At 39.1% G+C, this 144179-nt stretch overlaps 5 protein-coding genes across 10 annotated transcripts in view; 3 read left to right on the top strand and 2 right to left on the bottom strand.

Annotated features, from left to right (window-relative positions):
* The window catches only part of ttf2 (transcription termination factor 2), an 18158-nt gene extending 4318 nt beyond the window's left edge, over positions 1-13840 (top strand). Inside the window, exons 9-23 of the mRNA XM_004081620.4 lie at positions 502-583; positions 1014-1145; positions 2485-2635; positions 3640-3745; positions 4406-4590; positions 5132-5285; positions 5409-5500; positions 6725-6801; positions 7080-7222; positions 7301-7480; positions 7603-7661; positions 11699-11852; positions 11960-12042; positions 12208-12282; positions 13250-13840. Of these exons, the coding sequence (XP_004081668.1) occupies positions 502-583; positions 1014-1145; positions 2485-2635; positions 3640-3745; positions 4406-4590; positions 5132-5285; positions 5409-5500; positions 6725-6801; positions 7080-7222; positions 7301-7480; positions 7603-7661; positions 11699-11852; positions 11960-12042; positions 12208-12282; positions 13250-13394 (1818 nt within the window). The 3' untranslated portion in view covers positions 13395-13840. The remainder of the gene's footprint in view (positions 1-501; positions 584-1013; positions 1146-2484; positions 2636-3639; positions 3746-4405; positions 4591-5131; positions 5286-5408; positions 5501-6724; positions 6802-7079; positions 7223-7300; positions 7481-7602; positions 7662-11698; positions 11853-11959; positions 12043-12207; positions 12283-13249) is intronic.
* A 220-nt stretch (positions 13841-14060) lies between these two features.
* mphosph8 (M-phase phosphoprotein 8) lies at positions 14061-38715 on the top strand. 4 transcript variants are annotated; one of them, XM_011489438.3, is made up of 14 exons: positions 14126-14369; positions 16516-16677; positions 17383-18387; positions 18473-18569; positions 20929-21177; positions 21329-21451; positions 23178-23266; positions 34923-35063; positions 35216-35302; positions 35485-35639; positions 35718-35869; positions 36415-36539; positions 36710-36793; positions 37883-38715. In XM_011489438.3, exons 1-14 carry the CDS (start codon positions 14268-14270, stop codon positions 37922-37924), a joined length of 2613 nt encoding a protein of 870 aa, XP_011487740.1. In that variant the 5' UTR covers positions 14126-14267; the 3' UTR covers positions 37925-38715. The 4 variants fall into 4 exon arrangements, with proteins under 4 accessions (XP_011487739.1, XP_011487740.1, XP_023806626.1 ...); XM_011489437.3 differs by lacking the exons at positions 34923-35063; positions 35216-35302; positions 35485-35639; ... (2 more) ...; positions 36710-36793; positions 37883-38715 and adding exons at positions 25785-28110; positions 28372-30260 and having other exon boundaries at positions 14061-14369; XM_023950858.1 differs by lacking the exons at positions 14126-14369; positions 16516-16677; positions 17383-18387; ... (9 more) ...; positions 36710-36793; positions 37883-38715 and adding exons at positions 23288-23925; positions 25066-25129; positions 25785-28110; positions 28372-30265.
* Positions 38716-45170: 6455 nt separating this feature from the next.
* Positions 45171-85526, top strand: zmym2 (zinc finger MYM-type containing 2). Its single transcript, XM_023950573.1, has 25 exons — positions 45171-45346; positions 54460-55161; positions 55341-55509; positions 56565-56716; positions 59175-59323; positions 59485-59647; positions 64264-64476; positions 64659-64809; positions 66286-66401; positions 67298-67423; positions 67741-67891; positions 68049-68221; positions 68299-68464; positions 70339-70367; positions 72064-72205; positions 73336-73457; positions 73575-73725; positions 74255-74410; positions 77706-77830; positions 77909-78095; positions 78193-78335; positions 79971-80085; positions 81479-81721; positions 82169-82304; positions 83387-85526. Exons 2-25 carry the CDS (start codon positions 54475-54477, stop codon positions 83610-83612), a joined length of 4191 nt encoding a protein of 1396 aa, XP_023806341.1. The 5' UTR covers positions 45171-45346; positions 54460-54474; the 3' UTR covers positions 83613-85526.
* A 14145-nt stretch (positions 85527-99671) lies between these two features.
* On the bottom strand, positions 99672-105537 carry LOC101157015 (gap junction alpha-3 protein). Of its 3 annotated transcripts, XM_011489442.3 has the most exons (4): positions 105215-105537; positions 104671-104732; positions 102910-103407; positions 99672-102582 (listed from the first exon to the last, which is right to left on the bottom strand). In XM_011489442.3, the coding sequence occupies exons 3-4, from the start codon at positions 103370-103372 to the stop codon at positions 101981-101983; spliced, it is 1065 nt and encodes a 354-aa protein (XP_011487744.1). In that variant the 5' UTR covers positions 103373-103407; positions 104671-104732; positions 105215-105537; the 3' UTR covers positions 99672-101980. The 3 variants fall into 3 exon arrangements, with proteins under 3 accessions (XP_011487744.1, XP_011487742.1, XP_011487743.1); XM_011489440.3 differs by having other exon boundaries at positions 99672-103407; XM_011489441.3 differs by lacking the exons at positions 104671-104732; positions 105215-105537 and adding an exon at positions 103510-104060 and having other exon boundaries at positions 99672-103407.
* Positions 105538-105885: 348 nt separating this feature from the next.
* Positions 105886-109769, bottom strand: LOC101164194 (gap junction beta-2 protein). The gene is made up of 2 exons (XM_004081622.4): positions 109594-109769; positions 105886-109041 (listed from the first exon to the last, which is right to left on the bottom strand). Exon 2 carries the CDS (start codon positions 109007-109009, stop codon positions 108197-108199), a length of 813 nt encoding a protein of 270 aa, XP_004081670.1. The 5' UTR covers positions 109010-109041; positions 109594-109769; the 3' UTR covers positions 105886-108196.
* Between the last annotated feature and the right edge of the window lie 34410 nt (positions 109770-144179).

Here is a 144179-nt window from a genome sequence, read left to right on the forward strand (position 1 = left end):
ATAATCGTTTACTTTTTTGTACAAAAAAAATGTTTCATTTAAAAATAGGAGTTACAACATGCGGTGATAAAAAAAAAAGTTTCCTCGTCCTAACTGTTTTCAAAAAACTAAGAGCCGTTGGGAAGGAGTCGGGAAACAAGTCTAAATCTAGAATCATCACTAAAAATATGAAAAGACGAAAGATCCATTTCATGATATAATATGGTTTTAATTTTGTGAATTTGACATAATTACAAACTATTAATTAGACTGGATCTGGATCAAACAATGTTGTGTATTCAAGATTGAACATCATTATAAAAAAACGGGTAAAACTGCAAAAAAGACAAGAAACAGTGAAACAAACAGCATAGCCCAATGATGAGTCTAAAATATAATAAAGTAAGTCAATTTAGTTTGTCGAAAACAGACATAATCTTTGAGTTATACATGGTTGTATGCAGTTTGAATACAGTTGTGAGGTCATCCCTCGGTAACGGCGTCTCTGTGATCTTCCCCCAGGTGCCTCTGATGCCCCATCAGAGGAGAGCTTTGGCCTGGCTGCTCTGGAGAGAAACGCAGAAGCCGTGTGGAGGGATTTTGGGTACGCTGAGACGTTTAACTCTGCTTTAGAAAGTGAATCATCACAAAGTGCAAGAAAACAATATTTTCCACAGCTTACTGACCTTCACTTTGTTCACTAAAGGACCAGGAAAACAGAACAAGGGAGTCATTTTTTCCACTTTACTTCAAAATTTGTTTTATGTCAATCACCACTAAAATGTCCTTCCTGGATATGATCCAACTGCTCAGTCAGTGCACAGTGCAATTTTTATGTCTCTCAATGATTTTTTAATGTAAAGCTGTAGTGTATCTTTTCCTTTTTTTTGTAACTACGGTACATCCTTGAATGTTGTGTGTTATCTCTGAAGAACTAATATTGACCTTTTACTAAGCCTGGTGAAGAGAAGGAGACAAAGCTCTTCAGACACCACCTTATGTTTTTACTCTCCTTGTCCTCTTCTTTGGCTCAGCGGATGACATGGGTCTGGGTAAAACTCTGACCATGATTTCACTCATACTGGCTAAGAAGATGAAAGCTAAAGAGGAGGCCAAGGAGAAGGACCAGACCAAGACCAAGCTGGATAGCTGGGTGTCTAAAAGTGGTAACATAAACCTTTTTCTTACAAAGTTGGGTCTATGTAATAATCCGTTTTGTTGTTATTTTTGTTTACATATATTTTAAACTGGGGGGGTATTCCATAAAGCAGGTTATGCTAGCTCCCACGGTAAGTTTGAGGATAAGGAAGCGGATAACCTCAGCCTTCAGTTCCAAAAATGGAGGCATGTTTCAGGGTATGTCAAGTTGCCATAGTAACTCATGCTCGAACATAACCTGATCTGGAGCAGGTTTAGTTGAAGGTTAGTTGGTTTCAGAGAGGTGAAAGAGCATGGCGTGTCCATTTGAAGATGATTTAGTGGACGAAGAAGCTCATATAATACTTTTTCCACTATGAGAGGATGATAAGACCACATATGGATGTTTAAAGATAAACAGTTTTACATTAATCTAACTTAATTATTTGTTTTAGTTAAGATTAATAATTTTTGGGGGTTTAGTCAACCTAAAAATAACACAGACATTTATCAGACATTTATTTTACTTTCATTCAAACAAATTCATTTACCGGTAAGTAGATGTAACTTTGGTGCTGCTGTTAGATCGGAACCGCAAGGAATTGTGGGATACCACTCCCTTTGCCTGTCTGGACTGTTTGGGTTTAAGTGTGGATTTTTGACCAAATGTGTTTAGTTGTTTAGCTGTTTTACTGTGTTTTGCTGAGTTATTTTGTGCTGTTATATTTAATTATTTCTGCACTATGAGTGAGAGGGAGGAAAAGGATGATGAGATTATTTATCACTCCTCCTGCTACATAATGTTGTAAATTAATATGGAAAAACATTTAATTCAATTGGAGTAATATGACATTTAGTTAGATAAATATGTAAATTTGAGTTGTATAAACAATTATTGAGTTTTATGGACGAAATAAATTTAACTCAACTACTTGTTACCAGTTGAAGTAATTTGTTTAAGTTGGATAAGTTTTATATATATGCGTCACAAAGAAAATGGAAATAAGATTAGAAACTCATGCATTTACTCTGTCCGTTCTTTTTCTGAAAGCAGAAACTCTTGGGATTTGAGCAGAAACTTCTTTTTTTGTAACGCTCTGTTTTTCTCCACGCGTTTCCATGGTGACTCGGGAAATCGGCTATCAATTCCGAATGCCTTTATGTACTTGCCGTGCACGCGCATTAACCCAGGGTTACCAAGTAGAGCGTAATTACGCTAACTCTTATCCGGTCTTTTGGAACCAACATACCCAGAGTAAGCAAGTTCAGACGGATTTCAGCCAGAGTTCAGGGTTAAAGTCAGGTTAGTTTAAACGTGCCTTCTGGAATACCCCCCTGTTCTTATGTTTGTTTTTCTCCGTTTGTTAGATCCTACCATTGTTGCTTCTGAAGGCACTCTGATCATCTGTCCTGCTTCACTGATTCACCACTGGAAGAAAGAGATCGACAAACGTGTGAAGAGCTGCAGGCTAACCGTCTACCTGTACCATGGCACCAATCGACAGAAAAGTGCCAAAGTGTGAGAATCAAACACTTTAAAAAACAAGTTGTTGTGTTTTTTACCATTTTAAACAACAGGAGAACCTGTTAGAATAAAACATCAGAAAAGGGTCATTAGCTCAGTTTGTTCCTTTAAATAAGTGTTCTAGAAAAACAAAAAGCATCATGTCAACTTTGTGAGTCAGTCTTTCACCAATCGAAAAGATATAAATCCAGCTTTTCTTTAATGGAGGGGTTTTCAGCTTTAAAGAAAAATGCTTTTGCATTGAAAAAAGCTTGTAGTTGTCACATAGAAGCTACAATTGGCAGGACACAAGCTCCCTGCTCCACTCCATTCTGATGGATCCATTTACAGACAAATAGATCCATGGACGTCTTTGTTTTCCTCGTCTGAGCTGGAATCTGGATCTAAACTGTACGGCTGGATAGCTCCAATAATGAAATAATGATCACCATTTTTGTTGCATCTGTTATGTTAAGTTGGAGGTTTGAAGGGCTGTAAGATAGTGGGTGAGCGTGTTAAGAGATGGGTGATGGGAAGTGGGGGTGGGCTATCTCCACACCGACAGTCATGCCCACAACCCAGAGGTGAATTTCTGATGACCTGCCGCTCTGCAGAAACTATGTCTTAGAAAACGACAGTTTTTTTGATAATTAAATAATTATTTAAAAGATGATCGGAGTGGGACTTTTTACATATATAGAATATGACTTCATACTCTGTGCATTTTAGTGCTTACTAAGTAAAGAAAAACATTTTTATTTAATTTTTATTTTGCTTTTATTGACAAACAAACTGACTTCAAAATGTAGTATTAGAGCTTGTGCTAGATAGCTTTATTTAACAAGAGCTTAAAAGTAGATTTGATGATGAAGGAGCAGAAAGCACTGTTTCTTACCTTAAGTAGATATGATTTCACACGTTGGAGTAAAGTTCTTGTAGCAGTAATTGGAAAAAGCCCAGATTTTCATGAGTTGTTTGGCTCCTAACAAGCTGAAAATAATCCTAACTGTGCACTTCAGGCTGGCAGATCATGACGTGGTGGTGACCACATATAGTCTGGTATCCAAGGAGATCGAAGTCCAGAAGGAAGACGCCAACAACCCCAGCAAAGACCCTGATCCTGAGGTATTATTAGAATGTAGTATCCATTAGGAAGTAGGGTTTAAAATAACAATCATCTGAGCTCATAAGTTAGATGAAAATATAAATCTCAGCCTCGATAAAACCGTTGAAATTTTAATTTGTGAGGATAGGTCTTTGGTTGGACAGCAGCTGGCCCCTGTGGAGAACGTAGCACAGCAGAAGACTGTTTAAGTTCAGGGCCATTGTGACCAATTCCTCAAACCCCCTGCACAGTGCCTTCACCAGGAGGAGGAGCAAGTCTACTGTAGACTAATGTCCCAACGCTGCTCCACAGACAGACTGAGGAAGACTTTTGTCCATTGTGCTATAAGATCCCATGACAGAGCATAAAAAGAAAGCCTCGTTGAATTTTAATATTTAAATGTGTTTATGGTTTTATTGTATTGTACTTTATAATTGAATATTTAATGGATTTATTATATTCATAATTAATATTTAAATAATTTTAATGAATAGACTTTAATCTTTGGTGTTTTTATGGTGTTATTCTTTTTTTTTGTCTGATGTGCTTGTGTGGTTGTGAATGCAAGCAGCTGATCGCTTTTCTCTGGGATTAATAAAGCTTCTATTCTTCTTCTAACTTCGTCATAACGGTGAACACGCTTGGCTGTGCACCTCCTTACACGTGTCCTTCTTCTCCAGGCATCACGCTCTTCTCCTTTTCTGCGAGTGAGATGGACGCGAGTGATTCTCGATGAAGCCCACAACATCAAAAATCCCAAAGTCCAGACCTCAATGGCAGTCTGCCAGCTGAGGGCCCAGGCCCGCTGGGCCATTACCGGCACACCCATCCAGAACAACCTGCTGGACATGTACTCTCTGCTAAAGTAAGTCAAAGTACTAAATGTTCTGCTTACATTTATATTACAGCAAAAATTTAAAAAAATCTGATCCTGTGGACTTGGGGGGCCAGGCCCCCATTCTTAGGGCTGCAGTCGTTGAGGTGATTAAAAAAAACTCATAGGGAAGACAAAATCTGTCTCGAGTTTCTTAAGACTCTGAATTTGTCTCCAAAGTCAGGGGGCAGTATCTCTTGGTTGGGGTTTCCTTCTGTGGAGCAGAAGGTTCATTTCCAGCTACAGTGGAATCACTTAGAAATTCTCTGTGAAGCAGAGGCACCCAAAAGGAACTTGGTGTACAGCACCACCTAATAACCTGCTTATTGCAGCTTGAAAGGCATCTTCAACCAGTACAAGGCTTTTAAGCAAGCCCAGGACACACAGGGGATGAAATATCTCATCTGACTGCAGGGGAGAGGAAGGTGTGAGCTTCTACACTCAGGCTGTTGCCCCTGCAACCAGAAGCCAAAGATATTTTGGAATAACATCCATAAAGTGCATAAAACTCTTCCCATATCTTCCCTTTCAGGTTTCTGCGCTGTTCTCCATTCGATGAGTACAAACTGTGGAAAGCACAGGTGGACAACGGCTCCAACAGAGGCAGAGAGCGGCTCAACATCCTGATGAAAGCTCTGCTGCTGCGACGAACCAAAGACCAGCTGGACTCCACTGGAAAACCACTGGTAGGGGCACTCCCACTCAGTCAGACACATGTCTACCAGTCCACTGCTTCGAGTTTTATCTGTAAAAGTGTCACGACAGGCCTATGGTGCATCCCAGCTGACCAGAAGTGTGAAATGTTTCAGGTGTCTCTTCCTAATCGGACCTGCAAGGTGCATCAACTTCATCTCTCTGAGGAGGAGCAGACTGTGTACGATGTGGTGTTTGCTCAGTCCAGGTAAAATTGGAACAGTTCTCCACATTTCTTTATATTCCTTTTGCATTTACATATTAGTATACGAGCTGGATCGTATTTATTCAGGTGTTTAAAGTGACCAGAAATAGAAAAAATACCTTTTCTTAAACAAAACTGTGAGCTTTTAAAAATGTACTCAACCTTTTGACATTTGGCTGCTTTTGCTTTAACTTAAACTGCACTAAGTCCATGCAGAGGACTGGTTAAAGTGGAGGGACGTTCTAAACCTTGCTGCTGGAAACAGAGAAATCCTTGAAACCAAAGAGTTTTCTTTCAACCAAAAGTTGCTTAGGATATTTTATAAAGGGCATCTTTGGAAAGGCTCTGAACACAGCCCAAAATGTTGAAATCCCTCAAGGAAATGAAAGCACAGCATCTCTGTGCTCCTAGTTTACAACCAGGGAATTTTAGTTAGAATAGAGTGTGAATCCTGCAGTTATGAGCTTCTCCTGTTTTTTTTATTTTTCACAAATTTTATGGTAATTTCTTAACCTAAATGAATTTTCAACCTTCAATTGCCAGAACCCGCTGAATCCCTTTCAGGGTCACTGGGCTGCTTAAGGTCCAGCTACTGTTGGGTGAGGGTGGGGTACATCCTGAAAGGGTCACCAGTCTGTTGCAGGGCTACACACTCACATGCACACCTAGGGGCAATTCAGATGTATCAATTGACATATGAAGAAAGTTCTTGAACTGTGGGAGGAAGCCAGAATGTTTTGAGACAGGACCTTCTCCCTATGAGGCGAGAGTGCTAACCGCTGCACCATTGTGCAGTCCAATTTTTAAGGCAATCTGAGTAATTTTTAAATGTAAAAAAGTAAATAAAAATTTTTGTCTTCAAAATCTTTTTCTATAGTTAGTGCAATTTTTTCTTTACAAGGTTAAAAAATGAATTTGTTATCCAAACAAAATTTTTGAGTTTTTCCTGACAGATGCGTTATTAAAGGATTCGTGAGTTTTCCATTTAAACTTGAATGAGGAACTAACAACTAAAGTTTAATATTTTAATATACAGTGATGAAGAAATGATTCCATAATGGACTTACTTATCAGGACAAGAACCCAAAACCTGTTCACCTTTAAAACTGTAAAGATGGAAGACATTCTATAAGAAATGCCATTTAAGAAACTCTCTGGTCTGTATCGACAATAAACAAAACAAAGATATTTAAAACAGTCGTCTCACTCTGGATGTTTTTCCCTCAGATCTACTCTGCAGAATTATCTGAAGAGACATGAAGGAAAGGACGTGGGAAACTCCTCCTCCAATCCATTTGACAAAGGTGAGATAAGGTTTAGACAAATAAATGTGTTCCTGTGTCTTAGTGTAGGTAGCCTTACAATAAAGAAATGTGATTTTTTTTAAATTTTTTTTATTTCCTAGTAATTGCATTTTTAAAGTTGAAAACTTTTCAACTTTAAAAACCAAGTCCAGATGACAATTATTATACCTACTACTGCGATGAAAACAACCTGGATGAATGAGAGTCTTCACAGACATAATTCCTTGTAATTGTATTTCTTGTTGCATTTTTCTAACACCGTTTGTGCCGTCTTCCAGTGGCACAAGAGTTCGGCCTGTCTCAGTCTGATTCTGCCGCATCAAGCTCTCAGCAGCATCAACAGTCCTCCAGCAGCATCCACATCCTGTCCTTGCTGCTGCGCCTTCGTCAGTGCTGCTGTCACCTCTCTCTTCTGAAGAAGGTCGGCACTCTTTTTTTGCATCCTCTCACAGGAGATTACAGCCCTGGAGGACAAACCAGTTTCCTTTTCTCTGTTCAGACGCTGGACTCCTCTGAGCTGCAGGGGGACGGCATCGTTTTGTCCCTGGAGGAGCAGCTTAATGCTCTGTCGCTGTCCTCCAGCCCCTCACCATCAGATGCTGACCCCAAAGACACAGTGCTGCTCAATGGCAGTCGCTTCCCCTCACGGCTGTTTGAGGACACCAACAAAAGCACCAAGGTGCCAACCAACTAGAAATAGAAGGGTTCTGCTCATGATTCTGATAGCGAGAGCTTTTCCTAAACTAACTGCATTTTGTTTAACAAAGTGTCTTTTGCTTTGCTTTTTCCCAAATGTTATAGATTTCAGCTATCACCTCTGAGCTCATGGCAATCAAAGAGAAGAGTGACGACCAAAAAAGGTGAAGCTACTAATGCATCTTTTACTTATCTCTTCAAATAATCTTATTTCTTCAGTCTGTCATATTTTTACCTGTTACCTTTACCTGTCTTCTGTCAAACAGAAGAGGCACACAAAACCTTCTCTCTGAGTTTGCTTCTTGCTAAAGCCTTAAGGCCCGTACACACCGGGACGAATATTCGCCAGGCGTTTTTCGCCAGCGTTTTTCGCCACGTTTTTTGTGTTCACACCCAGGCGATTTTCGCTGACGATGAGCCGAGCGAACATGCAATTTCATTCCCTGACATTAGATGGCGCTTAATGTAAACAGAAATACTCCTGTACACAAGGTGGCGCTGCGCAACTTTAGGCTTCTTAAAGTCGCTTTTCACTCAGAAGAAGAGAGCAAGTATTTACGCGCTTGTCAGAATCATACAAAGAAAACATGAATATTTCAAGCACCAGTAGCTCCAACTGGTGCTTGGTTCGGGGATATTTTAGAATGTCCGTCATTATTTCTTCGCGGCAGTGTAGACGCTACTCGGCGTCTATCTTCTTCGCTGGTATGTGTGCTCAGCAAGGCAGTTTGTGTTTGAGCGCCCCCAAGTGGTGTTTTACTGTAACTTCAGAAGCTCCAGACACGTGTGCAAAAGCGCCATTCTCATTGGTCGAATAGATTTCGACGCGACGCGTCGAAAAAAAAAAACGAACCCGAGGCGTTTTTTTTTTTTTGACGGTTTGGCGCTTGGCGTTTTTTCGCCTCGGTGTGCACACTCACATTGGTGCCCTTTGTTTAGTCACGAGGCGTTAAACGTCGGCGAAAATCGCCGGCGAAATTCGTCCCGGTGTGAACAGGCCTTTAGTCACAAATTCCCTTACGGGTGTATACAGACTTTCTGCAGGTGAAAAGTCTGTACAGGGCCCACAGGTGGTCCGCACGAAATATCAAAGTTTTAGACCACTCTGTGAACCTGTAGAGCAAAAATATGTGTGCAAACTTTTTCTACTGGCATTAGGCCTGCACAATATACCGCAAATTTATCGTTATCGCGACATCAAGCTGTGCAATATGCATACCGCAAAAGACGGCGAAAATCGCAATAAATGGTTACCTTAAATGTGCTAAAACAATCTCATGGCAGCTTGAAATATTGAACAAATGAAATAAATCTCTTTATGCATTTAACCAATCGGAAGGACTCGTTTACGTTGTTGATGTTTGATGTTTGGCTCCTACGTCGACAAGGGTCATTTGGAGTATAATTTTTAAACTGTTGCAGTCAACACGGAAATTATGTTTTTGGTTGTTTTGCTATTTGTTTATATACCGCGAATTATATCGTTATCGCAATATTAATCACCAATATCGCATATCGCGAGTTTTCCTCATATCGTGCAGCCCTAACTGGCATGCTGCGAGCATCGGGTCATAGTGAACATTTAAACAATGTGTAACCCTTGTGCAATCCAAGGCATTTTAACATTGGGAGTGGGGTCATCTGAATGTGATCTTCATTGGTATCAATGCATTACATAAAATCCTATTTCACCTTTATCCACCTTTGTCATGGTAGGGATAACACATCAAGGTCATTTTGACCCCACAAGATAGCACAAGGGGTAAAGGTGAAGTAGATGAGACACATGCACGTTGTACAGATGTTCTTGTTTTCTAACCCTGCGCATGGCGCCTGTTAGTGCTGTTTGCATGATAAGTATGCACTGTTAGAAATGAGGAAGTTAGACAAGGGCTGTGTAGTTTGTGTGGACATCCTACACGCGAGTCACGGCTACTTGTGTCTTACCTTCACACCCTCTGTGTGCAACATTTGCCCACGGTCAATAAGAAGCTAGTACTCCAATTATCTTACCGACGACTGGAGTACTGTGTAACACCATAGAACAGCATCACTCTCACGTCAGACAAGTGTGTAACTCGCATTATCTTTACAAATACTCCATGATACACTTACAACAAGCAGGACTATGGTACGTTCCTGAAGGTAGTTGTACGAGCCTCAGGAGAACTGCAGGACACACCTCTGCTCCCGTTAAGATACTGCCTCTTCTCTCTACCACCCTCAAAAGGCCCGAACAACCCAAAAGGCCTAACTTGTCATACAGGTGTTAACTCTCAGAGACGTATTCTGGTTCAGTTTTAGCTTGGGATCTACCAGACCTCTTCCTGGCAGTTTCTGAGAGGGTTTTGATGATCCCACAACTGACACCCACTGACACGTTGACTTCCTTTGCAATTTCTTAGTGAGAAATGAAAATCTTACATTCTAAAAAAAAAAGTAAATTCTTTTAATGGTTTATAAATGTTTTTATGGTCTTGCTCTTTTTATTTAAATAATATTATGTTAAAGTATGAACCCTCGCGGACCCTGAGGACCTCCGGTGCTGGCCATTTAGTTGTTCCTAAGGTGAGGACCAAAACTTATGGTGAGGCTTCGTTCTGCCATTACAGTCTTCGCCTGTGGAACAGCCTGCTGGAGAACCTCAGGGCCGCAGAGACTGTAGAGGTTTTTAAGAAGAGGCTCAAGACCCACCTTTTAAATTACACTTTTTGTTGATTTTAACTGCTAATCTATTCTATTAGTTTTAGTATAGGCTATTTAATGTACGGTGTTTAATTTCATTTTATGTATCTTATTTTCAATTTTATGTTTTTATATATATCTTATGTTTTTAATTTTAGGCTCTTATCATCATTTTAGCCCCAGTGTTTGTGGGGATCTTTTCCTCCAGGGCTCGCCGGCTTGGTCGGTGGTTGTTGCCGTGGTCGTTGCCCTTGCTGGGGCAGCTGAAGTCTAACTTTGCAGCTTCATGGCTGTGAAGTGGACCCCGTTATTGTCCCAGTCTGGGTGGGGGCTGTGGCAATGCTCCCATGGCCAAGCTGGCTCCTGGTATGAAGAGATTCCTAAATACTGTTTCCTCACAGCAGAGCCAAGCCTTACTTGTTTATTTTTTTGTTTGTTTACAGTTACATAGTCGTTATTCTTTGTTCGTGGGGGCCATGGGTCATATATTTTAACGGAGGGGAGTGGGAAGGGTGGGTTGGATTTTTATTGTAATATTGTGTGTTTTCTGTTTTTAATGTTACAGCGCTTCGAGCTGCGCAAGTGCATGAGAAGCGCTATTTTATAAATAAAGTTTGATTGATAATACCTGAACATTTTGAATTAGGTATATTTGTTAATAAATTAATAGCAATGCCAAAACATTTTATTTGCCTTTGTCACTTTAATATTATGGCAGAAATCACATATTTTTTTTTTGTTTTTAACTTTTTCTTTTTTTAGACCCTTGGCAGTTCACAGGGTGATTTTGTATTATTTAATCCTTTCCATTTTACTTAAAGATCTTGATTTGGATAGAATAAATTTGATAATCGAAATGTTCTTCAACGTATGCCCTGTAATGTATGCCTGTTATTAATTGCACATTTCAAAGGTCATGCAGCTTTTTAAAACAAACCAGAGTTTAAAGGCTAAATTTTTTCATTCATTCATCTTCTACCGTTTTATCCCTTTCGGGGCCACGGGGCTGCCGGAGCCTATCCTGGCCACTTGTTGGCAAAGGCAGGGGACACCCTGGACAGTTCGCCAATCTGTTTTTAATTTTTAATTTTTCTTTGTTTTTTTATTAATTATTTTTATTAGGTTTTTTTTTATTAGTTATTTTTGCATTCGTTTTACTCTAAAATACATGAACGGCTAGGGTCAGGAGCGCACTTATTTTGCATGTAAATACGTGAACGCGTACATTTGTGTGCAACAGCAAATGGCGTTCAGCCATTTAAACAGCCAACCAGTTGAGCTACAGGTGTTGTTGTGTTTCCTAATGTCATTCAAACAGCACATGTAACCATGACAACCGACCCTAACCAATAAATGTAAAAAATATATATATATACAGCTCTGAAAACCTGCAAATAATGGTTGTTATTTTTGCACGTTTGTTTAAAAACTAATAAAAATAGTGATCTCTAACAGACCTTTTTTTCCTGCATATTCAAAATTCACACAACAGTATTTCCTTTCTGGGATCTTGCAGTGTTATTGTGTCACAGTGGACAAGCATGCTCAGCATTGTTGCCGTTCATCTGAGGCGGATAGGCTTGACATTCGGAGTTATCGATGGGTCTGTCAACCCAAAACGCCGCATGGATCTGGTGGAGGAATTCAACACAAATCCTAAAGGGCCTCAGGTATGCCTCTTGTTTCTCAGCAATCACACAAAAAAAGATTGTGAAATTTAAAATGGGGATGAAATAATTCTCTGTATTTATGAAGGTTTTTTTTCTGCCTCTTAAAGGTGATGCTGGTTTCTCTTTGTGCTGGAGGCGTGGGACTTAACCTTGTTGGAGGAAATCACCTCTTTCTCATTGATATGCACTGGTGAGAGTGACACAAGCATGTAGCGGGGGGAAAGAGCAGAGACCTCCTCTAAACCTGGCTGGACATTTTCCAGTTTTATCAACCTAAGTGCATTATAACGCTAAACATGTTAAATTTGTCAAACTGTAATATCAGTCTACATTTATCTTTTGATTATTCCAACAGGAACCCTGCTCTAGAAGACCAGGCTTGTGATCGGATCTATAGAGTTGGACAAAGCAGAGATGTCACCATCCACAAGTAACACACCAGTGGACACTGTTCCATTACCCCGACGACTACAATTTTCTGTTATAATAGGGGCTGGATTAAAAACATCTGATAATATATCTAAATATCAGAGTAGTTCTAACCCTAACCCACTCAGATGATCTTTTGATTTATTATAAAATCGTTCCCAGTGGTGTTTTGACTATGACTATGCTGTTTTTAGCCCAAATTATAAAAAAAACGGTCGATTTCTAGGACATAGTTTCTGCTTCATCAGAAATGTTTGTTCGAAGAGACTGTTGGCGTGGAGTAACCCCGCATGTTTTCCCTTCCTCGTGACAATATCTCACTATAAAGAAAAATTAATTATGATGAATTAGCCTAACATTGTATATAAAACTCCCACTCTGATTAAAATCTGATTTTTTGTGTTTTTAACTTGTGATCTTTTTTTTGATTATATAAGACATATATAAAGAAAATTAGGCTTAAAAATTGCATTTCTTTATTCAAATAGTTGTAAATCAGGGGCAGACGAAAAAATTGCAGTTTGAAAATTGCATTGCATTGATTTCGAAAACACGCTGGGCAGGCCACAAGCTCCCTGCTCCGCTCCATTCTGATACATCCACTTGCAGACAAATGCATCCATGTACGTCTTTGTTTTCCTCATTCGAGCTGGAATCTGGAAAGCTCCAATATCGCTTGTCATTTTTTTTACCAGCAAAATGCAACAGTATACCCGCAACTTGAAACCGGATTTTTAATAAACTCCTGCCGCCCTGCAGAAATTGTCTTAGAAAACAACAAAGGTTTTTTATTCGGGCTAGAAACAGCATAATCATAAATAAAAAAAGACCACCGGAAATGCCTTTTACAATAAAATAGATCAACAAATCATTGGAGTGTGTCTATAACTGGTTTAACTTTGAAAACACTGTCTCTTGATATATTATGGAAAAAAAATTGTTTTTTTTTTTTTTTTGTATGCCATCAGGTTTGTCTGTGAAAGCACAGTGGAGGAGAAGATTTCCATTCTGCAGACAAGAAAGAAGGAGCTTGCCCAGAATGTCCTCTCAGGAACAGGAAATACCTTCTCCAAACTCTCCCTGGCTGATCTCAAAATCATTTTTGGCGTCTGATTGAAAAGATATTATTGGAACCTTCAAGACACACATTTATTTATATTACTTCTCGTGTTTGGAAGTACTATAATAAGTCCTGAAACATTTGCACTAACACCAATTATCAGAAACTTTACTCTAATTTGTTATTTCAAGGCAAAAACCGGTAATTTGCAGACCTTTAGTTTATTGCAGCCATTGTTACTTTGGAAAAGCAGTTAATTTCTGTTGGTGAACATTGCTTCAAAGTATGGAATATTCTATTTTTTTGTGGTTGGAAATGAACATATTTGTCACCCTTTTTTGTTCTAGTAAAATTGCTGCTATTATTTGCCCCATGTATTGTATTTATATATATATTTCATTTCCATTTAAATAAATTCAACTACATGGTGATGTAAGCTGCAATTATTTCAAATGTAAAAATTGTCTTTTTAATAAAACAACTATAGATAGCAAGAGTTTATGGCTTGTGTTGGCTTTTTTTCTATGTTGACTTTAGGAAACCCCATAATTCTGGTTTAATATGAGAAATATTTACAGATTACACCAAATAATGTCAGTTGTACTTTTTTTTTTTCATGCTGTGTTTTCTTAGCTTGTTTGACATCAAAAATTCCTAAACGTAACACAAAACATGTTAGCTAGCATAAAAGTAAGGAGGTAAATTGAAAAGGACAAAGCTGAGTGATCTGAGATTCAGCATTTGAACGCAGCATCAGGAGGATGGGCGGTAGCTCCTTCGCTTGGGTACCGCCCACTGAAGAGCTGCAGAGAGCAGAGCACACAGTGCCGCCAGGTGCGGTGTCTTTTTACCTCTCAACATTGCGGCCCGTTGAGTGTCGACTACGAAAAACCGTTAAAAATTGAAACTTTTAAAGCTCAGCAGCCATGGCGGCTGAAACCAACAAAGTCGAGCCTGCAGACAGCGAACAAGATGAAGAAGAAGATGTATACGAAGTGGAAAGGATCATAGACATGCGAGTGGAAGAGGTAAAGCTAGCGGCTAAATAGCTGTCCAGCTAGCTTAAAGCTAATGGCGGAATTTTTATCCCCCCGTCCTTCTTGCTGCACAAATTCTACTACGACGCTTGCACAGTCGGATGGGTTCTCATAGTTGATCTAACTGAAGTCTTAATTATTTCCCCGCATTTTTAGTGACCGCTTCAAGGCTTCTCCTCCCTTGCTTCTCTGCATAACTTCTTCCATAATGTCCGCTCGATTTCCCCCCTGCTGGGGACAAGGGCGGACTCAGCACTGTATATACCCACGCAGGGATTCATAGTAGTTAGTTAATTTTATTATATAATTAAAGACATTTAAGAATAGTAGTTCCACCGCGCGCGGGACCACTGATGCGGTTAGCAACGTCAATGCTTTGATTCAAAAATAATCTGTTAGCATGTTAGCATCTCGGCTTTGTCATTAACCCACGATACGTTTTTTTTCTAACTTTTTAATATACCAAATCGTTATTCCACATGCATTTTAATGCCTCAGATGGAATGGGATAATTTGTTATTTCACAGTGAACTTTTTATGCGCTCAGTTTAAACGGTTCTTTTGCAGGAGCATCGCCTGATAGTTGAAGCTTGTTTCTCCAAAATCACTGTTATTTCACACTAACGATGTTCAAAGATTGAGCAGTTATACATAATTCTTTAAAGTTTCTTCAGTCTAAACGAAGCACTACTTTTAATGGAGATCTCGCTTTTTCTGAACAGTAGATGACAAAGTCAGACATTAGGCCAGCACATTTGCTTCTTATCACTAAATGTTTGTCAAATATAGTCTTTCATCCTAAACCATCCAATATATTAAATTCTGCTTTCTTTCCACTGTGCTATGACAAAATACACAATAAGCAAACAAACTCAAAAGTAGCTGAAAGTGAATCATTTTTATGGCCATAATATTTGAGAATCTTACGCAATAGTAATAGTTGATTTAGCTAGCTGAACATTGACTTTTGTGTCTGGATAATTCGATCTCAGGGATGTTCTAGAAGAAGTTATATAAATCGGAAGATTCCACTAGAATGAATTAAATATGAAGCAGAAATAGAATATTTTTGCTGTATTCATGTTTCTTAACTGTTCATTGGTTGTTTCCCCTCATCATAACATTCATTCACTCTGCTTGATGAGAGTTTGGTTTATTGGTTTATTTCAAGCAATAAAAACAAAAGATTATGCAGAGATAAATCAATCCTAATTAAGATAGTAACTGTACTTATTGTTTCTTGTACAATTAGATAACATTAGATAACGAGTATTTTCATTAAGTAATTTCTTTAAAAAATGTCTTAATAATGTCTTGATCTATTGTATAGGTGTTCCCAGTGGTCTTTTAATTATAATTGTCTTTTCTTTTAACCTGAGTTGTGTACTAGAACATAGTTTTTGCAGAGCAGGAGTAGTTCATTAGAAATGCTCTCTATGTGCACTCCTGCTTGCTTACAGTCCCTCGCATTCCCAACATAATATTAACGCTGCAACAAAAATGGTGAGCAATATTGGAGCTGTCCAGCCGTACAGTTTAGATCCATATTCCAACTCAGACAAGGAAAACAAAGGCGTACATGGATCTATTTGTCCACAAGTGGATTCATCCAAATGGAGCGGAGCAGGGAGCTGGTGGCGTGCTGATTGTGGTTTCTACGTCACAGCTACAAGCTTTTTCAAAAGCTTTTTTTTTTTCGTCTGTTCCTTATTCACAGCAATTTAAATAAAGAAAATACTCAGAAATAACATTTTAAGTTTGATTTTCCTTATATATGTCCTCCATCAGAAAATGGTACAAGAATATGTTAAAAACGACAAAAGTACTGTTCCCATCAGAGTGGGTCTTAAAGTACTAAGAAAGATTTTTTTTTTTATGCTGCAGTTATTGGGAAAAAAACATATTGAAAGAGTAATGCGCTGCTTATTATATTACAGCAAAAGTCCCCAATACTTAGTTTTTATGAACTTTTACGAAGTTTTCAATTGTCGCAAATAGCAGGTATTAGAATGAAAGCATGATCATTTTAGATATAGCGGTGGTGTTTTTTAGAGGTTCTTTGTGGGCAGAGGGTCACCACTTGCTTTGTTTGTAGGGACGTTCTTGGTAGTCATCTCATGATTTTGTTTGTATCCAGGGCGAAGTGCTTTATAGAGTTCGTTGGAAGAATTACTGCTCTGACGACGACACCTGGGAACCTGAGGCTCACCTGGAAGATTGTCGGGAGGTCCTCCTGACTTTCAAGAAGCATTTAACTGAAGCTAAAGCCAAGAAGGAATCAGAGGCGAAGAAGAGTGTGGTAAGTCAGGCTGACTAATTACTTCGATGGAAACAAATGCAGTTTTAACTAGAAGAGTAAGTTTTTATTACAGACTCAAGTTCCAAATGTCAACGGCATTAAAAATAATAAAAAAAATAAAAATACATACAGAAACTCCAAGTTTGGGGACCTAATTAGAAAATTACAACCTTTATATTTAAACGTTGCATTTTTGTGTTCATTTATTAAACTCTCAGCAAAACCAGACATAAGTGTCTCCTCAAAGAATAAATCGCAAATTCATTAATTCACCATTTGGGCAAGAATAATTCAGCCAAAGAACTTTAATTTATGTTGTTTCTCCTTTTTATTTACGGCTGTTACACACAATTTATGACAAGGAGGCTAACAAAGAGGTTAGTTATCTCAAAGTAGTTAACAAAGTGCATCCAGTTTCTCCTGGGAACAATGCAAAAAGTGTCTCTTTGCAGTTCTTTAACACTGTTGCTAAGCAAACATCCAGTTTGCACAGCCTTTATTGGGTCCTCAAAAACTTTAGTCATACATCCCAATTCAGTACGCAGAGGAATTATCTTCAAGGTTCATACAACAGTAGTGGTATATTTTATGGAGGCAGCTTTAGTACTGAATATAAAGCGGCTGGAACAGCTCTGGACTTTGTGTTGAATTAGAGGAAATGACTAGAGATCGAACTATTTTGACACTGTCCCACTGTCTGAACAGAAACCACTGCCGCCAAAAAGCGACTTGTTTGATGCAGACTCCGAGAGTGAGAGTGACAAAGACCGTCCCACTGAGGCGCCCATCAAGAAGAAGAAGAAAAAGAAGAAGGTTCAAGATGAGGAGGACGAAGAAAACCTGCTAAAGGAGAAAAAGAAGAAGAAAAAAGACAAACGTAGAGAGGAACTTAAACCCCTTCCAGCACCAGACACAGACGATGAAGAGGAGAGCGTGCCGACCCCTTCCTCTTTAACTAAAGAGAAAAAGACTGTTTTAAAGAAGCGTTTTGCAGACTCTGACGATGAGGAGGAGTCTCTTCCCTTAAAAAAGCACAGGAAGGACAAAGAAAGGGGCGAAGGAAAGCAAAAGAAGGAGAAATTAGAGGAAGGCAAGAAAAAGAAGGGAAAGAAGGAAAGAAAAATTGAAACATCTGAAGATGAAATCACTGCTCCATTAGCAGACGATCTTAGTGAAGGTCCTTCAGAATCCCAACTAGAGGACCCAGCGTCAACAAAAGTATTAGAAAAGGCCGCTGCAGAGGAGAAGTCCAAACAAAAGAAGGGTAAGTGGGAAGTTAAGCTACAAGGAATCAAAGACTTTGTTCAAGATAGGAAGACTAAAAAGCCAGATAGCACCCAGAAAGAAGGCAGCCTCCAAAAATTAAAAAATCTCACTACTAAAAACAAAGAGGATAATGCACCACAATCAGACTCCAGCGATGGCCTCACCATTCATAAAAAGTCCAAAAGCAAAGGGAGTGAGAGCTCCTCCGTGCAGCAAAAAGTCCCTTCTTCCTCAACGTCCTCCTCATCGTCGTCGTCCTCGGTCACCGCTGCAGCTACCCCCAAGCCTAAAGAGGAGGAAATGAGCAAAGAGGACATGTTGGGGCAGAAGGATGCCAGTGGCTCAACTAACTTGTTTGAAAAGTTCCTGTTAAACTGTGAGGCAAAGGACCGGGCCCCCCGCAGGCCGCCGCCCACTACAGAGAAGACCAGCAAACCCACAAAGGTACAGCTTTTCTCTATGCCTTTCATTCATTTAAAAACATGCTTATGGTTTCTTCAAACAATGTTTTTGTCTTTTTATATCCTAGTTAATAGGAAGAATTGAGAAGATTCCCAAAGTAGCCAAAGAGCCTTTTTCTCAGAAACCAGACCCTGAGAAGCTGGAAAGGACCAAGCAGTCAGAGGGTATGTCTGAAATACATGCATTCTGAAAACGTCTGCTGTGGCATAAGGCTAAAAACGTGAGGACTTTTTAGTGTCAGATGTAGCTTGGTTTTTTAAAAAGGAGATTACCTTTTTTTAGGGGTGTACTAGGGCTGCAGCTATCGATTCTATTTGTAATCGATTAATCTAGCACTTAATCGATCGATTAATCGAGTAATCGGATAAAACGATTTGTGTGTGTTTTTGAACAACCAAAACAAATCTTGCATAACAAAAATGATGTGGTTGTAAAATGAACAACCATTTGATTTTAAAGATCCGCTCTGATGCAAATGTTACTTTGGTGGTTTTAAGTTGGTCTTGAGAAGTGGCGGAGCTAAAACATTTTGTATGGGGGGGGGGGGGGGGGGGGGGGCAGAAGACTTTGAAAGGGTGGCACAACACCAAAATGGAAGGCCATTAAAACTAAAAGAATCAGAAAAACATACGATCATTATCATTGTTTATGTTTTGTGTAAAAATAACGCTTTTGTTATTTTTGCAATGCTTAAAAAAGCCTCGCAGTCCGCCGAAAGGCGAGCTACCGCCTGTCCCAGCCCCTGCCTCTCGGCGCCCCCTCCGCGGCCCACGCTGGTCGCCGCGGAGGGGGCGCGGAGCAGCTGACGCCGCCCCTCGCTCGCTGCCGGCGGCACGCGCGGGTCCCGCGCCTAAGGCGTCGGGGTCCAGCGGTCGCGCAGATGTCTTCTGTTCAGATGCTGAATCATGGAAGATGTGCTGTTGTCGTATGCCAGCTCTATTTTGCAGTAGAGACACTGCACCTTGTTCTCTTCCTTAAGTGTGTAATGATCCCACACTTAAGACAACTTCTGCCGTTTATTTATAGATCTATTCTCCGCCATCGCGCCAACTAAATTCAAACGGTCCGTGTGACACAATCAAATCCCTGCGCCGTGCGTATAGTGCGCGTCATAGGAATTTAACGAGGCTTCAAGGCAGAGTTTTTGCCTCGAGGAATTTTTGTAATCGAGTAACTCGAGGAATTGTTTCAGCCTTAGGGTGTACCATGACAATACGTCAAATCTTATTTTGAAAATCTGTTGATCCTTCTCACTCTGCCTCAGTTTTTTTTTTTACCCAAGGCTTTAAAAGACATTGCAAGAGTAAAAAAATAAAATACTAAATTTATATAAGTACTCAAACAGGTTTTCGTGCATATTTGTTATGTCGTAATCCTGACACTTATTAAAGGTGACTGAGGTGTAAATAATATGTTCATGTTAAAAGCTATACAGTTAGATTTGCAATATTGTTAGGTTCATTTTTTTTTTCTTTTTCAAATTTCCATCTGGAATACCAATTTTGTTTGGTAATCAAAAAAAATTTATGCAAGATTTAATCAAGCTGTAGTGGTTAGCCATCTAGCCTCAGAGTAAGAAAGTCCTGGTTCATATCTCGATTGGGACCTTTCTGTGTGAAGTTTGCATGTTATTCCTGCATGCATCGTCCAAAAACGCGTTCTGTTAATTAGTTGATGATTCCAAATCGTCCCTCAGGTGTGAATGTGGTTGGTTGTCTTTGTTTGATGGACCAGTAAGGTGTGCAGAGTGAACCCCACCTTCACCCATCAGTAGCTAGGATAGGCTCCAGCAACCCTGTCACCCCCAACGGGTGTATAGTGGATTTAGAGTGTTAAAGATTTGTCCTGGATTGATTCGATTCACGATCCCTCGATTTGATTCGATTTTGAATTTAAACTGTGTACACATTTGTATAAAAATGCAACAGTAATCTATTTCTGTTTTGAAGATATTCATATTAATCTGATGCAATTCACACACTGTAAAACATTTAAAGCAGAAACTCCAACAAAAATGTGCAGATCTTTAGGTTCTGCAAAAAGGCAGCAGCACAAACACTGCTGTGAAGGGAGCAGCACAAAGATTTTAGCTCATTTCACGCTCTGGGAAGCGAACCCAGCCAACTGAGCTATCCAGCCGCCACCTGAACAGAATGTGTTTAGTCGGCTAAATTTACATACATCTTTGATCTCGATCAGCTCTTTGTTTTCAGTCTATAATCCTGGACTTATTTGTCTATAACAGTTTAAACTTGGAGAGTTCAAACAAGAGAGAAAAGTGTGAAAATGTTCATACCTGGCTGAGAAAAGTGGACAAATGGTCTAGTGAGGAGTTTGGCAGCTTTAAAACATCTAGAATCCTTCTCCATGGATTTCATCTATCATGCTTTTTTGTAGAACGTAACCGCTGCGATAAACGAGGGAACTGTAGTTTTTTATGCTTCAATACAACCCAGCAAATGTTAAAAACTAGAAAGACCTTTACTGAGAATTAAGTGCCTCTCTGGTTTGCTCTACCTCTAGTTTCAAGACCTGGGCAAAGTCATGGCTTCAACCTCGACAGCGATGAGCGGGATGAAGAACTTACTGGCAAATCACGGGCTGGGGATGATGCCCGGGAGCGGAAAGATAGGTCAGAGGAACCACAACGTCCAGCCTGGGAGAAGAGAGCCCCATCTGATGACAGAAGAAAGAGGACAGAGGACAGCGAGCCCAGACTCTTTATAGCATGTGATGAAACTCAAGACCCAGCAGAAGGCACAGACAAAACGGGTATTTTAATATCTTACAAATGTCTCTTTGTCGATTCCCATCTAATGCAGCTTTAGCTTTGGAACTTCCTATCTTTGTTTCAGAAACAACAAAGGCTTGTTGTAAGAGAAGCGTCTAATTAATGACTGTTCTACATCTTTTCTTGTTGCAGACAAAAGTCAAGCCACTTTGAGTCTAGGAATGGATCTGAACCTGGACTGGATGACTCTGGATGACTTCCAGAAGCATTTGAATGGAGAAGATGAGATCTTATCAGGTCCACCATTATCACCAAGTGAGTGTTTGCTAGTTCTGCACTAACAATCACAATCATGTGGTACGATCCAGAACATTCTAGAGCAGTGGTCCCCAACCAATGTTCTCACTATCACAGTTGTGGACAGATTTGTGAATGGTGTTTCAGAGAAATGGTTATGTTTTGTCTGTAGAAAATGTTTCAGATCTTCGAGTTCATCCCATTACAAATGGAAACAAAAACCAAAGTGTTGCATTTTTTGGTTTTGTTAACTGTAATAAACATGAATCCACCATTTAAGCACTTTCGTAACATCCTCGTAACATTAGACAGTCAGTTACTGAGTATTATACATTATTCTGTTAAAGGATGAGTCAAATGTGGTGGAAAATCCAGTCGTTTTCGAAAAATAAAACTTCCTTTAGAGTCTGATTAGAAATGAAAGGGGGAAACAATGTAGGTCGTGTTCTTTCTCTGTGACCCGGTACCAAGTGTCCCATTGGCCGGTAGCGGTGTGGAGCCCGGGAGTTGTGGACCACCTCTCTAGAGTATGCACGATCAATGATCATTGTGCCTTAACTCACATCCAACTGTTAGCATAAATACCTACTAGATCAGTGTTTTTCAACCAGTGTGCCGTGGGAGATGGTCAAGTGCGCCGTGGAGAAATTGCCCTCATGAACTGATCTAAAAATATTTTCCATCTCCAGGAAATCAGCTCTTTGTTCATCCAAACAGGCCCTGATAAAACACTGAGGAATTAGGAATATAAAAGATCTTAAAATTACTTTTTCTTTGTGTTTATTTAATTCTATTAAAGACATTTTGATAAGAATCACGGTACCGCGATTTAGCTGCAGCTATAACTGTGTAAGGAAAAGTCCCGCCCCTTTAACTGTCTCCGCCAATCATTCTTGAAGGCTTAATCACATGTCATCAGTCTGACCAATCGGAAGTGGTTAAAGTCTTCACTTCCTTGTTCTTAATTCTGCTGATAAAGTCGCTCAGTTCTAACAAAAAAAACCAGCTGAGCTCGTCTTTAGCTGGTGGTTCATCTCTTAGAAAAAAACAGCCGCAACTTCCTGCTTTTTCTGCTACAATTATCACAAAAATCCACGTGAGATTGCGCGGGGGGGGTGGGGGGCTGTCGATCTATACAGACCATGAATTTCTGCTTTTTTTTTTTTCTTTGGATGCTGGTGTGCCGCAGGATTTTTGTCAGGGTTAAAGTGTGCCGTGGCTCAAAAAAGGTTGAAAAACACTGTACTAGATTACTCATTACTAGTAGATTACTCATAATGATTTTATTAGAATGAAAATGTTTTGCAGGTGGGTGGCCTGGTCTCTTTAGTTTCTTCTTTGAAACGTTAAGTTGGGTGGAGTAAACTACAGTCAATGTAGTGGTCCCACTTCAGGCTTCAGTGTTGCCATGACGACAAATTTGATTGGTCCACATACCTGTGATTTTACCCTAAATGTCAAGATCCTTCACCCGTGTTGTTTTTCAATCAAACTTAGAGGGTTTAAGCCACCCATGTTTTAAAAACTACAGCCTTTATGTAAAATAATAAAAATGAATCTCCCCTTTGTCTTTATTCTGTGTGAGAAACCCAGACACGGCAGTTGAGTGCTCTTCCATATGGAATGTTGTTGCCTTTGTTCTGTGTACATGAACCTCCACTAAAAATAGGAGTCTGAAACTCAGTTTTAAAGTTCTAAAACTTTTAGATTTGAACATAACTCCGCTTTACTTCGCCCTTGTCAGGTGAGTTGCGAGATGCTGTGAAAAGTGGCGACTACATGGCTGTCAAGTTGGCGCTAAATTCCAAAGAAGACTACAATCTTGAGCAAGAGGTACGTGCCCTCTTTTTTTCCCCTGTCAGTTGTTATGGTAACGAACAAATTTCCCATGTGTGGGATCAATAAAGTATTGATTAAAGTACTGATTCTGATTGAAACGTTTGGAAGAAGTTATTGTATTTGTAATTGTGTCTAATATGAACTTTCCCACGTGGCCTATTTAATTTTGTAATTTTATTTCATCAACAACAACTTAAAGCTTTCGGATCTCCCAAGTCTGAGCTCACAAATGCACATTTTTTCAGCTTGCACCTTGGTTGCCCCCTTTGTGTATTTGTCTGAGTGACTTCTGTGTAACATGCAAGAACGTTTATTTATTTATGACCAAGGTGAGTTGGGCTGTTGTAGTCCACATGATGGAAATAAAAATATGAATTTAAAGGCTTGAACATTTCAAAAACAACCATATTAGTTTAAAAAAATGTAAACCTTTTTTTATGGAACATTAGATGTGCGTTAAGCTTTTATTAGATGTAAATTAAAAATAACTGGTGAGACAGAACTCTCTCTGGAAAGCAGATACTGTTTTCAACTGCTTAGAAATCGTCAAGATCCACATCCACAGATTTGTATGTTTATGATCTTCAAACATGATGAGACCTCAAGATGTTTGTCACACCTTCAAAGGACATTTGTCTACCCAACAAACGAAGGTAAGTGTTTTCCTCTGGTTTTATACATTTACTTTTTCATTTGAAAAGAAATGTTTCAACATTTTAGCATATATACTGTAGGCTAAAATATCTCCATCATGTTCTTCTTTAACTAGATGATTTTTTTTTACCTTTAATGAAGGAAATATAATATGTAATAAATATGTAAAAGCAAAAAAAGAATGACCTTTTAGATTCCTTAGCTTAGATTTGCTTTTTATTATATAGTTGGGATTTAATGTTGGGTTAGGGTAGCCATGTTCGGCGTCTTTGTGGAGCTTTCCAATCTAAATAAACCCAAGCCATTCCTAATATCATCCATGTCTACAATAATGTAGCAACAAGGCTGGTAACCCTTTGAAACTTGAGATGTCTCCAGCTCTTTAACCGCTGAGAAAAACGGCTTTTCATATTGGCTTTGCACCGAGTAACATTTTACAAAAGTGTTGGAGAATAACGCAAAGCCACTTTTCTCCGTGTCAGAAAAGCGTGTCAGCGCTGATTTACATTATTTGCTTAAACACTTTACCACTGTAAAGTGTTGCTGTTCCTCACTTCAGTAACCGCTGGAGTTAAGTTAAATGCGGAAACAATTGAAAAGTTGCAGTAATCAAAAAAATGTCACTGGAGATTAAGCTCTGGTGTTAAAGGGTCAAAGCTCAGCTCCTCCCACGCGTGAATTTGCACCTGGAGTACTATGTTTATAAACACACATATTTGGACAAATATGTAGAAGTAATTTTGACACACACAAAAACAGGCGGTGAATGCAAATTTGACACGGGAATCACGTTTGGTGTGAATATATTTGTAAGACAGCAGCTGCAAGTGCCTCAAGTTAATGAAAACTCATTTTGGTTTTAAATACTCAAGGTTTTCATTATTGCACTTTGACTCAGATGATGGCTAAATGTTATTTTCAAATGTTAGCTAGGAAAATTAAAGAGTTTTAAAAATTGAAATTTTTTTGTTTATGCTATCATACTGAAATTTGTTTTTTAATGAGATTTGTCATTGTTTTTTATGTTGCATGTAGGTGCTGCTTCTGATATTTTAACTCTAAAAAAGAATCATGAATGCAAAATGTTATACTTTATACCATCAGATTATGAAATTAATATATTTTATCTTTATTTTCAGTAAATTTGCCAACACAGGAATCCAACAACGGAGGTTTTCAGACAAGATGAGCCCTGTAAAGCAGGTACATGGCGCATACAATTTTAGAATCTGTATCATACGTTATTTCTGCGGGAGGCTTAGGAAGATTCAAATTTAAATATGCAAACATGGAACACTGTTTTAAGTGTTTTACTTTATGCTGGATTTTAAAGTTTTTGTCACATGAAAGACATGTTTATCAATTTATATATACATTTTATTAATATTATGTAAAAACACATATTTGTATATCGAAGCCCATGCGTGTAGGTGGTGCTCATGATGGTTGTTTCATGTATTCTATCTCATCCATCATCCAATGACTATTTGGTCAGAGAATCATATGTTAAAACTCTGCTTGATCCAATAAAGCCATCAATCGCTCTTGAATGGGTCACATGTGGTTTTTGTATGGAGTTTTTGAAGGTGTTCTTTTTTTTTTAAAGCAGACATTGGGTTAAAGGAAGATCTGTAGTCATGACTTTGACCCTTAGATTGAATGAACCTGGGTTGTAGAGGGGCATTGCCAAGGTGCTAAACAGGTTTTAAAACCTAACTAAAAATGTGCAAATACACAAAACAATTAGCTTAAAAGAACCAAAAGTAAAAACATATATAATAGACTATAGATTTTATCCCCCCTGAAGTCCAGGGTTTGGGTTTAGAAATGAGTCTTACATATACTTGTTTTTTTACAGGATTGTGCTATTGGTGGGAGGAAGGCTTTTGAAGGAGAGAGGAGCTCGACTGAAGAGCAAGGCTCAAGTGACATTCTGACGTTTACCTCTAAGCTTCATTGTCCAAGAAAAGAAGATGCCGCTTCAGAAGCTAAAGATAATGTCTCACAAGATATAGATGTCCCACAAAACGATTACAGTATGCCAGGTTGCTCTGAGCAATTAACATTAAAGAGCAATGAAAAACCCCCAACTGGAAGCAATGAAACTCAAGTAAAACACAAAGCAAAGGATTTATCCAGCACACATGAAAGCCAAGGAGAAAACAATCAGAAAGCTGTAGAAGATAAATCTTTGGATGTAACAAAAGGTGTTTTATTAGCCAATAAATGTTTGACCAAAGATGACAAAGAGATTACAAGAAAAGAAGATGATGGACGAGAAGACATGACACACAAAGAAATTTCTCCTGGTGTAAACGGTGAATTAGATGAAGAAACAGAAGATGTAATTAAAGATAAATCATGTGGCACAGACCAGGCATTTTCTCAATCAAGCAAAGAAGGAATTCAAAAACCATCACTTCGTCCAAGAAAAATCTTGCAAAATCAACAGCCAACACGAACAAGTCTAAGGACACGCAAAAAAGTTATTTATACAAAGCCTTGCAAAGCAAAAAAAGAAAAATGCAGATCGTGGAAAAAACATGTTTGCCTGTATTGCAAAATGGCTTTTAAACAACTTGCAAAGCATTTAGAACAGAAACATTCAGAAGAAACAGATGTTTCCAATGCATTACGCTTGCCCAAGGGTTCCAAAGTCAGACAAAAACTGCTTGATCAAATTCGGAATAACGGAAATTTCGAGCATAACCAACTTCTCAAAGACGATAAAGACGAAATTGTGCCCAAGATGCAATCAGAGAAACCTATATCATCAGTGCCTGACTTTCTACCTTGCCAGTTTTGTTTTGCATTTTATCGCAAAACCGATTTATGGCGCCATGAACGGTCTTGTAAGGTTCCAAAAGGAGATCAAAGTCGTTCTGAAAATTCAAAAACAACCAATGGAAAATCATTTGCTGCAGGACTGCTTCCAGTGGCAGAGTTCTTAACTGAAACATGCAGAGAAATTATTAATGTCATGCACCAAGACGAAATCTCAACACATATTAGAACCGATCCTCTTATTTGTAAATATGGCCATGCATTGTCACTAAAATATGCCAATGACAAGTCTCAGTTTTCTTATATTGCACAAAAGATGAGAGAATTAGGTAGGTTTGTGCTTGCTGTAAACGAACTTGATAAGAGAGTCAAGTATTTGCATGAAGTATGTCTACCATCTAAGTTTGAATTGGCTGTTGAAGGGGTCAAAAAGATTGGTGGGTTTGACCCCATTTCCAGTAAGTTCAAAACCATTTCCCTTGTCACGAAGATTGGCTACTCTTTAAAACGAGCTGCAGAAATCGCTTTTGGAGAAAGTCGAATGGCTGAAGACAGCAAAACTGAAAATGAAGTGAAGACATTCATACAGCTTCTTGATACAAAATGGAACGAGTCTTTTTCTCGCAAAGTACTTACACAGTCGATGAAACAAGATGTTAAGAAAGTGGAAATTGATAAATCAACTGTTACAGAAGATTTGGTGAGACTCCACAAATTTATTACTGCAGAACAGGATTCAGCAACCAAGGAGCTGAAAGAAAGTCCCAGCATGTCAACTTGGAAAAAACTCTGTGAAGCCACTTTAGCAGATGTGTGTCTCTTCAACAGAGGAAGGGTTGGAAACATTGGAAGACTCCTCCTTCGGACATATGCTCAGAGAAAGACCAAAGGAACATTTATGCCCTCTGCAGATCAAGTAAGAAAAATCACAGTACTGGAGCAGGCACTTGGTTCCACTTTAACAAGACTTGAACTTGAAGGTCAATATGGAAGGAACATGTTGGTTTTGCTAACGGACAGGATGGCTTCGTCACTTGATTTGCTTGTTGAGAATAGAGATCAAGCGGGTGTGTCAAAAACAAACCCGTACCTGTTTGCTAGGACCGAGGGTCCATCCTTCATTAGAGGATTAGATTGTTTCAGAAGGTCTGCCATGGAGTGTGACGTTAAAAACCCCGAAGCACTACTTTCATCTTCATTAAGAGACCAAGTTGCTACCTGCTGGCAGCTTATGAGCCTGAGGCAGAGCGAATTAGATGACATTTCAAAGATTGTGGGAAGGAGCGGCCAAGAATGCCACATGCTTTCACAAAGTATATCCCAGCTAGAGGAACTGAGTAAGCAACTTCTGAAAATGGATCGAACACGACCATCAAGCCAAGCAAATACTACAAAAGAGGGTAAATACATCTTTGATCATTTGGGTCTTTTTACTTTGGTGTATAATCCTCAATTTGGATATATAACAGTCTCTCCCAGATTAGATGAGACCTGAGAAGACTTTGGAAAAGCCTTAGTTTGTATCTGTTGAATATACTACATCCTGTTTCAAACTTGTTGAAAAATGTATTTATCAATTTGTGGAACGTATTCATTCATAGTTGGCTAACGTTTTTATATCATGTTGGGGCTAACGATTGTTTATATTTTTGTATGTTTAGGCACTGGACGGAAACCTCTAAAAAGAAGACCTTGGAGTGAGAAGGAACAGGCTGCTGTAAAACATTACTTGAGTGAATTTATCTCAAGTATGAAAGTTCCAGGCAAAAAAGAATGCAATGCTTGCATAGCTGCTGAACCAGATCTTGAAGAAAGGTCTTGGACTGATGTCAAAAACTACATACACAACACTCTACAAACGCTACGAAGGAGGAATAACCAACGAAAGCCTGACAAGACGGAAGACGTTTCTAACCCAAAGAGTCCAAAAGCTACCGTCCAAAACACCAACACAGTTACAGAGGAAACAAGCATCTTTACTATGACAACAGTAAATCCAGACCAACTGAGTGAAAGTCCAAACTGTATGGCAGTCACATTGCCTAATTTAAGAGAGTCACTACCATTTTCCCAAGACATAACCTCATGTTATTCATCCATGTGTTGCACCAACACTGACATGCTGTATACAAGTCAGCCATTGATGTCAAGCTTCACACCGCTGAATTCTACTGATAATCAAGTGGTCCCTACATTTACCCCACACAACACCGCTGATTCCCTAATGTCTGTTTACACACCAGAGAATGGTGGAAGTCTGTCAATGTCTTCTTTATACACACAGAACACATCATGTTTATTACCCCCTGCTTTGTATACCCCACATGACATTACACATTCAACAATGATTCCTTCTTTTACCACATTTAATCACCCAAGTACTTCAATGGTTCCTACATACACAGACCTAAATGCTTCAAGTCTATCAATGGCCATCAATAGCTTCTCAACTCTAAGTGACAGAAGTACTCCAGTTTTGTCTTCATTTACATCTCTAAACCATTCAAATACCCCAACGTACCCCACAAACCTACAAAAGATACAAACGGTTGCACAGATTGTTCCTTCAATTCATCCCCCTTGTGCTTCTGACAAAACACAGGTGGTCCAAGAAAACAAACATATGTGCTCCACTGAAAGACAAGTCAACCCAAATGTCAAGGCTCAAAAGAGGAGCAAAAGGTTGTGGAACGAGGAGGAACAAGCAGCTGTGAAGCGTCAACTTGGAGACTTTAGTAAACTTGTAAAAGTTCCAGGAAAGAAGGATTGTGATGCCTGTTTAGCTGCTGAACCTGCCCTGAGCACCAGAACTTGGAGGGAGGTGAAATATTTTGTACATAACTCAATTCAGTCATTGAAAAGGAGAGGTCTTGACGTTGCATCTAAACCAAGTACACCACAAGAACCAGAGACTCAGACACCTACAGACTGGGATGGCCCTGTATATCTCTCCCTGTAAACATTTAAGTGAAAATGAACAGAGCCATACTGGAAAACCATTATAGGATATTTGCAAAGATTCAAAAAGCCTGTGGCTTTAGAGGTTCATGTAAAACACATTTGTATTGATGCAAAGTCACCCTTGGATTCTCAGTTGATGCTGGTCTTAGATAGTTTGAACATTATTTTCAGACAGCTATGCTGTCCTCTAAATATACTCAATTTGAAGTATTCCAACTTGAAGTCATTTTTGTACCCTATTATTTATAGTATTAATATAGGCTATACTATTAAAGTTGTGACATGTTTTGTTCTTTAGCTTTTGCTCAAAGCAATTTTACATACAAAAGTATTGGATACTTTGAATTCATTTGACCATTTCAACCTTACTCCGTAAAGGTATATACCGTGTTTTCACGACAATAGGGCGCACTAGGTTATAGTGTAGTCTCAGTTATGGGTTATTTTTTGTTATTCTGCACACCAGGTTTTAAGGCGTGGGCACGTTAACACATACCAGTAAAACATGCATGCTAGTGTGTGTTTTAAAAAAAAAAGGCGGCGTGAGAAAAACTGAGTTGGTTCTGATTTATTTATTATTTTTTCATTCATCAATTAGCATCCAAAAATTCATCAAAGTCCTCATCTTCTGTATCTGAAATGAACAGCCGGGCTAAATTTCTATCAAACACGCCAGGTTCCCTTCCATCATTGTCAGAGTCCGTCTCGTTGCCGAGCGGCTCCTCATGAATGATGCCGGCATTTCAGCACTTCGAAAGCAGTGTAAGCAGACACGTTAGCCCAAGCTTCTACAATCCATTCACAAATTGTGGCGTAACACACCCGGCGCTGCCTCCCACAACAATAAAAGCTGTGCCCCGTTGTGCGTACCGCGATGCTCCCGTTTTTCTCTACAGTGTGACTCACTGGGATGTTGAAATTCAGCGGCGTCTCGTCCACGCTTGGTGGTGTTTTTCGGCAATCTTTTTACTGCAGTATGAGCGGAGATGAACAGCTTTTCATTGGAATCTGCTGGAAGTCGCTGCTGCACCATATTTCTCGTTGGATGAAAAGATGACGGCATTTCATAAAGTGAAAGTAAAAAGCTTCCTCTATAAGCGTTACTGCCCTCAGTTGAATGGTGACTGCAGAGACGCTTCTCCAAGCTGTTCACCGATCATCCATCGCTCGAGTCGCCTTTTTTCCGCGGAAACTCAATTGCGTCTTCTTGACTTGTCGGAGTTCGTTTTCCAGCTTCCTCCACTTGTGAACCATGGATTCATTCATCTTGAATTCTCTCGCAGCTGCTCGATTCCCATGTTCCTCCGCGTAGCTGATAGCTTGTAGTTTAAACTGTTACACTTCCCGTTCTCGTGCCGTCTTCTCCTACGTCCCACAACAATGCGCACCGCCTCATAGGGCGCCCTCTACATTTTGGAGAAAATGTAAGACTTTTAAGTGTGTCTTATGGTCGTGAAAATACAGTAATCAAATTATAAATGTGAATCTAACCACATGTTGGCTAAGATATCTGGTCATGTTATTAAGTCTGCTTTCACAGTTGTGAATAGTTTGAAGAGCCCCATTCAATTTGAACTTGGCATTTCTTAGACTTTCAAACAGAAACCTTACATCTGTTTGGCGCAACTTTTTCCCTCTTGTATCAAAACTGAACTCACTTTAAACCTGTATAGTATCTACAATCACAACTTTTCCTTCTCTGTGACTTACTGTAGCATTTATGTACTTTAATGACAAAAAAATCTACCAGCAAACCTTTTCATGTAATCCCTGTATTGTGAAATGACTGGTGTTGTATAATTTCCAAACACTAAGCCCAAGTAGCCTGTTATACTTTTGATTTTGCCAGTGACTTGTTTGTCTTGCAGGCTACAGTGTTAATGAACTAATTTACTTTCTTTCAGAAGTTGAGAAATCTATTAGTTTAAAATGGTTTTATTTTATTTTTCAATATAGATCCAGTTTCTCATTTTACTTGTCCATTTTTCTATTACAAATCTTCTTGTAAACACTACTGAGTATCTGGATCACCTCAGTTTATTGGATTTGTTTTGTGTACCAAGGGGTATATTTTATGCGTTTTGATTTTATTTATACATCAATAATACTTATTTATAAAGTATTGCCTTATAAGTATTACCATTGTATTGCCAAAAGTATTTTCTCATCTGCCTTACCACATATATGAGCTTTAATTGCATCATATTTGTTACCCATTGGATTTTATGATGTTGACCTTCACTTAAAATCATCTGAGGGCTTTCCACAGGTAGATGTGTTTTAATGACAATGTTTGACAATGGGAGTGGATGTTGCTCAAATTACCTGGCCCTCCCTCTTCACTCTCATTTATCCCAAAGGTGTTAAACCAGAGGAGTTTTCAAAGGTGGTAGAAATGAACAAGTTACAGTTATTGATTTCTTAACCTGTATTCAAGATGCAGACTGTTGACTCTATTGTAGCAAATGGGCAGATTTGGTTCAACAGCATTTATTCTTTTTAGTTCTTTATCAATGGCTAAGGTTTTCCATTTTTTACCATGAAGTATTATTGGTCTTTCAAGTTTCAAAATTCTTTTTGCCAGGTTTTGTTTTATACTGGATGTTTAGTAAGACCTGTAGAGAATCTTGACTGTTGCTCAGTAGGAGGTTGTTGAGCCATGTAGTTTTCTTAAGCATATACAGGAAAGAAAAATCTCTTCAAAATCACTTTTCTCTTAAACTGAATTAGCTGACCAGAGTTTATCCTGCCATCCTAAAAATTTGTGTTGGATTTTCGCAACATACCCTCATATAAAAGTTCTTTGAATCTGACTCAGCTCCATTTCTTCAATGACAGAGTGCTTTTTGATTTCTTTTCAAGTTTTTTTGTTTTTGATGAAATGGCTACATGTTAAGGGTGTAACGATTCATCTTAACAATTTATTCATTTAAATTGTGGTCGTCGAAACAATTCATGGTCGATATTGATTCATTTTGTTTGATCCAATTCACTGACCTAAAATGGATCCAGGACATCTTTAGCCAAAACTTCAACCAGTGTGACTCAGAGATGAATACCTGGATACTGAACGGTGCAGGTGAAGTTTTCCAGATTCCTTGTGTTTCTTACAAGATAATCAAGTGTAAATTTAAAATGTGTACAGACAAGTAAACAAGAATCAATGTCAATTCATTCATATTTTAGTTGCACATTAAAGTAATCCAAAAGAAACATTAGAAAATTCACCACACCATGTGGTCATGTCTTTGCAAAATTCAATGTGTTTCCACGCATTGGACAGTAAAGCTGCATTCACAGTGGCTGGATCGACTCGCATTAAAGCAGCCACTGTCAATGAAAACTTGATGCAAACAAGCATAAACCCGACTTTTGTGCTTCCATGTCCAGGAGGGTATGTGATCGTGCTTTGCTCCGCAATTTTTTAAGGCTGTTCATGGGCTCTGTGTGTAATTGCGTGCTGAATGTTCAACTGGTTGAACTTAACCGCAGGAACGCGGCACTGTGACCATTGGGGACTCGGGTTTGATGGTGTTTGTAGTGTCCTTTTCAAAACACGGAAGTACTGACTTTTGTAAACGTGGTCACCAAGGAGAAATTAATAATTGCGTTTTGTGCCCTGACAGATGTCTCGATGAAAATAAGAAAAATATAAGATTTAGGAGGTCCGGGCAGACTGCCTCCCCATTCCACAGCGGCTCTCTGTCTGCCGGCCAGCCATCCACCCATGGTGGCCTGTGTAGCAAACAAACTCCACCACCTGGCATAGCAAGCTCCGCCGCCGGGGCTTTGCATAGCGACAGCAATCACTCCTGCCCCATGGGGTGACCTGTCCAGGGTGTGTCCTGCGGCCCCAGCAGGTTAAGAAAATGGAAGGAAGTTCAGGACGAGAACACTCAGTACCTAATTGGTTCACACCAAAATCATCCCGTGACGCCGCAGGACCTCCAATCACATCTGTATATTGACTTAACATTGAAACTTGCCCCTGACGCGCAAATCATGTCCAATGTGAATGCAGGATAATGGTAATCATTTGATCATTTGATCACCATTATCATTTTGATCATTTTTTGCTGCCATCACGTGTGTGTTGTCTGCTGGGATGGCGCTTGATCGTTTTTACGTTATAGTGAAGTAAATCTTCCGTGCCTCAATCCAAATAGTATTTTTTAGTATTGATATAATCGATTTATTTCATTAACAACTTGCCTCAGACTGATCGATCTGGTTGGATCATAAGAATATAAATCAATTAAGTCAATCCATTGTTGGACCCCTAATACATATGGCTGAATTGCAATTGTTTCCTTATCTTGCAAAGTTCATCCTTTTTTTTTTTCTACATATCTTTTTCTATTATGTTAGCACACTTTGTTGCTTGTTTTGTTGAAAATCTGTTGCCTTCAATAAATGCATATTTTCAAGTATTGTAGGGAACCTAAAACCTTTGCTTGTACAATAAATTACTTCTTTGAAAATGATTTTCTTTTCAGAAAGCATGCACTTCAGACATCCTTACAATAGAAATATGAGCACATGTATTTTTCCTGTAACAATACTTTCTGTGATATCTTTGAAAGTAAAAATTGTTTTTATAAAAAGGTAACGATAATGAGTAATAATCATATTTCTCTTACATGAATTGTGGAGGGAAAGGCAGACATGTCATTTCAGAACGACATTTTTTTATTGTGAGCACCATACAGGAGAAGCTTTAAAGTAAATTTAGCAAAACCTTAAAAAAAAACTCCCTAAATACCCTAAATAATTAGTCCTTCCTGTGTGTAAAACCAACCAAGACATTTTTGTCGAGACTGAATTAAAAGTGAATGAGTTATGTACAAAAATAAATGAAAGGTTTTAAAGTTAGGGTTATTCACAGGAAATTTCAAAACCCCATTTTTTCTATGTTTATTTCATGTTCAATTATGTTTTAAGGTTTAGTTATAGGGATCAGTTTTCATTGCTTTTCTAAAGCTGAGATGCTCCAGTTTTTAAAGAAAATCTTATTTTTTTTGCCTGTGTATTGTCGGATATAATGCTGGAAATTGACACGGAATGAAAGTCTTCTGTTACTAAGGGTTTCAGCCTAAAGGTTAACTCACAGAACTGACTTATTTTGATAAAAGTATACCATAGAATCTTTTAACGGACTCCGTCTGACTTCCAAACCTGAAGCTTTTAATGAAGTTCTAAATATTAGTCCCTGTTTTTTGTTCAGTTCTACAGTTGTCTTTCTTTATTACAGGACGTCAGTGGCATGTCGCTGTGCATGCTGGCAGCAGCAGGGGGGCAAGACGACATCCTCAGGTTGTTAATCAAAAAGGGGGTGCGGGTGAACGCCAGGCAGAAGAACGGGACCACGGCGCTGATGCATGCGGCTGAAAAGGTCTGGCCCTTTCTACTCCAGAGGACTTCAATGTCTGCAGCTATAATGGTTTCAGCATTGTTGCAGCAGAATACCTTTACATAAAATCTGTTTTGACATTTTGCATGAAGTACAGAAATGTTTATTATTGCTTTTTGTCCCTCTAATAACAGAATTTCTTGACAACTGTTGCGATCCTCCTGGAGGCAGGCTCCTATGTCAATGCTCAGACGCTGGGAGGAGAAACAGCACTGATGAAGGTAAATATTTACTCAGGTAATTTCCTTCATAAACTTAACCACAAAATAAAATTTTCTACTTTAAGTCCTTTCTTTTAGAGAGATTACAAAAATCCAGACCAAAAAGCTGTCCTACCATTTTTGTTTTTTCAATTTCATAAACTATAGCTTAGATTGATGTAACTATGTCATCTTTTTTTCAGGCATGCAAACGAGGTAACACTGACATAGTGCGCCTCCTACTGGAGTATGGAGCTGACTGCAACATCCAGTCTAAACACAAGAACACAGCCTTGTATTTTGCCAAAGTGAGCAACAACCTGGTGGTGTTTGACCTTGTAAAGGAGCATATCAATGTGTAAGTGGAATCCCTAAAGATCAGCTGTATATTTTTCCAAATGTGGTTAAAAAAACTGCATGTCCTTCCACGTCTTAGGCTTTCCAGTGTTGCAGAGGAAACCATCCGAGGATACTTTGAATCCCGCCTGGTGCTGCTGGAGCCTGTCTTTCCAATAGCCTGTCACAGGCTTTGTGAGGGACCAGACTTTTCCCTGGAGTTTGGCTTCAAGGCGCAACCACAGCCAGAAAGTAAAACACAGTGATGAAAATTGTGTTTCTTGTGGTACTTCTCTGATTATGGAGGACATGTTTAAAGAAAATTTAGCTTAAAATTGAATTTCTGAGTATTTCTTTATTTAAATGGAAAAAAATAACAAAGAGATGGCGTTTGGAAATACAGCTCCCTGCTCCGCCTCATTCTGATGCATCCACTTTTAGACAAATAGATACATTAACATCTTTGTTTTTCTGGTTTGAGCTAGAATCTGGATCTAAACTGTACGGCTGGATAGCTCTAATATGTGAGTGGCTGTAAGCTAGCAGGGGTGTCAGGAAGGGGGGGCAAACTGTCAAATAATCATCCTGTACAGACAACGAATGCCTGCTGTGTCTGCATTCGATTATTGATTAGAGCAAACTATTTACTGATGAGAACACTAAAGTAAATGTCCATTTGCAAAGTCCAAAGTGACTTTAAACCTAGTCCTGTTTTGTTTCCACGGATGTAAAACAGTTACAAGGCCTCTGTCTTTGCTCGTTTCCCACAATGCCTCTCTCCCTCACTGGTGTTCCAGGTTCCGGTATCCTTCTCTTCATCTTCCATGCCAACTTCCTAAATGAGATCACAGCCAGGCTGTGTGGACCGTGCAGCGTCCACGCCGTGGTGCTCAATGACAAGTTCCAGCTGCCCATTTTCCTGGTTAGTTCACTCCTCACTTTGCTTTTAAAAAGAAGAAAAATCCGGAATGATTAGACGTAACTATTCCAGCTACACGTCCTCAAGTGTTGCAATTTACGTATGTCATTTTATGCATTTATGTCAATGAATAACAATAACATGTGGGGGGGGGTCTTTTTTTTTTTTTAAAGGATAGTCACTTTATTTACTCATTCAGCCCAGTTCCAGGAATCAACAAACTCTTCATCCGTCTCGCAGAAGCACCAACAGCCAAGGTGACTTTACCACAAACACACTTCTAAGTGAACTGCTGAACCCACAATGCTCTTCCTGGTCATGAGCAGGTGGTCTCTAGTGATGGAAGTATCAGTCAAAATATAGATACCTGTTCATCACCAATTTTGGTATTGACAACTCTATTGAAGTATTGATTATTAATTATTAAATGAGGAAATAAGATTCCATGTGTCACTTCAATATCTTTTTGAATATTAGGTAAATTACTCCAGTGTTTTGTGCTGAAACACCCCTCAGCCCTCAGCATATTGAACTGCTCTATCAGTCACATGACCAGAGGAGCTGGAAGTTGTGCATGTTACCCTTAGCAACAGCACAGCAAGCCATGAGTAGGGGAGTTTATAAAAGAACGGTTTTGTATTTTTACCTTGCACATTAAAGATGTTACCTGGTCAGTTTTTGATGGTATTTGTTACTTAAAAATAACAAATAATATGCTTGAGAAAATAAAAACTCACCAATAAGAAGTTACATAACTACATAACCATTTTTAAAAGACCACTGGAAATGCCTTTACGGTAGATCAAAAGATGAACGGAGTGGGACTTTAAACTCTAAAAGAAATCAAAATGAAATGTACTGTTTGGGTTATTTGACATTTGTATTTAACCCTGGAGAACACACAGGGTCAAACTTGTTTTTGTTTTTTGTGTACATTTTATAAATGTCTTTTTTTTATGTTTAATTGTTATTTTCTTGGCTCCTGTTAATGCTTCCCAAATGAACAAACAAGAACCAAATTTGTTTAATAAACTTTAAAAGCCCTGAAGAAAATTGTTGTTAGGTTCTCCAGGCTTTAAAGAAAATGTTTATAATTCTGTTTGTAAAAGCGGAAAAAACAACCTTCTCAATTTTTAATTATCATAAAAAGTGAAAGGAAAACATCTTTTGCACTCAAATAAGTAATACTAGTGGTTCAAATGGTCCAAACGCATCACATCAAGTTTGCAACTTAACTGCAGTTTAGCTGTTTCAAGGCTTTCGGATGTCCAATGATTGAAAGGAAATAGTGGAAAAACCTGTATTCTTTCCTGTTATAAATGTTTCTCCAAAACTCCGCCCTTCAGGTCAAGCTCCTCATCTGTGCATACCGAGTCCAGCTGCAGTGACGGTCCTTCAGAGCCTGTCCAGCACCACTGGACTCCAACCCAAAGCCCGGCTCCACCACACAAATCCAAGCATCCTGCAGGTCGATGGGTCCTCGGCCCGGCCTCCGCTCGGGCTGCCTTCACTACAAACGGGTGGAAGGGGGCTGCCAGGATATTCCTCAAGTAACTCGGAAGACTGAAGCCCTCCTTTGTCGTGCCTTCCTTCAAGCTCCGCCTCCAGGGTCAAAAAGACTTGTTCTACGTTGTGCGTTTATTTCACACTTTCTCACTTCAGTATCTGTACAGATTCTGTTTTACTCATTTCAAGTTGGACCTTTTAACCAGGAACTAATCAATTAATAGACTATGGTTTTCACATTATTTACAACTGGAGTTTGATCACCTCCACATTTATTTATCTCCTATTAACATAGCAGTGTGAGGTTATTTTTGAAAGAGGCTTTAGTCAGAACAGAAGTTACTCTTTATACTGTTTAGTTTGGCGGGGTATCTGGTCTGTATATATTCACATACTATATATAAATGTAAACATAAATGGTTGCAGTGTGTCATGTGATGACTTCATGAAAAGTGTGGCTTTTTTGCAGCTCTAGAATACAGGTTAAATTATTTTTGTGCAGTAAGAATCTCAGATGTCGGTTCCCCTATCTGGTACTAAAATATTTTAGACTGCCCTGCTATGAAATTTTACCCATTTTTACATGGAAATGCTTAGTCTGTTAAGAAATGTAAACATTTTTAGACACTGTACCAATATAAAGACTTCCCATAAAACTTTATTTACTTCTTTATGTCGTTCTTGCTTCAGTCTTTTTGTTTTATTCAAAAATGTATTTTTACAGGCCTGCAGAACATGAAAACCATGAAAACTCTCATGCTGTTTGATGATTTTTTTTCTTAAGAGAAATTAAGAAAATTTATAAAAAAATCTTTTTTAAGGTGTAGGACGGGGGAGCAACATCACGTCTGAATCGTCTTCAGCGAGAACGTCTGTTCCACGATGTGGTGTTTGATGGCAAAGCTAACATGCAGCTCCCAGGAAGTGCAAAGACTGACGGCTAGATCCAGTCATCACAAAGAAGAGGGCTTCCTCACCACTATCACAATGAAGTGCTAGGAAGATCATAAAGTCAGAAACATTTAACATTTTTGCTGAGTTTTTACTCTGTGTGAAATGTTTTGTATATTATGAATCTCAGATACTTTCAGTTTTTCTAATGGATGTTGGGTTTCCAAGGATCTGTGAGATGGAAGTTTTCTAAAACCCTTCACTTGAAACCTTTATTCACACAGGTTATATTGAAGTTCATGTCTAAAAATGTAAACTTTCTATCTGTACTGAGCGAAAGTTTTTAAGTACTGAGAACCAGATTGGGGAAGAGAGAATAACTGGTCCAGAAATGTAATTAAGGTTTCTTTAGTAAGAAGTTAATAAATAAAAGGTTATATGTTAGTTCTGATTCTCCTGCAATAAATAATTGTTTGAAAAGTTTAGAGTTACAGCACCAGTCAGTATGAAAGCCTTTTACATGGGAGGTTAATCTTCCAAAAAAGTATATTTTTCTAAATTAGTCACTGCTGAAAATAAATATTCAAATTGTGTTGTTTAAAATATGTAAAAATAAAAAAAGGGTCAAGAATATATCATGCATGTGGAGATACTCTGCAGCTTCCCACCCATCCATCCGTTTTCTGAACCTGCTTGAGGGAGTCACAGGGTTGCTGGAGCCTATCCCCACTGTTAGGCAGAGGCAGAGTACACCTGGAAGGGTTTCCAGTGCATTACTGGACCACACAACCACACACACACTCTGACATTCACACTTAGGGACAAATTTAGAATCATACAAACATCACTTAACCAATGAAACATGTTTTTGGACTGTGGGAGGAAAGAGAACAGACAAACGTCACACAGAAAGGTCCCAGCTGGGATATGAACGGTTTCACTATGCGAGATGAGAGTGATAACCACTACACCACTTTCTGCAGCTTTCATTTTTAGTATTTGTTTTTAAAATCAAATGTCACTCCTGCATCGGTGCCATACAGAAGGTAATGTGAATGTTTTGAAGATTTAAAAAAATCTGTAAATACAAATATGCACAACATAAGGTGTTGTAAAAAAAGGGTGGGATCATACAGGTTTTTTCTTCTACCCACTTCTTTTCAAGCACACGGTTTTGTTTTATCAGTCTATTTTTAACGTTTGTGTTTATTTTCATTAGGTGTTAGAAATAAAAAAATGTAAATGAAATGTATTAATGTAGATTTAACTGATTAATTAAATCAAACTAACTGCTCAAAGTAAATTAAAATAAATTGATTTTTTTTTTCAATGAATTAAACAAACATTGGATCAGTTTATTGAATTAAATTACATGGGTGTTGTTCGCCTTTCTGCATGTCCCATCAGGGGTCACCACAGCCATCAATCAGCTTTCACTGAGTGGCACAGGGTGGCAGAGAGTTTTATGCCAGGTGCCCTTCCTGACACAAAGCTGTATTTTAACCAGGCTGGAGACCAGCAAGACTTAGGACCCCTTTGTGGCTACACAGTAGACAGTAGTGTGAAGGGTCTTCCCTAAGGAGCCACACTGGATGAAGCTCCTCGCACCCCCTGGCTTTAGTTGGTTTAATTGAAGTAAATTGAATTGAAGGAAATTGAATTGAACGTCGGAGCACTGGTGTCTACAGGCACAGGAGCCTAAACACATCCATGAATGTTGTGTTCTCCTCTAACTGTCCGCACAAAAAGTTAAGGTTCTCTTCTTTTTGTGTCTTTTTCAGCTAAATGTGTGAAACATGCATCAATTAGGAACAACATGGCAGGAAAGCAACCTGGGGGGTATTCCAAAAAACAGTTACCTCTGTAAGTTTGAGGCTAAGGAAGCGGACAACCACCGCTTTCGGTTCCAAAAACAGAGGTATGCTTCAGGGTATGTCAGGTTGCAGCAACTCATGCTCTGAACATAACCTGGTCTGGAGCAGGTTTAGTTGAAGGTTAGTTTGTTTTCAGAGAGGGGAAGGAGCATGGTGTGTCCATTTGAAGAGGATTTAGTGGATGAAGAAGCTCAGATAATACTTTTTACACCATGAGTGAGTGATAAGACCACATATGGATGTTTAAAGATAAACTTCTTTACATTAATCTAACTTAATTATTTGCTTCAGTTAAGATAAATCACTTTTATTTAGTTAAGTCATCTTAAAAATAACACGTAGTTATCAAACAGTTATTTCACTTTCATTCAAATTAATTCAATTAAGTAGGTGTAACTTTGGTGCTGCTGTTAGATCGGCAGCGCAAGGAATTGTGGGATACCATTCCCTTTGCCTGTCTGGACGGATTTGGGTTTAAGTGTGGGTTTTTGACCAAATGTGTTTTGTTGTTTAGCTGTTTTACTGTGTTTTGCCGAGTTATCGGCGATCCATTGAGAATGTCTTTATGTACTTGCCGTGCACGCCCATTAACCCAGGGTTACCAAGTCGAACGTAATTACGCCAACTCATATCCGGTCTTTTGGAACCGACATACCCAGAGTAAGCAAGTTCAGGCGGATTTCAGCCAGAGTTCAGGGTAAAAGTCAGGGTAGTTTAAAAATGCTTTCTGGAATACCCCCCTGTAGTGCCACACCATGGAAGCCATACAACAAAAAATAAGGCCTCCAGTTTAAAAAATTTAAAAAAAAAAAAAGGTCCTCTTTTATAGGTGGTTGGCTCCACCTCTTACCAAACCAACCCAATTATTAATCAAGATCAAACACAGATCCTAAAAAAAACATTCACATGCATTTTATGTAAGGGTTAATGGCCGACGAAGTGTGCGGTTACTACTTTTTAACGCACGCCGTGGTTCGCGGAGGACGGTTGCTTCCGCGAAGTGCGTTAAAAAGTAGTAACCGCACACTTCGAAGGCCATTAACCCGCTTATACCATGGTCACTTACAAAAGCAATACATATTAACCAGGTTTTAGTCCTTAATTCTTGTTTTTTTTCCGATTTGGATCAGTGGTGGAAGTGGTGTTTTTCTGTTTTGATCTGCTTTAAATGTGAATCAGATCTGCATATTTTCATCGCGTCTGAAAGCCCTTGATCCTCCAAATGTGAAAACGCAATCACACTAGTTCACTCCTGAAATGTATTTTACTGCTTCATTTCCACGCAGATCTCACTAAGCATCCAGTCTGGATGAAATCAGAGCGGAAGGCCAGTTTTTTTCTGAACGCATGAACTCTGTCAACCCGGACCCCAGCCTTTGATTGGACCCGCGCTGCGTGCTGCGCATGGCAGCGCGTGGAAACAGAGAAAAAAGGCTTTTCATCCGCAGCATTTCTTCCTGTTCCTGCTCAGCTGGACTCAGTTGCCATAAACTCTATCATTTGTATTAATAAAATGCAATTAACTTAATGGAGCAATTTAATTGCCAACCATGCTATCTCAGAATGGTCGGATTGCGCATGCGTGGCAAAAAATGGAAGAAAATACGAATGGACGCAATTGGAAAAGATAAGAAAAACAACGAGGTCTCACTCTGTCTCAATTCTGAGATATAATCGAGACAAGCTCATTGTGGGGCATTTAAATCAAGTTAATAATTATTTGAATTTGCCGCCACAACTAAATTTGAAGACGTTTCTTTCACTTCTAAGTGTTTTGACCGACGTGACATATTAATAAGCATACAAAAAAATGTATTTCGTTGATTCGTTGGTATTGTTCAATTAATAATCACTGTTTATGGAACTTGTGTCCCACAACATGCAGACAGCCCTGATACCATAACCTGTTTATCACAGTAGAAGAAGAGTTTCACAGAGAATCACATAATACGATGGAATTGATATTATCAAACGGTTTTTCAAAAGAATGGATTTGATTTTTTATCTTTTTAAGACATAGAATGCTTTGATTGAATGTCTCTCTTTACTTTTTGCAACCCTGTCCTGCAGCAGATTAAAACAATAAAAATCTTTACTTAATTACTCAAGTAAGCTTGTCCTCTTACTCTTACCGTCACTGTTGACCTCTTGGTCAACAGTGATAGATAGCTTCTAATCCAGAGAGAAAACTAACATCCGTACAGATTTGCGACCCTGTTGTTGTGATTAGCGTAAGAGGGTTGCACCACATTAACAGGGTTGTGGCCATAATTTAGTATTTTGCGGCCACAAATGGGTATTTCTTTGCATTTTGTGGACTAAAATTAGAGTTTTGTGGGCAAATAAAGAGCATTTAGAATGCACAAATAAGTATTTTATTATAATTCATTTCTACTACTAATTTGTGGCCACAAAATACAAATGTGTCGACACAAAACGGTAATTTGTGCCCAGAAAAAAAACTAGTTTGTGTGCATAAAATGCTAATTTGAAACCACAAAATGCAAAATTGTGCCCAGAAAATACATTTTGTGTGCATATAACACTAATTTGTGTGGACAAAGTGATAATTTGTGTCCAAGTACTGCTAGTTTTGCCCACAAAATGATTACTGGAACTTACAAAATGCTAATTTTGGGTCCTACAAAAAAGACAATGAAACCCTAAATCATGGCCACAAATTATTTATTTAATGGAATAATTTGTTTTGTATTTAAAGTCATGTCTAGGGCTCTGTAATATGCACATGATTAACATGTTTAATTTGGAAAGCCTAACAGACACCATCATAACTGACATCACAAGGAAGCAGTGCATGTAACATCCAAAATACACTGTAAAAAATAGGCCCACATTTAATAATTTAAGTTATAGTTTAAATTATGTTTAAATCAATATTAACTATTTTTTAAATATACATTTAAATACATATTGAGTGGAAAAAGAAACTTTTAAAATTATGCTCACATTTTTGTTGGTGGGGAGTTTATTTCTTTCACATGAACGTCCCTGGAGAAACAATGTAATGTTAAGGAAGCATTGCTTCACATCTGCATTTATCCTTTTGGTAATACAGTAATCCCCCGCCCATTCGCGGTTTAATATTCGCGCCCCGCCCATTCGCGAATACGGGGGGATTACTGTAGTGTGTATCTTTAGCAGGAAATATAGAGATCTACTCATACAGTCATCACAAACTCTATTTTTACGACCATTTTGTCCTTCCTTGCTAGGATAGGCTCCAGCAACACCTTGACCCCAGAAGAGATAGAGAAGGTTCAGAAATTAAACAGATGGACGGGTGAATGGATGGATGAGTCAATGTAGGATTGGGTCAACTGTGTCTTAAAATATGGATTGATTATCTTCCAACTGTTTTAACTTGCACCACATCACCAGTCGTGTTACCAGTGTTTGAGCACAAAACCACGCCTCTTAATTGTTTCCCTCAATTCAAAAGTTTATGGTCAAAGTTCTGCTATTCTTATCAGACAGTTACTGATGCATTGGCAGAACTACTTCAATTTAAAACATTTTCATTCATTTAGTTCCCGTTGTTTGTTTTTGGCATCTTTGGTTGTTAAATTCTGATTTTTTTCATGAGTTAGATCTCTTAGATGTTTTCTGCTAAGGTACCTTATATATTATTTAACCCCTAAAATTTGCTTTGGTTCCAAGACAGCATCTGTAGTGACTTTTCAGTTGTCTTCAGTTGCCTGTTTTAAACCTCAGTAGTCTCTGCACTCACTGGTGAGTTTGCCAATCACACAGGCTGTTTAAAATGACGTAGGAATGGCATTGACGCCCCTATTAGGATCCTTTTCATTCAAAATGCAATGTGAAGGTTATGACACAAATTTGTGATGCCCCTTGGAATAAATTCTTGGAACTTTGAGTGAAGCTATGCCTAATGTTTTTGGGACATATTTCACATTATTTTGATTTTGTCTTTGCTTATTTATTGATTTATGCATTTGTGAATTGTCTCTAGACGTTTTGTCTTTGTTATAAAACACAAAACTGATCCGAATTTTGCAGTCAAAAGTGACAGATTTTTTGTATACTCTGAATTTAGAATTTTGGACAGTTTCAGGTTTGTTACAGACTTATTGTGTAATACAATGAAAAATATTTTTAAGAAAAAGAATCTGGGGTTATACTAAAAATTGATATCAAGCATTGCCCCAAGAACTGTATTAAAGATAAATTATTTGAGCAAATTGTAAAGAAGAAACTAAGATTAAAAAGGCCCTGGTTAAAGAAAATAGATTGTTTCTGTTTTGTTTGTTACTTCACGCAGTTATTTTTTTTCTTGGCTTGTTTGACCATTAAAACGGTCATTAGGGGTGATAAATCTGAAAAGATTGTGAGAAATTGCTTTCCTTTGACTGTCAGAGAAGACACAGAACTCAAAGGGGTCATCTTCGTGATAGACGATCTCTAGACGTAAAGTGGAAAGTTCTACGTTGTGCGCATGCGCTCCCCGGGATTAATGTCAGGGCACAAAAGTGGCGCTACACCGTTTCAAGATCTTCTCCGGTAAGCGATCCCCCCAGCCTGTCCATATATTCCACTTTCACGCCAAATTGCTCAAAGTTTTGGGAACTTGTGGGGGTTCTGGCGGCATTCCTGGGAATTCTCTTCAGAGCCAGCCCGAAAGCAGCATTCATATGAAAGGCTTTATTGGTAGTTACATTTTTACAGACATTTCCCTTTACGCTCCGTGTGCTGTGACTGCAGCCGCCTCCAGGCTCCACAGTATTGTTTAGTCGGCTCCCTAATGGCGGACGGCGGGCACTGGCGTTTTCCGCTGTGAGGTGTGCAGGGAGGGGGCAGATTTGGTGTGGTCGGGGCTTGTGGCTTACACCTGGCGTTCAGCAACAGGAAACCGCTCCAAAAATGATGCGTGCGTTTATCTGGGGTTTGTTGTTGACACAATTGAAGCTTGTTCATGTAACGGCAAAGGGAAGGGCGCCCCTTCCGGCGACCGGGTGTAAGTGCAACTGATTGCGCTAGGGTGGACTCTGCAGGGTAACTTTCCAATTAAAACCCCGGCTTCTCAGGTATCCTAGAAATCAGTAATTTTCAGCTGTGTCAAATACTGTAGTTGATACCAATGGCACGTGCCGGGGCGAGAAGGGCAAACTAAGCGACTGAAGAGGTTTTTTTTTTTTTTTTGGGTGAAAACAAACGTCAGCAGACGCTCGGAGTTGCGTTTTTAGCGCGTGCTCTGACGTGTTCGAGCTTTTTTTTGGGCCACATTGTCACGTATTTGAGTCAGTTGCGTTCGTTTTTAGAGGCGTTTTAACAATGGCGCAGTCTGGGTTTGCTCTCCTCCCCTCGGTCCGCCGCTAATCCAATGGCTGTTTGCGCCAGGAAAGGCAGGGGTGGGAACGGAAAACCCTCAACCACGTTTCCAATGAACCCCAACTTGGGAGCTCAACCCCCCCCACCACCACACACACAAACGCACGCTCGCGCGCGCATGGCTGAAAGAGTTGCGCAGCTCACGTAGCTGTTTTTTTTTAAACAAAAATATTTTCTTTGAAAGTTGTGGAGTTGGGTTTTATAAAGGTAATAAAAAAGAGGAGGGGTGACAGGCGCCGAGTGAACCGGGCGCCTGAATCTGATTCGGTGATTCCTGAACTGTATCATTAATCAAGGGCACGCTTCCCAGAAGGCTTTGCGCGCTTCCAATCCTCGGTGATTTTGTAGTTTCTCCTCAGGAAAGCCGCGTGGAGGGTTTTTAGTGCGGCATTTTGCTACCAGGTAACCAGAGGGGGCTGTTCTTGAGCCCATCAGCTGGTTGGGGGGGGGGGGGGGCAGGACATTATGCATCAGTGACATAAGCCTTATATAATAACCTCATTGGAATACGTCAGGAGTATTCTCCTCTGGTGCAAACAGCTGCACATCTCCACCTTGTGACCTTCTAGGAGAAACAGCTGGAAAGGCAGAGCAGCACCTTTGAGGTGGTGATGTGGCGCAGGCCCTGTGTGTTATTGCAGGGGGGCAGTCCCTCCACAGCTCCGGCCCACCTTCCTTTCCACCTGGTGTTGACATTGGGAGTGGGGTTGCATGTCAGAGCTAATTAATGCTGGATCCTCGTTTTTCCTCGCAGTCACGTGAACGCAACCTTCCTCCCAGCTCTGCATTGCAGTCTGGTCTCGGTCTAAACCAGGCTATTTCCCTCCATCAGAGCGCAGAGTCCTCAGCTGGTGGGATATTAGGTCAGAAAGCTGGATGGGAGATGCTGCTCATGCAGGAGAGCAGATCTGGGGATTCTTACGGCATTTCATCATTGTTAAGTCCAAAAATATCAAATTTTCTAAATCTCTGGACATCAGCAAAGGTATTGGCTTCCAGAGAGGAGCCTATATGAAATAAATGCTATGGACTTCCATCAGGTTTTTGAACAAATGCATTTATCTTTGGGGGTTTTCTGCTTCTTGTGCCTCCTGTCACTTGATCAGAGACTCTTTCCTCATTTGGCTTCACTGTCAGGCAGAACCAGCCTGCTGTTGAAGGTTTTCACTGCAAAGTTAAAGACCTACTCTGATGAAAATTGCGTTTTTGGTATTCTTGTGGTGTTTTTCTCACGATGGAAAGCTCAAAATTGCCTTTCTTAGTATTTCTTTATTCAAATTGTTGTGAATCAGGAATAAATGAAAAAATGCTACAGCGAGTCACACGTTCCCTTCTCCACTTTAGTGTAATGCGTCCACTTGCTTCAATATTGCTTGTCATTTTTGTTGCACTGGTAATGTTAGGTTGGGGGTGTGAGGGCTGTAAACTAGCAGGAGAAAGTGTAAACAGATAGATGATGGGATGTGGGAGCAGGCTTGCTCAGCACCAACAGTCCTGTCCACAACTCAGAGGTGAATTTCTAACGAACTACTGCCGCTCTGCAGAAACTGTCTTAAAAGACGACACCGCTTTTTGATTTTGACTAAAAACTGCACAATCATTTAAAGACCACTGGGAACGCTTTTGCAAAAGATCATGATGGGAGTGGTTCTTAAAGATTGTTTTACTCAAGAACAGCATTTCGAATTAGATTAGATTCAATTTATTTAGAAAATTGAATAAATACATCACATATGTAAACATGATTTATTCAAAAATCAATTTAGGATCTTATAGCCCTTGATTGGATTTAGTTAGCAGACCCAATGCAGCAGTTCCTTTTAGAATAACAACGAATATTGAATCCTTTGACCTTTAATCAGACCTTTACTACAATTGCAGGTCAGGGGATAAACTTGCTGGACCAGGGCCTTTTCTTGCTGCTGATTTTGTTAAAGGGCTGTCTTGGTTCAGACTTTTGATGTACATAGGAACTGGACTGAGTGACCCCCCTACCCTCACCCCCACCTCCCATTCCAAACAGGAAGTACCCGCTGACTCCAGGAGCCAAAATCCCATAGTGGAAAAAGAAACGGGTATTACTCATTCTATTTGTTATAATTACCTTTTTTTTAACAAGCTGTTGCTAATCCTAATTTTTTTTTCATTACATTTTTTCTGTTGTGCGAGTTATTCAAGTTATAGACTGACCAATCAGATGTCAAACGTTTTAAATGTTTGATTGACAGATTCTCCTGAGTCGCTTTCAAGTGGTAGGGGTGTGGCCTTCCATCAAGCTTATTCCTGATCTACAAGAGTGGTTGCTATAGAAACAATAACTCAGCCCAATCCCTGTTTACTGACAATTTCTGGTTCCAACATGGCGACGTCTGTATTGCGAAAAAAACCACAACTTAATCGACTTCCTTTGGTTAAAGCTGTAAGTAAGCCATTTTCCATGGATGACATCACACTCACTCGGTCCAGTTCTCTTTTACAGTCTAGTTTAAGTCCAAGGCTTCACATTCGTCATGCTCATAGTGTCATTTTAAGGTTGTGAACACCACAGCATTATTGTCAACACCACCCATAGGACTTTAATGGACGACAATAAGTGGTCAGGCTATATTGAGTGGAATTTTCTCTGCCTTATTTATCAATGTTCTGAAAATGGCTGAGACTAAAGAAAGTAGTGGTGAGTCTGCTTATGGGTCCACCTGCTTTCAAATCTGGTGAAAGAAAAGAAACGCCACTAATAATGCAACAATTTGAGCTCTAACTATGCCTGCACAATAAATTGTAAACTTATCGTTATTGCGATTTCAAGCTGTGCAATATCCAAATCGCAAAAGTTGACCAATCAGATGGAGCCCTTCATGTTGTTGACCAATCGGATGGAGTTTTTATGTTAGATGTTGGCCTCTTAAGTACACGAGGGTCATTTGGAGTATAGTTTAAGGTATTTTGACTCTTTTTGGTTGCTTAGCTATTTTGTTCATATACCGCAAGTTATATTGTCATTGCAATATTTATCACTAATATCGCGGGTTTTCCTAAATATCGTGCAGCCCTAGCTCTAACGAAATCAAACCCACTTAATGAAAAATAAAAAGCCCTTCAGAGTTGTCATCATTAGAACACAAAGCAGTAAACACCAAAAGAAGCTTCTGACATCACGCTATACATTTGATTTTGTTCATTTCTTTTGTTTTTTAGATTTTTTTACATGGGAGTCATTGGGAAAGTGCTCACTCCTGACACCCGTGGTCATTTTAGGAACTGCAACACTTTGTACCTCTAGGTTTTAGACAAAACATGTAACAGAAGGAAGGGGCTTGACGACAATGAGAAAAAAAAGATCAGGAGATATGGTTTTTTATTAACTTGTGACATTTAGATGATTAGCAACTTTAGTTGCTTTTTTTTCTTTTAATTTCCTGGCCAGAAGGGGTTAGCTGCCGTCATGTAAGCCACTGTGGGACATTTTTCAGGTGGTCTGGTTTGCTTTGGTTTTTGGTTTGGGCAAACCAAATGATAGTGGGAAATTTAGATGCATTCTCTACCTCTGCAAACTGAGTTAACCAGACTATCATGACATTGACACATGACATTGGAACTTACAATAGTGACCTCTGGTGGCCGATGGACACCACTGCATCTGCCAAGACCTTATTTCAGCACTTAGTGTTCAGAAAAGACAGTGAAATCATAATCATATTACCGGTATATATATTTTTTTGCACTAAATAATGATTTCCATTATTAATCAACATTTTTAAATTATTAGGTGGTTGTTGGAATACACTCTGTGTTTTCACAAAATTTTGAATACTTTCTTCTTAAGTAGTTGTCATAACATAACCAGCTAGGACTGTTGTTTTACCTCATCAGACTGTGTTCAGGCTCTCCTTGTTTTGGGTCCTCTACAGCATGTAACCCATAGGAACAAAGATGCGAGTGTTCGAGCTGGAGTGTGTTTCTGTGCTGCAGCTGTCAGCAGTGATGCGACGTGGGGCTTGCAGCCACCCTCACAGCTATGTAACATTAAAAAGGATCAGCTGAATAATTCCACACATCACAAGAAGCCCTCTGAATTGGTTTTTGAATGTTTTCCTATTTGAAGCCAGAACGCTCTGAATTTGGTAAGCCTTTAAACCATGCAAACATGATGTGTGTGCCATCATTTTTTTTGGGCAGATTTTTTTTTTACAGTTTATCCCATGATAAGAGACCCAGTAAAAACCTCAGATTGTGATTTGAGGAATCAAAAGGTAGGAAGGAACCAGTTTCCAGCCAAAATCGCCATTTTGGAAAGCCCAGCTTGATAGAAAGCAGGACCCCCTCAGGTTGTGCACTCAGAGGTGCACGGCCCCCTCCCCCCATCGCCGCCTGGTGGTGTAGCTGCGAGCATTAGCTGGCAAAAGATGTCCACAGGAAGTGAACCACCTGCATCTTTTTCTTGTTAATGAACAAGCTGTGAGCTTTGAAGGATGAACACCTCTTAGAGAGGAAGATTGTTGGCTGCAAAGAAGCTAAAAACAGTTCTACGTTGAGGAGAACAGGCGTCAGGCTTTGCCACATTTCAGGCTTGCTAGCATTGGGATGCTGTCCAGGCTGTTCTACAAGCTAGCTTCAAACTTGTGTCACTGAACCGTCATGAGTTTTGTGAGGGTGATGGTCTAATTTCTTTTGCTAGCAATGCAGCATTTGTTTCTCAATACGTTTATTTCAAGTTTCCTGTTTTGCCTTTTAGTCGTTATGTTGTGTCTGCAGAACAACTGATGGGTTAAAGTGTTAATCCTATACTTTACCAATGATGCTAAAATGACAGCTTCTTTGATTAGCTTCAGTTATTGTTCTTTTTGAAAAAAAATATTTAGCTGCAGGTTTTCACAAATGATCTACTCTGATGAAAATTGTTTTTTGAGTTTTCCACATGTACCTGTGGCATTTTTTTTAATGAAAGAGAACAAATGTAACAAAACATCATTTCCTTTTTGCATTTCAGAGTATTTCTCCTTTGAAATCACTGTTAAACTGTCGCAAAGACGCTCGGTTTGGATTAATGAGCTGTTGTGATGTCACGACCGTCCAGTAGCACATGTGAAGGCTCCCTGATCTGCCCCGTCCAGCGTGGACAAGCTCAGCTGCAGGAGAACAGAAGATGCACAATGCTGCATTTCCAGCATGCGTTTTAAGTGCGTCCAAGGCTGGAGGAGCGGTGAGCTGCAGAAACCGCCGCTCTCAGGAACCATTTGGTGGTTTAATCCCAACCGTAACCCAAAATCCTAAACTTAAGCCTTCCTCTGGGTCCATGCGACCGAGAAAAAAGTTCATGGCTGGCTGCAGGTATTTCGAGAAAGGGGGGATTAAGGGCGGGGTTGCTCAGCTCAGCACCAACAGGCACGCCCATGTGGCGGAGATTTTGGAAACAGAGGCGGCTTGAAATATGACTTTTTAAGACATTTAGGTTTTGGGATTTTATTTGAAAACTTCATAATCATAATTAAAACACCATTGGGAATTTAAAAAAAAATCATTGAAATACGCTTTCACTCTGGACAAGAGTCAAGTGATGCATTCACATTATTAATAAAACGTTATGCATTTTTTGATTTATTGAGAAAAATGTTTTGTTAATGTTGATTCTGTTGTGTTTTGTTTGAGGTTTTTAATGCAAGAGTTTTCCTTAGTGATCCTTAGTTTTTAATCTGCTCCAGACTTTGGACAGGGTGCGCTTCAAGGAGAAACACTTTGACTTCTGGTTTGAAAAAGAAACAAAGTAGAGGGTGATCACTTTACAGAATAGCTGCTTGGTGGATTAGGTAAAGCAGTCCCAGTTTTACTTCCATGTAAAACAGGCTGATTACCGGTACATAGTAAACAAACTTTGTTTGTTTGGTTCTCTGATAAGTTACAAATTCCGGGCAAATATAGTGAGGGGAGTGTTAATGAGCCTCACCATTATATTTAGCATTAGAGAACAGTATTGTGTGTCACTGCAGATGGAGACTTGGACTTGAGTCACATCTATGTCTCACATGCAGGGACTTAAGACTTAACTTTTGGGACTTGAGTTGCTTTACAATGTTTTGCTGCTGTTTCACTGGTGGATATGCAGGAACCTGTCGGATATTGAGTTCCCACAAGGTGTTGTAAAGTTTTCTAAAGACATCTAAAAGAAAAAAAAAAGTAGTTTTCAGGCAAGAAAATGGCTAGAAAGATTTTTTTTCGAATGAGGCCTTTTCACCATAATGCAAACAGAAAGCACAGAGGTAGAGGGCTTTCGATTTAGTCTAGTTGTGGGTCATGTATTTATTTTACCATCATGAAGTTGTTGTTATATGTGTTTAACTGGTGCTTAAAACCCTATTTTCCTATTTCCCAGTGGTATTCCTTATTATTATTCTGTTTTTAGCCCAAATTAAAAAAAAAACTGTAATTTTTTTAGATTATAGTTTTTCCAGAGCAGCTTTTTTCCAACAACATTTTTTCGTCTGCTCCTGATTCACAACAATTTCAATAAAGAAATACTCAGAAAAACAATTTCCAGCATTAATTTATTTCTACATGTCCTCAATCATGAGAAAAATGATACAAGACCATGTTAAAAGCTCCAAAAACACAAATTCCACTGGAGTGGGTCTTATGTAAAAGTTGCTCCAGGCTTTCTCTTTCAAAGCTTTATTTCGACATGTGAAGGAATTGGTGTCAAATAATTCCAAACTGCAATTATTAATTTCTCCTTCATGATCAATGTTCAAATGGTTGCCACGTCCATGAATCAAAAACGACACAATCCATACATCACTAATAAATCCGAGTCCCTAATTGGTCAACGATTGACCCGGTTAAACTTTCTACACGTGTTCAATGGCCACATGTTTTGAATGCAGAGCCGGAAAACAGACTTAAAAACTTGCATAGCGATGCGTGACCGTAAGAGTTTTGAATGTGGGAGCCTGAAACGCGCATTGTTGCCAAGGCTGGTGTGAACGTAGCAGGAAGGTCCAATGAAACCAAGGAAGGTTTTTGTCGACATCATAAGCTGGCGGGAACGCTGATGAGAGCTGGACATCTAAAAACATCCATGAATGGCTGGAAGTGAAGCTACTAGAGCACCAATCTTGTCTGTGATGACGTGGGAGACTGCCGCTCAGACTCAGAATTCTGTCTGGCTTTTGTGTGAAATGTCTGTGTAGTGTGTGGTTGTGCTGATTGTCTGGTTACCCGTTACCTGAAATCCGGATTCAAATAGGATTCTCTTTTATAGTATGCCTAGATGTAATCACAGATCATATGTTTTACCTGTATACTAAGCTGATTCTGTTATTTCTGTCTTTAGGTTAATGACTATTAGTTCATATAGAATAGACCGGTTAATTGGAACCAAACTCAGCCAGGTTCCATATGTCGATCACTGAGAACAGGTCCCTGTGATGGATAGCCTTTTTGTCACCATGGCAACCAAGGTGTATCTCAAATGGTTGCCAAGGCAACACGAGACTGGCTGTTCCAGGAGATGCGAAAGGTCACAGGTGAATAAGAAAGCAGAGTGCCGGGTTCTTGGGTTAGGAAGTGTGAGGAGAATGGCTGTCATTCCTCCTGACGTTAATGCACAAAGCCAACCACCGCCCTTCACCTTTATCTATAAATAACACTTTTCTGAGGCAATAATAGAAAAGGATTTCAGGAAAGCGGCTCTCAATAGAAGGTTTTATAAAAACAAATCATTTTAAACTGTAAAATTAACCAACTTATTATAGTACAAGCGTCTGTTTAGAAGAGCCAGAAGATGGTTTTTGACTCTACCTGGCCTTAGTTCTTAACAATGGTCAGTTTTATTTGTGTTTAAATCCCAACCTCTGATTATAGATTCATGATTTTCTTTCAGTTAAGTTCTGCCTCAAGGTTGAATAACTTGAAATGACAGAATTTTGTCTCTTGGTCGGCCTATTGTGAGCATTAAAAGACATCAGGGACCTAAGCCTCATGGAGTTCATGGACCTTGAGTCTAATCAGATGCTGGTCCTTTGAAGTTCAGCGCTCTTATCTGGCACAAACCCATGGTAAATTAAAAGAAAAAAAGAAAATTTGTCTTGCATTTAACTAAAAATAATTTTATGATGACAGGGACACAGAAAGATGAACTATAGTTAGGAGTTTGTAACAGACGAGCTGTGCAGGGTTAGCTCGCCTTTGGGGATACCTGAGCTGCACGCACAGCTGTCAGGCTGTATAACTCTAATTAACGGAGTTGGCCTCCCCCTAATTATGTCCTGACTGGTTTTTGTTTGTGCTTTTAGGTGGTTGCCTTAGTGATGGATGGGGAGACAGAACCAAATTCTGTTGTGGGAGAAAAGGCAGAGGAGCTGGTGGAGCCCATGGACGCCACTCCTTTCCCCCAGCAACAGACCTCACCTCCTTCCGAAGAGTCTGGGGAGACGGTTGCCAAAGTAACCGGAGAAAAAACCCCAAAGGAGGGCAACACAGAGGACAATGATGATGATGTGGTTCTCGTAGGAGAAGAGGCTCCCCAGGTTTCTCCCACACCCTCCCTCCAGGACACGCCCAGCACAGACTGCTTAAAGGCGGCCTCAGGGGCAGAAGAGGACATTGCCACGGCAGAGATGGTTTCCAAAACTTCCCCTTCCCCTGTGTCTTCCAACGCATCCGCGGTGGCGGCACCTCAGAAGCCTCCCAACGCAGAGCCAGAGCCCATCGTGATTGAAGATGAGGAGGACACTGAACAGAAAGATGCTTCCCCCTCACCCATCACCCGAGGATGCTCCTCTGCGTCCCACTCTCCTGCTCCACGCAGCGGCTCTGAGCCGGATTCAGACATTAAGATCGCCAGTGTCACCACTCTAGATTCTAGCAGCCAGAAAGAGAGCGGCATGCTGTCTGCAGTAAACACACCTCCACATTCAGAGGACACCCAGACAGACCTCAACCTGATGATAACCTCAGTGACATCCCTGCAAGGAGGAACGTCTGCCATCATAACGGTCAGAACTTTGTTCACTTAATCCGTTCATTGATGCTTAAATTCAGTAGAAAGAGGAATACAGACACGCTGAGAGCAGACACTTCTCTATATGCTGCGAAGTATAAACAAAAATAGCAGATTTTAGATGCTACGCATTTTCGATGAGGTAAATCCTAACCAGATGACCTTTGCTTGCAGGCAGTTGAAGGCCAGGCAGAGGAAAATGGTCTGCAAATCAGCAGCACCTTCAGCCTGAATCCTGACACCCCGTCTTCTCGACCAACTGCTTCCTTTAACCCAGGGCGGGGCTCTGGCTCCATCGGCCAGCTTGTTCAGAATGGAGACTCTGAGACGCACAACAGAACAGGTGACTGATCGCTTTTATGCTAACCTGCTGGTGTGCAACAAAATACTAAACCAAACTAAAGAAAAAAACCTGCATCCTGTGCTTCCTCTGTGAGCTGGCACACCTGCAGAACTCATCAAAGGAACTACTGCTCCTTTGCCTTTTATTGTTACTTTAACCTAAAAGAAGTAAACATTTGTATAAGATGTCGCATATTTTAGATTGCCTGTGCTGGACCGGTCCAAAAATTAGGAAGACTGTGCTGTCAAAACGCCACCTGTTTAATTAAACTTTGTGTAAAACACATATGTTCAAGCATTCTCTTAAAGCAGTGGTCCCCAAACCCCGTGCCGTACTGACCATACCGGGCCGCCAAGGAAACAATCACAACCTACATTTTTTCTGTTTTCTTTATAATCGGATTCTGAAGGAAGTTTTATTTAGGAAAACTCCTGGATTCTCCAACACATCCGACTCATTCTCAGTTGCTCAGTCCTGTGTCGAAAATCCATCCACCACTTTCTTAAAGCTAAATTGAAACCCCCAAAGCTAACAAGGTTGACAAAAAACAAAGGCATTTAGAACCTTTCTTTTAGCAGAAAAAAAGACACAGAGAAAGCTAATGAATAGCCTTCAACTTCAAAGAAAAAAGAAATCTGTTTAACAAACAAAAACTAGGAGTCTTTACTCCAAATATGGATTTATTACGACAGTTGTTCCCACACACCACAATAATTATGCATAAATATTCAGCAACCTGCTGTCTAATGTTACAAGGATGCTGCTAATAAAGATATTAGTTATAACAGAATGATCAAACTTTTTTTTTATCATCGTAGGTACAATGAAATTTAAAAGTGACTGTTTTCTTTTTGTAATATGTCCCATCTAGACAAATATGGGTTAATGGAAAATCTATGCCACATTTTAATGGTTCCTATATGAAATTTGGTGTTCAAAGAAAGTTGAGCCAGTTTTACGGCGGATGAAGATAAACTTTACCCTTAAAAGTTAAGGGAAGTATGTTCTGAATTAAAGGTGACATTTACCCAGTGTGTTTCTGTCTGTCTTGCTAGATTTATGGATCTCCCAGTCAGCTTCAGTTCCTCGTAACCAAAAGCAGACGGGGGTGGACTCTCCGTCATCAGCCACTTCTCTTCCCAGATCTGCAGGCCAGTCCTCCTCATCCACTTCTTCTGGCACCCAGCCACAGACCAGGACAGTCAAGGTAATCCACCCAGGTTAGAGTGGTCCTTCGTAGTTACAACGTTCTTTTCTGCTTCAACCATTCTGAGGTAGATTTGTCTTTAGAGATGTCGATCAGGAACACTTAAATCTGAACATTATTTTATAATTTAGACCACATGTGTCAAACTCAAGGCCCGGGGGCCAAGTGTGCCCCCCCATATCCCTTTATGTGGCCCGCGAGAGCATAAAGGTTTTTAATTTCTTAAAATGAAAATGTTTCTTTAGTTGATTACATATTATTTATCTGTAGCTGCTGTAATTATTCAATGTTTGCAGGTCTTATGTGTCTTATGCAGACAGATCATCAAACCATCAGTTGGATGCAAGGCGGTGTGCAGCCTTTTTATGTAAAATGTAACACGTGTCATACATGTTCTTTCTAGCTCAGTTTTATGTTATTCTTCTTTATTCACTTGGACAGTTTGTCCTTCATTAATGGAGTTATGTGGGTTTTAATAAGCGGACAAAATTTAAAAGGATTTATGGTAAAGTAACAAGCAAACACATGTTTTCTATGCAACTGTAATTGTCACTTTAAAAGTTATAATAAGTAAATAATGAGTTATTTAACATTAGTAGTTAGATTTATTTTTCATTACATTTAGTTACATGCATAAGTTATATCTGGCCCTTTCAGGACAGAAACTATGCTGATGTGGCCCTCAGTGAAAATGAGTTTGACACCCCTGATTTAGACCAAGCAGTCAGTGGTTGAGTTAGTGTACAGGCCATAAACATACTTACATAATCATCACTCCATCAGCACTGCCATGATTAAAACAGAAAAGGTCTCAGTTGAAATGTTGTTTGGTTTTCATAGAATTTACAATGGTTCTTTGATTTTTTTTTTATTGGTACTCAGGACGTTTTGTAGAAACCACTTGCTGTTTAATCTCATTTAGTTAACAAACCTGAAGCCGAGTTCCCCTGAAAACCTGGCTTTCACCAAACTGTGGCCTCTTTTGATGTTGCTGTTACTGCTGGAGAGTTTACATTCTTTCCACTACCGTAACTCTTCAGCCAATTTACACAATTAACACGATTGCAGTGGATTCTAAAGCTATGTAAATCGTCTGATTCTGTCATGGAGCAGTTTTGTGTCATTATTCAACACTTAACGTTAGTTATGTGTTGCACATCAGTGCAAAGCCGGCATGAAAAGCCAATTTTTCTCTGCCTCCGAGCTGTAAACAGAGAGCTCTCAGTAACGAGGAAGGGAATGGGGAGGGCTTGCTCTGGTTCAACAGTCCCACCCAGACCTCTGAGGGAAATTTCTGATGAACTGAGCAACCCTGCAGAAGCCACGTCCTAGAAAACAACACAGGTTTTCTGATTTTGGCTAAAAACTGCATAATAATCATTAAAAGACAACTGGGAACACTTTTACAATAGATCAAAAGATGATTGGAGTGGGACTTTAAAGAGTTAATGCTAAACATGTTCTGTGAGACCTGTCTAGTTTGAAGTTTTACCAAGTTGTTTTGTGAACTATTGGTCTCCCTGTACAACACTTAACTCTGCATCGTTTAGAAAAGATTTTTACAGGCCTCTGTATCTCAACATACAACACCGACTGCACCATTCTGTTAATCTACACCTGGACGGCCCAGACAATAGGAAGTGTGAACACCTGCTGATGACCAGAGATGGAGGATGATAAACTCCACCTGGCTCTGACTTAACCCCCTGATTATTTTTACACAATGCAGGGTTTTTTCTTTTGTAACTTCACTTTTAAAAGAGAAAAAATGAAAGGTGAGCATATGTTTGTGATTTTATTTGTTCAACGTAAGGATCCTGAAACAGCCAGGTAAAAGAAAATACAAGCTTTAAAAAAGGAAGTATTTCTAAATATACTGATCATCTATTACACTATCTTCAAAGTGTTCCAAGTGGTCTTTTAACTATAATGATGCAATTTTTTGCCAAAATCAATAACTTGTGGTTTTCGAGGATATAGTTTCTGCAGAGCGGCAGTAGTTCATTCGAAATTTGCCTCTGAGTTGTGAGCGGGACTGTTGGTGCAAAGCAACTCCGCCCCCCTTTCCCCTCAGGGAGCTTGTGGCCCGTTCAGCGTATTTTCTACGCCCAAAATTATCTCTATTTCCAACGTCATTTTTTCGTCTGCTCTTGATTTTTAATTATTTGAAAAAAGTCATAGTCAGAAATGCAATTTTTAAGCTTAATTTTCTAAATATATGTCCTCCATAATTAGAAAAATCCCACAAGAACAAGTTAAAAACACCAAAAACACTATTTTTGAGTGGGTCTTTAAGACATTTTTTTTTTCAACCAAGCAGATTTGTTCTGGTTTCTTTGTGGCTGAAAAAGTCTTGATCCAAATGGTTTCACTGGTGACCTATATTTTGCATGAAATCATGTTCCTTTTGGTCTCTGGGATATTTTTACTTGTTTAATTTATTGTTGGGTCATTCCAGGTCACCTGTGCCAACTGCAAAAAGCCTCTGAAGAAAGGTCAAACGGCCTACCAGCGGAAAGGCTCCACACACCTGTTCTGCTCCACCACCTGTCTGTCTGCCTTCTCCCACAAACCTGCACCCAAAAAAAGCTGCACCATGTGCAAAAAGTTAGTCTACAGGAAAAATGCACCTAGAAGCATTAGTCTGGAGTTTGGGCTGTACCCAGTTGGGTTTTGTTTTAGGTGTCCAAACAGCAGCAGCAACACAGTTAATTCTCCTAAAAATGCAGTGATTGTAAAATTTACAGCGATGTTGTTGTTTTTTTCAGGGACATTACAAACATGAAGGGTACAATCGTGGCTCAGGTCGACTCCAGCGAGTCCTTCCAGGAATTCTGCAGCACCGGTTGCTTAGGTGCCTACGAGAACAAGCAAAACCCTCCTAAATCAGGCCTCAAAACAAAATGCACTGTCTGCGGCAAACTCACAGAGGTCAGTCAACCACACACACCTGATAACGCAGCTTTAGACTTAACACCCCCCCCCGTTGGAGAGGGGTTAGCAATTTCCTACATAACTGGGTTTCCACACATCCTCCAGTGTCTTATGTGTAAATAAATGATCTCTCTTTTTATTCCATTACTCCAATTTACCTGAAAAGATTTAAGAAAACTTGCTTTCCGTTTATTTTCTTCAATTTATTTATTTAAAACACAAAATGAAAATAAACACGAGTTTAAAATAGACTGATAAAACAAAATAGTGTGCTTGAAAAGGAGTGAGTACTATAAAAATCTTTTATGGTCCTACCCTTTTTTACAACACCATATGTTGTGCATATTTCTATATACATTTTTTTCTTTTAAAACATTCTAATTACCTTCCCTATAGCACTATGCAGAAGTGACATTTTTTGGTTTTATTGATCATTTCGGGTCTTGTAAAGTTCCATCAGTGACATCTTGTTGGTTTTCTTAATTTGTAACCCCCCTCTCTATCCTTGAACATTTGTTGTATGTTTACTGGAAGTAAGTTATTTTTGACTTTATACATAAGTGCTGTTTTAAGTTTAACTAGCTCCCATAATTTATAATAAACCCGACTTTAAAAACACATTCATATGTGTTCCATAATCCACATCATGAACTATTCGAATAGCTTTTTTTTGGTAAGATGTACAAAGACTGTAAATTTGTTTTATAATTGTTTCCCCAAACTTAAACACTGTACTGTAAAGTTGGTAGTATTATTGATTTATTTATTAGTAAATGTGCTTTGTGAGTGTATTATGTGATTGTCCCAACACTGCTTTGCAAGTTTAGCTCTGACTTTCTTTAATTGTGGCTTCCAGCTTATTTTGTCGTCCATAATTACTCCAAGGAACTCAATTTCAGGTCCTCTTTCCAAAATATGATTATCAATAGCAGCTTTTCTTTCTAAATCTGCAGGAATGTGGCGATTTCCAAAAATCATGCATTTAGTTTTGTCGACATTGAGTGAGAGTTTATTTATGTTGAACCATTGTTTTAGCTTTGTATTTACAATTTTTACAACTTCCCTGAGATTCTCCCCTGTATGTACTATACTTGTGTTGGTGGCATATAAAAAGTATTTGAGTGTATTTGACATCATGTGTATGTCATTTAGATATAGGATGAACAGTTTTGGACCCAATATTGAGCCTTGTGGTACTCCACAGGTAAAATTTAGCAGGGATGGTTTACAATCTTCCAGTTGTACAAACTGTTTCCTGTTTTTAATGTAACTATTCAACCAATTTAATGTCAGTCCTTGTATTCCATATCTTTCCAGTTTGTTTACTAAAATGTTATGATCAATAGTGTCAAAAGCCTTTTTCAGATCGATGAACACTCCTACTGTGAACTCTTTATTATCTCTGCCATTTAATATTCCTTCAGTTAAATGCAGAATTGCCATGGATGTTTATTGATTTTATTCTGAAATCATACTGATCGTCGGACATTAGTTTATGTTTCTTAAAGTTTTCCAGCCTTGTGAGGAAACCTTTTTGAGTATTTTTGAAAGTGAAGACCGTGGTCTGTAATTTGTTAGCTGATGTTTGTCCCCTGCTTTGTGTAATGGAATTACTTTAGCTATTTTCATTTTTGTGAAAAGGTTCCAGTTTGAAAGAATAAATTGCAAATGTAGATTGGCGGGTCAACAATGGAATCAATGACCTTTTTTATCCCCATCATATTAATTCCGTTACAGTCTGTAAATGTTTTTTTTATTCTTTAACAATTTTTAGAAATTCTTTCGCTTCCACGGTTTTCAAATAGAGTGAGTTTGGATTTCTCTTTATGCAGTGTTCAGCAGTTTCCATTTCTGATTTGTTGGTACAGTTTATTTCGTTGGCTAACTTTGGCCCTATTTTTAGAAAATATTGGTTAAACTCCCTAGTCATATCCTGAATATTGTTGCAAATCTCCTTTCCTTTTTACCCACTAAAGAGTCTGGATAACTTGTTTTCTCTTTGTGTATTCTAATGACACTGTTCAATACTTTCCAACTTTGTTTAGTATTTGATTATTTTTTTTTTCTAATATTTTTGTGTAATGGTCTTTTTTGCATGTTCTCATGACGCTGGTTCTTTTGTTTTTATATTCTTTGTATCGCTGCTCCGCTTCAACGGTTCTTTTTTTTTTTATTGTTTGTATAAACTTCTTTTTTTTGCATACGTTTCTCAGTCCATTTTCATCCAAGGATTTTTATTATATTGTTTTCTACTACAGGATTTAGTAAGTGGGCAGTTTTTGTCGTATATTGATGAAAACCCCTGCATACATTTTTCATAAGCTGAGTTAACATCGTTGCTTTCATACAGGGTTTTCCAAGTTTGTGCTTGTAGTTCTGATTTAACTGCATTTAATGATTCCTCTGTTATTTTCTTCTGTAAACTATTTACCTTTTTTCTTTTACTTCTCTACAAACACATTCATAGTTTGCAAATACTGGACGGTGGTCACTGATGTCAGTCAGCAGCAGTCAAAGCAAAATTGTTTGGGTTGGTATAGTTGTTTGGGTTCAACAGATCTATATTAAAATCGCCACATAGAAATATTACCTTTTTGGAGATATTAGCAAACATGTTTTCAATAGTACTGGTACTTGTGAAATTCTCACTGTTTGATGCAGGGACTGACAATGACGTTACTCTGTTTCTCCATACTGATCTCTATAGATATAAATACCATGACATCATCAAAACAGCCAGACATCGTCTCCACAACTTTGTGTTAAGACCATTGTGTATATAAAGAGACCCCCAACCCCCACCCCACCCCGCTGCCGCCTTGCTTACTTTTCCTGTTCAAGAAGTGAAAATCATAGCTCTCAAGCTAGAAGTGTGAGGCCTTTTCTGGCTTTGGCCAATTTTCTGATATTGCAATTAGTCTGAATGGTTTGTTGAAGTGGTGCAAGTATTCTTCAATACCTTGTTAAGTCGCAGAAAAGCTTCCGCTGTTAAAATTTATGAGTGACAGTTTGTTATTTAAATCTGTATTTCTGTTGTATTCTTCCTTTGTATAATGACTACAGTGGTCCTTCACAAAGTTAAAGATATTTATATCAGGGTCAATGTTTACATCCATAGTTGAGTATATATTTTTTCTCTTGTTAAAGATGTGTGAATGGCAGACAAGACCATTGTTCTTTTCTATTGAAATTTATCTTCAATTTCTTTGACCGTGATGACTTTTGGCTGTTTAGGTGTTCCGTTTAATTAAATGAAAACATTGCAGTTGGTTGTCCACGTTGATTTATTTATGTATTTATTTTTTTCTAAGAAATCGTGCTATCCATGCTATGTCAGCTGAATTTAACCTGGTTATTTTAGGGAAATGTAAACACACCATTGACCAAGCCAGCACAATAAATCGCAAATTTATTGCTATCGCAATTTCAAGCTGTGCAATATCCATGTCGCAAAAGTCTGCGAAAATCGCAATAATTTGAATAAATTGAATAAATCCCTTTATGCATTTGACCAATAAGATAGAGTCGTTCATGTTGTAGACCAATCGGATGAAGCTTTTATCTTAGATGTTCGCCTCCTATGTAGACAAGGGTCATTTGAGTATAATTTCATATATTTTGACTCTGATTTAAATGAAACTTGTGCCAATGAAATGGAAATGTTTTTTTTTGTTGCTATTTATTCATTTATCGTAAGTTATATTGTCATCGCAGTATTGATCACTAATATCGCACATCGCAAGTTTTCTTCATATCATGCAGCCCTACCATTGACTGTATAATGCAATGTTCACATTGCCCTTTGCAACACGCATTCAAACGTTCATTTCCAATCAATATCTGTTTCAAGCTTTGGCATTTGGCCCTCTTCCGTTCACGCACAGGTACACACGTCTCTACGACCATTTTCGGGCTCCAAGTACAAAATGTGCGGTCATTGAACATGCATTGAAAGTAAAACTAGGTGAAACTTTGACTAATAAGGAACTCTGATTTGGTAGTTGCGTTTCCTTTTAATTCACGGAAGGACCTGTTTTAAAAAATTGATCACAGAAGAGAAATTAATAACTGCTGTTTGTGTCCGGCTGGAATTCTTTGACACCAAGTCTTTCATATATATATCTCAGAATAAGGCTGTGAAAGAAAAAGCCTGGATCAAGATTCACTAGGTTTACACCACTTCCACATTTGGTGCGAAATGTGGTGGACCACATGCATGTGGTGGACATGCGCTAGTAAAGAGTAGAAGAAGAAGACAAAGCCCCACCCTGCTATGAACACCATGGGCTATATGCACATTCTTGAATGTGCGTCACATGCCCACGTTATGGATGCCCCATGCTGGAACCAGAGATTGTCAGGAAGCAGTGATTGGTCATCGTTTCTATGGCAACGACTCACCAATGAGGAGTGAGCTTGTTGGAAGTCCACACACCTACTATTTGAAAGCGGGCTACATGTAATCTGTCAAATGTTGTGAACGTTCGACGTGAGACCACATTCTTTTATTGAGGCATCTGATTGGTCAGTTTATAACTTGAATAACCAGAAAAAATATTCCGAAAAATATAAGGAAAAACAGGATAAAATCTGTAATATTTTTCTGTCTGCAGATCCGCCATGAGGTCAGCTTTAAAACTGTGACCCACAAGATCTGCAGCGATGCGTGCTTCAACATCTACCGCAGGGCAAACGGGCTGATCATGAACTGCTGCGAGCAATGCGGCGACTACCTGCCCAGCCGGGCGTCAGCCAATCACTTTCTGCTGGTGGATGGTCAGCAGAAACGCTTTTGTTGCCAGAACTGTATCAGGGACTATAAACAGGTAAAGCCATGGTAACTGCAGGCCACAGTGAAGGAAACGATCATCACCGGAGCGGCACCAAAACCTCTTCTGATGCCTTTTCTTCATCTTCAAAAGCGAATTTATTTTAAGATTAGTTAAAACACAAAAAGTCCGTCCTTCCTGGGCTTAAATAGCTGTTTGTTCTGCGTTCTTCCATCCAGGCTCACAGTTCACTTGCGACCTGCATGAGTTGCAAAACATTGATCAAGACAGGTGAAGTGATCCAAAGCCTTGGAGCGGCTGGGACCACAAGTTCTTACTGCTCTGTCAACTGTATGAACAAAGGCAAGCTGACTTCAACTCCCTTCCTTAGTGAGTATTCAGAAAACATTTTGACGAGGGACTAAGAATCTCTTTTTATCACTGCTCATCTCAGAAGGGCTGCATCATTGTGATCCTCAAACCCCAGAGATCTCCTCCTGCTCCTCTGGGAGCACACTGAGGTGGTGTTGAGCCAGATGAGTGGTGGAATGACGTCTCAGCCGAACGATTTGGATTTTCCTCTGATCAAACGGAACCTTTAGGTTCTTCAAAACATCTTTACTAGATTTTTCAAACCACCTTAACTGTTGGTGACAGTGGCATTCTTTTGGGCAGCAAATGTCACCCGAGCCAGAAAAATCCCCATCATCTCCATTTTGTTGTTTTTTTACATCTTTTTCTGTTATATGCTGTATTTTCCTAACTAAACTAAAAAGGTTGAAGTGGGTTATTGTCATTTATGTTCATATCTAGGAGAGTTGAGGTAAAAGTTCAACGTGTTGACTGGAGAGGACGTTTTTGCTTTCAATCTACAAACTACCTTAACTGATAAAGAAATGGGCAGAATATATGAAAACTCCTATTCCTCTTTTATGCATTATGTAAGGGATAATGGCCAACGAAGTGTGCATTATAATAAATTAACACCTTTTGCGGATGTGCGTTATTTTCACTTCGAAGGCCATTATCCCGCTTATACAGAATCCGAATCGAGTATTCACCCAGACGATGATATAAGTAGTGTTAGTACCTGGTGGATTATTTTGTCTATCCTTCATGATTTATTATCACAACCCAACCATGACCTTTTCCTGGTTAAGGTGATGCAAAATCATAATTTTCTTTAATTGATATTTTCCGTCAGTGGATGATATGAAGGCTTCTTAAGGGAGGGCATTATTGGTTTCAATGTCTAATTTAAGGACACAGTGGCTGCCATTTCTGGAATTTGAACCTCGTATTGGCAAACATCTGCTCTACCCATAGAGCTACAGCCATCCCCGATATGAACTTATTTGGGTGACACACCTATTTCAGCTATTTTCTCATCAGTCTGATGTTTTCATTAACAAGACGAATAGAAGTTTCTTTGTAATCAGACACATATATTGTACCTGACACTTGTCTTTAATCCAGCTCTGTTAAGCTTTCTAGACAGCCACCTTCATCACGTGCATCACCAGCACCAAACATCATGTTCCACTAGGACGAGGCTGAAGCCTCTAAGATTTACCCCCATTGTTGCATTTGTATGCTATATCAGTCCGTTTTTATAGCTTCACTATTCAAAGATGTTAAACTGTCAAATATCAAGTTAGATTTGAAGTTTCCAAGAGGACAGAGAAAAATCTCATTAGCATATATTGTTGGGGTAATTTTAGATCTATTTTAGTTACTTTTTATTTATTTGTTTCCAAAGTTATACCTCCTAAATTCTTGTATAAAATGTAAGGGGTTCTTATATTACCGGAAAATGTGAACTCAGTCTTCTGAACACAATAAGTTAAAACATGTCATTCTGTGCAGACACAGAACCCACATGTCACTTCTGCAAAAGAAATTCCTTGCCGCAGTACCAGGCCACTCTGGCAGAGGGCAGCATCCTGAACTTCTGCAGCTCTCAGTGTGTAAGCAAGTTTCAGGTAGGAACTCTCCAGTCTGTCAAAGCACAACACAAACTGTATGTGTTTTCACTCTCTGTTCTGCTGTAACAGTGTAATGTGAGTTATACGGCTCAAGCTATCTCAAGCCTTATAACTCACATTATAAGCGTTACTTCTTGAATTTTATGCTGCTTTTTTGTGTCTACCAGAGATAAATGTTATGATTTCCTTGAAAAGTTTGTTCATATTATCATTAATCAATTACAGAAGAAAAACTTAAACATTGACACTATTACATAGTTACATGCAGTCACTGATTAATTCAGAAAAGAGGCACATTCTGCAAGTCCAGGTGTCTACAACCTGTGGCTCTTTTACCTTCAAGTTAAAGAAAAATGAGATGATACGATTTTTAAAAATTAAGGATTACTTATTTAGCACTGACTTAATTTTTGTCAGTCAGGTTTATTAATTTATGGCTGAGGTCCTTCTTTAACCATCAACTAAACTGAGCTGTTTTAACCTTTGAATCAAATATTTGACCTTCTGTAAGTTTTGTTTATGATGAGAAAAAGTTCAAAGCATGTGTTATCTCAACACCACTAAAAAATGTTTAGTTGCTATCCAGAGGCCATTGCTGAAAATACTGAAATACAAATCACAGGGCACAAGGTGTCTTATGTTTTATAAAGAACTAATATGACCTTTGTCAAAAGTAAAAACAAAAGAAAATTCTATAATTACTGGTGACAAAAGTAAATGTGCCATAAAGTTATAGTAACATAAATACAATGTAGTGTAATGTTTTTTTAAAGGGTGAAGTAAGATTTTGTCCCTTCTACTGGGTTGTGGTCAGACAGAAAATGGCCTTTTTATTGGTGAAAGTTGCAGACCTCTGGTCTAGTCTCCTTTTATCATTACTTCTGTTTTTATAGAATGCTACTCTTCAAACAACTACCAATGGACAGGCGCCGCTTTGCACAACAAACAACACCATCCAGCTGAAATGTAACTACTGTCGAGGAGCGTTCAACCTAAAGCCAGAAATCCTGGAGTGGGAGGTGAGATCACATCTTCTTTTTATCCTTTCTTCTTCATCAACAACAGTTCTGTAGTTTGAGCTGATTGTTACAGAAGAAAAATCATTGTTTTTCTCCAAAATAATTGTAATTTCTTTGCTTTGTGATTTGTTTATTTGGATAAATGAAAGGATTAGATACAGACTTTTTCAAATAGTCCAAATTATTAGTGAAATAATTGTTAATAGTTAATAGATTATATGTCAGATGGGATCAAAATAAAATGCTTGCAGCCTTGTTGTATATATTTCTTATGTATAAACATGAGAAAAGTGACAAATGCATGTGTCTGGCTGCAGGATAAGGTCTACCAGTTTTGCAGTAAGACGTGTTGTGAGGACTACAAGAAGCTTCACTGCATTGTGACGTTTTGTGAGTACTGTCAGGAGGAGAAGACGCTCCATGAGGTGGTCAAGTTCTCTGGGGTCAAGAGACCATTCTGCAGTGAAGGTACTTATTTCCTTGGGTTCTCCTCTTCCGTTTTTTCAAAATATGTCATTGCCTGTATTTTTACCTAGGCCAAGTCACATTTCTGACCATAAGGCACAGTCGTCAAGTCTGCTGCCTGTTTCTTGATTTTTCGATCTTTGTTCATTTGTTTGCGTAGGCTGTAAGCTGCTATATAAACAGGATTTCATCAACCGGCTGGGTCTGAAGTGTGTCAGCTGTAACCACTGCAATCAGTTATGCAAAAGAGCCGTGACTCAGCAGCTTGGAGGCATGACTCGGGACTTCTGCAGTGAGGCTTGCTCCAAGAAGTTTCACGACTGGTACTACAAGGTCTGCTCCTTTTTGATAAATTCAGCAATGAGTCTATGTGCTGATTTAAGATGACGTTGTTTGGTTTTGACCTCCAGGCAGCACGATGCGATTGCTGTAAGGTACAGGGAAACCTGACCGAGTCTGTGATGTGGAGAGCGGAGATGAAGCATTTCTGTGATCAGGACTGCCTGTTGAAGTTCTACTGTCAGCAGAACGAGCCCATCATGGTCACACAGAAAGGGCCAGAAAACACCAGTACAGGTACCAAGATTGTGTGGTTTTTGTGTTGAAGTATCTTTTAGTTGACCTAAAACAGCTTATTGCGCTTGTGGTAGAGTGTCCGCCCTGTGACTGGAAGGTCGTGAGTTAAAATCCTGGCCGAGTCGTACCAAAGGCTCTAAAATGGACCTAATGCCTCCCTGCTTGGCACTCCACATTAAGGGGTTGGATTTGGGGGGGTTAGGTGTGGGGGGCTTGGGTGTGTCTGCAGCTCACCGCACCCCCAGGGGATGGGTCAAATGCGAAGAACAAATTAGTAGATAATGGGACTTAACATGTTTGAATTTTTGCTCTCTTTGGATCCAGTGTTTCCTCGCTATATCGCCGTTCACCTTTCACGGTCTCGCTGTTTTGTGGCTTTTTTTCTGTGCAATTTTCCATGTTTGTTATGTTTTCCTTTTTTTAAAGACCCACTCTGATGAAAATTGTTTTTGCTGTTTTTAACGTGTTGCTGTGGCAATTTTCTGATGATGGGGAACATGGATAAAGGAAATGAAGCTTAAAATTGCGTTTCTTTATTGAAATTGTTGTGAATCAGGAGCAGAGGAAGAAATGCAGTTGGAAAGAAATCGTATTTGTGACATCGAAAATACCCCAAGCAGGCCACAAGCTATCTGCTCCACTCCGCTTGCAGATGTCTAGATCCATGTCCGTCCTTGTTTTCCTCATCTTAGCTGGTATCTGGCTCAAAACTGTATGAAACTTACAGAACTGTAAGTTGAAAGTTGAAGTCCCATTAGTTGTCACACACCTAAGTTGGTGAAATTTGTTCCTGGCGTTTGACCCACCCCCTGGTAAACTGCAGATACAGCTGTGCTCGAGAACCATTTGTTGGCTCAGCCCCCCAATCCAGTGTCAAGCAGGGAGGCACTGGGTCCCATTTTTCGAGTCTTTGGTATGACTCGGCAGTTGATTTGAACTCACAACCTTTTGGCCATTGAGCTGGTCCAAAAGAACACTTTGAAAATAGATCAAAAGATGAACAGAGTGGGAATTCAAACAGTCCACTGTGTTCTGCTTCCCAATTGGTTGTTGATCTTGTCAATCAGTCTCCTCTGTGTCGTGTCTTTTGTACAGAATGTGTTCAACTTGCAAAATCTACATAAATCTCCGATTGCCAACAGACTTTAGTTTTCATTCTCTTTTTTTTTTATGGTTTGAACTTTGAGAGTTTCAACAAAAGAGAAATGCGTGAAAATGTTCATGTCTGTCTGAGAAAAGTATATAAAATGAAGAGTTTTACAATCTTAAAACATCTACAATCCTACTTTGCATATTTAATTTATTGCGGGTTGGGTTTTTTTTAGATAGCAACGCTCACGATAAATAGTGTAAATAAATAAATTTAGTGTAAATAAATAATATTGGTCTAAATGACAACAGCTGGAGCAAAGGCATTGTTGTAGAATCGGAGACAAAAACAATCTTGTTTGACTTTTTATGTTTGGCACTCATAACCTTTTTCTTTGCTTGTCTTTCCTTTTTTTTAGGTCTGAATTTAGGGGTTTATGCTAACGAACGAGTGCTTAAATTTTAAAAAGATGAATCAATCATGCCATGAATTGAAAATATAATTATTTTAACTACAATAAAAATAGAATAACTGTAATTTAGCAGCTGAAAATTTGAGCTTAGATTATCAAAAAAGAAAAAGCTGTAATATTTAGTAATCTGCCGTTTCTTTGAGGATATTAACTTTAAATGGCAAAATATTTTAGATGAGAAAAATATGTTTATGTTCCTCACGTTTTTTATTCACCAAAACCAACAAAAAAGACCTTCCTTATTGAGACAAAGTTTAAGTTTTTTGCAGACAGTTTGATGCAGAGCTCTTTTCATGTTTTTCTCTCTCACAGGATTAGAAGCACAAGGAGCCAAACTTGGAGTAAGTATTTGATGTGCAAAAAACACGTTTACTTTAGATATAGTCATCAAATGTGTTTAGAAAGGTTTTCTATTGACTTCTGTCCTCCAAATGTTGTTCACGTGACAGGATTGTCTCAAAGAGATGATTTGGCCACATGTTTAAGAGACCGACCACATAGAACAACTTTTAATATTTTTTGTGTCTTTCTTTATGAATCTACCTCTGACAGGGTCGTAAAGAAAGAGAAGGTCGATATTATCAAAGCACAAAATGAGCACTTCAAATATTTCTGCTGGAATTTTTGTTGAAGTTAACTTTATTCACACAAAACATCAATAAAAGTTTGCCAAATGGCCTGAATTTTAGCTTTTGGCTAAAAAGATGGCAGAGTTTTAAAAGATTTGACGGCATGTGTCAGCGTTACTTTAACCTGATTTATACTTTAACCTGGATCTTGACTCACGCTTGGAAGCTGAGTGTCAACATGAAGATAGCATTTTGGGGAAGATCCTTATTTTATATTATGTCTCTTCAAATAAATCCAATATTTATATTTTTAAGACATAATTAGGGCTGGCACTAATGATTATTTCAGCAGTCCATTAGTCAACAATTTTAAGGTCCCAGGTAAGCTTTATGCTAGCACAAAAAAAGAAAATAAATTGGCTTGCAAGCTATAGGGTTCCTGATCCCTGCACTAAATCATTCTCTAAACTTCCCGTAGAAATAGTAAGCAAAAAGATTTTTATGATCATGGGTTTCACTCTATTGCAATTAGTAACCAGTAAATATTCTCCAATAATGTTTCCTCCATTCGTTTCCAAAAGTGACTAAGGTGGAAGCCAGGGTGCAGCACCCCAATCATGTCTTTAAATCCATCCTCTTCAAACATTGACAGAGGTCTCATTCCTTTTAGAAACACGTTAAGGATGCTCTGTGGAAGTGTTGCAGCCGTCTCTGGTGTGCACTGGCTCCTCCCCAGTGTACAGTCAATGGCGCAGACCAGCAGTTTTAGCTTATGCGTCGCTACACAAGTTTTTAAGTCCAGTTTTGAGTTCTACATACAAATCAGGCGTTCGTTGATCACACGGTGTTAGTTCAACCAGCGGAACTTTCTCATGCTGAATCGCAGCGACGCAGCACTGTGACCAATCGGGGACTCAGATTTGGTAGTGTGGGGAAGAGTCTGCTTCAAAACGTGGAAGTACCAACTGTTGTAAACATGGTCACGAAGGGGACAGGTTTGTGTCCGGTCGGATTAATATGACTCCAATACAGACATTAATAGGAACAGAGCTGTAAAACATCTGGAGCAAGATTAGCGGGATTTGCACCGCTTTGACTTTTGTATTGTAGGTGGCGGACGAGCGCTAATAAACTGTAAATACCCTGTTACTATCTGCATGTCAAGCACTGGTCAGGTGCTAGACATGCAGATAGACATGCAGATGTGCACCATAGTGTGAATGCAGCATGAACCGCACAGCCCTAGATCTAATATATAACTACGACTGTAACACCTTGCAGTCACTTCCAACTCTCAAAACTGCTGAATAATGCTGTACACAATTAAAAACTGCATTTGAAGTGTGCTCATTGGATAACAGGATGATAACATTATGAACATTAGATAACAGGAAATCATAGCAGAAATTGTTCATGGTCAGGTGTAATCTGAATACTACTGCATTACAAATTGTGCATCTCATTTCAGCATGTAAACCAGAGTACTGCAGCCTACTCGGGTGGGGGTCTTATGAGAGATGTGAAGAACAAGGCAGTTCTCTGCAAGCCGCTTACCCTGACCAAAGCCACCTACTGCAAGCCTCACATGCAGAGCAAGCTGCTGCAGACGGGTAAAGAGAAACACCTACATGTTTATTGATGATTGGATTGGATTTAATTTATGTCAAGCATTAATTGTTGTCAATAAAATAAAAGAAATCACACAGATTTATCAAACTCATTACAGAAATGATGAAATGCATAGATTAAAACACAAAAACAAAGACACACTTAAATCACATTTGATTAATTAAATATAGTAATCATTAACTACAGTCAAGTACGGTGGAATGTTTTTATTAAACAATAAATATCTGGGTATATTTCTAGTTTTAGATTTCATTTGTCAAATCTATTTGATTGAGGCTATTGTGCTGATTGTGTTACTAACTCTTCAAGTTCAGGTCTTCTGTGTGTGAACCTGTAGAGGGCAGTCTTTGGTTTCTATTGGGAACTGGGAAATGGGCTTTAGCTCCGTTTGATAAGCAGTTTGCCGTCTAATTTGTGTGTTTGCCTCTGAGAGGGGCAGACATTTGAGCTTGAATGTTAGGTTTCTAGACCAGCAAAAGGTACCATCATCCACCACAACTTTTACGCAAACACTTTCAATTAAACTGTAATCTTTAGCTTCCTGTTATTTACAGCCCACACTATACAGAAATAAAGTTATAGCAGTTGTATTTGTACAGCACCTTTAGGACATCAAAGGAATAAATCGGCACAACAAACAAGACTGACAATTTTTTGAACATTACCTGTTCCCATAATCCCCTGCGGTTGTTTTTGTATCGGTAAAAAGCAAAACAAGATTCTGTTGTGGACAATGGTTATGAGTATCAGCCAATGTTTGGTTCACAAATGGGCATACTTACAAAAATTTCAAATGATGTATTTTATCATTCAGTCATCCAGTACCAGCTCAGTGGACTATGGGAGCATCATAAGTGAATATGTGATCAAATATGTTTGTTTGGAGTCTTAATCTAAGTCTTAAAATGGGGCCAAATGCCTTATTTTTGAAGAGTTAAAAACGCTGAACAGGCAGAGGCTTTGACTTCCTCCTTCTTTACCCTGATGTTTGTTTTTCATTTTTTTTAACCTTGTTTTACAAAGAGCAACTTTCTGCTGCTCTGAGTCATAGTCTACAAATGCAAACAGTAAAATGTATTCATTGCTGGGATTTGTCTTTTTGTGTCTACAGATGTAGATGATGGTGTTAAGAGGGAGTACATTCCTGTTCCTATACCTGTGCCTGTCTTCATTCCTGTACCCATGAATATGTATGCCCAGGTCACCCCAGCTCCCGTCTCTCTGCCTGTACCGGTAAGACCGGAGGGTTGTTGCTCACAAGCTAATAACATACCAGTGATACAAACAGTGTTAGAAAATATTCAAACTTTACCCAATACTAAACACAACTTCTCATCCTTTCACTTCTAGCTTCCTGTGCCTGTGTTTCTGCCCACCACCTTGCAAGGGGCAGAACAGATCGTTCAGACCATCAAAGACATGAAAAAAGAGGATTCCTCTGATCCTGCAGAGGCCAGTCTGTTCTCTTCAGCAGAGAAGATCACAGATGATCAGAAACCAGGTGCATGCATGAGGGGGCTGGTTGTCTAGACTGAACTTTGAGAGATTTTTTAAGCCTGATATACAGTACAACAAGGCAAAAAAGTGTTCAAGAATTCTGTCCCTCACAGACCTGTGTAAAGAATCCATTCACTCTTAAACAGTCAGACTGCAACCTCCCCACCATGATCAAAAGGACAGCAGGGACAATATTGTAGGTCATCCTGCTTAAGCCAGCTCATGTCCAAGTCCATCTACAGTTCGTCAGAGACCATCTGTATGATTCTGAGGAGGATTAGGAAAAGGATATGTGGTCGGATGAGACTAAAATGGAAATCTTTGATGTAAACGCCACTCACCTTGTTCGGAGGAGAAACAATGCTGTATCCCAAGAACACCAAACCCAGTTTGAAACATGGGGTGGGAACATCGTGGTTTGGGTCTGACTGATCCGTATTAAGGAAAAAAAGAACAACTTGCAGATTCAGAAACTGATGTATTTTTTTGCCCCACCGACAGAGCCTTGATTTGACAGCCATTATGTTTTACAGATGTGAAACCAGTGAAGATAAAAAAGGAACGGCAAAGACACAAATCCTCCAGCAGCAGCAGGAGCAGCGGCAGCAGCAGTAGCTCTGACATAGGGGAAGAGCAGGAGGATGACAAATATGAGCCTGACTTGGACTTGGAAGCAGACTTCCTTCAAGGTAAACACCTACTTCATTTCAACTTCCACTCCAATGAAAATTGTGTTTTTGGTGTTTTTAAAATGTACTTGTGGCATTTTTCTCACGATGGAGGACATACATCTAAGAATTTATAACTAAAACTGTGTTTGAATATGTCTTAAATCAAATCGTGATGGATTAGGTGCAGATAAAACGTCCACGGCGACAGTCTTGACTACAACTCAAAGGGAAATATCTGATGAACTCCTGTCATTCTGCAAAAAATGTCTTAAAAAACAACACAGGCTTTTTTATTTTGGCTAAAAACTGCATAATTATGATTAAAAGACCACTGAGAATGATTTTACAATGCATTAAAATATAGTTGTGGTAAAACTGTAAAGGTCATTGACTGTAAACTAATAGGAATAGAGCCCTGTCAATAGAATAAAAACTGGAACTAGAATTGGCAGATGTTTTGTAATACAGGACAGTCCAGGCTGGAGGAGATTCTTAATATAGTACAGTCCATGAAGACGTTGATCTAAATCATGTACCAAGTTACAGAGTCTCAATTTGAGAGAGCAATTTGTTTTGATTTTTGAATGTCATATCCAGGGCTCTTATGTGAAAAATAAGACCAATATTTTATGAGATCCCTCTCCAGGGTTCATTTACAGTTTTGGTTCTGTTTTCTTATAGGGTTTAGTTTAGTTGCGTTTTGTATGAATGTGTATATATCTGTGGATCAGAACAGCTTGCTGGATTAAAGTTCCCCCAGAATCTTCTGGATTAGCTAATATAAGGTTTTGGCATTCTTTCCAGGTAAGTGAGGTCAAAAACTCCTTGAAGAACCACGTGTTCACAGTTAGAGAAGCCTTATCAGACAGTTTTAGAACTAAAACTAATCGGGAATATTTATTGGTTGAATAACTTGACAAAAACTGGCTTGCAAACTGTAAAGAAACTATTTTTGCCAACTGTGTTTCAGTTACCGTAATTTCCGGACAATAGAGCGCACCTGATTATAAGTCGCACCCATTACATTTTTAAAGGATAAACCATTTTGTACATACATATGCCGCACCTGTCTATCAGCCGGCTGTGCCCACATTGAAACATGTGTTGTAAAATGAAGATGTAAATGTGCTGAAACTGCATGCTTGTGTAAGAAAGAGGAGGGAGCGCGTGCAGCACAAGAGGGAGCGAGAGCACGCAGCGGAAGTGTGTTTGGGGGTGCGCGTTTATGTTTGCTATACAGAGTGAAGGAGAACTGTAATAAAAGAAGGTTTCCCCCGGAAGAACGGTGAATGACTCTTTATTAACTTGTCTGGAGGCTCTGAGGGTCAGAACGGGGAAGTGAACCCCGCGTTTTCCGACCATGGTCAGAAAGAAAAAAAGTAATCGCAAGAAAGGTTCAACACATGACATATTTACAAAGAAATACGGTACACAGAAAGAGTTTTACAAAGTTTGAATAATATACCTTAGCTTTTCTTTCCAAACAGTGCTTGTGAAACGGCAGTAACACGGCAGCAATATGGTAGTAAGAGCACAGGGCTGGTTAAAAAAACATTCCGGTAAAAGTCACTTAAAGCAGCAGTGACTTATAGACCCACCTCTGCGCGGCACATGCCTCTGCGCATTGGCACAGCGCGTGCCGTTTTCTTCCACAACAGTGACACACCGTAACACAGCGCTAACAGGGTTGGTTTTAAAAACAAGAACGTAAAAGTCACTGAGAGCTTTCTTCATCTTCCTCCTGTGCACTGAAACCATGGAAGTCTTCCTCCTCAGTGTCGGATTGGAAAAGCGTCAGATATTCTTCGTTACTCTCTCAGTGTCTCCTTCGTTGTCGTTGTCGGTGTCACTCTCATCTTGAGGCAAATTCACTCCTGAGTTTGCGCTGTCCTCTCCGTCACACAGCAGACCAGCTTTTCCAAACCCGTTGGTGATGGTGGATTTTTTCACACAGCTTTTAACGATTGCTTTTAACTTGAAAGCTGCATCATATGCATTTCTTCTTGCATTTTCCATGATGAGGGTCTGTTCGTACTATTCATTCACAAAGTGGGAATTTACATTGAACTTGCGTCTTCCTCAACACATTTACCGTATTCCCCCTGTCTCACTCTTACTCTTTCTGCTCGAGCGCCCCTAGCGGTCGTTAGTAAAAATGCATGGGGCTACAAAATAAAGAAAAAAATTCATAAATTAGCCGCATCATTGAATAAGCCACAGGGTTGAAAGCGTGTGGCAAAAGTAGCGTCTCATAATCCGGAAATTACGGTAGCTCAGAAGTGTGGTCCATGTTGTTTACTCGTTTAGAAAATATTCACTGGAGGGTTGATGTTGAACCCGATGGAAACGGAATACAACGGATTCTGTTGCACAAAGCTGTAAGGTGAAAGCAGTAGTAAAGTCAAAGCCCGATCCCCCAATAACACACTTTGATTTCACATGGAAATCTGCATTTTATTTTCAAAGTAAAGATTAGCGTTCAATCTTTTTTTTTTTTTTAACCCAGCCATAGCGTCACAAAACACTGTCCATATCTGTTTAAGGGGAAGAGACTTATTTGATCTGTTGAAAGTAAAGGATATAAGACATTTAATTACCTTTAATTCACCACAGATCTTCAGGAAGAATGTCCTTTATACAGACAAGACATAAGTTGGAGCTTTTTGTCAACATCAGCTCACGCAAATGAACCAAACCAGGAAAAGAAGACTTTTCTCATGAGACTACTCCTGATTATTATTTTTTTCCTTTTTGCATTTGCAACAGTTGATATTGTACTCTGCATAGTTTCAAGACCAACAAAGGCTCTCCATAGTGTAAGTAAGGAAGGTTCCAGGTGCAGGTCATCGGTCTGCCAACAGGAAAACACAAACGGCTAAAAACATCCAAGAATGGCTAAGACCAAATCTTTAACTAGTCTTGAATGTTCTTCAAGGAACCCTGATCTGAATCTTTCTTTAAAAGAAAATTAAACATCAAATCTGGAGAAGAAACCCAACTTCAAATTAAGGCAGTTTCATCAATCAACCAAAATCTATAAAGACAGCTGCAGAAATATTATAAAAGTTGTGCAACAAAAATCTACATTTAAAGGTATGATCTCTTTCTGAGGCTCATTCCATTTGTTTTTTTTTTTTAAAGATTCTTGTACTGTAAAGGCCGTGTCAGAGGGTTTTCTTTTATTGACACACTGAGGTGCCACAATTCTGTTCTCAAATGTAAAAAATAAACATAAACTTTAAGAGGAAATTTTATTCTTTGGATTACTCCCCTACAAGTTAGAAAACAAGTTTACAGACGTTCTCTGTCTCAGCCTCAGATCCTGCCCCGGTTCTTGAAGGAATGGATGAGGAAATGAGCTTCTCTTTACCCCCCATCCTGTCAGATGAGAAAGATGAGCTTGAAGAATCCACTCCACGACCACAACCAAGGAGACTCGTGAGTACAGAAACTTGAAGCGGTCGGACAGATTCCGGACGTCATTTCAGTTCAGCAACATTAATAATTGTCTTACAGGGAAGTAAAAGGCGGGCATTGGAGGAAAACTCAACGTCATCCACCTCTTCTAGTCCAAATAACAAGCCCTCTAAAGGACATTCGTTGCCTCTTAAAGCTCGCTATGGCGTCAATGCTTGGAAACGCTGGGCGTTATCTTTTAGTGACAAATCTGAAGACACCAAAGCAGCTGAAAACACCAAACCCGGTAAGGTACCTGTTATGCGCATGCAGGGATCATTGTTGTTCGAAGACATAAATCATGTGTGCTGACAGTCATCTTTGGTTGTTCTCATATCTCTCAGTACGACCTAAAAGTAATCTTCTGACTCTGAGTCCAGAGGAGTTGAATGCAGCTCTGTCCAAATTTGTCAAGGAAGTCTGCAGGCCCAACGGGGAACGCTACTCTCCAGACAGTATGCTCTACCTCTGCTTGGGGATCCAGCAGGTTAGTTTTTGGTCTTTTTCAGGGGTCCGCCACTGGTTTAACCTCTTTAACACCAGAGCTTTAGCTCCAGTGTTTCTAACGCTAAGGTAACTCTTCAACCATTTATGCAATTAATGAAGTCAGAAAATCAGCCTCACGCTGATATGCAACACTTTACGTTAGTAATGTATGTAAACGGTCGAAGAGTTACGGTAGGTTATAGAGCGTGTGTTATTTAGATGACGTCAGTAACGGCTCTAGTGTTCAAGGGTTCAAGGATCTGATTCTGATTTTCTTAATTTGAATACAAATTAGTGGTTCATTTTAAATAAGGAAGCTTTTTCTTAACTCTGTAAAGCACCCTATTTCTGCTTTAGCATGTGTGATATATGTGCTTTTCAGTAATTCTCCTTTTAAAAACACTGAAAACACAGTTTAGCCCAACCTTAATGAATTATTTATACATTAGATTGACAGTGAACATTACCCAGCCTTTGTATCACACTAAATCAGAGCTAAGATGGGCATGAAACAAAACAGTTTAAAGATTTTTTTTTTTTTTGCTTTCAGCAAATGGTACAAGCATCTTATGAAAGATTATTTAAAAAAAAAACATATTGCAAATCTCAGTTTTTACTGCCAATACATATTTCACAAAGTGGCTGAAGTGTAAACACAAAAGCTGCATTTATTTATTTTACATCCCAAAAGCCTGATTAACATGATCTCTTTAGTGTGTACTTCACATTGGCCTCTCACAATCTTTAACTTTTGGGCAGCAGAATGCAGGATTGTATTTTACCGCCTTTTAACATAATCAAACCATTTTCACAAAATTAAGAATTTATTAATTTATTTATAATATATTAAATGGAATTTATGGTAATGCCATAAACATAACTGCCAGTTTTCATTTATTAAATTGGCGTAGTAAATTTAGGATAACAAAACAAACCATCCAAATACTATTTTGTACTTTTAATATTTCTGTAATTACCTTAAAATTGTTTGATCTTTTATTTTCATCTTTTGTATGCACAGATGATCATTTAAAGCTGTTTTTTTATCCCAATATTTAATTAAAATTAAATATGTTGTTTGTATTATGATTAAAGAAGAACGTTGGATTAAAATGTTTCAATAAAATGGAGAAGTTTAATTATTTTAAATCCACGTGTTTGTTCTTATTTAAAGACTGTGTTAGTCTTTTGAAGGTGGGAACTATAAAGTCTCAGTTAATGTTTTCGTGGGTCAGGTTTTGCTGCTGCACAGTTCTCTCTCTTGTGAGAGCGCGGGCGCAGCATGGCTGGAGAGAGAACGGGTTTGTTCAAAGTTTTTCGTATTTTACCATTTACTATTACAGATTTATTTCAAAAAGTTTATATTTGGATGTTTTATGGGACGTTTGTAAATGAATTAACTTTAACTTTAGTGTGTTTTTTGGGTGGGGGTGGGGAGCGCTAACTTTTTATGGCGGCTCTTTGCTTATGTGTGAAGAAGAGCCGATTATGTGTCCACTGATTATAAACTATTTGCTGTTCACATCCTGATGAGCGATGATGATCGTTCTAGTATGAGGACACACATTGTTTAGCTATTGAATGGGAAGTTTTTTTTCCCGACCTGCTAAAATGCGTTTTCTTGTCTTGCTTAAAGCACCTTTACGCCAAAGGACGCAAACTCGACCTCTTCAGTGATCCATGCTTCCAGCAGTTCGGAGAGGAGCTGAACAAAGTCCTAAAAGACTGGCAGCCCAGTGTGCTTCCTGATGGTGAGTGCACGTGGTCTGGATCGACAGACCACGTGAAAAGAGAAAAAAGTATGTCCTTCATTTACATTTCCTCAAATATCACTTCACACAGTGAGTCTTGTGTATTTTTACTCTATCGTTTTCTAAATACTAGTACCTAAACATGGCGTTTTTGACATAAAATAATAAAAACAAGTTGCAAACTTTTAATACCAAGTGACTGGTGCACAACTCCAGGCCTTGACTACTATGTTCATGTTCTATACGTCACACACTATCACCTCACTCAGACTTGGGTATTTTCACTGTATAGTTTTTGAAATACTAGTACTTCATTAAGCACATTTTACGTTGACTAGTAATCTACTGGATTTGTACACTAAATTGATTTAATTTAACCTCAAATTTCTTTAATAAATGCTTTATTTAATAATCAATAAATAAAAGGCCTCGCAGTAAAAGTACAAAAGTCTTTGTGAGTAGATAGCAAATAGTTTACCTTGGAATTCTGCACCAAAGTTGCCTTATAAAACCTGAAAGTTGAGAGGTGTAACTGTCCTTACTGTGAAATGACAATTGATAAAAAGAGCAAATATGCAAACAAGTACAAATATTTTTGACAGGGAATATTTGTTTTTTTTGCATGTCTGTAGTAGTAGTATTCATAACAGATCAGATATTTTTATGTGCTAACAGAAAGGGCTGTGGCGTAAACCGTGTAAAACAAACGCCAAACATTTTTAAAGCGCGGCTTGCTTGATCACGACTGAGCGAACAGCGTCTCACTTAACTGCAGGACAAGCTCTCTGCTCTGCTCCATTCTGATGCATCCACTGGCAGGCGAATAGATCCATGTGTGGCTTGTTTTCCTCGTCTGAGCTGGAATCCGGATCAAAACTGTACGACTAGATATCACCAATGTTGATCGCCATTTCTGATGCACCAGTAATGTTAGGTTTAGCAGCTCTGCAGAATATGTCATTGAAAAAGTTTTGGGGATTTTGTTTAAAAACAGCATAATCATCACTAAAAGACCCCTGGGTACACTTTTACCATAGATCACAAGATGATTGGGGTGAAACTTAAACCTTTAATGAAATGGGTCACTTGTTTTTTGTTTTTGTTTTTGCTTCTCGTTCTTTTAGGTGGAGTTACCTCTGTTAACAAACCAGTAGTGTCCAGTGATTATAACCTTTTCTGCTGTTCACATCCTGACTCGTTGTGATTGTACTTTTGAAGTTATATGAGGACACTGCAGGAAACAGTTATTTCTTCTATGAAAAAATATTCATGAATGCTGTAAAAATTGAATTGGTTCAACAAAATTTGATGTAAGGAACCATCCTTGTCTTCACTTAGCTGTTTTGACTATTTTTTTTACCTGGGTTGAATGAAGTGTTTTGTCCCTCCAAAGGCTCACTATGGGGTCGAGTGGAGGAGCAAAGTCTGTGGAGCAGCCAGCACCTGGGGGAGCAGAGTCCCGCCACGCTGCTGCGCTCCCTGGTTTACCTGAACACCAAATACTTTGGCCTGCGCACCGTGGAACAGCATCTCCGCCTCTCCTTCGCCAACGTCTACGGCCCTGACACGGTCCATCCTGTCACCAAGGAGAGCACGGTCTGCATCCGCGTGCCCTCCATCAGTCAGGATCACCATGGTAACCCATCAATATCCTCCTAACTATAACAACTCAGCGAGTATGCTAACAGGCAGTTATTAGAGATTAAGATTGTGCCAATTTCTGCAGGTTTGTCTAAAATCTTTAGAGATATTCTGCTACACTGATGACAAGCGAAGCCTACTATTCAATAGAGCTGTGAAATTAAAAGCCTGGAGCAAGATTCACCAGATTTGCACCGATTTACATCAAGCCTCTACCAACTGTTGGTAGTAAACAGTACAAAAGGAAAAAGCTCCTTCCTGATTTTGAAGTTGTTCCTGAACACGCATGCACGATGTGAACGTAGCACTTCTTTCATGAGTCAGCCTTGTACTGTCGAAAAATGTTATATATTTAAGTGAATGTTATATATTAAGTTTTTAGCAAAGCGCTACATTTTTAATTTTGTAAACTTAAATATCTCTCTTATGTTATCTGCTGTAGTGCAAACAGAGTCTAGGAAGAGGAAGCGCAGCCTAAAGGATGGCGAGCAGGAGGACGAGGACACGGGCAGCTCCTCAATACGGTGTCCTGTAAAGAAACACGAGTGTCGTCTCTATGAGATCTACAGATCCAAATGGTAAAAGCACTTCTATGAGCTTTCATTTTTACTCTTTACAGTGTTATCTTTCCTCCTGACTACAAGCAATGCAAATTTGTCCCTAAACCAGGACCACTGCATTCTACTGAATTAACTGTTTGTGGTATCTACAGAGGACATTTGGGGGTTTTCAAATGTGAAGGGTTGGGCTCTGGGGAGCCTAAAAAATGTTCTCTGGTAATCAGGCAGATACAGACTTTGTTTTTTCTTTTATTTCAGAACGCAGGTGACATACAGCAAGGAGCAATAAACTGTACATCAATTGTTCAGAGAAAACGCCTGGGGGGATACTAACACGAAATAAACTTATATTAAATTATAAAGCCGAGCAAAATGACTTGTTTTAATTGTTCTTTTGTTTGTACTGGGGGATGGAAGATACAGTCTTCTTAACCTTTATTAGTGATGATTTGCATTAAACTTTATTCCAGAAGTGTGCTTTAGACCACAAAGGGTTACTTTAAAAAATGTTTCCTAAAAGAGTTTTGAAAATTCTTGCCTGTGAGGCTAGAAAGCTGTTCATTTAGTCAGGAATGTATGTTTAGTATTAGCATTAGCCTTCCTATGGGAAATCCTAATAGATGTTAGCATCATGCTAGCAGACTTGGGTTTTACTGCTGTTATGCTTTAGGTCACCGTAAAAGGAAAAGCATAAAAGATAATATCTACTTTTATAGACTGATTTATTAAGCTTGGATCAAATTAGTTCGATGCATCGATTTAATCAACCCAGTCGTAACGTTAATTTTCCCTTTAAAATAAAAATCACTAAATAGGTTTGAAACAGGGAAAACCTTAAACTATATATATATATATATATATATATATATATTTTTTTTTACCCGTTTTCTGCAGTTACGTTAAGCAAACACAACAGAATTCTATGGAAGACTAAACTTGTTTTACACATTTGTTTTTGTTGTACTCCTTTTGGTTACACGTAGTTACTTCACATGTTAGAAATATACATTTTTTATTTTTGGTGAATTCCTCATGACCCACTTTAAATAGAAACGGCACAAGTTGTAACATTTTTGTGAACTTTCGTCTCGTCCCTCCAGTCCACCGTCATTGTGGGAGCATCATGGCGTCTTCTACATGCAGCCGGATCCAGCCTGCAGCCCAGAGACTCAGTTATGGTTCAGCTCTGCGCCCCTGGAAAGACGGATCCTGGAGAGCCTCCTCACTCGAGTGCTTCTGGTCAGGGACATTTACACAGACAAGGAACACTTGGAGGTGGAGGAGGAGGAAGAGGGAGATCAGGGGGAGGAGGATGGAGGGAAGTAGCAGAACCAGAGGAAAATGTGCGTTTCATCAAACATGTTTCTGTTGCCCGTCATTGTCTCTTAAAAGATGTCTTATGTTGATGAGAGGATGTTCACAACATGGTGGATGATGGTTGTGGTGGTGATGATTTGCCTCTGGAAGGAGGTCAGAAAAGGGATCGGCACAAATCCACGATATTGAGTGACGTGAGGAGATGTGAAGTCAAGCTGTAATGTTTGCTGACGGAGATGGGAGGTTTAGGACTCGCTTTAGGAATTCACGACAACCTCTCAGAGAAACATGTTTTCTGTATTTGTACGAGCAGCTTTATGTTGAAAGTTCACGATAGGATGTTTTCGGATTGAATCGGAGATGCAGCATTCAGATTAAGGTGAAGGAAAAATTACATTTCCTAAAAATCATCCCTCATTCAGTCTTTCAGCTTTTAAATGAGGTAGAATTATGACTGACGGGTTTTGAAAATGAACTTACTCATTTACAAGATGCATTTTTTATACACAAACCTTTTCATTCCAATGACGGAGTGTTTTAGGTTTAAGGTTCCTGCAGTTTCCATGTCACTGAATTAGCGTTATTGGTAAAAAAAAAACAACCAACATCTGCAATACTTAATCAGCAAAACCAAAGGTGCTTTACAGACGGTTCAGCTCCGATATTCTAATGGGAGACAAAGTAATGGGTCTGGAATGTAAAGCCTTCACCTCCAGGTTTTACAGAGACTCACAGCTCAAACTTTGCTTTGGAAATGGGGTAATAATAGTCTTCACCAGTGTTGTTAAACTGCAGAATTTATCTCCAGTTCCCAGCCCCATCAACACGTGTCAGCCTTTAATATGCGTCACGTTTCTAGAGGGACATCAAACCACATGAACTACCCACTGAGCGGCGCTGCTGTCATGTCCCGCCTCCTGTTCTTCCTCTGTCAGGGCTGCTCTCAGGCTAAAACGTTGCTCCACAGAAGACTCCAGTCAAGACTGTTTCCTGCTGGAGGAGGTTGCCTATCCACATGCTGCGTTTCTTTGTAGGACATAACGGGAGGCCTCGTTCCTGCGATGTAGCATTACCAGCGTACCAAGCCCAGATTGGGTTCTTTCCATGTGTAAATATATTCGAAAAGGGGAGGAGTCAACAAAGGAGCTGTGTAGTTTTGAATAAATAAAACCTTAGTTTGCAAAGTGACCTGTTGCAGAGCTTTTTCTTAACATTATTTATTTGCTTTTAGTTTGTTTTAAATGGTTGTATTTTTGTAAGCAGTTTTCTTCCCCCTTTATACGAGCGATGATGATGGTGATGATCCAGTTAAATATGAAGGATTACTCCAATTTGTGGAACTAGTTTAAAGACTTTCACATTTGGCTGTTTATGTAGTTTCACTCATTCCGTTGAGTTAGATTTTTTTTTCATGATCTTTAGAAATATTTTTGTCAAGCTATCCTTGCATTTATTTTATTTTAGTTTAACTATGCGTTATATAAAATGTTGTCGTGCCATCAACTTCTTTATTTTCCCTCCTTTTGAATGATGTGACTGGTGCACCTGGTTATTTACGAGCTCCTTGCTGAACAGACTCCTCCTCCTCCCTCCCGAGTTGGACCTTCATCTGAAGCTGTGACCTCCACCTTCTCCCCCTTTGAACCGCGCTTCTCCCTAAAACCTGCCGTGGACATAGGAGGACACTACAGATGAGGGGTTCTGATCAACGTGTGGCTAGACTGACCCTGGTCAGAGGATGCTGGTTTACCAGACCAGCGCCCCCTGCTGGACTGAGGCGGCTTCAGCAGACGCTGCGGCTGGCTTTAACGCCTAATGTGAATGTGCCTACCTGTAAATACTGAAAGTGAGTGATTGTGACTTGAATCTGAACTGTGGGCTCTTCTGCTGATGTGGTTGTTTAATAAATGACTTTGTTTTCTAGTCAGACTCGTTTTTAATGCAGATGTATGCAAGAGATTTGGCAAAGTGCACTGGTGTTTACATTTGATCTCTGAAAGAAAATGAGTTTCAGAAATTCACAGGTTAATGGAGTTCTGAAAAGGCTGTTAAAACCTTTTTCTTTTAAAGCAGGTTCAGTCAGCATTTCATCTTGTTTAAAATAATTTTGTAACTACTTGACAGCCAGATCAAGTTCTGAGTTAACTGCTACATTTTCTTTTTGACCTCCAAATCAGACTTCATGGCGGTTGCAGACAAAGTAGAAAAAATATTTTTTTTTTTTTGTGGAAACATTGCTTGCTAGAGGTATTTTTTAACATTAAGTCTATACTATAAAGCTTTGTTTATATTTTTAAAATATTGACTTTATTTTTAGCATTATTTAAAACATTTATTCACAAAAATAGTGTGCAGAATGTTTTAAAAAATCTGCAGAAATGTTGCAAAATGTGATGAGCCGTCTTCATATTCTTTTTTATACTTGAGAATGTTAAGATTTCCTTTTACATCCTAATTTTTTTTAGGTTTGTTAATTTAGTGTTATATTGAGTTGATTCATGTTTCAATTTATTTTTTACGTTGAGGAAAAATTCTAGGGAACTGGTTCTTGTAGAGTTGAATTGTGTAAACCATAATGTAGATCCACATTTTTTTTTTAATGATTTTGAGTATTTTAAATGTTGTTAGTAACGTCCCTGTAGAGCTGAGAGTTTGAAAGTCACCATAACAAGGCCATAAGTTCTATTACAGTGTTAAAAATATGGAACTTATGAAATACCCACAGTGGTCCCGACTAATAAATCCAACCCATTCTATCCGTCTTCCAAACCTGCCTAATCACTTTTGGAGTCGCATGAATGCTGGAGCCTATCCCAACCACTGTCTGACGAAGGCGGGGTACCCCTTGATTGATTTACTAGTCCACCATAGTACCACACAACTTAAACACACTAAAATTCTCAACTGAGGGACAATTTGCAGTCCTAAATACAAACAAAATGATGAACAAAAATTGAAACAATGTATTTAGTAATTTAGTAAAGTTTAATAAATTTGTACCATCTTACATTGAAGCCATGCAGGGCTAGCCAACCCTGGACCTCAAGAGCCACAATTACCCTGCCTGTTTTCCAGTTCTCCCTGACCAGCTTGCAGCTGAATGGCATGTGATTCCACATCCTGATGTTCTAAACACCTGGTGTAGGCAGTCCACATTAAGCAGCCCAAGTAGAATTGGAAAACAGAAGAAAACTGTTCTTGGATTCTTCAGGGTTAAAGATGCGTCAAAGCGGAAGTTGATGTTTGGTTCAGGCTGCTCTTCGCCTGGAGGTTTTGTCTGATCCACTAGATTTACTTTTTCACAACAGCAAAAATGTGAATCCAGATGACTTCTGTTCCCATGTTTCAATAGAAATTAGTTTAAAAGTGGCCTTTTTTAAAGAGTAACCAAGCAAAAATATTTAAGTCTTTAAAAGTCCGCTCCAATGTTTCAAACATCATAGTCAGTAATTATTAAACAGAGGGAAATCTCTCTGTAATTGTACTGAACAGTAAAGCTCTGCAGCATCAGAGCTTTGACCTTCTTCACTATCATGTCCCATTTTTACAAGGTGCCAGGAGGACACGACACTTATGTAAGGAGTGTTGTATGGAAGATGGCAGACAGCAAAGCAAGGGTAAGAATGGCCTGTCAACACCCAGGGGTCAGCGCGGCAGCCGGGAGGCGGGGCTCCGGGTGGCGGGCCCTAATCACTTGATGAGTTTGAAGAGGCTTAACATTCCCAGTGCTGTTTTCCGAGCCGCTTGATAGGTGGGATGTCTGAACATGTGGGAGCTCCATTTTTCTTTCTTTCTTTACGTCAAACTTGTAAACACTTTCTGTCACCTTCTGAAGAGTTTGGAAAAATGTTCTGTCTCATAAAATAAAAGAAATACATGTAAACAAAGAAAACATTTGTTCATTGTTTCCAAAAATACCAAAGGGAGTATAAAAAGCTTCCTTAATTAAACACTCAGGAATCTAGCTTTAGCATTAAGAAGTAATTTTCCTAAAGTGATGAAGGAGAAGTTTTTTTCTACTCTTTTGTCATAAAACTTTTATCAGTTTATTAAAGTTTGCAGATGTTTTTTAAAGCATAACTTTTTAAAAGCCTTTTTAATGATCTCTGTAATAGAAAAGATTTCAATTGAACTTTTTATTTTTCAGATCAGACAATCAAAAGTGTGCAGTTATTGAGCCCATATCACCATACCTCCACCATTTAGTTTAGGAGTTGATGTTGTAGTTTTTATTTAATGTTTCTTTCACTTTTGTCAGTATGCATTATCATTCCTATTTGTGTTAAAGATGTTTTTTGTGCAGCTTTGTGGTTTGCTCACCTAAATTTTTTTAATGAGAAACAGTGTCAAGTTTTTAGGATATAGACTTCTGCTTTCTAACTGAATATTAACTGAGACCTGCAAGGTAAGTCATGAAGGTGTGAAGTATTTGCTGGAGTAAAATAGATGTTTCTCTATTTTCTGGATTGATATGAAAATATTTTTGATATGTGGAGGAACTTTAAATAGTGTAAAAATTGCATTTTTGCAGATTAAGACATGATAAAACTACCATCAAGATCAAGAAATCCAGTGGATTTATGACTGTGGTTTATATAAGGAGTAGTAAAGAAAGTAAAGAAATTCTTTGCAAATGATGAACTTCTACATAATTTCTGCAATAAAAACTGATAAATTACATCATTTTATTGCATGTGTAAATTATAAAGTTTTTCATATATTTGCGGGGTTTTTGTTGTTGTTTTTTGTTGCCTCCAAACTCTTGCTAAGATATAAAAAGAGTCTTGATGCGATATAGCTTTTGAATAAAGCTTCAGTGTTTTCCTTTTTGTCAGGGAAGTTTCCCTCATTTACAAAGACTAAGGACTGTCGTGTGGAAATCAAGAGGAATTCAGGATTACGTTTTTGTAGCAGAATAATGTTGTTTTTGTTTATTTCTAGCGTTAGAGTTTTGGATTTGTTGATCAGAGGCCCTCTTGTCTTTCTCCCAGCGGGAGGCGCTACATCCTCGCCATTTACTCATTGCAGGAAATGTTGGGCTTTCTCGATCTCCTGCTTCATTGGCCTCACTCAGGCACGTAAACACAACATCCATCTTCATCATCCTCCTGCTGCCTCCGTTTCAAGTTCTGCACTCTCTGACGTCAAACATTCTTCTCAAAACATCCCCCCCCCCATGCAAGCAGAAATTTTAAAAATACGTTTCCCACTTTAAGACAAAAAAAACCCTAAAACAATCCTTTCTTTTTATTTGCTCAGAGCTGGGGTGCACATATGGATGCGCGGAGGTAGAAAAACACAGTGACAAAACCCAATTTTTTGAAGAGGCCAGCTTTTTTCTTTCTCTGCTCTCTGCCAGAGTTGGCCAGACTCCAGTAACTTGTCCCATTGACCTAAAGCTAAAATGTCCCTGCGCTCCCACACCGCCGGGCTTGCGAGAGAGCGTGGCGGGTGTAAAAACATTTTTTCCCCCTGGTGGTTTTTTTTTTGTTTGAGCTCAATCCCCAGTTCTTTCAGGGGGCATAAAGAAAGCGCTGCGCTCAGCAGGGTCAAGTGGGCGAGGCCTGGGGGTAGACTATAGGTAGCGATTAGGGCCTCTGATGTGCAATGAATCCTCTTCCAATCACATGATATGAACTAATGTCTCCATCTAATGATAATAGAACAGCAGCTGGGAGGGAAGGGCCCCTGTGCAGCTGCAGGGAGGACGAAAGGGCAACAACAAACCACATTTCTCAGGTTGAGAAGTGAGCTGCAGCTTTTCATTTACTGCTCTTACAGGAAGCATGAATATTAACAGTTTCCCAGACTGAGGATGACATAGAGACAGAGGGGAAACCTTGGCTTGTGCTGATGGGTTCAGGGTGGGGGAGTTAGGATTAGGTTAAATTTAAGAATGCCTGACCCTATTTGGTAAACTATAGTGGAGGAGCGAGTGCAGGATTCCTGTCATCGCTGTCACCTAACTCATCTTTTTCTTTTTTTTAACTTCTCACTGCCACCATGGAGTCTGCACCCACATCTCTGCACACAGGAAGCCAGCCATAGCAGACCTGAACCCCCTTCTTTCAAACCTGATCCAGTCTCGATCCTGAAACACACCCAAGCATTGATTTTTGAGATTTGAAAGCTTCTTCAGACATTCTTAGCCTCTTTTTATTTTACTGCCCAAAGGGAGGCGAGTGGTCACAGAGTGACTGCGTGAAGAGCCAGATTCACATCCTCTCTGCATGAGCGATACCAGCACAGCACTCTCAGCTGAAGACAGGAGAATCACACTTCCCCTCTTCCGTGTTCTCTGCCCTCTTTTTAAAGGAACACGTGTTTTTCACATGTTCATCACATCAGCTGCATTTTGGCCTCCACGTAAAAAACAATTGTCTTTTTCTGCAGTTATTCTAACTTGTGTTTATGTTTTAGGTGCTCACAGACAGTAAAAGGCCTGACTTTCTTTAGTACTTCCCTAAAGTAGGGAAATATTTACTACAGACAGCTTTGCACATCAACATTTTTTTTAATAAAAATTGTCAGTGTTAGTGGAGAGAATGAATAAAAAACTTCACTCAGATTTGAGATTTTTATGTCCTAGCAGGTTAGATGAAATTTTTTTGCTTTTAAAGTAAATCTAAATGAAGCTGCTGTCTTTCTTTCATTTTTTACAAGGTTTTCTGGCTTTTCATGCAGAAAAGTAAAATCAGAAAACGGATCACACTGCCAGTGGCAGGAAATTTGGATTAGTCCTGAAAACATTTTAAAACATTGAAAAACCGACCAGAAAACAGTTTTAACATCTAAACTCCCTGGCTTGCAAGTCTCTGTTGATTTAAGGAGGGTCTAAGGGCAGGGATGCCCAGTTTAGTTTAGGCTGTTTAGTTAGTTAAGTTTAGTATTCTCCTATTGAATTCTATGTATTCGCTATCCTTTTGATTTTATGTTTACTTTATAATTACCGGTACGAAGCCCATTGAGACGACTGTTGTTGTGATTTTTTAATTGAATTGAATTGAATTAAACTGCCAGTGGGGTTACTCAAGTGCAGAGATCTGCAACCTGGAGCTCTTGGAGCCATGAGGCTCCTTTACCACTTCCATGTCAGTCTTTGGTTAAAGAAAAACAAAGAAGTTTTTAATTTTGAAATGTACCTGTAAAACTAAAAAGCAGGTGAGTGGTAAAGTAAAAAAAAAGGAGCTTTTATTTTATTTAAGTAATTCACAAACAGTTGAAGGACAGTATGTATCACAAGTCAAACTAAAATATTTTGACTGATTTTTGAGTGCCTTGTACCACAGAAAATCAATTTCAGGTCAGTAAGCACAACCATAATGACGGCACACTGAATTATAAGGCAGATTTGCTATTTTTGAACAAATTCAAGGATTTTTTAAATGTGCTTTAAAGTAAAAAAAAGAAAATACAGGAAGGGTCATTTAATTATCTCTGGTTTCATTTTTGTTAGTTAGATTTACAAATCGTCTGAAATGCACCACAAATGGTAAATAAAAAAATTTAAATCACTGCTGGCATTGCACCTTGTACCACATTTGCTGCAATGAGATAACCTTATGTGAAACAGGGTGTCTTTTATTTTGAAAGGAAGTCATGTTAAGCTGTTTAAAAAATGATAAACAATTTCATATTTAGAAAAGAAAGGCATTTTTAAAAACGTTTTATTTATGCTAATAAAAACAACATTTTATTTCTATTCACCATAATAGTAACAATAAAATAAACATAAAGCAGTGTCTTTTTTTTCTATAGGGTGAAGTAAGATTGTATGGCTCCTACTGGGCTGTGAGAAATCGTCCTGAATGTATGAATGGCTCTTTAACCCTTGTGCTATCGTAGGCAGTTTGCCATTGGGAGTTGGGTCATCTAGACCCACTAGACAGTGCTCTGAACCTTCTTTCTTCAATGATTTGTGATCTTCACTGGTGTCCATTACATGAAATTACATGAAATCTTTCCACCTTTATCCACCTTTGCCATGGTAGGGAGAACACGTCAATGTAAGGGGGGGGTCATCTAAGATAGCACAAGGGTTAAACGTTGAAGGTTGCAGACCCCTGCACAAGTGCATTGTGGGTATCATACCGTGGCCTGACCTGCAGGTGTCCCCATAGAAATGACCTGCCACCTCACAACTGTCCTGATGCTATTTTGCCCTGCATGGCCCCTCCCTCAGTGGATGCACAGTCAAAACAGCCCTTTTGCACACAACCACACGCACGCACACACACGCACACACACACACACACAGGAGTGTTGCATGGTTACATCAATTACACATCAAGCATTTAAAAGAAGGCAGACACTGTTAGGGAGATTAACTGAATTAAAGGTCTGTGAGTGTTTGAATGACCTTTCAGAGACTGATCCTGCTGCATAACGCTGAGGGGTGAGAAAAGTTTACAATGGTTCATTAATTTCACAGATTTCACAAGACTTTGAATCAAATCACCAACGTGTCGAAATGAGATAAAGTTAAGAATTTTATCAACCAAAATATTTCCACATATCTTGCATGTAATACAGTATGTGTGATGCATCTAAAAACCCAGTGTTTTCATTTATTTGTTTAACCTCCAATTGTGGATTTCTTTTTAATTTAAAAGTTAGGATAAAACAAACTGAATGCATTAATTGTACTACAATAAACCAAATCTCCTTTTTAATTTCTTGTCCATCAGACACTTAGATTAGTTTAGGTTTAACAAATCACTGTCTGTCCAATAGCCAGTGGTCCGGAGTTGCAGAGACAAATTCATCACACTCCTGAAATACATAAAGAAGGTCTGAGGTATTTGTGCTGTGGGCTGAGTGTGAATTTGTTAGGCGATTAAAGGCTAAATTTAGCCTCCTGTCCGCTCTTAGCTGCAGACTGGTGACTCAGTGGTAGACTGCTGCTTTCTCTAGAAGTGGCTTTTCCACCATGGGGCCAAGTGGGATTTCACAGGGGCCAAAATGGATACAAAAATCAAAGCATTTAAAAAATCACATCAATGCATTTATTTCTCACCATGATCAGCATATGATTTTATTTAACCCTTGTGCTATCCTAGGCACTTTAACGTTGGGAGATGGGTCATCTAGACCCACTAGACAGTGCTCTGAACCTTTTTTCTTCAATGATTTGTGATCTTCACTGGTGTCCATGGATTACATGAAATCTTTCAACCTTTATCCACCTTTGTCATGGTAAGGAGAACACGTCAATGTAAGGATGGGGTCATCTAAGATAGCACAAGGGTTATCCACTGTAGCAAGAGCTACAAAGTTCGACTTTATTGTTTAAAAAATAAACTTTATTTCTGTTTTTGTCACCATTAAGCCATTTATTTATAACCAATTGTATTAAATATTTACAATAATTAAGTTATTATTTATGTTTTTATTGTGTTTCTGAATTCTGTTTCTATACAATTTTAATTTCAATTTACTTTAAACAGCAGCACATATAAGTTCCTTGCAAAATAAAACACATCCTGTATCAAATAAATAGATAACCATAATTATTTTTTTTAAAGCATTTGCATCATTACTTTGAGCCAAAGAGCCACAATGGATGGATAAAAGAGCCCCAGATCCTCAGGTTGTAGGCCTCTGGGTTAATTGGACAGAGCGAGTGGGACGTCACCCATAGAAAACGCTTTACCTCCGGCTCCAGCGAAATGAAGCCAAATCAGTCGCCATTTTTCCGCGATACGGGTGTCACCATATTGGAGCTACGTAAGTAAATGTTGACTGGTCCGAGTCGATCTGAGTCAGCGTTTCCATGGCAACTATTAGCTTGAGTAAGGCCACACGCTTTCCACTGAAAGCAGGCTTGGTCTGGGCCAGGGTGCATCACATGCGTTTATTGGAAAATCTGATTGATCAGTTTATAACATGAATAACCTGCTATAAAGAAAAAAACATCCTGAAAAAAACAACCATGATTAGCAAGAATATGTTAAGAAAAGGTATCAGAACAGGAATGGTTACGGTGACAACTATAATGACTAAGTAAAAGCTGCTTTGGCTTCTGGAGCCAGCAAGTACTTCCTATTTGGAATGCAAGGGGGGAGGGTCCAATTTCAGGCCTCCTTGTGAGCTACTGCCACGCTTGTTTTGCAGCCAACCCCTCTTCAGTAATTGCTGATTAGCTGGATTGAGTGATCCCAGTTTCTGTGATCTACTATTGACTGATCACACCTGATCCAGGTGACCAGTAATTACTGAAGCAGTGTTAGCTGCAAAACAAACAGAGCGGTAGCTCATGAGGTTCAGAGTTGAAGAACACTATACGCCACACAAAGCAGTTCCATTAATGACCACTGGAGGCAGGCATCCACTGGGAGCAATGTCTCATTGAAGTTGTAATGGTAAAAAGACCAAATCTACACCACTTCTAAACCTATGTGCAGAAGGGTTTTCATCACAAATGGGCTCACTTTCTACCTTTACTCTGTCCAACTCAACCGTCCTTTCAGGAACGGGTGGAATAGGTGGAGTAAAGTTTCCGTACCACAAGTTTTTTTTTAATCTTTAAAAATCTGATGGGGGACGTCAGAGCTGTGTGATGACCATATGTTTACATAGGTTTCACCCGCTTATATTTTCCACAGATGGTACCCTTTTTAGAAAACCACTGCTCGTCACTGTTTCCAAATATGAATTTGGAAAAAAAAAGGTTTCTATGAATATGATTCAGTTCCCAGTTAAAACACCAAAGCTACCACAAAATTCTTTAGCTTGAGGGATTTTTTCTTTCTCTTAAATTGGAAGGACCAAGCAGAAAAAGGAGACTGTTAGCAACTATCACTAGATATTGACCGAGGTAGACAAAATTGCAAACACAGTACTTGAAATATGATAAAACAACTGAAAAAAGGAACAAATGAGTATTATAGTACGTTGTACCCAAAAAATATACTAGAAGAGAAAAGAAACAGGAATAACCGGATAGAAAAACTTCTGTAATGGCTTAGCAGTGCCATGTTAAAAATAAAGTAAAACACAATTATTTTTTTTACGTCAACCTTCAAGCTTAGAAGCTGGAGAAAAATGTGTTACTTAAATAAAAAGACAAATAATATGTCCATGCTTTTAAGAAATAGATGTTGAATATTCTTCCAAATTGTTCAGAGCTTAAGTTTTATTGCATTGAAGCATTTTGGTGTCTGTTTAAAACTCAGTGGTTGTTTTATGAGTTCTGAAATCTTTATGATAAATAAAGAAAAATGCCTTGTTCTTTAACGATTTCTTTTAAACTTACATCTGTCGTTTTTCTGAGAACATTGACCTAAACTCAGAGGGAAGTTAAGGATCGAAACAAATCTCTGTGATATTTCTCACAAAGCATTATAAATTCTTGGTTTTTGTAACTGTTAGGAGTGTGTTTGTGGTCACAGTCTGATTCTCAGGTGAAAGACTCACGCACCCGTCTTACTTTAATTATTTCAGAACCTTGCTTTGAAGTGGGCCTGACTCAGCGTCAAAAGGGAATATTGGTTGCTGGAATGTAGAGGAGGAGGAAATTAGTGGTCGGGAGGTTGAAGATCAGAGTAGAACAAACAGGAAGCCAAGTGGCTGGAAAAACGGCCGAAAAAACAAATCATGACCTAAATTGAGTAGCTTTTCTTAGCAAAGTCAGAATAAGCCCAGTTAGGTTAATGCCTTTGAATAATCAAGCACGTTAGTAAAATTTGTTTGAGTCAATGTTTGTTTAAGAAAGCCATTAGTTCAAGAGGAACTGCAATTTTTCTTTTGCAGCCTTTAAAACAGTAAAAACGTCTCTAGTGAAGTTCAGTGCCCGCATGTTAACAGACATCTAATCTTACTGTCACACATAAGGTTGTCCTTCTTGTTTTTCTTTGTTTCATTTCTTATCACCAACACAGTAAAATGATTAATTACAATTTCTATTAAAAGACGTTAATTACAGCAAAACTAATGATAGTTTAGCTAAAAAGTTGTGTTTTCTTATAAATTTAAAAGAAGCCGAACTCTGCTGGATTTAGCACGTGAGATTCGTTCCAATACTCACCTATGGTCATGAGCTATGGGTCATGACCTAAAGAACGAGGTCCCAAATACAAGCGGCTGAAATGAGCTTCCTCCGTAGGGTGGCTGGGTGCTCCCTTAGAGATAGGGGGAGAAGCTCGGTCACTCGCGGAGAGCTTGGAGTAGAACTCCTTCTCCTCCACATCAACAGGAGCCAGTTGAGGTGGCTCGGGCATGTAGTCCGGATGCCTCCTGGACGCCTCCCTGGAGAGGTGTTCCAGGCATGTCCCACTGGGCGGAGGCCCCGGGGAAGACCCAGGACACGCTGGAGAGACTACGTCTCTCGGCTGGCCTGGAAACGCCTCGGGGTCCCCCCAGAGGAGCTGGAGGAAGTGGCTGGGGTGAGGGAAGTCTGGGCATCTCTATTTAGACTGCTGCCCCCGCGACCTGGTCCCGGATAAGCGAAAGGAAGATGGATGGATGGATGGAACCAACCGGTACTTCCTGTTTGTAACTCCAAGGTGGAGGATTTGGACTCACTGAGATATTCTGAATCATATGGGTTAAGGTTAGAGAGCAGGATGTTTGGGACTACATGGAAAGGGTTAGCTTATTCATTGAAGTAACAAAAGCATCTGCTTGTTTCTCAGCATTATTCTGGCAGACGACACTTGACCGAATTTGAGAATTAGGAACTTTTTATCTTGGGGGAACTGAAGAACGTTTAGGTCAAAGCTAACAGAGAAGTATTTAGCAGTAATATGCTAAAGTGAAGTAATTCAATAATAATTCTGGGGTGTTTGACCCTTGTGCTATCTTAGATGACCCCACCATTACATTGACGTGTTCTCCCTACCATGACAAAGGTGGATAAAGGTGGAAAGATTTCATGTAATCCATGGACACCAGTGAAGATCACAAATCATAGAAGAAAAAGGTTCAGCGCACTGTCTAGTGGGTCTAGATGACCCAACTCCCAATGTTAAAGTGCCTAGGATAGCACAAGGATTAAGTAGTCATAGAGGCCTAAAATCTCTCTTCGATTTGGTAGCTTGTAGTGTCATTAACTGACTAGTTACACCCACATAAGTAAAGCAGTTAATATTAAATGCTGTTTAAGCCTTAGTCACAACTGCCCTGTGGGCGAAAAATGGGCAAATCTGTACAGGGCATGCAGGTTGCCCACATGAAATTTTAAGGTCGCAGACCGCTCTGTAAGCCCAAATTTTCATGCACATTTTTATCTGCATTTATGCTGCAGGCAACAGGCTGTAGCAAACCTGTAAACAACTTGCAAGGGTAAGTAAGCGGAAGTGGGTTGATTTGATTTGATTGATTGGTTTATTTCATGCGTATGTATGGAGTTCCGTTTGTGTAAAAAATATGTTTTTGTTTTTGTCTAAGACTTGTCCAGTAGACATAGACAATGGACCAAAGGCATAGACAGTGAACACAAAAACATATTTTTGGAACAAACGGACCCTGTATGTGTAAACCTCAAGGGAACTGCAAGACACACCTGCGCTCCCTCCGCTGGCCAAAAACCTGCAACACCTGTACAGGTCAGCCCTGGTACGGGTAAATGTGACTAAAGTTTTAGTACTACAACCAACTGGAAATGTGTAAAAAGTTACATGTTTTGGACCAAGCTTTGAGCTCAGAGTAAAATGTGTGTTTGTACATCATAAACAGAAGTGTAAAAGCACTGGCACAGTAAAGCACTCATATATCCAATATTGTGCGTTTCTAATTTGCCTGTTAAATTATTTGGAATTGAGCTTACCATGACAACGTTGTCATTTATGGCCTTATCAAATTCAGACGATAATAATAACAGACAGATAATAATTTATTTATCCCCATCAGAAGAAATTCGGTTGTCTGGTACCCATCAGACACATCAATTAAAATCAAAAGTAAAATAAAAATAAATACTTAGAATGCTTCCCAAAAGATATTATAATGGGGTTTTTATTTAGGGGGTAATATAATTTTATCATTTGCAAATGTTGGATATTTGTTTGACTGTTAAATCATCTTTTTTGGTTTAAGCCAAGCCCTCACCTTCTGTTAACTGAATCTAAAGTCAACCCAGATAAAGCAAATGTTTGCGGTTTTTCAAATGACCACTGGGGGCTGGTTTCAGAGTTTTTTCTTTTGACTATCATGTTAAAAACTTAATTAAAGAACACCTATGAACAGCCTGTTTTCAAAAACGTATTGATGTTTATGTGTTTTATTTGGTAATCCTTATAGTTGCTTTGCCGTACCCACTGGTGGAATCTACAGAATGCAGGATTTATTTTAGCGCATGATCCATGGTCAGTTTTTGGAAGGACAAAGTTGGACTGGAGTAACGTCCAGTAAACATTTACCATTTTCAGTTTGCAAACCAACACTGATTTCACAGCACAATAATGTGTTGTTAATGCTTTAGGGCAAAGTAACAAGCAATTATTCATTAACTAATTTTTACAAAAATTGTCTTTGAATTTATAATCTGGTTGGAAAAAACAAGGTTGAACCAGAGTATGACATTGATGTTAATGCTATTGTTACACTTTTGAAAGCTTTCTAAATATTTAAAAAACAAAGCTGACAACGATGAAGACCCACCACATCATCTAGACACGTTGGGTTTGTAGAAGCTGCATGAGATAAAAAAAAAGAAATGTTCCCAGGCTTTTTCCCCCCATACGACTTCCTCCAGGTCCTCTTGGGAATTCTTAGAAGCTGTGAGGTCAGCTGTGGACAAAGTACATCCTGGAACACATCTTAGGATGAAAATAAATACCTTTTTTTCTAGAATTGGTTTGTAGAACCACAAAAATAACGCAAAATACGATCTTTCATAATTAAATAGATCTATAACCTATAAATATCCAGTAATTACTATCTAACCGTTTTTCTAAACCCACTGAATCCCTTTCAAGGTCAATGGGTGCTGGAGCCACCCAGCTACTGTTGGGCAAAGACAGGGCACACCCTGAACAGGTTGCCAGTCTGTTGCAGGACACACACACACCTAGGTAGACTCTAGAGTCACCAATTGACATATGATGCATGTTTTTGGACATTGGAAGGAAAACGGTGTGCCTGGATAAAACCCACACATGCACGAGAAGAGCATGCAAACTCCACACAGAAAGGTCCCAGTTGGGATTCAAACTAGGACTTCTCACTGTCAGGTGGGAGTGCAAACCACTACACCAACTGCATCCAAAGGCTCTGTTTTATGTTTGGTTTCAGTTTGGACATTGGTTTTATGGATTGTCTTTCCTTTTTCTGTGCTCTTCTTTCTCTCCAAGCCTGCTGCATTCTAGATAAACTGCTGAGATTGTTGACCACTGCCAGTACCCAACTGACTGATGAGATTAGACAGGAGTCTTCATGAACCATGATGTTTGCAGATGACACTGTGATCTGTAGTGCGAGCATGGAGCAGGTGGAGAAATATCTACCCCTTGTGCTATCCTAGGCACTTCAACCTTGGGAGTTGGGTCATCTAGACCCACTGGACAGTGCGCTGAACCTTTTTTCTTCAATGATTTGTGATCTTCACTGGTGTCCATGGATTACATGAAATCTTTCCACCTTTATCCACCTTTGTCATGGTAGGAATAACACGTCAAAGTAAGGATGGGGTCATCTAAAATAGCACAAGGGCTAGATTCAGGTACGTCTTTGTTTTCCTCGACCGAACTGGCTCAAAACTGTATGTCTGGATAGCTCCATTATTGGTTGATATTTTTGCTGCACCTGTTATGTTAAGTTGGAGGTGTGGGGGGATGTAAGCTAGAGGGAGAGAGCATGTAAACAGAGTTCTAAGTGATTGGAGGGGAAGGGGGCATGGTCAACGGTCCTGCCCACAACTCAGAGATGAACTACTAATCAACTCCTACCGCTCTGCAGAAACTATGTTCTCAAAAACGAAACAGGTTTTTTGATTTAGGCCAAATATTTAATTTAAAGACCACTGGGAAGGTTTTTAAAATACATACAAAATGATAGTAGTAGGAAAGGAGTCGATTTCTATGTAACAACTATTTTTTACATAAAGCAATAATAAAAAGTAAGAAAATCAAGTATGGTACAAAAAATGTATTTATTAACACTTTGTAAACATTTGAGGTAAATGAACATTTACATCAACTTGTTCTCACAGAAGAATCATTCATTCACAAGGCACTTCTCTGCTTTAAGACAGCACTGAAAACTGGTTGTTGTGAGCATTTTATGATGGTTCCTACACCCAGAGGATTCAGTAGATCATGCTCTGCATGAAACAGGACAGTTCAGACAATTCACTGATACTGATGGGCCTTTGCACACTGCATCCTGTCAAGGCTGCAGGGTTAGGGAAGGGCCAGCTACCCAACTAACATTCTCCCAACTGTGCATGTTTTTTACCCTAAGTGTTGATGGGGAAGAACAGTCATTTTTATTTCATATTATTAAAAAGCCCTTTTACATCATCATCATCATCATCATCATCATCATCATCATCATCATCATCATGATTAGTCCTTCATTTGGACTGAAGATGCTCACGTATCCTTGTTAAAGCTACTGTTCTGTAACAAGCAATGTCATATTCAGTTAAGACTTAATTTGCCTTTGAGTGTCATGAGTTTGCACTTTGGCACCATCTTCTATATTTATGTCTCTAACAGAAATTTCAGAACAACACTTGTCCTCAAAAGTGCAAATTTCTCCCAGATTTTAGAATGTAAACTTCAGGATTCAAAAATAAAAGCGAATAGTTCCTTTCAGCTTTGTGTTGGCATCATTGCGTCTCCCCTGAAAGTCCTGAAAGCAGCTGTGGTCAGATAAAACACTTATGTGAGTACACATTCTCTTATAGTACCACAACACTATCACCCGGTGGGTGATAGTGTTTTCCACTTCAAAGTGGAAAATATGAGCAAATGTCTATTCTTTGGTTTACAATTTTAAAACAAAAAAGTATAAATGTAAAACTGTGCGGTTTAGAGTGTTCATGCATTAGTTAGGCACTTTTGTCTTTTCTTGAGTGTTTGAAACTGCAAATTAGTGTTAAATTGAGATTGTCAGGGTTGAGATTGACCAAATAGGACAGTAACACAAAACAGACAGAGCTGACCAGTCTAGTTATTTGCATAAGAGTTGTCTAAGTATCATAAACGCGACACAATAGAAAGAGTCAGGGCGCTGCTGCTTTGTGAAAGGTGAAGTGACAGCTGTGCTTTGTGTCATCAACGATTTGCAAACACAAACTGATACAAGTATGAGATTAAAAAATGGAATTATACTTTTTTATTTTTTAAATCACTTGTTGAATTATTGCATGTGCTCTTAAAATGTTATCTGGGGAAAGAAAAGTTTGCCACTCTGGGTCTTTACATGTGACTTTAAAGGGGATTTCTGGTTTAATGGTCAGCAACAGTTCTAAACATTTCATGATCAAGTACTGAGTGACTGCCTGTACAGGGAGCACCCCGAGTCTCTTAAAAGGATGGCTTCATTTTTAAGCTAAATCCGGTCAGAAAGCCTTATTTTGTTGACATTTGCTGACTGAAAAGCAACAGAGGCCGACATGAAGGGGATTCTATTCGCCTCACTTTTTCTTTTACTGACATGCTCATAAACAGCCAGGTGGATTCTGGGTCTCTCAGGAATGACCCCATCCAGCAATTGTAACCCTACTGCATCCCTGTTGCATCATTCTTATCATTCACTCCCAATCACAAATATTTATGCTCTTGGAAGTATAGCAAAATATTACAGGTCTAACTTTGGCACGTAAAGCAGTCGCTGAATGGTGGGCAAGTTGTCAAAAATAACCAAGAAAATAATAAATTAAATTTACTTTGATTGTGGATGATATACATTTGGCATAGCTACGAAACCTGCTTTGCAGAGGGTGAAAAAAACTCTATGTACATTAATTTCAGATTTTTGTGCTTATCCTGCATGTAATAAAAAAATAAGAATTTAACTATTTGACACTTGGTGGCTTTAAATTACAATAAATGTTCAATGTTCATTGAGAAGAAAAAAAAGCTAGGAAACATGGGGAGATCTCTTCCCTTAAAGTCAGCATGTTGTGGAAAGGTCTTCTTTTGAACATGAAACTGCATGACAACATTCCTAACTCCCTCTCACGAGTGCAGAATCCCCCAGAAAAAGAACTTTTGTCTCAGCAACTCACCAACAGCACTCAGTCAGAATTTCTGGGTTGGTGAAATCCTTTCACATCTGTTTCCTTTTATGCCTCTTATGTTCTTTTCTGTCAGTGTTCTTCTTGTTTTTGATTGATGAGAATGCTCGATTTAGTAATTTGGATTTACCTCTGAATGTGGGTGGGGTTGGAGGGACTAGGTTGTTTAAGAAGGAGGGTTTAGGAACAAAGATGTTTAGACAGCCAGGTCGCTCGGCCTGGTCCTGATGCTGCTGCTCTTGCTGGTGCGGCTGAGCCGTCGCGGGTCTGTGCGAACTGTTACTGGTGGCTCGTGCATCTCTACTGTAGTGGTGGTGATGTGGCCTTTTTCCTGCATGCTCCTCCCTGAACCCCAGATGTCTGCGTTGGAGGGAGAGCCGGGTCTGCCGCCACTGGTGGCTGCATCGCTGGTTGTGCTGCTGCTGGCATACAGCAGTGCAACAGTATCAGTTGACTGCTGCTGGTACTTGTTTTTGTTGCTGGTGGAGGAAGAGGCTGATGGAGATGGGGACGTGCCATTCATCTCCCGAGTCTGCTGCTCGGTGGCCAGGTTGGCCCAGTTCTGTTGTGTGGCCAGCCTGTGGTTATTGTTGTTGCTGATGTAGTAGTGGGAGGAGGGGGGGGCCTGGTGAATAGACTCCTCCTGGTGGAGAGCCTCCATTTCCTCTGCTGAGGACAAAGCAGCTGGGTCCATAGGTGGCAGGAAAGCTCCACTGCCCGCCGTCACATCTGTGTAGTTAGGAGGGTAGCTGAGGCTGGATGGGGCAGTTCTGGAAGCCGAGGCCAAACACTCTGGCTCTGCAATGTCAACATGGCGCAGCGACTCATGATAAGGGACAAACTTATTCCTCATTCCTTTTTTAACCTTCTTCCAGCCAAGGTGATAGATTTCTAACATATTCAGCAAAAGAGACACGCAAGCCACCACAAGCATAAATAAAATGAAAATGGTCTTTTCGGTTGGCCTGGATATGAAGCAGTCAACAGTGTTGGGGCAGGGCCAACGTGCACACTTGTACAGGGGCTTCAGATGGAAACCATAAAGGAAATACTGGCCTAAAATGAAACCCACTTCAAACAGGGTCTTAAAAATAATGTTGAACACATAAGTGCGCAGCAACGCACCTCTGATACGGATTTTGCCATGTTCATCCCTGATTGGGGGCTTTTCTTTCTTTCCACCTCCCCCTGCATCGTCACCGTTTCTATAAAGGAGTTCTTTCTCCTCATGGAACTTGTTTGCTTTGCGCATTTCTTCCTCCTTCTCTTTCCGCTTGTCCTCCATGCGGACGATGTGAAGCACGTGGCCCAGGTAGATGAGGGTCGGCGTGGAGACAAAGATGATCTGCAGCACCCAGAAGCGGATGTGCGAGATGGGGAAGGCCTCGTCGTAGCACACGTTCTCGCAACCAGGTTGTTGAGTGTTGCAGGTGAAGTCAGACTGCTCGTCACCCCAAACCTCTTCAGTCGCGGCCCCCAGCACCAGGATCCTGAAGACGAAGAGGACAGTCAGCCAGACCTTGCCGATGACTGTTGAGTGCTCCTGAGCGTTCTCCAGCAGCCGCCCCAGAAAGCTCCAGTCACCCATGCTTCAAGTTCTCAAGCCAATGAAGAAAGTACAGGCTGGAACACAAATGACAGGAAAGAACGACAAAGCAGAAAATCCGTTAGTACAAGAAGAAACCTGTGACCTCACATTTGTTATTACAGAGTGGAAGGCCTTACTCCAAGCTTAAAAACCCTACAAACGCACAAACAGCAGCAAGACTATGCTCGACATCCAGGGTGTCCGCACATATCTTTCGGATGAAATGCTTGGCAGGACATCTTTAAGTTAATTCGCCACCCAGATCAGTCAAGCCAGTCCAACATTTTTTGCCTCTAATCCAGACAGATAGTTTGCTTTAGCTGCTGGCCGTAGTACAGTTCAGGCCACCTGTGGCTCGGCCCCTCTCTCTCTGCCCCAGCGTCAGCCCTGTCTCTGTGTCTCACCTGCTCGCTCCCCTGCCCAGCAGGCATGTGCTGAGATCAACATTATTATGCTTGAAAACAGCATTTAGCAGAGATGGGGCTCTACTGTGGCACATGCACACACACACACAAATACCAGCATCCACACTCAACCCTCCCTTCCTTTCACCGTCGACTGTAAAACACAAAAACACTTACTGTACTATAACAGTAACACTGTAATGTATGTATGTATGTAACACTACAATAAACCATGGTAGCATTTATGCTCATTAAAAAGTTGAAATGTCTAAAATCCACCACTTTATATGAAAATATGGACAGAAAAGCTGTTCGAAAAAAGATTGTACAATATTTTATATAATTTACTTTTAGTTATTATGGTTTTTAAAGTATGAAAAAGAGGATTTAGGTTTTGGAGCCAATGACACTCTGTTAAAAAGAATTGTTCTGCTGAACCAAATTTTAAAAGCACCACATTCCAAAAATAAACACAAAGACCTTCTAGATTTATCAATGTGATCTTTTCTCTGCTTGAAAAAAAAACCTTCCAATTCTGGTTGCAAGATATTTCTTTCTTTAAATATGTAATATAGTGTTGTAGAGTTAGCCCTTAGACGCCCAAGTGTTAACTCCACGCCAAAGTGGGTTGATGTAAATATGCATCAAACCACTCTGGCTCCAAATTGACCTTAATTCAGTATCTACTTAAAAGGAAAAACGCAAGTGACATTTTTATTTCTTAAGTGGAAATATATTCAAGCACCAAGGGGTAAAGAACTCCATTTAAAACAAAAATTTTAATTTCAAATAAAGTTCCTCTTGCTTTTCAAGTCAAGAGATAAAGTTTATTTTAGCATGGATGTTTTTCAGAATACAATCATGGTAATAAAAGCCAAAAGAAAAGAAACTTACTAAAATATTCTTGTATTAAGAGTAATAAATCCATCGACTGAGTTTCACAACCTGTTTGACACCTGAAAGACAAAACAAATTGTCAAACAAATGGAAAAGGACATGTTTTTTTTCCTGTTTTGTCTTCTTTTTATACTTTTTCTTCATCCACAACAAATTATGCACCTCTTCAAATGAAATGTCAATTTATGTGAGTCTAAAAACCTCCAGTAAGATTATTTGCTTTTGTTTCATTTTTTAACCTAGAATATTTAGATTTATCTGACATTTTTCAGGACCGCTCCCTAAGAGAAGCACATCTGCAACAGTCAAAATATTTTTCCATTAACTTCTATAATTCATATAATACTGAATTACAAACTAAAGGTAAAAACTCATATATACCTGACTCACAATACTGTCACAAATTCCCTCAAGCGCCACTCAGGCCTTTCTGTTTTTAAAGCCACTTTAGTAAAACTGCAGCAATTCTTAACTCAGTGCGCAATTACTTTATTCCTATGGACGTGCAATTGAGAAGGATGTCACTGTTCATCCACCATACCTTTAAAGCGGGGATGTCATACTGTAACACGGAGAGGATCCGTCTGCCCTCACAGGTGACACGGTTGAAGAGCGCGTCCATCTCCCGGATCCGGTCTTTCTGCTCAGCAAACGCCTTCTTTTTTTCTGTGCTTCCCTACAAACAGAATTCATGCGCAAACTTCTCCACGCGCATGTTTTCTCGTGGGGAGAAGTTTTCCTTTTGCGCGCGGTATGACTTTTACTGTTTGTTTGGGTGTGTGTGGAGGCGGCGGTCAGAGATGGAGCGCGGGTGGAGCGCGGCTGCCAAACGTTTCAAGCCATGTCTGGACTGTCACATTTTGTGAGCATGCATGAGTGAGTCCATAAAAGTCATCAGGCTGTTCGGAGTGACACCACGCCCCTGCCAACCCCCCCCCCCCCCCCAACAGTTCCCAAACTGTGCGTAAAAGTTTCCTTAACGACCAGAAACTCCACCAGAATTAATTTTAGAAACTTCTCGCCTGTAAATGTGGCAACAACCAAAGTGTGATTATGGCACTCTGGAGCAGCACTTGACCCTTTCCAAATAAGATATGGAATCACTGAGATCCAACTTTAGGAAAACTTCAACTGAAAAGCAGCAAAGACGACATTAGAAATACAAAATTTTAGGTTTTTGTGACATAACAGTTTCATATATACACAAAACACACAAAAATGAGACATATTTTATTTTGTGTTGATTAAAGTAAAATATTTTAAAAAGACACAAGTTCAAAAGTGCAAAGTACTAAAAACATTGGTTGAAAACCCAAAGATTTCATTTAATCATATTTTTGCCCAGAAAGCAGAGTTTCTATCCCAAAGGTTTTAGGAGAGAAACAGACTATTAGATTGGTGAGATGTTTAGGGACGTTGTGTAAATACTATGACTGGTCATTCCAAAAAAACCAAAAACAATTAAGTCCAAATTAACAGCTGCTCAAAGAGGTCAAAGTTCAATGCATAGCATATACACATAATTCTGCAAATCACACAGTGTCCTCAAGAGCAAAACATTCAAGACAAGTGACATTTAGTCACAACATTCTTCTTTCTGCTAAGCTGCAAAAGCAGTTGCATAACATAAAGTACAGTACAGTCTTTATATAAAGTCAGGATTTACATGTCTGACAGCCCGGCCAGTCTCTGACACCAGCAGCTAGGATTTGTTTTTAATCACGCCAGCTTTATTTTTTAAGAAATACACAGATGTGACTGATCCAACTCTGCTATTCCTGGATGGACGGAGGACAAAGACTTTTTTTTATTTGAATTCAGTTATAGTAAAAGGCTGAGCACTGATTAGTGTTGGGTCTAAAATAAAACATGTGGAAAGCTGTTACAGCCATCTGGAGTGAGCACACGACGCAGGAACAAGACAGGTCCAAATGACAGAGCAGCACTTTAGCCTTAAGTCAGGAACAAACACGGGCACATCAAAGATTCACCCTTTAAATCAGCATTACATTTAGTTTGGCACATTTCTCATGTTTCAATTCTTCAATAAACTCTTTGAATTAAGATACAATAAATTGGGTCTTAGATTGGATAGAACTTTGTGTTTAAAAAAAGATTTAACACAGTTTAAACACTGGCAGAGACACCTTTCACCAGACCAGAATCATCTTATAGATTGTTATAGAATTGTAATAGTAAAAATACGAAGCATTAGTATAATTGTTTTTTTTTAAATGTAGTATTTTTTAAAGAAAAACATATTGAATACATGAAACCTAGACCTACAAACATTTTTCATAAAAATCAGACAGAAAAAAGAAACATTCATTTTAAAACAGCAGAAAAACAGCAGAATTTTTAAAATTATCAGCCCTATTCTGCTACAGTTAAAGAATAACTGAAATCAAACTGTCAGCTGTTATAAACTGCATGCTTCTGCATTTTACATCAAATGAACAGACTGTGAGGACGCCTTTTCCTGCTGAGGGATGTTTCGATCTCACCACCAGATGTCAGTATAGACTTCTTTCTATCTCTGAGCACAGCCAAATGGCCTGTTGATCAGAAAGTTGCCGGTGTCCCTGTTTGGGAGGAAGCAGTTTCTTCATCTTGTCCTAATGCATCTGTTGGAGCATTGGAAAACTTTTTAGGCCAATCATATGGTGGTCCTGAAGGGCAATTCAAGCCAAAGAAAATCACTTAATGCAAAAACACATTAAGGATCACAACGACAATAAAAGTTTTAAACAAATGAAACATAATTAAAATGAAAAGTTTCGGAAAACAAAAGCAATTTATAGGACTTTTTTTTTTAAACAGCAGGCAATAACAAACAGGGGAAAGGTAGGTATTAAGGGACATCACTGATTGGATGATGAGGTTTGATTTTTGATGTTTGAGTTTTTTCCAATGCCTGTATACTGATTAAAGTGTAACGAGTACAGTATTGTTTCATGGTAAATAACTTTAAAACTCAAACCTCATCAGCATAGCACCAACATTTTCCAGTCTGGGATTGTGTTTGGTTAGTTGACATTTTGATTTCTGGAAATCACTTGTTTTCCGAATCATTTCATTTTTATTTGTTTCATTTTATTTCTAATTTCATTTTTATTTCTAAAATGTAACATCTTTATATTATTATTATTTTTTTTTATTGTTGTGATCTTTAATATGTTTCTGCATTGAGTGATTTGCACTTAAGAGCCACCATACATTCAGATTGGACAGACTCATATCAGAACTGAATCAGTTCCACAGTCATACGAAAAAGGTAATTATTTACTATTTCATGCAGTTTTCACCAACTCTAGTTAATAAAGTGATGGATTTGTATGTTTGACCTGGATTAGTATTGAACAAACCGGGTTGAACTCTTTCAGAATAAAGGAGCATCAGCGGCTAAAACTCTTTTTAAAGATGCGGCTGATTCCCAGTGGAAACCTCACATCTTTTTTATCTGCTGTTTACACTAAGACCCATGATCTGAATCAAACTGTTGACACTAACTTTGAGGATGGAGCTACATTCCATCTCTCTCTTTACTTGTCAGCACTGTCTTGATGCTGGAAGAATCTGTGGAGGACGACAGCAGCATCTCATTTTTCTCGTTTTCCCGGGTTGCATTTTCAGTGTAACGTCGCTTCCTCTTTTTTGACCTCTCTGCACACCTTATGAGCGCTTTAACGATGAGGTAGCAAAGTTCAGCCACGTTCAGCATCATGCAGATGGAAGATGAAGCCACCATGAAGATGGTGAAGACAGTCTTTTCTGTTGGCCTGGAGATGAAGCAGTCCACCTTGTTAGGACAAGGCCACTGTTCACACTTCACAAGGCGGGGCATGTGGAAGCCATCGTAGACAAAGTATAAAGCATACATGAACCCGCCTTCAAAGATGAGCCTAAAGAAAAGGCTGCAGGTGTAAGTCCACCACAGAGGACCTGTGATGGGTAGTCGCTTCCTCTTGAGTGTCTCAAGGTCTGTATTGGACATATTTTCTGTGCCATTGGAGGCCAACATGGTCCTCTTATCCCCACGTTTCCTGTAGGCAACATGCATTGCAACAAGCAGGGCTGGTGTGGAGACAAAGATGAGCTGCAGGCACCACAGGCGGATGTGCGACACAGGAAAGAAGTGGTCATAGCAGACATTTTTACATCCAGGCTGCTGTGTGTTGCAGGTGAAGTCCGACTGCTCGTCCCCCCAAACGCTCTCTGCAGCCAGAACCAGGATTGTAATGCGGAAGATGAAAAGAACAGACAACCAGATCTTCCCCAAACTGGTGGAGTGTTTGTTGACACCACCCAACAGGGTGTAGAGCTTATCCCAACTCATTCTGAGACCATGAATGTGCACTGAAATCAAGACTGAAAAAGAGAAAACATCAGCGTTCTTAATTCCTGCTTACACGTCGAAGAGACTTTTCAACACCAACATGTGATGAGTCCTGAGACATGGATGTCATTAAAGGGAGGTAAGACAAACAAACTCCAAAACAGAGGAGAGAAGACATAAATTGTACTTAAACTCACTTTGAGATTTTTGTTTCACAAAACTTAAATTTAATTGATCCAAAAAGACGCGGTGCTGGCAAAACTATAAAAATCAAGTTTAAACTACTTCAAAGTCAAAAAAGTTATCTAAATAAATCATCAGATCTACATAACATTCAAAAACACTGATTTATAATAATCCGAGTTGAATCTGTGGAAATCTTGGAATAAAATAATCAGCAAAGTTCTCTAAAATCGCCAAAATTCTCACAAATATCATTTTATGAACAAGTTTCCATTTCTTGTTTTTAATTAAATTGACACACATATAACTAAGTCATTTTAAATGGCGATTTGTGACCAATACAGAGCAACAGAAACGAACTGAGGGAATCTGAAAAAGCACAAAGGGGTTACCTAACTCACCTGACTGAAGATTATATCCAGACAGGAAGTACTTATCAAATCTCCATAAAGAGAAAACACAAACAATCCTCAGTGACTTTTGTGCAGAATCTGTGTGAGCAGCTGTAGATAGGAGCTCGGTCTGCTGTCTGCGCTCCCGTTCAGCGGAGACGCACCTGTATCAGCGGAGGTTCATCGAACTCCTTTCAGCAGACGGAGAGGGAGGGGTGTGGTTTAGGGCGGGGCTCTTCACGCCTCTTCAGGTGCTTTTCAGGTTTGGCATTTTCTCTTGCAACCCCTGAATCATTTTTCCAGGAACTGAGTTGTCGTTGTTCCATTAAATCTTAAAGGTTTTATGCAATTGTTCAAACACAAAATTGATTTGTTAATTTTGTTTTCCAAATGAAAATTCCGTTTTTGGTGGGTTTAACATGTTATTGTGGCATTTTCCTAAAAATAAGGGCATGCAGTATATGAACAAAATTAAGCTCAAATTGCATTCAGAGCATTTCTTTATGGTGAATCGGGAACTAGGGGGAAAAATACAGTTTGAAAACCTAGTAAGTGTGATGTACAAGTTCCTATGGCAAGCCACAGGCTCGCTGCTTTGCTCCATTTTGATGGATCGACTTGCAGAAGACTAGATCCATGTACAGCTATATTTTCCTCATCTGAGCCTGGAGTGGAACAGGTGGATTGCATGAATATTGCTCAACGTTTTTGTTGCACAAGGCATCAACATTAGCATCACAATTACAGCATCTTCTAAGCCTCTCGATTTTTACCAGGTCAATCTAGTTCCTGAAAATTTTGGTGGTGATAGTTGTACATGTTTAATTCCATGCAACTATTTAATGAATCACACATTTCTATCAGCAAAGTTCTTGATGATGTAGCTTGTTCTTTTCTTCCTCTATGATAGATACTGTTGATTATTTTCTACTAACAAACAAAAAAATCAAGTGAAAAAATAGAAATAGCTTCTTTCTGATCGTTATTTACTGGATGTCCCACTGGAAAAACAGGGCATGTAATGATTATCGGTAGTTTTAGATCAAGGTAATCCCATATCTTTACAATCTAAGTCTGAACTCTGTCCTAAGACAGCACTTACCCTAAGAGCCCAAGTTCCCAAATTTGAAGCAAACTAGAAAAAACTAATGTTGCAAATAACTTCAAGAGGCTGATGGTCAAATGAAACAATTTTGTGTAAACTCTCATTTTCAACCTTATTTAAAATCTAAGTTCAGTATGGCCTAAAACATTCTACTTTAGTGCTTTTTTTTCTAGTCAACAAGTCCTACCAGCTGTTTTTATTGTACATGAGTTGAGGATCAGTTTTGTGCACAGTTAGGAGCATGCTTCTTTTGATTAGAAGATGGGACAAGGTCACGAGTACCGTATAAGGTGTGACTCATACTTAAGTGTTACTTATATGTGATTTAAAAAATAGCAACTAGAGGGCATTGTAGGTTTGTTCATAAGTATTTGCCACTGACAGCAATGCAGAAGAAGATTAGAAGTAGTGTTTAGTTGACTTATTAGAGTGTTCTATGGTTATCTTAATAATTGTTCAAATGTTGCGCTAATATACTAGATTCCTTTGATGTTTCGTAAAGCTAAAGAAGTATGCAGGTATTCAGTCTACTATTGCTATCTATTCCATTATTATGATGTGTTTCAAGATTAAATGTCCGTTGTTGTTCCCATATTTTGATAACAAAAGCATGATTTATTTTTTTCAGTATGCCTTTTTGGCTTCTGCGACTCATACCTCAGAGCGATTTATAGTCCAAAAAGTCCTTTGTATGCATGTATAACTGCTGATTGTATTGTTTTGTGCATTATTCTAGCTTTGATTGGTTGAAATAAACCATTTCCAATCAAATCCGAATAGAGTGGATCTTAATTTAAATTGTCCCAACAAGTTGCCCAGTTTAAGAATGCGGTGGATGAAAAACATTCCACTTGAAATGTCCTACTTACATTATATTTCATTTGTTGTTGTTTAGATTTCAACAGGTGCTCGGAAAATATAGAGTTGTAAATAGTTGCTCCTATAGGAAACAGTGTTTGACAAATGCTAGGTGGGGTCTGCTACATACATTTTACAACATATACCCATTAACCCCTTTACTAGGCACACCCGTTCAACTGCTCAGTAACAAAAATTTCTAACCAGCCAATCACATGGCAGCAACTCAGTGCATTTAGGCATGTAAACATGGTCAAGAAGACGATCTGCAGCAGTTCAAACCGAGCATCAGAATGTGGACATTTGTCCTGGTTGATGTGGAGATGCTTGGTCAAGTTATATCCCAAGTAAACGCCACAACCTGCCTTTGAGATCCCATTCCCTCTTCACTTTATAAAACATTTTATGGATTCTTTGAGTCAGAGCTTTTAAATGCAGTGCCTTGCAAAAGTATTTGTTCAGTGTTGAGTTCAGTATTTGTCCTTTTGTTGCTTTCATAAATCACTCATGGTCAATACAATTTGTCTTTCCTCCCCAAAAAATTTACTAGAAAAAACCCTCAATGTCAATGTGAAAACAAAATTCTACAAAGTAATGGCAATGAAACAAAAATATGAGTGAAATATAATTGTTTGCATAATTATTCATCCCTTTTAAATTTAATGGTCTAATTTGATAGAAGTCCATCCAATTAGTGCCAATAGTCTCAGAATTACTGAGTGGTTTGGGCGTGTCCCAACACCAGTCCATGATTTAGTGGATGAAGAAGCTCGGATAATACTTTTTCCACCATGAGAGGGTGATAAGACCACATATGGATGTTTAAAGATAAACTTTTTAAAATTGATCTAACTTAATTATTGCTTCAGTTAGGATTAATACTTTTTTTTTTAGTTTTAAGTCAGCTTAAAAATAACATGTAGTTATCAGACATTTATACCATGGTCCAGTTGAATACTTGATTCTGATTGGCTGCTGGGTATGCATTAAAACCTGATGACCGCACGGTGAAAAAAGAAGTTCGGTCAGCTAGCTTAAATGTTTTTTATCACTGCGCCGGCTTCTTTAAAACAACCTTTTGCTTCATCATCTGGACAAAAACAAGCGGTAAGAGATGAACTTTCTCTCTGAACTGATGCTTTATTCAACCCATCGGGACGATCAGCATATATATATCGCCGAATCTTCACTTGACTTTAAGTCATGATACATGATTAAAATCTGTTGTGTTTCATTCATTTTATTGTTATACAAATGAGTATATCTGCAGGTTCAAAATTAGACATATGAGAGTTCAAGAAGTACAATAAATTAAGATGGAAATACATTTAATTGAATTCGAGTAATATGACATTTAATTAGATAAATATGTAAATTTAAGATGTAAAACAAATATTTTTACCTACGTGTTACAATTAAAGTAATTCATTTAAGTTGGATAAGATATATGTACATATATATATACATATATATATATATATATATATATATAAAAAAAGCCCCTCTCACCCTCCGCGGGTGGTTTCTCCTCCAAGCTCGGGTCCTCTACCAGAGGCCTGGGAGCTTGAGGGTCCTGCGCAGTATCTTAGCTGTTCCTAGCACTGCGCTTTTCTGGACTGAGAGGTCTGAGGTCTTTCCAGGTATCTGTTGTAGCCACTCCTCCAGCTTGGGGGTTACTGCCCTGAGTACTCCAATTAACACAGGCACCACTGTCACCTTCACTTTCCAGGCTTTCTCCAGTTCTTCTCTGAGTCCCTGGTATTTCTCCAGTTTCTCATGTTCCTTCTTCCTGATGTTCCCATTGCTTGGCACTGCCACAACGGCTTTCCTCTGTTCTTTATCCACCACTACAATGTCTGGTTGGTTCGCCATTACCATCCTATCAGTCTGGATCTGGAAGTCCCACAGGATCTTTGCCCTCTCATTTTCTACTACCTTCGGAGGTGTTTCCCATTTTGATCTTGGGGTTTCCAGTTCATATTCTGCACACATGTTCCTGTATATTATTCCAGCCACTTGATTTTGGCGCTCCATGTATGCTTTACCTGCCAGCATCTTACATCCTGCAGTTATGTGCTGGATTGTTTCAGGCGCCTCTTAGCACAGCCTACACCTTGGGTCTTGTCTGGTGTGGTAGATCTGAGCCTCTATCGCTCTGGTGCTCAGGGCTTGTTCCTGAGCTGCCAGGATGAGCGCTTCAGTGCTGTCCTGTAGGCCAGCCCTTTGTAGCCATTGGTAGGACTTCTTGATATCAGCCACTTCAGTTATGGTCCGGTGGTACATCCCATGCAGGGGTTTGTCCTCCCATGGGGATCTGTCCTCCAGCACTGTATCCTCTGCTCTCCATTGCCTGAGACATTCACTGAGCACACTGTCAGTTGGGGCCTTGAGCTTGATGTACTCATGCATCTTGGATGTTTCATCCTGGATAGTGGCTTCTGCACTCACTAGTCCTCGGCCTCCTTCCTTGCGGCTAGCATACAATCTCAGGGTGCTGGATTTGGGATGGAACCCTCCATGCATGGTGAGGATCTTTCATGTTTTAACATCCGCTGTCTGTATCTCTTCCTTTGGCCATCTTATTATTCCTGCAGGGTATCTGATAACTGGCAGTGCGTAGCTGTTTATTGCCCAGGTCTTATTTTTGCCATTGAGCTGGCTTCTCAGGACTTGCCTTACTCGTTGGAGGTATTTAGCTGTTGCAGCTTTCCTTGTTGCCTGCTCCAGGTTGCCATTTGCCTGCGGAATTCCAAGGTGCTTGTAACTGTCCTCGATGTCTGCTATTGTTCCTTCTGGGAGTGAGACCCCTCCTGTGTGGACTACCTTGCCTCTCTTTGTCACCATCCGGCTGCATTTCTCGAGCCCGAATGACATCCCAATGTCAGTACTGTAGATCCTGGTAGTGTGGATCAGGGAGTCAATGTCACGCTCGCTCTTAGCATATAGCTTGATGTCATCCATGTAGAGGAGGTGACTGATGTTGGCCCCATTTCTGAGTCGGTATCCATAGCCAGTCTAGTTGATTATTTGGCTGAGGGGGTTCAGACCTATGCAGAACAGCAGTGGGGACAGAGCATCACCTTGGTATATCCCACATTTGATGGACACTTGTGCAAGTGGCGTCCCATTGGCTTCAAGGGTGGTTTTCAACAGCTTCATTGAGTTTCCTATGAAGGCTCTTAGAGTCCTGTTGATGTTGTACAGCTCCAAGCATTCAGTGATCCATGTGTGTGGCATTGAGTCATAGGCCTTCTTGTAATCAATCCAGGCTGTGCACAGGTTGGTGTGTCGTGACCTGCAGTCTTGAGCGACTGTTCTGTCGACCAGGAGTTGGTGTTTGGCTCCTCTGGAGTCTCTACCAATGCCCTTCTGTGTTACTCATGAATTGATCCATGTGCCTATTTATCTTGGTTGCAATGATGCCTGACATGAGCTTCCATGTTGTGGAGAGACAGGTTATTGGGCGGTAGTTGGATGGAACTGCACCCTTTGAAGGATCCTTCTGGATCAGGATCGTTCGCCCTTCTGTTAGCCATTCGGGGTAAGTCCCATCTCTTAGCAGCTGGTTCATTTGTGCTGCCAGGCACTCGTGGAGTGCGGTAAGCTTCTTTAGCCAGTAGGCATGTATCATGTCAGGGCCCGGTGCTGTCCAGTTCTTCATACCTGAGACTCTTTCTTGGATGTCTGCCACTGTGATGGTTACTGGATTCTGTTCAGGGAGGTTGCTATGTTCTTTTCTCAGAGAGACCAGCCACTGGGCATTGCTTTTATGTGCTGTCTCTTTCTCCCATATACTTTTCTAGTACTGTTCAGTTTCTAGCCTTGGTGGGTCTGCTCGGCTGTTTTGACCCTGCCACTGAGCGTACACTTTTGCAGGTTGAGTTGCGAAGAGCCTGTTTATTCGTCTGGCTTCATTGTCTCTTGTGTACCTCTTTAGGCGGCTGCTCAAGGCTAGGAGCCTTTGTTTGGCAGTTTCCAGTGCTTCAGGTATGGACATCTGGCTGTATCTCTTAGGTACTTGCTTTCTCATTGTACCTCTTTGAGCCTCTGTCAGCTTACTCACATCCTTCTGAGTTGCCTTGATTTTGGCCTATAACTGTTGCTTCCATGGTGGGTACTGTTTTCTTCCATGGTTGCTCTTATAGCCAAGCATCTCAAGGATCACTGCTGCTGAAGTGTAAACCAGTTCATTGGTTTCTGTGATTGTGGTGGTAGGAATTGCCCTCAATGCTTCATTCACAGTTTCCAGTAGACTTTCAGGCGGTACATCACTTAACCGTTGTAGCTGGTGTCGGGGTTGCCTAGTGTTCATTGTAGACATGATCTTGTCTTTCAGGTCAGTTGCTGCCTCGCTCAGCGTAATTGTGGTTGTTGGGGCTGTGTACCCAATCTCAGGGTGGGAGTGTGGTATAACCTCCTCTCTGACCTGTTGTTCTGGCTCTCCCGTGGCATTGTATTGTATTGCTTCAATCTCAAGTTGTGATAGGAGTTGCCGTTTGTGGATGTTAGAGCACTGGGCTACCAGTTGTTTGGCAGTTAGCCCTGATTGTGGGTTTCGAAGCATCCATTCATTCCACATTCTCTGCATGTAACCCCTCTGGGTGGGATTACTTGAGTAGTAGCATCCTAACAGAACCTTGTTCTCACATCTAGTCCATTTCCGTCTTGTTCCAGTAGCCCACTTTCCATCAGGGTGCTCTGGTCCCTCAGCACCTGACGCAGACCTTGTTTGGCCGGGCGACGTCTGAGCCGGCATGACATGTGGTTCATTGTCTCTCATGTTGTGAGGTAGGCGGTAGCGTTAAGGGTCTTGCCCAAGGACCCTCACTGGGTGATGTTAATTGCCTATCATTGTTATGGTAATTGCCCCATTTCCATTGTCATGGTAATTGCCCCATTTTCATTGCCATTAATTGTTCATTCCGTCCTGGGAATTGAACCCGGGTTACCTTACCAACCGAGCTACCCAGCCGGTATATATATATATATATATATATATATATATATATATACACAGTATATAATACAGTATATAATGTGCGCGTAACAATGAAAATGGAAATGAGATAGAAAATCATGCGTTTACTTTGTCCGTTATTTTTCTCAAAGCAGAAACTCTTTTTTTTTTTTGCTGATGCAGCCGTAATACTTTTTTGATGGACATATAATCTTCATACGCCGTCATTAAAATCTCTGACTCCGTCTGAAAAATATGATGCTCTCTTTTTTTCTCCACGCGTTTCCATGGTGACTCCGGAATCGGCAATCCATTGAGAATGTCTTTATGTACATTAACCCAGGGTTACCAAGTAGAGCGTAATTACGCTAAATCATATCCGGTCTTTTGGAACCGACACACCCAGAGTAAGCAAGTTCAGGCGGACTTCAGCCAGAGTTCAGGGTGAAAGTCAGGCTAGTTTAAACATGCTTTCTGGAATACCCCCCTGGTGTCACTCCTGTCCGCTAAGAACAGGAAACTGAGGCTACAATTCACACAGGCTCACCAAAACTGAATAGTAAAAGATTGAAAAAAGAGTGTCTGGTCTGATGAGTCTCCATTTCTGCTGCCATATTTGGATGGTGGGGTCAGAATTTGGCGTCAACAACATGAAAGCATGGATTCATCCTTCCTTGTACCAAAGGTTTCTTGGCACACTTTGAGTCCCTTACTACCAATTGAGGATGGTTCCAACACCACAGCCTACCGTAGTATTGTTGGTGACCATGTCCATCCCTTTATGACCACAGGGTACTATCTTCTGATGGCTACTTCCAGCAGGATAAGTTACCATGTCATAAAGCTGGAATCATCTCAGACTGATTTCTTGAACATGACAATGAGTTCACTGGACTCAAATTACCTCCACAGTCACCAGATCTCAACTCAATAGAGAACCTTTGGGATGGAACGGGAGATTGGCTGACGTGGCTACAGAGAATACACTTTGTTGTATTATTACACAAATATTTAAAAAAAGGTAAATTAAGAGATGCTTCAGCTCAACTAAAACATACTCACTTTTTGCTGTAAGTAAATAAAGATGTGTGTGTTTAAGGGCACAACTTCCTGTTTCCTGCCATGTATAAAAAGTAAACACTAGTATGCTGACTCAGATTTGTCTTTTAGCATGAGAAGACAACTTTTGACAGAGAAATATAAAGACCAGAAAGTTTTTTTTTTAACAAACCTGAAGCAATAGTAGACACATAAACTGCTAATGCCAGGTTATCTCAAGCTATTTATTGCTCTTGCTCATGGTGTCCCCCCACCATGCTGACCTTGTGTGACAAACTTTTAAACAGGCTGTGAAAGCATGTGACTTTGGAATGCCTGTGGAGCTGTAAGCACAAAGGTGAGACAGATGCTTGATCTTCACCCAGCTAAAAACACCATCAAATTTTAGAGAAAACAGAGGCAAATCGGTAAACAGTTAAGACATTTTTTAAAATGTTTTAAATCTCTTTGTCTAGAAAGATTGAAGAAAGCTAAAATAATGTATAAAATAATTCTTTACATCACCCGTGTAGATTTCATTAATGCTTGCCATTTGGTTTTTAGGAAAATGAAAAAGAATTACCTCAAGTGTCTCAGTGATACTACTTGCTTTTAACTCAGACTCAGACCCAAAGGAAGTCAGAAAGGTTATAATGATTTTGGCTGAACCTATAATATTTGTGGTCACATATCACAGAGAAGAGGTAAAAACTCGTTTATTTTAAAAAATCAATCTGAACATTATAGCTTGAGTCTGCCCAATTCTTTGTATGTCTTTATTTCAGGTCTTGTTGATTGTTGGATATTAATGGTTTTGCATACAGTCTGTTAGTTTTTGTTAACAATGAAATTGGTATCTCAGCTTCCCCACAAATGTATTTAAGTAATCTTTAGGAAGGTATGCAATAAATCTAATCATATCTGGTGGCAAACTTTAATGCACTACCTTTTAGCAGGAGGCTAACACTATTTCAGGGACTCTTAACAACACAGGCCAACTGTGGCGCAGAGGAAGAGTGGTTGACCTCTTATCAGGAAGTGGCGTGTTTGGTTCCTGGAGCCTTTAGAAATGTGCACTACAAAGCACATAGCCTGTAATGATTATTGTCATTCTCTGCCTTATGTTTTTCCTAAAAAATCTTTAGAACTGAGCTGCTTACATGTTCATAAAGATCAAAAAGTGAAACCAATTTTAAATCATTTTGATTGATCTGATTCAATCCGATTCACTGACCTAAAATGGAACCAGGGCATCTTTAGTCATCAGTGTGACTCAGAGATAAATACCTGGTACTGTCCACATTCCTTGGATTTCTTGCAGGATAACCAAGTAAAAATTAAAAATGTGTACAAAGTAAATAAGGATGAATGTCAAATCCATTCACATTTTAGTTTCATAAAGTTCAGCCCACTTTTGTTTTTCCACATCCAAATAATCCAAAGGGAACATATTAATGATGATTGATCATTTTCTGCTGACATCACATGTGTGTTGTCTGCTGCGACTTAGTGATTTTTACGTCACAGTAAAATAAACCTACTGTGTCTCAATCCAAATGCTATTTTCTAATATCTATTTTATCAATTAATTTATTTTTAAACGATTTTATAATGCTTTGGGTTGATTTGATTAACAACTTGCTTCAGCCAGATTGATCTGGTTAGATCATAGGAATAAAAAAAGTGAGTCGTTGATAACCAGTAAGTCATTTAAACGTTACACGTTACACAGATTTTAGGGATCTTTTATTGGTTTTTGCATCCTTTATCCAGGGCTGCTCATTCCTGGTCCTCAAGATACACCACCCTGCCTGTTTTCCAGCTCTCCCTGCACTGCTTGCTGCTGATTACCTGGACCAGGTGTGTTCCTTTAATAAGAATGTGGAGACATCTGATTGAGATAATCAGCAGCTAGCAGGACTTGGAGATCTGGAAAACAGTCAGGGTGGTAGATCTCGAGGACCAGGAATGAGCAGCCCTGCTTTTTACAGATCCTGTTATTTCTTTTTGACATCAATACTTACGAAGTTGCAAACCCTGCCATCCTTCAGCCTGATTTTGTAGGTTTGCCCACCTAAAAAGAAACTGATGGTCGGTTTATTTGAATCGTAAGAGATGGAAAATCAAAACACAGACTTTTAAAGAATTTATATGTATTTATTTGCATTTCATTGAGAGAATTAAGTATTTGATCCCTTAATAACCATGAAGAGTTCTGATTCACACAGACCAGTTGGACACTCCCGATCAACCTTTCACCTGTATTGAAGACGCATCACCTGTAGAAAAGCCACCTGTCCACAAAATTAGTCCATTAGTCAGATTTCAAACTCTCCAACATGGAAAGAATAAAGAGTGGATTTAAGGGAGGAGAGTAGACCCAGACAAGACCAAAATTGACCACAAAACCCTCAAATATGAATGATTTAAAAGTCATTTTTAAAGAAGATTATACCAAAATTCCTCCAGAAATGTGCAGAAACCTGCTCATCATCTCCAAGAAACTTCTGTGCTGCCAAGGGTTTTTCCATGAAGAACTAAGTCTTTCCAGCAAGAGGTGTCAAATACTTGTTTCCCTCAATGAAATGCAAACACATTTATACAAATTCTTTATACAAGTCTTTGATATTCTGTCTCTCACTGTTCAAATAAACCAACCATTAGGATGACAGACTGTGAACTTATTCTTAGCTGGACAATAAACAAAATCAGCAAGGGATGAAATACTTATTTCCTTCACTGAATGTTCACTTGTATCTATGGTCCGCTAGATAGTCTGGCTGGATTCACACTAGAGCAAACAGCTCCAGGCTTCTCTTGCAAGTAAAATCTTGTTTAAAAGAGTGAAGAGGGGAAGAGAATATTTGTTGGGTGTGTTGTCTGATCCTGACCAAACAGCACACTCCTACCAACAAGGAATATGATTGTGTATAATGGCAAATTGGGCTCCTTGGATCCGGGCACAAGGCCTCACCTCAATTACAGGCTGATCAAATATGAAATCCAATCCTGGAGCCACAGGTAAACCATCTGGGATCTATGGTATCACTATACCGACAAACAAACAAAAGAAAAACAATCTTAGTTTTTCAAATGATACGCCATTTGGAGAAGTCTGGTCTCTGATTATAGCAGCTGTAAAAAAATGTTGTCCCCCAAATAAGTATATGTCCAAGTTTATTTCTATTTTTCTGTGTACTTTTCAATTTATGAACACAATATGTAGAAATGTCTTAAGAAAGTGCTTTATCCAGTTTAATTGTACAATTTTTTTCAGCTTTTTGTTACTTCATATAGCCATTGTCAGGGTGAGCTCAATTCCTGAGAAAAGCTGTCAAGAAAAAAGAAACCCATCATGATTCATTAATGCCAAATTGTGGTTTGTGTTTAGTTAAAGTAGAAGTCGTATATCTAAAATGAGAGCCCCTCCTTATTTGTTCAGCTTTAAATGCCTCATAAATAACTCTCTTATCCCTGTTCTGTTTCCTAAGTTTACCATTAAAGAAGAATTTTAAATAAGTATACTTAGTTTTAAATCTTTAATGAATTTGTGAGCAAAGCATATAATATTATTTATTAATGACTGAAGTGCTTATCAAATAGTTGGATAAAGATTAAAATTTCTCTCATAGGTTGCAAATAATGCAAGGTCAGCAATTCTGTGGATTCTCAATCTTCCAGGTTAATTCCATCAAAGCAGTATCTAAAAAAGTAGCCAGACATTGTTTATCTGCTATTGGTGAAGAAGTTTTAACGTCTTCTTTGATAATAAAAGATAAACCGAACAACCATGCAATAAGGCATAAAAGGAGGATCAATACTGTATTTATTTTTCATGTGCAGCAACAATGTGGTAAAATGCAGTCTCAAAGGGCTTACCTTCTGTCCTGAAGTTGAACTTTTTATGTTTGCATCAAACTCTGTGAGACTCATGACACAGTAGTGTGATAACTACCATCTACCTTCAACTAAACATCTCCCTACATGGAGGATGGCTCATGGCAGCTGTTAGTTCTCCACAATCTATGAAATTAATTTAGTATTGTTATAATTTCTTTCGTGCACACACTCTTCCGTGCACACATAACGTTAAAACAAAACAAACAAATTCAACGTGTACAAAATTCACAATGTTAAATAATGAATTCAAGTTATCGAAAATTAAAATTTATTTTCTTACTTTCAGCAGAATGTAAAGATCAAAATGGATCATGTATGGACAACTCTTCCGCCCATCATGTTAGAGTGGTTGCAGTATTTATAATCATGTGTTGTTAGATCAATACAAAAAGGTTCTTTGTGCTTGTCTAGATACACTCACCTAGTACTGGGTTGGACACCCTTTTGCCTTCAGAACTGCCTTTTTCATTCGTAGCATAGCTTCAACAAGGTACTAGGAACATTCCTCAGAGAGTTTGGTCCATATTGACATAATAGCATCACACAGTTGTTGCAGATTTGTCAGCATCAATGATGCCATATCCTGTTCCACCACATCCTGAAGGTTCTCTGTTAACATTTGGTGACTTTGGAGGTCCTTTGAGTCCAGTGAACTCATTGTCATGTTCAAGAAACCAGTCTGAGATGATTCCAGCTTTATGACATGGTGCCTTATCCTGCTTGAAGTAGCCATCAGTAAATGGTACACTGTGGTCATAAAGGGATGGACATGGTCAGCAACAATTCTCCGGTAGGCTATGGTGTTGGAACCATGCTCAATTGGTAGTAAGGGACTCAAAGTGTGCCAAGAAAATATCCCCCATACCATTACACCACCACCACCAGACTGAACTGTTGGTCCAAGGCAGGATGGATGCCTAACCCCCATGCTTTCATGTTGTTGACGCCAAATTCTGACCCTACCATCCAAATGTGGCAGCAAGAAATGGAGACTCATCAGACCAGACAACGTATTTTTGTTTCTATTTCTATTATATTGTCCAGTTTAGGTGAGCCTGTGTGAATTGTAGCCTCAGTTTCCTGTTCTTAGCGGACAGGATTGACACCCGGTGTGGTCTTCTGCTGCTGTAGTCTATCTGCCTCAAGATTGGACGTTTGTGCTTTCAGAAATGCTCTACTGCAGACCTCAGTTGTAACCAGTGGTTCTTTGAGTTACTGTTGCCTTTCTATCAGCTGGAACCAGTCTGGCTGTTCTCCTCTGACCTCTGGCATCAACCAGGCAGCAGATCGCCTTGACCATGCCTATATGTCTAAATGTTGCTGCCATGTGATTGGCTGATTAGAACTTTACATTAACGAGCAGTTGGACAGGTATGCTTAACAAAATAACCAGTTAGTGGATATTCTCTTTACCTAAACACTTGTTGCTGTGATTGGTATTTTAAAATAGTCTTTTGCAACAATTTTTGTGAGCTCAAAATATCTGTTGAAGAAGGGGGACATGCTGGCTGAGCTTTTCAAAACTACAGCTCAAGTGAAGCGGAAAGTTCTCCAACATTTTCCTTTAAAGTCCCACTCTGATCATTTTTTGACCTATATTCAAAGTGTTCATAATCTTTTAATTATGATTACGCTGTTTTTAGCTAAAAAAAAAACAACAAAAATCTTTGTTGTTTTCTAGGACATACTTTCTGTAGAGCAGCAATAGTTCATTACAAATTCACCTCTAAGTTGATATTGGGTCTGCTGGCACAGAGTTAGTGTGCCTTCATTTCCCATGATCCCTTCGTTAACACGCTCTCCCTCTAGCCGCCAGCCCCTCACAATCCCTAGCTAATATTACTGGTGCAACAAAAATGGATAGTGGAGCTGTTCAAGTCATACAGTTTTGAACCAGATTCCAGCTCAGACGAGGAAAACGAAGAAATTCATGGACCTATTTGTCTGCAAGTGGATGCATCAGAATGGAGAGGAGGAGGAAGCTTGTGGCCCACTGGTTGTAGATGTTACGTGACAAGACCAGAAGCTTTTTCAAATGGCATTTATTCATCTACTCCTGATTGCCCATTTGAATAAAGAAATACTCAGAAATGCTGTTTTAATCCTATTTTTCTTTAAAAATGTCCATCATGAGAAAAATGCAAAAGAACATGTTAAAAACACCATTTTCATTGGAATGGGTCCTTAAAGGACAGCATTCTTTGGGACAGGTTGATGATTTCCAAATGCATTTGGGTAAAATAAAAAAGGGTCTGAGTGCTTCAGTATCTGATTGGAATGATCCAAGGGTTTTCAAATCAGTAAAGGAGGACGTCTTTTAAGGAACTTGATCATGCTACTGTGCTCTAAGTAGAATAGAAACAGAGAAGTCCAGCACTGTAACTACAGGCTTGGCACCTGATTTGAAGGCTGTGATGAGGGTTGTATAAATCTTGGATTACTGGTGTGAGGGAGTGCATTCAGCCTCACATCAATAGACAGCTTTGTTCACTCAAAGTGTACCAGGTGTGTAGGTGTGTGTGTGTGTTGTGTGTTTGCGTGTACACAGTCAAGTTAACCTTCTCTGGGTTTTACACTCCCTTGTGATATTCTCCATGTCCCCGACATTTTACACTGAGTGATGCACATACACACAAAAATACCCCCCCCCCCCCCACACACACACAGACAAGCAAACATGCAAATTGATTTTTTTTTGTACAAATTTTTCCACAAAAATATTTCCATCACTCGTTAGAGGGGAATAGTTGCGGTTTAGAAATTTTCACCCAAACCAGATTTAACTAAAAATTTCACAACAATCTTTGAAAAACAAACAAACAAACTGAAAAGTCAAATGATTTAAAGACATTTACAACTACGTAGAAAAGTAGGCCAAAAATACAGAAATATTAGAAAATTACAAGAACGTAAGAAAATTCACAGCATGTTAAATCAAGTAATTTTTAAAATGGGAAAAACTGCTTCTGCCTCTTAGCTGGAGTTAGTACGTCAGTTAATTGGCTTAATTGGCTGAACCAGCTGCCTGGTGTGACCTCCATAGACCAATTTTCTGCAGGGAGGTCTCTGATTTTATTTTTTCTTAGTTTGCGTTGGCTTTGGTAGTTTCTTTTGTTGTTTGCGGTTGAAATTGAACTCCTGGTCTTTTGATTGGCAGTTGGTTGTCACATCGTCAGCTCTAGATCTGTCTTATACCATGAGCTAAGCTCTTAAGATATTCGCTTTCAAGCAGCAACTTCCAATGAAGCAATGAAGTCACAATGAAGAGATTCTGGCAAGTGACCTGGCGCCTTAGGGGAGGGACGCAGTTTTGAAAATGTTTTATTTTTTTTAACCAATTTTGGTGTGGGTGAGGAGCTGTTGACTTCAACTGAACATATTGTTAGGTGGTGGAAGGAACCCATCAAAGATCGCTTCAACCCTGCTGACACCAACTGAGCAGCCTCATGGTAGAGTGTTCGCCCTGAGACTGGTAGGTCATGGGTTCAAATCTATGGGCGAGCCATACCACAGACCCAAATGGGACCCAAAGACTCCCTGCTTGACACTCAGCATTAAGGGGTTGGATTAGGGGTGAAACCACCAAATGGTTGCAGAGCACTGCTGTGTCTGCAGCTCACTACTCCCCCAATGGATGTGAAAAATGCAGAGAACAATTTTCACAACGTTCTTTAACTTTGACACACCTTCCGTTGAGGAAGCACAGGCTAAAGAGTCTGGGTGGGGCTGTCCATCCCCCAAGCTAATGTCAGCAAGGTGTTTGAAGAGCTCCTCGATGTCATGTCATCGGGGATGGATGGAGTCCGCCCCGAGTACCTCATGTCTCTAGATGATATAGGAGGCCAACAAATCTCTGCAGCATTGTGTAGCCGTCAAGGACAGCACCACTGGATTGGCAGACTGGGGTGGTGGCTCCTTCTTGTTAATGAGTGAGGGAAAGACAGAGCATGAGATCGACAGGTGGATTGGTTCACTTTTATGTGCTTTTTATGCAAGTCTGTTGTGGTAAAGAGGGAGCTTAGTCAGAAAGTGAATCTCTCAATTTACCAGTTGATATTTGTTCAAAATACTCATCTATGGTCACGAGTTCTTAGTCATGACCGAAAGAATGAGGTCCAGGATCCAAAAAGCAGAAGTGAGTTTCTTCTGCATGTTGGTGCTAAGGCGAAGAGCTTGGTCATCTGGAGTGAGCTCGGTCTGGACTCACTGCTCCTATAGATCAAATGGAAGCATCTGGACCTCCTGGACGCTTTATCAGGAAGGTATTTTGACATGTTCTGTAAGGCGGCGACCCAGAGGAAGACCCAGGACAATGTCTCTCAGCTGGTCTGGAAATGCCTTCGGATTCCCTCAGAGGGGCTGGAAGAATTGGTAATGGGAAAGTTCAGCCTGAGCATCCTTGCTTATACTGCTGCCACCTCAATCTGGTCCCAGATGAGAGGAAGAGAATGGATGGATGTCTCAACTAAGCTACAATTTTTTAAATGTGCAAATTGTTATTTTGCCAAAATATCTCGTTTCTTTCTAATTCAATTATCAGCAGAAATCTTTTTTGACAAAGTTATTTTTTTTCATTTCCAAATGTGGCACAATCCAAACAGTATAGTAATTTTTGTAAGGAGGGTTTGTTATTATAAACAAATAATGTACCAAACCCAATTATTTTTTTATTTTGCACAATGTTTATAGGATGCTTTCATAAATGTTCCTTTTTTCCCAGAAACACAATCCATGAAAGTATACACTTGCATCAAAGTATTTTTGTTTTTCTTTTATTGTATTATTTTGAAAGCAGTAAAATTCCATTAAAAGTAATTAGTACCAGGTACAGGAATCTGGTACGCATGAGCAAAAACGAGAAACTGCTAGAATTACTTTGAAGCGGGTTGAGGTGCAGCTTTTTCCATGGGACCTATAAATGCGTAATGCATTCCTAATTCCTCTGACGGCACCAGCAGGTCGATGTGTTTCACTGAGATAACACTAATATGGTGAGAGAAAAAACTTTTACATGAAAATACAGGAGCAGGTTCAACTGAGATTAACTCAGATTTATCTCAGATTTGAATTTAATCACAAAGATTGTCAGATTTAATTGTTCATGATCTAGAAGCTTCTTAGCTTTAACTACATAATGTTATTTAGTTGAATAACATTAAGTCAGATCTGGAGATTTTGACACATTTTAAGACATCTATGACCTTTCCGCCCCCCACAGTTATTTTAGGAAAGGTGAGTTTGCTTTGATCCCATTAGAGTTTGTTTCATCACACAGAGTTTCAGTCAACATTGTGTCCCCTCAGCTATTTCACAGAGAGTAGAGCGTTGAGGATGGAAGGATTAAAGGAAGTAGAGACACAAGGAGTGGTTCAGGTATCTTTGGGTTTGGCGGGCCACAGAGGAAACAGATACTAAGAGTAGGGTGAGCAAGAAGAGCAGGACAGGGTCCCCTTTGTTAGGCCCCATCATCCAACAACGAGGCTGTTATCTAACTAAATGGGGCTGTGGGTGGGGCTTTTTTTTTGCTGTAATCACTGGGGGTAACGAGGCGCTTTCTCAGCCGCTCTGCTTTCCAGTGCTGGCCCTGACTCAAGGACCTTTTTTTCAGGTTTGAGCTGAGGGAGAGTCCATGCAAGAAGGATCAGAGGGCAACTGCCAGACAACGGGCCTTGATGTTCAATGCTGAACATCTAGTTCTGTTTGAAAGGGCTGATCTTTTACAGTTCATACCAGTTCTGCCAACAGTACAAATAGGGAGTATAGACAGTATATAACAATGTGTCTGTTCACCCTCATGAAAGCATGAAACCTAAAGCTGAACAGAAGAAGTGGTACAGATGTGGGGATGACTGGCAATGGAGTATTTTTGTGCTCCAGGAAAGCACAAATAAACTGTTTTTACACAATAAAACCACTCAAACAAATCAACTTTGTCAAATGAAAGAACTAAAAGGAGGTTTGGTTCTGAGCTGAGAAAAATCATTTAAAAACTATAATATGATATTTTTAAGTGTATTTTTTGTTAAACAAAGGCTGATCGATAGATATTTTATTAGGCAGACATAAAATATGTTGGTAAATTTGTCCAACTTGTTTTCCCTTTCTTTCATATGTTTATGCAAATCTACTGTTGATAAAATTATCATATGTGGTTTCCTGTCTGAAATCCTAAAAAAACCTCTTCATAGGCTGTCATATGATTTAGAGATGTTTTTTTAATTAAAGCAGTTGTTTTATCTAATCTAACCATAGTAGCAACAAAAACTCATTCCGCTACACACTGTACTTTAAGTGAGCAGAAATCAAAACGAACTTTAGAAACACAAAGTAAATATGAAAAAAAAGATATTTTTTTAATACAATTGGCACATTCGCACAGTTTTAGAATGAGAACAGAATGGAGCACTGTGTACTGTTAGATTATCTCAGCAGATACAGGTCAGCCGATAAGAGAAGGTCAGCTTACTCATGCAGATAAGATGTCAAACTGGGATTTTATTCACTCTTTTTACTGAGAAGCTGTCTGAGATTTCCAATCAGGAAGACAGGAGAGAATGTTGCGGGTTTGTGTATTTTTCATATTGATCTCTTCATTCTGTAGCCATGAAGGAAACTTCGTGGGCTACAGTGCACACAAGAGGACAGCATTTTTTTTTCTATCTGATTTAGTTTTCTGAGCACAGTGTGACTTTCAAAGATACTAAACACACAGCAAAACATGCCAAATGCTGTTGAGCTGTCAATAATTTTAGTAATGAACACGTTCTTGAGGCTGTTGGACTCTTGTTTATTGTTGTTGCATTAAAAGTAAGTCATTTATTACCTCATGATTTATACCTTAGTGAAAACTACTCTTACAGGTGGTTAAGGGCTGCCTGTAGGTAAAAATGGGCAAATCTATGCGGGGCACACAGGTGGCCCAAAGGAAATAGCATTCATAGATCTCCTAGCGAGCCTGTCGAGCGTAAATGTTTATGCACACTTTTTTCTACGTGATGGGTGCTGTGGGTTTTTGGGCTTTCCTGGCCCAGAGAGGGTCAAGGCCAAGAGGCACTGCATCTTAAGGGGAGTGCACGTGTGTCTTGCAGCTCCCTTGAGGCTCGTACGGCCACTTTGAGGGATGTCATTCTGTTTTCCCAGTGTATTTAAATCATATGAATCATATATATGAACAAAGAATTTAAGTCTTTCAAGTTTACAAACAAATCTGTTGGGCTACACTGTAACGTGTGCAATCGGTTAGTTCCTGTTTAATGTTGTTACAAATTATCTATTCAAATTTTTCTTTGAAATAATAAAGGTGTTCATCCATCCATCTATCTGCTGACCAAAAAGTCAGGTTTTCTGTTGAATGGAAACATTTAATTCTTTTCAAGGTACTTGTGGACTTAAGAGCACATTCTGATTCCCTTAAATGCATTTTCAAGATCAAACCCGAGCACTTCAACAGTAATGTGCTGTTTTTTCAGGAAGAACCTCAGAGAGAGCTGTTTGGCTCAACAAATATCTCACAATGTTGTGATCCCTGCATAATAAAAAATGCCATGTACATATTACTCCAAGCATTTGCACGCCTATGAGAAATTACAATTGTCACACAGTGGTATCTGCATGTGACAGTCAGGAGGGATGACCTGTGGTGAACCCTCCCACAAGGACAGTAGAAGTGAATGCTTCTTGTAGTAACTCGTTGGTTCAGTAGTAGTGGCACACCCACTTGGCTCATCAGTGAACTAAAACGGTACTTTTAAGAAAAACAAAGACCCTCAATGAGTTCTTAGGCCTGTCTCTGTGGTTTAAAAAGAGCTAATTCTCCTGCAGCAAAAAAAGTAACTTTTAATAGTTTACTTTGCTCTGCAAAACTTATTTTTAGAAAAAAAAAGACAAGGACTCAATGCTATCCATCATTTTAAGTACATTTAGCAAACTGACCTCAACCTCATCTAACCTGTTTTTAGTAAGCTTTACTAGAAGGTTTAAACCACACAAACAAGCAGTCAACTATCAGGAAGAGTTGAACACTATGGGCTCAGGATAAATAAGCTCAATACTTAAGCTGCTTTTTCATTACATTAGACACAATTTTGTGATCAGTAAACTTGTTTTACGGAGTTACTAACTTATGTGTGCATGACAACAAGGAATAGACTTGACCGACTGAAAGTTTTCCCTACAAGAGATCAAAAGATCACAAAACCCTTATCCTAACCCGGGAAAATTGGCAATTTTCAAAGTCTCTGAAAATAGTCGGATCTTTAACTTATGTTCTCAACCTTTCTGATCTTAACATTTGTTACTATTTCACTTCCTGTCTTTTTTACGCATTTTCAATTTGAACAAGTTAAACACGGTTTCTCCTTGAATGGAAATGAGACAGAAACGCCCTGTCTGAGCCAGCCGTCCTGCCACGGCGCCTGCTGCCGGCTCTGCGGTTCCCAAGCCCACTCAGCTAGTAGTGTTGTGCTGAAGCACGCGCCCTGCCAGACCCCCCCCCACACTCACACACCACCACCCATTAGAAAGCCTGACTCCCCCACGCTCTACCTCCTGGAGATATCCTGGTTGATCTAATAGCGATTGCTTCAAAGATTTTTCTTCCTCATCTGTCATGGTGCCTCTGTCAGTTCTCCTCCCCCTCCCCCTCTGCTCTACTCCTGACTCCACCAGCTGTGACCACTTCACTCATCAGCCTCTGCTCTTCAAAAGGAGACCCAGCTCCAGTATTCAACGCCAGTTCGTTGCCCTTATGGTGACTAAGCCTGGTCTCGTATTGCTCATGTCAAGCCTGTCTTGTTTTTGCTGGCAAACTAATGTTATTCTCCTGCTTCAGTATTCTCTTTCACAAGCGTCACCTGTGTGGAAGTCATCTCGAGAAAATCCTGCATTCCTGAGGAAACGCAAACCATCGCTAACCACGCTACTACCTCCAGCCACGCCATGAGCCTCTTCAAGCGCGGATCTCCATTCCTGTTCTCAGCGGAAGAAAATAAATTTATACTTGCCTCTCACTTACCTGAGTATTCTTTCTGGGTTCCAGTGTCTGGGTCTGTCACGCCTATGAACTATGACATCATCTTCATAAAGGTGGGAGCATTAAGTGTCAGACTCCTAACTATGGATCTACCTGCTAGTATGCGTTATTTTTCTCCACTGGCCTGAGGTCAGTCAAACACAAACACAACCCACAACAGAATGTTTTTTGGGTTGTCGGCACACCGCACACGACAACTAGTAACAGATGGATCCAATTAAAACCTTTTAGCATGTTGTCATCCGAATTTATCCTTTTTATTCAAAATATTTGTCTAATTCAGTTCAAAACTTGAAGAAGAGTGTGTGCGCTCCTGTTCTAAAAGGTATAATAAAATTTGGTGGTTGATGGTTTGTATCGACACCTGTTGTTTATATATTTTGTTGCCTAATTGCCCTCCCACCAAAGGGCTCTATAGTGCCAATAAAACTGGGAGAAAGGAAGGGGGGCAGACCTGTGGCACAACCCTGGGGGAAGGTGCCACTGCCAAGGGGCCAACCCCCACAGTGTGGCCTTTGCCAACCACCTCCCCACAAGCCCAGGGAAGTTTTATATAGGGAGAGAGTGCCTTTGGGGACAGACATGCGCCACATGGTGCCCAAGGGTAGCACTGGCCACCCCAAAAAAATGCTGCCACCAACCTTTGGTCAATGGTCACATTTAAAAGCATCCAGAAAAACTTAAAGTAAAATGCTTTTCCATATACCAAGACCGTTTCACAAGAATTTTATTAAATTATAATTTAAATCCAAAATAAAACTGTCTATGTCACTGTCTGTGACATAAAGCGGCTGCTCGCTATGAGTGCTAGCTAAGTTATAAGCCCAAGCTAAAAGTTAACAAAAGCCAAACAAAAAGACATGTTTGGAAAGTTTCTATGGGGAGAAAAGGGCCAGTGAGGAAGAAGAGCATTCAACTTCAAAGAAACATAAAGCTGTTGTTTACAGACAAAACCAGGAGTCGTCCTCGACGTCTGGATTTATGGAGGCAGTTGTTTCCAAAAACCAAGTCGATCTGCATAATATGCAGCGACTGACTCACAATAATAAAGATGCAGACACGATGGATTCAAGTTTAGAATGTAAGTAGAAAATGCCAGTCTTAAAACGGTGGTGTTGTTTTATTTTGCTTTATGTATTCGTCACACCTTAAAAGTTGGACGCAGCTGAAGTTGGCGTCCAGTTGTTAGAATCCACTCTAACGTTAACCCTTGTGCTATCTTAGATGACCCCACCCTAACATTGAAGTGTTCTCTCTACCATGACAAAGGTGGATAAAGGTGGAAAGATTTCATGTAATGAGGTTCACAAATCATTGAAGAAAAAAGGTTCAGAGCACTGTCTAGTGGGTCTAGAATAGATGACCCAACTCCCAATGGTAAAGTGCCTAGGATAGCACAAGGGTCACTGGGAAAGTCTTCATCACAAAGTTTAAGCTTAAAGAAAATTAAGATTCAATCAAAAATAGTTGCCGACCTGCTGAAGATGTTGCTGAACTGAGAAAACTTGTAAAAGGGATATTTAGGAATTTTTCCTATAGAAAGGCTGAATTAAGCAGGAATTTTCCAGTTTTGAAATGAGACCCTGATAGACTGAAAAACATCCAACATTTGTTCAAATGCACATTCTTCAGGGGAGTTGTTTGATTTGTGGAAGAGGCTAATGGGGGCTCCTTTCATCTAGTTTTCTTGGTGATGTCGGCAGTTGTTCTGTTAGTGTTCTTGCTGTGTGTGTATGTGTGTGTGTGGCGCACAGTTCCAGGTGTTTTATGTTATGTGACATTATACTAAAATAAAAACGTTTTGAATTGTACTGAATTAGTTTGAAGTGAAATTTAGATATTAATTGCATGTGGATGTGCCACCAATCTTCGGCTACTTAAAGATATTTTACCCTTAATATTTACACATAATTTATTTTTCTGGACCTTAACTTCAAGAAATTTCTTCTACATGGACCTCTTTAAATTTTAGTTGAAGACCCCTGGTTTACAACTTGAATAACTTGCACGACAGAGAAGATATCATGAAAAAATTAGGATAAACAAGAACATGTTTGAAAAAAGGTAGCAGAGTAAGATTGTTTATTCTGACAAATAGAATGACTAAGTAATAGCTGTTTATTTCTCTATAAAAGTCTATAGGATTTTGGCATCTTAAAGCCAGTGGTAATTCCTGTTTGGAATGCCGGGGGGGAGGGGTCACGCAGTTTAACCCTTGTCCTATTACCCCACCCTTACATTGACGTGTTATCCCTACCATGACAAAGGTGGATAAAGGTGAAGAGGATTTCATGTAATCCATGGACACCAGTGAAGATCACAAATTATTGAAGGAAAAAGGTTCAGCACACTGTCTTGTGGGGTCTAGATGACCCAACTCACAACGTTAAAGTGCCTAGGATAGCACAAGGGTTAATTCTGAAATCAATAGAACAACTCAAATGTGTGGCTGACTGATCCCTGATTTGTGAAACAAGTGTAGCCAGTCCTGTGCTGTCTGGGTACATTTTTCCATGTTTCATCTTTGCAGTCAGTGGTCTCTTTTTACTCTGTGTTGGAAAATTACAGTATTACTTAACTTCTGTAGTCAGCTCTGCTCCCCCAATGAACAGGCCTATTGAAGCCTGTATCAGTTCCTAACTTCTTATGTATGGGGATACTTTGTATCTCTTACTTCCAATCCTTCCAAATGTTTCCTTCTATTTTAACTTAGGCCAAACGTGTGAGGAATAACAACTGACAACATGTAACATCAGACCCTTACAGCTCTAATTGTTATTAATCCAGGCTGTAATCAAACATTAATTTGTGAGTCATGGGTATGATTCACAAATTTGATTTAAGATTTTACATAGGATGCCCTCCCTGACACAACACTCTTCATTTATCCAGACTTGAAGTTGGTACAGTACAAAAAAATTACTAGTTTGCGCCCTCTAGTGGTTACAACGTAGACAACCACAGTTAAAGGTACCTTATTTCAGGTAAGAACTACTGCTGTTATGTTTTGGTTTCCTGTGCTCCCATCGCACTATCTTTGAACTAGTTTTCTTTGTGCAATAGTGGATGTTTTTAACTGCTCTTCTCTTGTCCAAAAATATCAGAATTTAATAGCAGTCTGTGCAATCATTTACATTATTTTTGAAGGTACAATCTCACTTGTGCAAAAACATTTTCTAATTTTTTAAATCTTATTTTTAAGATTATTATTTTTTTATTTTTATGCTTATTCTTTTTATAGTATATGTATAATGTAGTCCATTAGTGCATTAGCTTATTTTATTTTCTAGCCTTATTTTAGCTCATCTTCTACTGACAATGAAGTACAGTGTGAAATATCTATGTTGCCGTAACAGTCTAATTTTTCTTTAGAGATCAATAAAGACTTATGCCTAGAAAAGGTAATGTCCCATGATGGAGTGGACATAGATTTAAACAACTAATGTATTAGTTGTTGTTAAACACAAAGGCATTTAGTCTCAATTATCTAATTTAATAGAATTGAATTGTTGGTACTTAAAATGAGTTTCTTAGGCCCACAATTTAATATTGCAAGAAGTGTTTGTGAAAATGATACAAGCAATGTGGATTTGGGTGTTACCAATTTTGGAATTGAACTTCTTAAAATAAAAACAAATTTAATTTGTGCATTCATTAACATGCTTTCAGATCAAGCTCAGTAAAGGTAACCCTTGTGCTATCCTAGCCACTTTGACATTGGGAGCGAGATCATCTAGACCCCACAAGACAGTGCGCTGAACTTTTTTCTTCAATAATTTGTGATCTTCACTGGTGTCCATGGATTACATGAAATCCTTTTCACCTTTATCCACCTTAGTCATAGTAGGGATAACACATTAATGTAAGGGTGGGGTCATAGGATAGCACAGTTACTCTTGTTAACCTTTTGACAACCAGCATAAGAACTCAAAAATTGTTCAATGCTTCAGAAGATTAAGATCTAACTGGGAACAGAGAGATTTAATAGCTGCACGCTATGTAAATAAAGAGAAACAAAGATCCTTGCATTATATGTTACATTATAACATCCTGTTTTAATGAAGGATTTATTTTCCAAATACTTAGACATACGTCATATCACCAAGTACTTTTGATCAGGCACTTTGGCTTCCTCGCTTTGTCCAAAACCATCCTCAGGTTCATTGGAGTTTGTAGCTTGGCAGGCTGCAGGGTACCAGCGACCTTTAACAGAATTAAGTGGGTTTAGAAGATGAATGAATGTAAAGTTTGGTGTAATGAAACATATAAATTCCTGTTTGTGATACAAATGTAATTTGCATTTGCAAAATAATTGGTAAAGTGGTAAATGACACAAATTTGTCCAGCGCTCTTCTCGCCCAAGGACACCTCAACACATGGATGGGGGGAATCGAACCTGAAACTCTTCTGATCAGATGTCGACCACTGCACCACAGAACATAGTGTAAAGATCAACAGTTCCTCCTGACACCAGTTTGTTTTTAATTAAAAAAAACGAATGGATTGTTATAGAATTTATCAAATGCCAATCATAGTAAAATACGAAATATCTTTAAAAAAAACATAATCTATACAAGAAACTTGTTAGACCTTCAAACATTTTTCATACAGTGAGAGAAATATATTGATTTCTGCATTTCATTTTACATCAAAGCAACTGTGAGGAAGCCTCTTTCAGCTGAGGCATTTCAATCTCACCACTAGATGTCAGTTTAGACTTACTTCTCTTCATCCCTGAGCACACTGAAAGCCTGTGGATCAGAAAATTGCCAATTCAATTCTTTAGTCTGTCTGGGAAAAAGCTGTTTCTTTAACTTGTCCTAATGCATCTACTGGAGTGTTGGAAAACTTTTAGACCAATCAGATTGGAGAGGCATCATGTTACTTGTCTGCTGCTCATCATGCTCTGAATCAAATTGTTGACACTAACTTTGAGGATGGGTCCTCCGCCTGGGCGTCGTCAGCTCTGAGTTGTTGGATGAATATGACGTCAGCCCCTCGTTCTCCTTGTTTTCCTGGTTTGCGCTGTCAGTGCAGAGAGGGTTCCACTTTTCTGACTTTGAAGACTGACTTATAATACTTGACAGAAAACCATACTTTATGAATTCTGAGTTCCTGTTAGAAGGTTTAGGTTTGGTAAAGATGTTGAGGTTTTTTCAAGTCCCACAAGAAAGTGGCTGACTTCTTGTTAGCCTTCAACAATGTGTCATTTTTGAAATGCTTATGTCTTATTTTATTTTAGGGACGAATTTAAAATCTAGATTGATTGATTTTAATTAAACAAAGAGTTAAAACAACTAACTTTTTGCAAAAGGAAAAAATAAGAGTGCAAAAATGAATTTATCTATGACATCAATACAATGGAAAATCTGAACACAAATGCCTAAAAACCTTAATGCCACAGCCAGTTTGCTTGTAAACTTCCAAAATTAATCATCTTAAAACAATGCAGTTTATTGAGTTTAAAGTTGATGATCATAAGTTCTTCAAAAATCTGAAATCAGTCAAGTTATAGTCTTTGTTACCACAATCGCATGTAAAAACAGTGGCTTTACTGTAACTGAAAAATGAGAGATTTTGTGGTGATGAAAATTAGGCTCATGCTTAAACTATAAAAACTAGTTCTATTTTCCCTGTAGCATACCAGTCAAACCAGCACTTACAAAATGCAAAACTGCCTTGCAGAAACCAATGAATAGAATGCAATCAATCAAGTTGAGTCAACCTTTGTAACCTCCCATACATCAACTTCTAGGAATCAGTAAGCATTTCCTTATCTGCTACAAATGAAGATGGCTCAAGTCCTAAAAAAAGGCAAAGAAAAATGAAAAAGATGTAGAATAATATGCTAGAAAGAACATCATTTAAATATCTTAGGGTGACACTATAAGTGATGAGGCTGTGAAACTGGTTTTTCTTGGTTTAATGTTGCCAAACTCTACACTGGTGCAGATGCTACCTAAGAACACCTTCCAGGAATCACCAGGTCAACCACAGTTGCAGCCCATGGAGAGCATGCAGATTGCCTTTGGTGGAGCCTACATACCTGCAAATGATACTGTTACTGTGAAGTGCAAGACTAACAAATGTGTAGCTTTACTGTAGCCACCCATGCAGATAAAGCAGTTGAGGGTGAAATGCATGTGAAGAACTACAGTTAGTGGGTTGTATAAACTATTTTTTGTAATTTAGGCTAAACTTTATTCATACTTTATTCAAACTGATTATATTTGTATCTGTTTTTTGTTGGACTGGACCGAAAAGAAGAAGAGGAAAGAAGACAGAGGGATGAAACTTAATGCCTGCATCAGAGACACCATGACCTGGATGACAATTACCTCCTCCTATACCAAGAAAAAACTGAGGTCACTGAGAGATACTCTGTAATCTAATCAGATAGTCTTCCTGGATGGTGTAAGTATAGCCTCAAATTAATCATTTAAGGCTCACATATCTCAGGCGTGAAAAACTGAATTTTTTCACCTGTGTAATGTAACTAAGATCAGAAATATAGTATCTACCAGTGATGCCGAAAAACTCATCCATGCATTTTTTACATCTAGGCGGGATTACTCTAAGTCTTTGTTAGCACTGTTTCCTAAAAGTTCAGTAAGAAGTCTCCAGCTTGTTCAGAATGCAGTAGCAAGATTGTTAGCAGGAACTAACAGAAGAGATCACACCACTCCTGTGTTAGTTTCACTTCACTGGCTCTCAGTTGAATCTAGAAGTTACCTTCAAATTCTCCAGCTTACCTATAAGGCCTTACATGGTATGACCCCATCCTATATCAAAGACCACATAGTGCCTTATCACCCAAACAGAACACTATGCCCACAAAATGCACGACTAGTTGTTGTTCCTAGAATTTGTTAAGGCACAGTTGGAGGTAGAGCCTTTAGCCATCAAGCCCCTGTTTTATGAAATAAACTCCCAGCTCATGTAAGAGAGGCCGACTCAGTTTCTACATTTAAAGTTAGGCTTCAAACATTCATTTTTGGACAGGCTTAATGCCAGACTAGCTAGTAAGCAGATAATTTTTAACTTACTGTTAATATGTTTATATTAAACTTAACAATAACAATTGGTTGTTAAAAGGCTGCTAGAAGTTTGAAGCTGGGGAAACTAGGGGTTCTGTCCTCTTTTCTCATCTACTTTTTTTCTCCTTCTCTCCTCTATTCTTGAACAATTATTCATCATTTAGTTCTTCATGCCTCTGTTTGGTGCTGTGCGATTCATGTACTGTCCCTCGCTTCCAACATTTCATTGGAGTACAAGAAGACTGACTTGGAAGTGTAACAAGTAACTTCTTGTTGAATCAATTTTTACCTTATACAATCCTGTTTTAATGCAGGATTTCTTTTCCAAATACTTAGACATATGTTTCCCAGCACTTTGGATTCCCCTTTACATCCACAATCATCCTCAGGGTGATTGGAGTTTGTAGCTCACAAGACTGCAGGGTTCCTGTGATGTTTGACAGGAATAAGTGGGTTAGAAAATGAGTTAATTAAAGGTTTGGTGTAATAAAACAAATAACTTCCTGTTTGTGATAGAACTGTAATTTGCATTTGCAAAATAATTTATAAAATGGTAAATTACACAGATTTGTCTAGCGATTTTCTAGCCCAAGGACACTTTGACACATGGGCAACGGGAATCGAACCTGCAATATTCCGATTAGAGGTCAGCCAACCTACCACTGCATCACAGAACATAGTGTAAAGGTTGATAGATGCTCCTGACACTGGTTTCTTTTTTAATTAAAAAACTAAGTGTTATAGAATTTATCAAATGCCAGTCACAGTAATATAGGAAACTCATTCTCATTATTATAAAGTGTTTCAAATGAAATGTATGCAGCATTTTTTTAAGAAAACATATTTACATGAAACTTGTTAGACTTTCAAAGTTTTTTCATAAACTCAGAAAAAAAGAAATGTAATAATTAGGTAAAACAGCAGAATCTTTAAAATTATCTGCCTTATTTTGTTACAGTTACAGACCCACTCCCATACAAATTATGTTTTTGATGGTTGAACATATTCCTGTGGCATTTTTTTATTGATTGAGGACATATATCAGGAAAATTAAACTTGAATTGCATTTTTGAGTATTTCTTTATTTAAATTGTTGTAAATAAAAATAAAAAAATAAAATAAATGCAGACAAAAAATGCCATTTGAAAAAGATTGTTGTTGTTATTTAGAAAATGAGCTGGGCAGGCCAAAGGTTCCCTGCTTCACTCCATTCTGTCTGCTTCTCATTATGCTCTGAATCAAATTGTTGACACCTATTTTGAGCATGGATCTCCAGCAGTAGCTCCTTCTCCTTGTTCTCCTGGTTTTCCTGGCTGGATGAGGTAGAAAGGTTCAGCCATGTTCTACATCATGCAGATGGCCGATGAGGCCACCATGAAGATGGTGAAGACAGTCTTTTCTTTTGGCCTGGAACAAAACATACATGAAACCACCTTCAGAAATCAGCCTGAAGATAAGACTCCAGATACAGTTCCACCACAGAGAACCTGTGATGGGTATTTATTTATTTATTTTACAACATAATTTAAAGTGTTCTCCAATAAACATCTAAAAATATCCCAAGTCTAGGTGACTACAGGTAAACAGGAGACCTCTATATGCAGAACATATTGGTAGACCTCTAATAGAGTAACATAATAGAGTTGTCTGAAATGTCCAGCAGACATCTACAATAGATGTATGTCAGTTATCTATATTAAGACATCGTGTGCCAAGTGGATGAGGAAAAGATTAACAAACTCAATTTCAGGAACACAGAGAAAAAATGGTTTTTAAACTGAAGACATTAATTGCACTTAAACTCACTATAAGTATTTTTTTACAGTTTTTCTCAGTCGCTTTAGTACAATTCTCAGATCAGAATGAAATTCCCAAAACTATTTGTTCAATCTTTACATCATGATGTCACTTGTGCACATCATATAAGCAGTTTCTCACTTCTCTGAACAAGTTGCAATTGCTTTGGTACATCCATGCAAATGATTATGTACAATTCTCTGCTCTTTGCTACATTATCAATTGTTTATGTCATGTTGATCAAAATGTATTATATAGTTCACTGTGCAATAGTCTTACTCCTCAAAACACCTAGTCATTAGTTCATAATATAAGTCATTAACTGCAAAATGGTTGACCAAGTTGTCATAATGTGACAAACATATTTCGCTGCTTTGCAAGAGAGGATATTTGCTGTGATGTGGATGAGAATTTGTGGCCTAACATACATGAACGACAAGAGGTGTAGGAAGACCACACCAATTCCTACTGCACTGTACTGTTGTACAGAATATTGTCCTATCTTTTTTTCCCTTTGTGTTACTGTTTGCAGTGGGTTTTTTCTATGTTGGTATGACATGGTCTGTCAACAAATTACAATGTTGTTTCTCTTTCGCCTTTCCCCATCAGGGGTCGCCACAGCGAACTAGTCGCATGGTAAACTTGGCAATGTTTTACGCCGGATGCCCTTCCTGACGCAACCCTCTCAAAGCAACCGGGCTTCTGTCAACAAATTACAATATGAACAATGAAAGTGTAAATGTGAATCTTGTCCAGTCTCTTGTAATCAAACAAAAAAGGTGTAAATTACATTTTACAATAATTGTCATCAAAACTTTAGCCATAGTTTACATCAGAACCTCCCTCTAAAGTACACAGTTATATTGACAACATGACTAAGTCATTTGACTGTCTTGTTCGTAGACAATGACACAAGGACTTGACATTCTGATGGCACTGACATGTTCAATGACATAAAGACTTAGTTTTGAGAGATGAACTAATGATTTTGAGCAAGTTACAGGCTTTTGCAAGAAAGCCATAGTGTTTTGCTCTTTGTACAAATTGTTTTGAGAAATGCACACACATTTTTGCAAACTTCAATTCTGATGTGAGAAAAACTGTTATCTGTGTATATTTTAAAACTAAAATAATCACCAAAAACGTTCACAAAATCTAACAAAAATCATTTTGACAACAAATAAACTTTAAGAGATATTTCCTTTCTTTCATTTGAACGTGAAAAGTCGTTTTGTCTTTAGATCAAATGGCCTAAAAAATAATAAATTCACGCAAATAGGTCAGCCAGGCATTGTAAATGAGGTGTTCGTGTTGCAGTTAAGAGGAACGAGTTTATTGAATCTCTTGAACAGCACACAGGTAGGTGTTAACCTGAAACTTAACTGACGGAAGAGTTGATCCGAACACGAAAAAGCCTACGTCCCCAAAAAGAGAAAAAAAACAGTCCTCGTTGACTTTTGAGTATAATCTGACAAAGCAGCTGTGGAGAGGATCTGTAGGATTGTCGCGGTTTTGAACTACGGTTTGTGTTTACGTCAAAAGTGGATTTTACGTGCGTCATTCAAACGATTACGTAACAGTGCTGCAATCGCAAGGAAGAGCTGCATCGATCTGGAGCTAATGAAGAAATTATATTAGAGCTATAGGCCTACTGATGAATGTGACTACGAACGAACCAACAATAGATAGATAGATAGATAGATAGATAGATAGATAGATAGATAGATAGATAGATAGATAGATAGATAGATAGATAGATAGATAGATAGATAGATAGATAGATAGATAGATAGATAGATAGATAGATAGATAGATAGATAGATAGATAGATAGATAGATAGATAGATAGATAGATAGCCTTGATGCAGATGGGCTTCAGCAGCAGAAGACCACACCGGGTGCCACTCCTGTCAGCTATAACAGGAAACTGTCAAAAGCCACAAACACGTTAATTTGTATGTTTTTCTGTATAGAAGATGTGTGTCAATTTATTTATTTATTTTTACAGAAAACAAATTTGTTTCGATTTTTAAAAGCTGTCAGATTTTTGAGCTAAAGATCCGGTTTGCCCTTTCAGATTTGCAGACTACTGTCACATTTTTTTAGTTTTGTACGTTTCAGTTTCCCTATTACACAACCAGTCACGCACTCACATAGGTACAAACACATACTCAGATATTTCTCTCTGCTTCCTGCTGTTGCAACATTTTGTGTGTAGCATTTTTTAGATGTTCAAATAATTTCAGGTTTCAGACTCTGTCTTTAAACTGTGTGTACTCTTTGTTTTTTCTCTGCCATACTTAACACTACTCACAATAGGGATTTTGCATAAACTCAGTGGATGTCAGCTCAACTCTGTTGCACTTCTCAGTTTCAACCCTAGATGGAGTCGGTCACAGAAAGGTGCCTCTCCACTAAAAGAAAAAAATGCAAAGAAGAATATTTACTAGTCACCAGAGATGGTGTGGGTACCGGATGTTCTCGGGCTGCCGGATGTTCTTGGGGTCCTTCGGGGTCCTTCGACCAATGATGACGTCACACTATTTGATTGGCTGTAAGTTGCCACGACCAATGAGTTAACGTCGCTAAGTTTTTTTTAAAACTTTATTGACAATTGCGGTATCATACATTAAATAACGAACAATAATAATGTAATCAATATTACCTCGAAGATCAGTCACCATTGCCAAACATAACATATTAACATAGAAAATAAAGAATAGAGGGGAAAAAAGAAACAATGAACATAGCACACAAATAAATAAAAACATAAGTAAAATAAAAATAAGATAAAGGAACATAGAACCAATCTAAATAGTCTAATACTAGTCTAATACTACTTTAAGGCAGTGCTTCTCAAATAGTGGGGCGTGCCTGAAGTGATCCAGACCCACTAGACAGAGCTCTGAACCTTTTTTCTTCAATGATTTGTGATCTTCACTGGTGTCCATGGATGACATGAAATCTTTCCACCTTCATTCACCTTTGTCGTGGTAGGGAGAACACGTCAAAGTAAGGGTGGGGTCATCTAAGATAGCACAAGGGTTAAGAAGTTGTAGATTTTGAATGGCGTTAGCGTGGCAAGCTTGCAAAAGTAACCTTCCCCTGTTGCTCACACACTTTTCATCAAAATATTTTGAAATGTAGTACATGAATCCCAGGTTCAAACTGAATGAAATGATGTAACATATTAGAAGTGTGTGCATGGTTGACAAAAAACCTCTGTTGCTAAGGAAATCTAAAAATTTACTTTTGCCTGTTTTTCTAAAAACTGGCGAAGGGATATTTGTCACCCCCAGGTGACCAAAAAATAAAATAGTTGCAATAAATATAAAACCAACAGAAAAGCCACCATTTTGAAAATAAAGTGTTTTTTTCCCCATAAATTTGTCACATATAGGTCTGATCAGGGTGTGTAGCAGCTGCTCATCCATTGAGGGCGGGTAAAAAAGGTCCTGCAAGGCATACAATGCTGCTTGTGGCTTTAATTAAACTAATTTTTTGCTTTCTTCAAACAGCAGTTTGATAAAGGGAATTGTGTGTCTTTGCTTGTGTGTCATTGCTATTTTTTTCTATGAGTGTTACAATTATATGATCATATGAATGCAAAACACTCTTTTCCATTTTCAAAAATCCTAAATAAAATCAAAATAAGGATGACTTGAAGAAAATACTAACTGTATTTAATAACCTTTGTTTTGTTGTTTTAATGAAAAACTTTATTTACAACAAAATCTCTGATCCTACAAATAATCCAGATTTAAAAAGTTTAGCTCCATTTTATGACTACGGCTTGCTTGGGAAGCACTGATGAGTTATTATCTTCTAATCTCTGTTTTTGTCCTCGTTCTTTCAGTTTTTACATTTCCTCTTTCCTTATTCCTGAATCAAATGTAGTCCCCAAAAATGGTGTGGAGAGCTTTTCAAATCATGCTTCTCATTTATCTGCTAAGCCATTTGTTCTCTTTCGGGGTCATGGGGCTGCTGGATCCTATCCCGGCCACGTCTGGGTGAAGGCAGAGGACATCCTGGACAGGTCGCCAGTCTGTCGCAGGCTTGCTTCTCCATCTGGCAATCTGATAGACAAGCCTAGGTTTTACAATGGCCAGGAGAACATGACATCTCTGAAAGCCAAATCCGATGATTGGTGGAGGGAGGATTATGATATGGGATTGTTTGTTTGTTTTTGTAGATGGGCTGGGCAACTAATGGACAAATCTATGGTTCAAATTTTGATCCTTTTAAATAATTTCTAAAACTAGAATGGGAAAAGCCTGAAGCTATCACACTCCTCCTTTGTACGTCTTTATTTCACTTCAGATCTGGAAGCACACACCTTCCCTAGCTTTAAGATTAGACTTAAGAAGTTTTTCTTGATTCAACTTGTAGATAGGGATAAACTCATACCCCGAGTCAAGTCGTTAGTAATGCTATCACAAACCGGAACCCCTTGGGGTTGTTTTAGGTTAAACCATTCGTTTTCCTTACTGTTGACCTGTCTGCTCTTTCTTCTTTTCTGTGTTTATATCTGTGTGTCAGATCACCCTCATAACAGCACAATGAATACAACTTAGTTTTACTTTTGTTGAGTTCTAAAACTTCCATAAATACTTGAGGAAGAAATGGTTTAATAAATCACAAAGGGATGTAGCAGCACTTATGGGAGTGCTGTTTTGCAGTGTAGTGTGAAAAGTATGAAACATGAAAAACTTCGTCTTAACACAATGTTGTACGCTTAAACTGAAAGTTAACACCTTTATTAGGTCAGATAAAATTGAGGTTCTCTTCTTGGAATTTAAAGCTGAATCCTAGTAACGACGACATCAGACGGACTGAAAAAAATAGACACAAACTTGTGAAAAATTTATTTTC

Source organism: Oryzias latipes, chromosome 21 (genome assembly GCF_002234675.1).
Source record: "Oryzias latipes chromosome 21, ASM223467v1".
In the NCBI taxonomy this organism is placed as follows: Eukaryota; Metazoa; Chordata; class Actinopteri; order Beloniformes; family Adrianichthyidae; genus Oryzias; species Oryzias latipes.

What these genes read in the sequence shown, in the direction of transcription:
- mphosph8 (XM_011489437.3), top strand. Translation starts at nt 14,268, where the DNA reads ATGGCGGCTGAAACCAACAAAGTCGAGCCTGCAGACAGCGAACAAGAT. An exon ending in TAGACATGCGAGTGGAAGAG is followed by an intron (nt 14,370 to 16,515) that starts GTAAAGCTAGCG and finishes GTTTGTATCCAG; the next exon opens with GGCGAAGTGCTTTATAGAGT. An exon ending in ACTACAATCTTGAGCAAGAG is followed by an intron (nt 23,267 to 25,784) that starts GTACGTGCCCTC and finishes GTTTTTTTACAG; the next exon opens with GATTGTGCTATTGGTGGGAG.
- zmym2 (XM_023950573.1), top strand. Translation starts at nt 54,475, where the DNA reads ATGGATGGGGAGACAGAACCAAATTCTGTTGTGGGAGAAAAGGCAGAG. An exon ending in AGTGTGTAAGCAAGTTTCAG is followed by an intron (nt 66,402 to 67,297) that starts GTAGGAACTCTC and finishes CTGTTTTTATAG; the next exon opens with AATGCTACTCTTCAAACAAC. An exon ending in CCGTCTCTCTGCCTGTACCG is followed by an intron (nt 73,458 to 73,574) that starts GTAAGACCGGAG and finishes TTTCACTTCTAG; the next exon opens with CTTCCTGTGCCTGTGTTTCT.
- LOC101157015 (XM_011489440.3), bottom strand. Translation starts at nt 103,372, where the DNA reads ATGGGTGACTGGAGCTTTCTGGGGCGGCTGCTGGAGAACGCTCAGGAG.
- LOC101164194 (XM_004081622.4), bottom strand. Translation starts at nt 109,009, where the DNA reads ATGAGTTGGGATAAGCTCTACACCCTGTTGGGTGGTGTCAACAAACAC.